Genomic DNA, 106,762 nt, shown 5'->3' on the forward strand with positions numbered 1-106,762 from the left:
AGACAGTGTGGCGATTCCTCAAGGATCTAGAACTAGAAATACCATTTGACCCAGCCATCCCATTACTGGGTATATACCCAAAGGATTATAAATCATGCTACTATAAAGACACATGCACACGTATGTTTATTGTGGCACTATTCACAATAGCAAAGACTTGGAAGCAACCCAGTTGTTCATCAATGATAGACTGGATTAAGAAAATGTGGCACATATACACCATGGAATACTATGCAGCCATAAAAAAGGATGAGTTCATGTCCTTTGCAGGGACATGGATAGGCTGGAAACCATCATTCTCAGCAAACTCTCACAACGACAGAAAACCAAACACCACATGGTCTCACTCATAGGTGGGAATTGAACAATGAGAACACATGGATACAGGGCAGGGAACATTACACACCAGGGCCTGTCAGGGGGTGGGAGGCTGAGGGAGGGGTAGCATTAGGAGAAATATCTAATGTAAATGACAAGTTGATGGGTGCAGCAAACCAACATGGCACATGTATACCTATGTAACAAACCTGCACATTGTATACATGTACCCTAGAACTTAAAGTACTTAAAAAAATATGCTAAAGGGCCAGGCACAGTGGCTCATGCCTGTAATCCCAGCACTTTGGGAGGCCAAGGTGGGCAGATCACCTGAGGTTTGGAGTTTGAGACCAGCCTGGTCAATATGGTGAAACTCTGCCTCTACTAAAAATACAAAAATTAGCCAGGCTGGTGGCACATGTCTGTAATCCCAGCTACTTGGGAGGCTGAGGCATGAGAATCACTGGAACTTGGGAGGCAGAGGTTGCAGTGAGCTGAGATTGTGCCACTGCACTCCAGCCTGGACAACAGAACAAGGAGACTCCATCTCAAAAAAAAAAAAAATGCTAAAGGGAGTCTTTCAGGCTAAAATGAAAGGACACTGGCCAGTAACTTGAATACTTGAATCTGCATGAAGGAATAATGAACATGGGGAGAGGTAGATACCTAAGTAAATATAAAGGGCAGTATTAATTTTTTTCCTAACCTCTCTTTTCCTACATAATTTTAAAAGACAACTGCATAAAGCAATAATTAAAAATTTAGGTTGATGGGCATACAATGTGTAAAGATGTAATTTGTGGAAATATAATATAAAGGGAGTAGAGCTGAATAAGAACAAAGTGTTTGCATATTATTGAAATTAACTTGGTATTAATCTAAACCAGGTTGTTACAAATTAATATATGAACTGTAATCTCTAGGGCAATTATTAAGAAAATAAATAAATAATATATACTTTAAAAAGATACAGATTTAGAATTATCCTAGAAAATATGGATTTAACACAAAAGAAAGCAGTAATGAAGGAATTGAGGAGCAAAAAAGATAAAAGACATAGAAAACAAATAGCAAAATGGCAGGAGTAAGCCCTTTTCAGTAATTATATTAAATGTAACTCTTCAATTAAAAGGCAGAGATTCACCAAATAGATTTTAAAATCATGATGCAACTATTATGATGTCTACAACAGTTTCAATTTAGATTCAAAGACACAAATAGGTTGAAAATTAAAAGGTTGGAAAGATCTTCCATACAAATAACCAAAAGAGAGTTTGAATGGCTGTATTAATATCAGACAAATAGATTTTAACAAGACAAAGAAGGTCATTATATTACGATAAAAGGGTCCAAACTTCACATATTTTTAATGCATTTCAACTCCTGATATGACACACTTTTAGCTCTCTATTTCTCCTTGACACTCCTGCCTCCATCCATACGTTGTCCTGCTTCATCTCTGATTATCCCAATTCTATTCATGTTCAAGGTTTACCCCATGACACCCTCTTTCTTGGAGGCACTATGGCTTTGGCTAAGTGCCCAGATCCAGAGTAGATAAAGTATATGGTCCAAAAGTAGATGTCTTCACTTACTAGCTCTATAACTTTGGGGAAGTCACTTAACTTTCCTGAGACTGTTTCCTCAACTGTAAAATTCCTTACCTATATCAGGTTTCTATAAAGATTAAATTAGATCATGCATGTAAATTATAATGTAATTATTGACTCTACAAATAATTAGTCCTTATCATATTATGCTTGGTTCCATGAGGGAAATTGTAACTACCTTTGGCGGAAAAGACAGGCTTATCCCTAAGGTGCTTAAGTAGTACACTCACTGTACATTTGGTAGTTTTAAAAAAAAAAAACTTAACAAATGCTTTTACTCATTCATCCTTGAATGAGAGACACAGCCCTCAGCAAAACATCCTTCATGAAGCCCACACCTACTTCTTTCTCTTTTTAGACCAAGCAGACTAATAGTATCTGGGCTTCCTGACAGCTTGGGAACAAAGCATGTAAACTCGCCTACTGTCAGCCTCCACACCACCATGAGATGGATATGGGCTCCCTGGGGTGTGCAGTTGGTGAGGGAAATGCTATACTTGACTATGACTGAGTGCCACGTTCAAATATTCATGTAGTACTCATGATTTGTGTTCAAGCCTCCTTCCATGGGAAGAACCAGCGGTGGACCTGAAGAGCTCTGCCTTCAAACAGATGATTCACTCAGAACAGGTTGCTGGTGACTGAACCTCAGTGACAGGGTCATCCTTTGACACCCAGCTCTCCAAGGGCACCTTGCTCAGGGAGGCTAAGCTCAGAGCAAAAGTGCCTTTTGGAGTGCTAGCTTCTTTCTACCAACAATGACAGATTTCCATCTGTGCTGCCAAACATGTAAGTTCTTTCCTTAAGGAACACTTATAAAAGATGACTTCCAGGCCGGGTGCAGTGACTCACACCTGTAATCCCAGCACTTTGGGAGGCTGAGGTGGGTGGATCACCTGAGGTCTGGAGTTCGCCACCAGCTTGGCCAACATAAGGAAACCCCGTCTCTACTAAAAATACAAAAATTAGCCAGGTGTGGTGGCGGGTGCCTGTAATCCCAGCTACTTGGGAGGCTGAGGTAGAAGAATCACTTGAACCTGGGAGGCAGAGATTGTAGTGAGCCAAGACCACACCATCACATTCCAGCCTGGGGAACAAGAGCAAAACTCCATCTCAAAAAAAAAAAAAAAGACTTCCTTTTCCCAGAAAACTAAGGGCCCCCCTACATCAAAATTATTTCCCTTTGGCTGTTCAGGAACAATTGCTCATCTCCTTTCGATTTTTTGACTTTTAACTCCTCCTCAAGGAAGTTAAGGGATGTTTTTTGCTATTGGTAGGTTGTGCTTTTCTAGAGGGAAATAGTTCTAGTATTGAGATCTAAACTGAGAATTGCTGATTATCCATGGAACAAGCATTTTAAAAACAAGACCAGACCCTAGCTCCCACAGAGGACATGGTTGATAGCTTAGTACCAAAGCACAAGCATTATCTTCTGAGTGGGAAAGCAGATATGGAGCTTCCTTGCCCACCTGACACCTAAGCCAACATGTGCAGAATTGGAGCCCTCCAAAACTTGGGCCTCTTCCAAGGTTCTCCAAGTCAATGAAGGGCATCATTGTGTCAGCTTGGGTCCTCCTAGAGCAGACACCAAGATGGAATTAAACCTGGAAGAGTTTATTGGGGAAAATGCCTATGAAGAATAAAGAGGAGCAGAAGCAAGAGTAAGCAGAGAGAGCCCCACACCGTAATGCAGGTCTGACCCCTGTGAAAGAGAAGAGGGAAGGATGGAGGAGTAGATAGGAAGAGCCTCAGACTGCAGAGCCATTCTGAGAAAGTGCTGGCCAGACTGACAGGAAGCCCCAGAGTACAGGTGGCCCATTAGAGGAGTTTTGCCTCTGGCATTCCCTCTTATAGCGTCAAATGCATCTTGTAGTATTTAGGATGGCATTCTATATTTGACCAATTATTTGATTGCTTTATTACCTCACTCAAGTGTGTTTCCCGAGGGCAGAGACCACATTTATTTTTGCTCATCACTGAATCCCCAGCATTAGCAGGGTGGCTGCATTTTGTAGTTGCCACAGAATATTTGTTGAATGAAATATCTAAAAGGGTTATTTTTTTCATTTTTATCTGAATCACACATCAGGTATTTTTTTTTCCTAACCAGTGACTCCTAAGTTAGATGCTGCTTGCACCATGCTTTCATTCCATTTATATCATTCTTCAGCTGGGTTGCGTGATCATCAGCTGTGCCCCGCCCCCCAACCCTCCATTGCCCGATTCTGTAGTAAAGTCTTTTGGGACTGGCCTTGGACTTGGACTTTTGCTTCTTTTGTGTCTTTACTGACTATCAGTGCAGGCCTGGATAAAGTTCTTGTTGCAGAACTTGCTACTGCACAAACTTTTGTTCCAGGGTTAGATCAGGAAGGATAGTAAGGAAAACAGAGCTGTCTCCAAAAGGTGGGATAGAAAGCTGTCCTTTAGAAGTTAAATTATAAATCAAGCCAATCAGAGCAAAGATACAAAATGTCTCCATAAAGAAAAATAAGGGCTGAGAGACCTTACTGAGTAATGTTACTCAGTAACGCCTTGCTCTATCTAAAAATGTCCATCTGAGGAGAGGCGGCCTGGGTACCATAATACAGAGAGCCTCATCGACACAAACAGATGGTGTCCACCAGGCCCCATCTAGGGAGAAGGGCTGGCCAGGCCAGCAGGGATGAGTGAACAGTACTTCCTATAGGTTTTGACCTGTGTTGTGGAAAGAGACATCCCACATTGCCCGAGCCTGATATCATCAAACATTTAAGTCAGACAATTCACTCTTCCGATTCTGATTTTAGGCTCACTAAGCCACCTTCTGACTATGGGGCTCCAAACTGCATGGCTACAAGAAGAGAATGTGTTCATCAGGTGGCCTCGAGTCCAGTGTTCCCGACAGTCTTGCTTCTAACAGGAATGGATAAGCTTCAGGTTTTGGGGTCAGATGGCCTTGATTCAAACCCTGCCACTAACATACATAGTAACTATGTGACCTTGGGATTTCCTTCATCTTTTTTTCTCCCAAATGAAAAATAAATAGATTATAATATACCACATGATAGTAGGGAGAAATAATGAGGTAATAATGCATGTAATGCATTTAGCATAGCACTTCTCTAGCAAATAGTGAATGAAATCAGTCAGTTGTCATTCTGACTTTATGCAACAGTGCTAATCGACTCTGGTACACTGGAAGTCAGATGAGATTTTTGGCCCCACAAAGTCAAGGACCAAACCTGGACCTTGGGAAGTTGCCAAGATGAAAAACATCAGGCCGGCCTTGACCTCCTGATGCTCTCTGTTCACATGTGTGATGTCTATAAAAGGTAACCAGGATTTGGCTTATCTGCTTACATCTCTTCCTGTCTTTTCCTGATCTTCATCTTCCCAAACATAGTTTTTATGCAGAAGCAGATTTAACTCTACTTTGCTATCTTGGAGTCAAGAATTGTCCTATAAGGAGGAAGAGGCTCCAAGGCTTGCCTTTTTTGTTTTTTCTTTTTCCTTCATACTACAGACTAAAAGTAGCATCTTCTGGACAGAGAAACAGGCTGTTGTTTTTCTAAGGTCATCATTTGGCCTGCCCCACTTTCCCACCTGCTCTTGAGGGAACTATTGCAAGGACACATACAAGCCCCTACATCAGTCACAGACCAGGGCCTCCATCTTGCAGGGAATGTGCCCAAATTACAAACAGGTAAACCAAAGTGACTCTGGGCAGATTTAATAGCTCATTTTGGTTTCTTGTTCCAGTTATAACAGACTGCTCTGTGTTTGCTCTATGGCAAAAACTTTTATGTTTGCTTTGCAACAAACGTACAGACAGGGCAAACTGTGTTTGGAGTATGGTGTCTTACCAATGTTTTCTAAAAGCAAGTGAATAGAAATGCTTGCAAAAGTATTTTCAGACCTCAGTGGCCAGCGCTGAACACCGCTGTAGGAATGTCCATCAAACGTTGTGGCCATGCTCCACTCTAACAAAAACCTGGTTCCGTGGCATAATTGTGGGGGCTAATTGTCAGGCTAAGTTTCAGACACCTTCCAAAAAAAATTGCAGGGCTTCCTCAGTCTTTAAACTCCAGATAATATTGTCCAAACTTTGACAACTAACCTGTTATCATGGAGATAGCTCCAAGTTGATGGACTGGCCATTAGAGAATGTCTATCAAGCATCCAGGTAAATGACTTGGTTGCTGCCCTCAAGGAACCCACTTAGAGGCTGTCAGAAAATTTTAAGTATTTTCTTCCTTCTATTGTTCATTCCTAAAATTCTGGCAGTAGGTATGATTATTATTATTCCCATCCCACAGGGGAAGTAATTAAGTCTAACTACTTGAATATTTTGCCCCAAATCACTGACAGTAAGAGACGGCCAGACACTGAAACCTGGAATCTCTAAATGTTTAGATATTGATGGGCACCGCTTAGACCAGGGAGTCCAAACCATAGGCTTGCTGTTCCAGTTTCTCTTATCGGATGAAGGGACCCCCATTTCACCGACGTCATTGACTTTTGGGTTCTCCGCTGACCCCAGATGAGATGCCTGGTACCTCATGGTCAAGTCCCCTCCAACGGGGACTCCTCAGAGGCTTGGTCCCAGTTGCTCAGGCTGCCATCTGCCTCCTCAGGCCAGAGCCCGAGGCGCCGCCAGCGGTCAGGTCCCGGGCCGGCTGCCAGCCACAGGCCCAAGTAAACGCTGAATGAAGGGCAGATGGAGGAACCTGTCCCGGTCGGCCGAAGCGCCGCGGGCGCCTTTCCACTTACGGCGGGCCTGCCCAGCCTCCCGCCCAGCCCGGGCCCGGGTCCCGCCGAGGCAGGTGTGCGTGGCGGACTAGCTCTCGGGCACTCGGCTGGCCCAGCTCCACCCCGAACGCCACCGGGCCAGGCCACGCGCAGACCCGAGCCCGGGGCCCCCGCCTCTGGCTGCCGGCCCGCGCCCGCCGCGCGCCCCGCGTTCACTGCGCGCTCGGCCCCGGTCCCGCCTCCCGGAGGGTTTCGCTTTCGCTTTCCTGCCGATGTCGTTGAGGAAAATGAAAGCGGTCGTGGCCAGGACTGGCGCAGCTGCCGTTTCAGGCGAGGGGCGCAGAATGCAGCGGCCGCCAGCCTGGAGCGCGGGCCCTGGGGCCGCAACCCGCGCCGGGCGAGGTAAGCACAGCCCCTTCGCGGCCGCCTCGCGGGCTCCTCCTTGCGGACCCGGCGGGCCCGACGCCAGGCGTTTGACCCGGGCAGGGTCAGGGGTTCTGCCGTGGGGGCGGGGAGGGCCTGAGAAGCGGCACCCTTGGGTTTCGTGGCTTTGAGCCTCCAGGCCAGGCTGGAAGACCTGGGAGGCCTCAGACAAGCGTGCCAAGGGGCTAGCAGCCCGGGGTCGAGCTGGAACCGTGGCAAGTCGGGCCACCTGAGCACGCCTTTCCCTTTTGTAGAGCACCGACCTCCCTGGGTGTTGGTAAAAATCAAAAGTGGGAGGGTGTACGTAAAATGCTGAACAGAATGCCTAACCTGAGCTCATAATCTACTCCCTCTGACCTGTCAGACTCATTTTTCCCACTGGGCCCCACCCCATACCTCATGTAGTTTGCTTAAGTTTCCTAGATCTGGTGCACCTGGGGGCACTTGGAGTGCCTTCCAAGTGTTCCTTGACCGAGCAAGCTGGCAGCTCATCTCCCTTGATCACGGGCATGGAGAGCAACTAGGCCAGGATGTGGCCCCCTTGCCCTGGCCCTGTCCATGTGAAGTCAGGGCCTTACTCTGCTGGGGCCCCCATCCCGGGGCTAGCATAGATGTCAGGGATAGGTGCACTCACAGACCGAGTCCTTCCCAGACCAGGAAATTTCCAGTCCACTGCATCTGCCAGCAGAAGCATGAAAGATGCGTGCCACCTTGTCTTTGCCCTTCGTCAAGTATAGCCAACTCATTCTTGGTATGCAGGAAGGGGGTTCCACCCCAGGGCTGTGGAAACAGCCCCTGCCCTTAGGGCGTTCCCATCCCCTGAAGAGAGAAAATATGTATTCAAGTTACCCATCAGGCAGGTTGTGTAGAACAAGGACAGGTGAGTGAAAGAGCTAAGAGCTGAGAGTAAAGTGACTAAATCATCAGAAACTTTACATTTAAGTTATGACAGGTTTTGCAGGCCAATACCAAGAATCCCCTTTAACTCAATTTTTGTCTCAATAATAATGAATTCAGCCTAATCACACAGATCTGATCATACGGCCCATTACTGAAACAAAACTTGAATGATCTTTACTTTGAGAAAACCATCTGAATTTGACAAAAGATGGTCTAAGTTCCTAAGTTTCAAAACATGGAGTCCGCCGCTGCCCTACCTCAGCAGGATGGTGTTGAGTACTGATTGCTTTTAGAAAATGCTGCTCTTGCCGGGCACGGTGGCTCACGCCTGTAATCCCAGCACTTCAGGAGGCCGAGGCGGGCTGATTACCTGAGGTCGGGAGTTTGAGACCAGCCTGACAAACATGGAGAAACCCCGTCTCTACTAAAAATACAAAATTAGCCAGGCATTGTGGCACATGCCTGTAATCCCAGCTACTTGGGAGGCTGAGGTAGGAGAATTGCTTGAACCCGGGAGGCGGAGGTTGCAGTGAGCCAAGATCGCGCCACTGCACTCCAGCCTCGGCAACAAGAGCTAAACTCCGTCTAAAAAAAACAAAGAAAGAAAAAAAGAAAATAGAGAAAATGCTGCTGTTTTCATGAGCCAGAAAATTAGATGCACTTCCATTCACATTCCATTGGCATGGACTAGTCTCATGGGTCTCACCTAATTGTAAGGTGGCTGGGAAATGTAGCCTGGTGGTGTTCCCAGGAGGAAAAGAACGAGAGACTGGTGAGCACTAGTAACCTCTTCCACAATCGACTAATGTGGTGAATTACTTTATCATGATGTATTTGTAATACACTTTCGTATTTGATTAGATAATATTTTATTTAGGAGTTTAACATCTATGTTTATAAGTGAAACTATCCTGTATTTTTCTTTATTTGTACAGTCCATATTTAACATTTCAAAATCAAGTAACAAATTGGGCAATGTTTTCTCTTTTTTTCTATTTTCTAAAGCAACTCCATTAAGATAGAGATTTTCTGCTCCTTGGAAGTTAGTAGGAGGCACTTGTAAAATCTTCTGGGTCTGAAACTCTATGGGGAAGAGGTTTCAAAATTATTTGAGTCTCTTAAGTGGTTATTCACATTTTTGTGCCAAATTTGGCAATTTTTATTGTCTAGAAATTATTCATTTCATCTGTATTTTCAAATGTATTATCATGTGTTTATATTATTCCTTTATAAGTTTTAAAATGTCTGTTTTATTTGTCATTTCTTCCTTTTTCTGTAATCTCATTTTTAAAAAATCTTCTGTCAGTTATTCTTGATCAGTCTCACTAGAGGTTTGTCTACTTTCAAATAAATACTTCAAGTTTTGTTAACCACCTTTTTTTTGGTCCTCTATGTCCTCTATTTTGCTGATTCTGCCCTTATGTTTATTATTCCATTTTTTCATGTTTCTTTAGTCATATGCTTTTGTAATAAATTCAAACAGTATAGACATTTGTAAAGTGAGACAGGAAAGTCCACTTCAGCCTCCATAGGCAACCACAGATATCATATTGGTGTGTTTTTCTGGACCCTTTCCTATGCTTATACAAATATTTTTCTACAACTTTCTAAACTGAAACTCATAGGTAAACTGCTCTTTATAGGCAACCACAGATATCATATTGGTGTGTTTTTCTGGACCCTTTCCTATGCTTATACAAATATATTTCTACATCTTTCTAAACTGAAACTCATGGGCCTCTTTCTGTGGTGTATACACACACATACACATACATACACACACATACACATCCATTAAAATGGAATACATACCATAATTTATCCATTTTCCATTTATGGGCATTTAGGGTGAAAGTCTTGGTCTTTTAACAATGGAATTTAATTCATTCATATTTATTTTGATCACTGATAAATGTGGTCTTATTTTTGCCATCTTGTTTTGCCATGTATTTATCATGTGTGTTTTTTTTTTCCTTGTGACTCTATGGATTCATCAAAGTGTATTTGTCCCCTGTTTCTTCTTTCCTTCTTTTTATTCAGTGAGTTGGAAGTTCTATATCTTACAATAGGCCATCATTTAGTTCTTAAGCTTAGATAAACTTGTATTTTTGTCTCTGGCAAAAATTAATCAGAACCTATAACCTCCTTCCAAACATAATAAATCTTTTTTTTTATTTTTTGTTTTTGTTTTTGTTTTTGAGATGGAGTCTCGCTCTGTCACCCAGGCTGGAGTGCAGTGGTACAATCTCAGCTCTCTGCAACCTCCACCTCCCGGGCTCAAGCACTTCACCTGTCTCAGCCTCCCGAGTAGCTGGGACTACAGGTCCCACCATGCCCAGCTAATTTTTGTATTTTTAGCAGAGACGGGGTTTCACCATGTTGGCCAGGATGGTCTCAATCTCTTGACCTAGTGATCCACCCGCCTCAGCCTCCCAAAGTGCTGGAATTACATAAGTATGTTTTCTCACGTCTCTTTTTCCTTACCTTTTCCCCACAGGCACATATACACATAGGTATCTGCCTGGGAATTATTAAAATAACCTGAACAATTCCAATTGTTATTAATTCTTCTTGCTTCAAAATACAATTTCCTTTTTCTATGTTAGAAATATTAACAATTGCATTAATCTACAATCTAACCTATTTGTGCAATTGCATATTATACCAGGATAGGAAAGTTTAAACATGTATTTCTTTTAGACTTTTCATTGAATTGCTGAAAATTCATAGTGAATTGTATCTTGAGTAATGCTTCTCTGAGTCTCTTATTTCCCAAAAGTATACTTTGGAATCCATGCAATTCTGATCGTTGTTTGACCTTTGCTGGCACAAAGGCATTCTGAAATATTTGCAAATGCTAAAGTCACTTCCTCATCTTTTACAGAGTTTACTTCAGCTTGGTGAAACCAAGTGCAGTATCAGTTTGTTGTAAGCTTACCACTAATTAAAGGTTCATAAAATAGCCCTGCCCTAGGGTCAGGGACTAGCTAGAAGAGCATGAAAATAGCCTTTGAAGATTCAGCTGCTGGATATTTTACATCAAAAAGCTGAAACGTTTTAACTATTTTAATATTTTGTTTATAGTACTTAATATTTGTGAACGTGAAGTAAAATGGACACAGTCATAGTAAAACTGTGGTAAAACTAACTTGGATGGTGTTTGGGCTGTGGTTATCAGAAGCTGCTTAAAGTGTCCATGCCTTTTATCCCAGTTCTACTTCCAGGAATATGTCCTAAGGCATGTTTTCATATGAGGTTATTTCAGGTGGCGCAGGGTAATTCTAGTTGGGACACATTTGCCACATTGTCTAACACTGACTCACAGTGAGAAAGTTATTCCCATGCTCAATTCCTTTTCAGTCTTCTGATCAACGGAAGGTGAAAAACTTTAGCTTGGTGCTAGCATACCTTTAACACCTCTCTAAGCCTCTCTAATCTCCCATTTTATATAAAAGAATGGGCAAAGGGGTAGCAGTATTTTGACTATATTTTAACCACAGTGTTTTTTTATTCCAATAAAACCTATTATGATTGCCTTCATTTATGGCATATGATGTTGGTTTTCCACTTAAATAAGGTTTGTTTGTTTGTTTGTTTGTTTTTTGAGACAGAGTCTTGTCCTGTTGTCCAGGCTAGAGTGCAGTGGCATGATCTTGGCTCACTGCAACTTCTGCTTCATAGGTTCAAGCGATTCTTGTGCCTCAGCCTCTTGAGTAGCTGGGACTACAGGCACGCACCACCACACCCGGCTGATTTTTTGTATTTTTAGTACAGACGGGGTTTCGCCATGTTGCCCAGGCTGGTCTTGAACTCTTGAGCTCAGGCAATCCGCCTGCCTTGTTTTCCCAAAGTGCTAGGATTACAGGTGTGAGCCACTACACCGAGTCAGGTTTGCTTTTAAAATACATTTGTTTAAGGACAGAAATGAGTTGATGTAAAGAGAAATGTTAAGTACATTACAGATGGTAATTAATTATAGCAAAATAGTAATGGCAATGCATGGATGTAGGAAATAGGACCCTAAGGAAATAATCAGAGCTATAGACATAGATTTATATCTAGGGATATTCCCGTAGATGAGGAGGTTCCTCCCAATGACTTATGTTACCATAAAGTTAGAAACTACTCAGTTGTTCAGCAATTAGGGATTGGTTAAGTGATTTTCCTACTTTCATATGATGGAATACTAGCATTATGAAAAACTGTATTTAATACATGGAGGATTATATACTGTTATATAAAACTGGTTATAAAAGTATATACAGTATTGTAATTTTGTTAAAAATGAAGTATGAGTGTGTGTGTGTGTGTGTGTGTGTGTGTGCGCGCGCCTGTGCCGAAATCAATGGGGAAAAAAGACTGGAAGAAAATATTTCCAAATGGGTTATCTCTGGATCATTGGACTACAGGAGTTGTTTGTGTTTTCCAGTAATAGACATGTCACTTTTGTCACCAGAAAAATATATCTATTTTTAAATTAACATGCTCCTACACTGACAGGACTACCTGGTATTTTGTCATCTGCAGGCATTCCTGGGTCCTTTCATGTTCTTACAATTCAGTTAGGTCCCTGTGGCCTGCTGCAACATCATGGGGAAATAGTACGGTTAAGACGTCATTGTCATCTCTCAGTACAGTCCAAGGTACTTGGTTTTGGAGTGTGCATATTTATATTTTTGGAGTAGAATGGGAGAATGTTTCTAAAATTCTCTCGAATAATTTTTATTGCTTTTTCTTCTTGACAGCTCCATTAAACAGGACCAAATTAGGATCCCATTTTTTAAGTAGGTCTGGATTATTAAGCAAGAATAGAGTAGACGCTGAGTCTCCTAGTTTCTTGTTTAGTCTTTCTTTAATTTCTGCATTTTCTGCTGACCATGAAGTTTTTAGATGTTAGATTTAATCATGGTTCTGTATCACCTGTGTTGGAGATGTGTATATTTAAATCTGGACACCTCTCTTCCAGAATTACAAAATCTCTGTTCACGGAAAAAAAAAAAAAAAGTTCGCTGCAAGGCTTAATGCTTGGCAGAAATAATTGCTACCTTTTGCCTAGTAAAAATTCCCCACGTGTTCTTTCTTAGGGCTTGTTCCTGGAGACTCTTGAACTTTTTTGTGGGAATGGGGTTGGCAGGTTAAGTGAGTAAATGGTGCATCTGCCTGGGAGTGGTCTACAGCCCTGGTGTGAGCTTCCTCCTTCTGTAAAGCTGCTGGGCTGTAGCCAGGGTGAGCCAGCCAGGGCCTGAGCCTGAAAGAGGCCTGTTGTGGCATTCCAGTAACATCTGCCAGATTGCAGCGAGACCTTTGACTGGTCAGCTCTTCCCCTGCTGGGGTCCTTCAACTGCACCACTCCTCTCCATCCCCACGGCCACCACTGTGGTGCAAGCTCTCACACCTCTTGCCTGGACCACAGCAGTGACCTCTAGCTGGTCCCTGCCTCGCCTCGCCCTTACGTCCAGTCTGGTTTTTTACAGGAGCTAGTATGTCCTATTCTCCTATTGCTGCTGTAACAAATTACCACAAAATCAGTGCCTTAAAACAACACAAATTTACTCTTTTAGAAGTCCTGAAATTAAGGCTTTGGCAGGGCTGCGTTCCTTCTGGAGGCTCTAGAGGAGAATCGTTTTGTTGCTTTTTCCAGCTTCTAGAGGCCACTGCATTCCCTGGCTCAGGGCCCCTTCCTCCTCTTCGAAGCCAAGTCTTTCTCGTGCCACATCATTCTGAGGCTCCTCATCTGAAGTCAGATCTCCCCCTGCCTCCCTCTTATAAGGACACTTGTGATTATGTTGGGCCCACCTGGATAATCTCCGGTTCTCAGGACCCTTAACTCGATCACATTTGCAATGTCCCTTATGCCATATAGGGGAACATACACACAACCTCCAGGGATTCACACATAGACATCTTTGGCAGGGCCATTACTCAGCCTACATAGATAATCTTTTAAAAGTACACATCTAAATGCATTAATCCTCTGCCTAAGACCCTTGTGTGGTGCTCCAGTTCTCCAGGGTTAAGGCTCGAACTCCTCTTGTGGCTGGGAGTGTCATGCAAGGGTCACCTACACTGCTTCTCCAGCTTCACCCTGCCTCCTGTCCCTGCCAACTACCCATGATCCAGCCTGTGCACAGGGTGTGCTTTTGACAGGGACACTGCTTGATATGGTTTGGATGCATGTCTCTTCCAAATCTCATGTTGAAATGTGATCGCCAGCATTGGAGGTGGGGCCTGGTGGGAGGTGTTTGGGTCATGGGGCTGGATCCCTCATGAATGGTTTGGTGCCCTCCCCGAGGTAATGAGTGAGTTCTTACTCTGTTCAGGCGAGAGCTGGTTGTTTAAAGGAGGCTTGGCACCTCCTCCCCTTTCTTGCTCCTTCTTGTGCCATGTGACATGCCAGCTCCCCCTTTACCTTTCACCATGATTGTGAGCATCCTGAGGCCTGACCAGAAGCCAAGCAGATGCTGGTGCCACACTTGTACAGTCTACAGAACTGTGAGCCAAACCTCTTTTCTTTTCTTTTTCTTTTTTTGAGACGGATTCTCGCTCTGTCACCCAGGCTGGAGTGCGGTGGCACGATCTTGGCTCACTGCAACCTCAGCCTCTCCAGTTCAAGCAATTCTTCTGCCTCAGCCTCCCAAGTAGCTGGGATTACAGGCGTGCACCACCACACCCAGCTAATTTTTGTGTTTTTAGTAGCGACAGGGTTTCACCATGTTGGCCAGGTTGGTCCCGAACTCCTGACCTCAGATGATCCACCTGCCTCAGCCTCCCAAAGTACTGGGATTACAGGTGTGAGCCACTGCACCCCGCCTTAAACCTCTTTTCTTTATAAATTACCCAGCCTCAGATATTCCTTTATAGCAATGCAAAATGGACTAACACATTGCTCCTCCCCACACTCCATTTCAGGCCTCCCCTTAGACAAGGTCAGGCCTCCTTGAGATGCTCTCACAAGGACTACATGCAATTCTGCTATCACACCTATCACAGATTAACATCTTTGCATTTATTTAGGTGATTATTTGACTAATAATAGATGTTCCTCTTATGTAAGTACTCCATACAGGCAGAGACCATGTCTATTTCTTACCCACAATTTTATCTGGCATAGTGCCTGGCATGCAGCTGTGGGCAAGAAATGACATGGTTAGTAAGTCCTTGGAAATAAGTGAATAAATGAATGGGTATTAACAGCATTGTCATTGTGCTCTATCTCTTTTTCCCTGCTTTTTCTTCTGCATGGCATTTGTCTCCTTTTCTACTGTTGCCTCCCCGCACTGGAACAGAAGCTTCGTGAGAACAGGGACTTTGTCTTGTGTGTTCGCTCCTCTCTTCCCAGGTCCTAGAACAGTGTCTCGTCCATAACAAACACTCAATGAATATTTAGGGAATGAATGTCTGCAAGATGCTGAGAATCTCTCATAGAGTTTTCATATGTGACCCCTCTTTGAAATTGGGTATTATCAAGTTATTCATTTTAATGATTCAACCTAATTCAGTAATCAGGCAAATTGGCAGAGACCTAAAATATTTACCCGTTGTTGTGAGGATGAAATAAGTAAACAAGTGTAAGTTATTTAGAGCAGTGTCTGGTAACCACAGCCCTGTGTAAGAGTTTGCTGCTGTTGTTAAGAAATGCTTGACTTCTTGATATCTTAGAGTTTTTGCTGACTCTGCTGCCTGTGTTGGGATCCCAAGCAGAAACTGTTTGTGGCCCAGCAGGTGTTGGCACTGGGTGAGTGCTTCTGGCTCTTGTCCCACGACGGGCATCCAGGTCTTCCAGCGGCCTGAGGATATAGGAGGGGCTTCAGGCGGATGATTGGGGCCGTTGCTTATGTTTTTTCCTTGTTTGGCCTGCAGGTGGCAGCACACCCTGGGCCCCCCACTCCCCGCCGCAAGTCCTGAGGATGGCCAGCAGAGAAACAAGAAAATGGACTCCCTGGCTGCTGGAGAGTTGAATGCCAGCCACCAGCCATGGGTGAGTGGAGAGCCTGACCGGAGTTTTTCTCTAATTTGTTCTGCATTATTTGTGTTTTGATATATGAATTGGTGTAAATCACATGTGTTCAATTTTGAGGCCATTTGTTGATTTTTGCGGTTTATTTACAAAAACAACAAACAATAGCAGTGAAACCAGAATTATTCCTGCAATGTTTCAGAGAGTATGAGGGACAAGGGCGCATCCTCTGCATTGTAAGTGTGACTTCCCTTCCCTTCTGCATCTTGGGCCTGTCTCCTTTGCCATCCAGGTAGGAGGTATCCACCCAGAATAGTTCAACAAGTGTGTGGCAAGCTGGGAGTGTGAGGTGTTCTTCACGGGGACCCTGCAGTCCTTCTTCCAGTCACTCCCAGGGTGGACTATTCTGCACTGTCATGCCTGGCCCCTAAGAACCCAGGGTTTCCATCTGCCTGCACAGGCCTTTCAGCCCCTTGGTGGACTTCTCCCGCTGACCCTCCCCTCTTCTCACCCCTATTAATTTCACAGCTCTATCTTATTTATCCCAAGATCCTATTTGTGCTGCATTCTGAGCACTTGAATGAGGATTGTTTATTTTCTGTTTTGATCACATTTGTTAGCTTTGTGCTTAGAATAAAATAATTTCAGTTTCATAAATGGGAATAAGCCCTTATGTCAAGGGCCACTACATCACTTCTTGGCATTCCAGTGAGGGGTCTAGTGAAGAGCTTCCCTGAATTTCAGTACCTTTCAAGGCCTCTCTTGAAAGAATGTGGAATTAATTTGGGTGGAGGCTTGTGCATGGACTTTTTTCTGAGTGTATTTGGCCAGTGGGCCAATGGGGAAGCAGAGGCATGGACAGAGAGAGGAATGCGGCAGAAGGAGAAGCTGGGGCTGCAGGATGCCATTTGCTGTTTGTATGGCTTCCCATGGCCCACTGTAGTGGCTAGAGGGCACTGCCAGGAATCCTTCATGTGGCTGTTGCTTGCTGTTGGGGAACATGATTCAGAGCTGTGTAGCTCCATGTCCAGTTCCACTCTGCATCTCACTCACAAAGCTCTAGCGTTGGGCTGCTGGGTTTTGGTGAAAGCAGGTGCTATGAATATATTGAAGGACAAATCAGTCCCTAAGGGACTTCGATAGACGCAGTCCTAAAAACATTTCCGGGCTGGTTTCTTTTTTTTAAACACCAGTTAACCGTTTTCAGTTTAACTGTGTTTTCCTTCCTGAAACCTTTAAGTGAGACTAATTGGTATGATTTTTTTTTGTATGCTTTGTTTTTAGGGAGTTTCTCAACTTGTCAAGTCTGCGTTGCAGACAGAGATGAAATGATTTTTTTTTCCCACACAGACCAAGCATGCAGAAATGGGAATGATTTAAGTTTGTCTTTAATTTAATTTCTATATCTTTCTTTTCCTTTCCTTGGGAAATAGAGGAAATACTTGGGGGCATTTTCACCAAATTGTAACTTGTAACTTCACAAGAGCCCATCAGCAGGAATTTCTATGCGTGTTTTAATGCCTGGTTGGGGGAGACATGAAATGACAACAGACAGTTGCCCTCAAGGATCCTTTGTTCTGTTTGGGGAATCAAAACTGTGTTCCTCCCTGTAACACCAAATACTAGAGCCCCAGGGGCAGGTCCCATCATGAATGCCCAGTAGTCAGTGCCAAAAAAACCCAAGTCAGGGAAGACTATGAGACCTGCCTCTGGGGCTCTAGTAAATTCAGATGAGAGAAAAGAAGGTGGGTGGTGTTTCCAGGCACACAGGTGTGAGAAGGACTAGGGAGCACTTAGGTCCAACTTGAACATTATTTGGAGGAGTGCAGAGAGATTGTATTGGACAGGTTGGTTAACCAGATTTCAGTGGTGGTGAGAGTTTGACTATCAAGCCAAGGAGTTTGAATTTGATACCATAAGGAATAGGAAGTGGCCGGGCGCGGTGGCTCACGCCTGTAATCCCAGCACTTTGGGAGGCCGAGGCGGGTGGATCACGAGGTCAGGAGATGGAGACCATCGTGGCTAACATGGTGAAACCCCTTCTCTACTAAAAATACAAAAAATTAGCCAGGCATGGTGGCGTGTGCCTGTAGTCCCAGCTACTCAGGAGGCTGAGGCAGGAGAATGGCGTGAACCTGGGAGGTGGAGCTTGCAGTGAGCCAAGATTGTGCCACTGCACTCCAGCCTGGGTGACAGAGTGAGACTCTGTCTCAAAGAAAAAAAAAAAGAATAGGAAGCACGGTTGGCCCTCCATACCAGCAGGTTCTGTGTGTGGACCTGTGGATACGGAGGGCTGACTGTGCTACACATTTTTTGTTTGTTTGTTTTTTGTTTTTGAGATGAAGTCTCACTCTGTCACCCAGGCTGGAGTGCAGTGGTGCGATCTTGGCTTATTGCAACCTCCGCCTCCCGGATCCATGCAATTCTCATGCCTCAGCCTCCCGAGTGGCTGGGACTACAAGTGCATGCCACCAAGCCCGCCTATTTTTTGTATTTTTAGAGGAGACGGGGTTTCACCATGTTGGCGAGGCTGGTCTTGAACTCCTGACCTCAAGTGAGCTGCCCACCTCGGTCTCCCAAAGTGCTGGGATTACAGGCACGAGCCATTGTACCCAGCCCTACGTCACTTTTTATAAGGAATTTGAGCATCGTGGCTTTTGGTATCTGAGGAGCTGTCCTGGAACCAATTCCTCGAAGATGCTAAGGGACAACTGTAATAGGCTTCTGAATGGGGGACAACTGACTGTTTTAAATAGGAACTTTTATTTCCATTTTACATCTGCTTTTCAAATAATGTCTTTTCAAATAATTCTCCAAGGTCACAGGTTGGTGGGTGGGGCTTAGATCTGCCAGACTCCAGAGTCCATGTACACGCTAACCCCTGCACTGGCTTGCATTATCTCCAGACACAGGTTGGCCTGCATGTGACCAAGGCTCCACCCAGCCCTGACCTTGGATGACTCTGAGTCTATACATAGCTGCATTTGCGTGTCAGCCTCACTCCCTGGGCTGAACTGTTTATAGGGTGAAAGGGGACTTTGGGTAAGTCACTTCCCTGTCTTTCTGAGACTCTAGGAAATCAGGGGCAGGAACTCAGCTATGCATCCATGGTCTGCACAGCAGCAGCCCAGATAAGTTCCAAGAGCTGCAGAGGCTGTCAGAGAAGCTTCAGAGCTGTAGGTCCCTGGGCAAGTCTCCTCCAAAGTGGGAGCTGCAGGGCTGATGCGGATCCAGGCAAGGTGACAGCACAGCACAAGTTGACTCCTGTTACTGCCCTAATCGTCCAGCATAGGCAGGAGGAGTTGGGGATTTGAAGTTTGAAGTTCGAGGAGTTGAACTTTGAAGTTCTTTATGCATTCCTTTGTCATTCCTTCATAGAATATTCAGCAAATAACTTAGCACCTAATTGTTCCAGGTCTGGCCCTGGGCCCTGGGCTTACAGCAAGGAACAAAACAACCCAAGTCCCTGCCCTGGTGCCACTTACATTCCAGTTGGGGAGACAGACAATGTATAACACAATGTTAAGGAGCAGTGAAGTAGAAGAGGAAAGCAGGGAGAGGGGATAGAGTACTAGGGCCAGAGACCTAGAGGTCCAGGAAGGCCTCTCTAAGGAGGAGCATTTGTGCAGAAACCTGGCATTTGAGCTAGCCAGGGAGCTAGCAATGTGAATGTCTAGGTTGCAGGCAGAGGGAATGGCAAGTTCATAGACCTGAGGTGGGATTGCCTGGGAAGCAGCGAGTAGGGCAACGCATTAGGGAGAGAGGAGAGTGGGAAGAGCCCAGGCTGCATGGGGCCAGACCTTGCCACCTTGCCAGCTATTGAAGAAAGGTAGGGTTTTGTTCTTTCTCCAGCTCTAAGGTATGTTTCAGGCATCGTTCCTGGCTGACTGGCTCTAAATCTGCAGCCCTCCCAGAGAGCCTTTGATCAACCCAGTATCCTCCTATATCATCCCTTTTCTGGCTGAACTAACCACTGTTCATTCTGTTGTCTACAACTATGAACCCTGCCTAATACAGAGCTTTGGAGGAGGAGGAGAGTGCCAACCAGCTTTATAAGGAAATTAAATATGTTTTTAAGGTTGGAAAAGATGCACTTGGATATTATACTAAAACGTTTAAACTTTGGTAGAAAGGGCTCCACCTTGGCCATGCAAAGGGGCCTTTGTCATCACTGTTTCCTCCCCTAGGAGCCAGGAGGCTGGGGTCAGTCTCCTCCTTACCTGCCAGCCAGGGGCCTAAGCTGGTCACCCTTGCTTGACCTTCGTGGTCTCACCTGTATAATTCAGTTAGTTATATTATTCCTGCCTGAAGGGAAAGAGGAATGACTTATTGAGGGTCATTTCTATGTTGGAGGTCTCTGATGTTGCGAATAAGTTCCACAGAAGGTTCTTGGGGGTTAGGACTCTTCCCTGAATTATGTCTGGGCGGGGCAGGGGGTGATTTATGTTTATTTTATGCATCCTCCCCACTTTTTTTTTTTTGCTTTCAAAACACTTTTACCTCTGTCCTTGATCTCTGTAAAAGGGCTCTGTATGTTACAGTGGTTAAGAGCATGGAAAAACAGATGTGGTACTGAGTGCCAGGTCCACCTTTGCTAAGTTTGTCACTTTGGGCATGTCCCCTAACCAGCCTGTTCCACAGTTTCCTCATCTGAGAATGGGTATGAAAATAGTAGCTACTGCAAAGGGTGCTGTGAGAATAAATATGATAATGCACCCAACACAATTCCTGACCCAGAGTACAGCCTCCCTGAAGGTCAGCTGTAATGATTGTGATATGTAATGATTCCCACCCAACAGGCAGGAGAGCCTAGACCATGGAGGCTAGGTGACTTGCCTATGGTCACCTGATAAAGCCAGAGATAGAAGCCAGGGCTCATGGAGTCCCAGGCCAGTGGTCTTTCCCCAGGATTCCTGTTGTTTTTTAGGAGGAAATGTTAATATAGACAGTTCTGTCTGTGTCTAACCCCTTAGTAGCTGGTTCTGGCTTTTGTAGGGGATTGGGGGACAGGACTTCCTCAGCACACAAGACCCTCAATCCTAGGCATTAGCCCCTCTGGGTGGGGCATTTGTGGGAGCAGGGGACATGGCATGACTCCCTCTTTGTTCTGTGAGAGGCAGAGGGGGTTAGGAGTGCTGTGCTCCCAGGACTCTCCTCCTCCCACCGCCACCTGCTGCCTGCCAGATCCTGTAGTCCTTCCTGGGGAATCATCACAGAGGCCTCCAGGAACCTGGAGTGGGGAGGGAGCAGGACAGGCAGGTCCTCCCTCCTGTGGCAGGACTCTGTGGCTCAGGCCTGGGAACTGAGTGTGGGAGGAGGTATGGTCTCCCTAAATAGTTGCTCCCAGCGGGCCATTTGGAAAGAGAAACAGACTTTTGCGCTAGGGGGCAGGGGCATAGATACCCTCTGCAGCTGCCCTGGTCACCTTGTTGCCTGAAGACTGTTCCCAGTGGTCTTAGATACAGAGTGGTGGCCCTTGCTCCTGTCAGAGTAGGTTTAAAGACCACACAGGTAGATTTCTCCCAGAAACAACACCACTTAGAATTTTCCTTCAGGGAGCATAGCACAGGGGAGATGTCCACACACAGTCATACCTGTGTTTGAATCCCAGCTCTGCCTTTTTGCTTGTGGGTGGTCGAGTTGGGAGTGTGCTTGAGAAATTATTCAGCCTCTTCAACTCTCAGTTTCTACCTCTATAAAACGGGAACAAGAATACTTACCTCAAAGATTTGTGGTATGAATTAAACAAAATAACCTGTTTGAACTGCTTAACATGTGTGTGCACGTGGTAGCCCGTGGTAGCTATTTTTATCATCATCATCATCGTTAAGCATGTCAGTGGCCTCTACCAGTCTGTGGGTGGAAGCAGCTTTCATGTGTGGCTCAGCCTCATGGAGGCTGTGCATTTGCTGTGACTCAGGATTCTAGAATGACTGAGCCAAAGATCTCAAACTTCTCTTTGCTATATTGTTATTTGCAGTCACACTCACACACTCAGTTATCCAGGGTGAATAATTAAGTTTCTGTTGATGTAGGTTGCCATGCTGTTTATTTCCCTGTTTCTCTTCTGTTTAGTTCAGCGTCCTTCAAAGAAGACAATAGTTAAGTAGCTAAACTATATTGAGGGCTTAGTATACTAAAAGTGTTACATAAATTAGCCCCTTTCATTCACATAACCAGATTTAGAAACAGAGTTTCAATAATGCCTAAGACTACACTGCTACCGTGCAGCAGACCCAGCAGACCCGGGCTTCACATGTCTCATTCCAGAGCCCACACTGGCCTCTGTACTACCCGCTTTTAAACAGGACAGTGGTTGAATTTGGTGACCTTGAGAGATCAGGTAGTCTGGTCTTTCTTACCTCCTTTCCAGGCTGAGCTGAACATCACAGAGGGGAATATCTGTGATTTTCTTGAGAAACTTTACAGCGAAAGCTGCTGGCTCTGCCCTTGGTAGCCATTTTTATGGTCTGGAGGGACAGTGGCTTCTTCCTAGAGCCACTTTGCAGTGTTCCCTTGAGGCCAGCTGTCCATCCTCGAGAGCAGTTAGGAGGTCCATGTTGAGAGTGTGCTCAGTCCTTAGTTGGAAACCTGGAAACGCAGACCATGAGGGTGGTGTCCCACTGGCACATGGCAGGTGGGGCCTTCTGCCACCCTGGCTGTGTGTGTGGCGTCCAGTGCGAGTGGTAGCCAGACATCATGCCCACCTGCCCTCGAGCTGCTTGCCTGCAGCTGGCTCCTTACTCACAGATCTGCATCCATCCGGCGCTGGGGAGCAGAGGAAGTGGTCTGTGGGCCAGCTGAATTGCCCAAGGAGCTGAGTCACTGGCTGATTTCGGCCTGCCCTGCAGTCCCTGGGGTGACTATGGTGATAGGGGAGAGAAATCTGCTTATCTAGGGGCCTTGAAGCCTGAGAACTCAGACACTCCAGGAGGGTCCTTCATGCCACAGCATTTACTGAGCACCTACTGTGTGCCTAGAGAGGTCATGCGAGAGACCTCAGCATGGGAGTGTGTGTTGGGCTGCCTGGAGCCCGGGTGGCTGGTGGCCACCAGGGAGCTCCACTGCCTTAGAAGGATCTGAGGCTGGCAGAGGGGCCAGGTTGGTGTGCTGCTGTTTATCTGAGCAGATTCCATGACAACCAGGAGATAAATGCCTGAGGTCAAGCAAACCCTGAAACAAGATTAGGTGTCTGGGTAGGGTGGGACCTATACTGTGATTTGGAGACCCTTAAGTGACCAGTATCTTCTGGGTGACTATTTAGCATGCTTAATTAATTTGTTAATTAACTAATGCCCCATCCTACTCCAGAAAGGATTGAAAGTGACTCAATTCAGCAGGTCTTTTAGAGGGAGGAAGGCATCCTGAGTTTGCTGTGAGTGAAAAGCTAGGGTTTATTCAGGCCCCGAGAGGGTCATTTACCAGCTGCCAGCCCAGCTCCACACTCCTAGGGCTGGCTCCCATGAAAGCACAGCCTTTGCTGCCAAAGCTGGTTTGCAGCGTTGCTGGGATCGCCTCCTGGTCTCTTTGCAACAAGTGGCCCCGACACCTTCCTGCTTTGATGCAAATCATGTGACTTAAGAGAAGCAACCTGACCTCAATTACCAGGTGCAAACATCAGTCACTGAGAGTAAGCAGGAGGCCTCCAGTGTCCCTGGTTGTTTTAGCCTCCAGCATTAAATATTAAGAGTGAACTGTTCAGGGTGTGATAAAGGCTGTGTCTCACAGTTTATGATTTCCAGTAAACCAGAGGGCTTAAAGGAAGGGCCAGGGACAGGTGAGAGATTCCAGACCTGGCCCTCTGCTGAGCTGGTAGAGCAATTTCTGCAGGAATGGGAGGGGCAGGGAGTGAGTCCACAGCTAGTAAAGATTTGCCCTGTTCTGTGGCACAGCTAGAGAGCTGCATTGTCTGCCCAGCAGGCCCCAGAAAGTGAGGCCAGTTTCTGCTCCCAGCCAGGCAGCTGCATGCACTCTCAGCATAGGGATATGGGAAAAAGAAGAAGTGTGATGTGTCCTCACCGTGCTGGCCACTGTGCCTGCCTCCTGCTGGGTGCCAGGCCAGCCAGGAGCCCTGGGCACATTCCTCTATCAGTGTAGGCAATGGGCAGCTCCAACTGCTCTCACAGAAAGCTAGAGGAACATTTCGGTATTCAGAGCCTTCAGACACATGGGCTGGGGTTGCTCAGCATCTGGCCTCCATGGGGAAGTCCAGGCCACAAGGAAGCTGCAAGCAGGCAGCATATCCCACTTAGGCCTAGGAAGGGAACTGAGGTCCCCCTCCCACCCTGCAATGTCATAAGGAGACTCAGCCCTTTCTGAGTTTCTCTAGAGCACCTAATCTGATAGCAGTGATAGAAGCCATACATCAAATTAACTCAGCATGCAGTAACAGTGGCATGCATTCATTTAACAAGTATTTAATGAACACTTGACTCTCTGCCACACACTGTACTAGATGCTGGGCATACAGTAGTGAACAGACAAGGTCCCTACTCAAATGGAGCTACAGCATAATGGTGGAGATAGAAAGAAAACACAGAAATAAAACATTGGTGCTAGCAGTAAGTGCTCTCTAACAAATTAAAATAGACTGAAGTGTAATCAAGTGACTGAGTGACTGCTTTGGATTGGGTAGTCAAGGATAGCCTCTGAGGAAGTGGCATTTCAGGGGATACCTGAAAGAAAAGACTAGAAAAGAGCAGGTGAAAGAGCAGACTCTGTCCTGTCTGCTGTAGGCGCAGGAGAGCCAGAGTGACAGGAGGAGAGGAAGAATGTTCTAGAACATATAGCTTGGTTAACTTGCTTTGGTGTTTGTGACACTTTCTTGCTTATTTTCTGAATTACGCGCTAAACCTTCATTCAGTAAAGTTTTATTGCATGCCCTCTGAGTGCCAGGAATTTTGCCGGATGGCATTAAAATCAAGATGAATATGTCAAGTCTCTTCTCAAGGGGTGTCCAGTGTGTTGGGAGAGATGAGCCAGGAAACCAAGACAGTGTGGAAGTGCTGTGAGTGAGAGAATCAAAGAGGGCTAACAGGAGCATACAGAAGGGCTTCCCAACTCCCCGTGGGCAGTCCAGCAGGGCTCCCAGAGGAGAGGACACCTGAGAGGTCCTGGAGGCTGCGGAAGGTTAGCCAGAAGGAGAATGTATGTCCCAGGCACAGAGAGTGGCCTGTGCAAAGGCCTGGAGGGTAGGGTAAGCAAATGAGAGAAGGATGCTGGAGGGTCTTGGAGATGGAACAGGTGGCCAGGAATCACAGAAAGCCTGGAATGCTCTGCTCTAGAGCCTGAACCAGACACTGGAGAATAGCTTGCGGAATGAAGACAGATTCCTAAGGGGCCAAGTCAGCAGCTGGTAAAGGCTGGAGGAAAGGACACTGAGTTTATGAGTCACTGTTCAGACCACTCTCTGGGGCTCCCTTCCTACCTGGGAGCTATCCCAGGCGACGACCAACACACTCTAGCCATTTCCCAAATCAGAATAGAACATTCACCTGACCCAGGCACCCAGGCAGGAACATGCAGGTATTTAAACATCCAGGTTAACACATTTGACTACTTGGTTTTGGGGGAGCAGGCATGATGGGTTAAGACTTATTAATCTGGAAGTAAGCACTAGGTTTTCCTTTAGGGCAGGAAGACCTTCCTTGCAAAATCCCTTTCTGGCAAGTCTCACTGGGCTGTAAAATTGCAAACGCACTGTTATCACATCCCAATAAGTGCATGATTTGATTTTAAAGTAAGATAATCTTGCGTTCATTCCAGCCTCATAGGGAACATACAGTTTTCTCCATCCTTTTCTCTTACTTACTCCCCTTCCTCTGTTTCCCTCTGTCATCTCTAATCCCCAGAGTATCTGGTTATCTTTTTTATACACTCATTACTCCTTCAAAACACTCCAATATAGATAACAATACTTGATTATTTGGAAGTTATCTCAACTATACATGAGCTGATGAAAACCAGGAAGTAAGCAATAAGCAAAACAGGCAGACAGAGAGTCCAAAGTCCAAAATAAATTAACATTTGTTGAGGACTTGTGGACTTACTATGTTCCAGGCATTATGCTAACCTCATCACAGTCTCTATTTTGATTAATCTTCTGTTTGCCCCTGCAGATCCACTCTCCGTCCTCTCTACCTGCTCTGGGTTGGGAGGCTGACCTGAATGGGCCACATCACTCATCTATCTTGCCTCTGGATTCTAGTTAGATTTGGTCCATGGGGAGCATTAGCAAGAGATGGAAGGACTCAGGAAGATGAGGTCAGGAGTTCCCCGAGGAGGGCAAGTGGTTAAGTTATTCCCCCGGGTCCCTATCAGGTCGCTTTAGGCCAACTGCATCCTCCACTGGAGCCCACAGCTCCTGCCAGACACCCTTCCAATAGCTGCCTCCTTTGGGTCCCCTTACCCATTTATTCCCTTCCTTCATACCTTCAGGTTACAAGTGGTAACAGCTCCCCATTGTTGCTAGCCCCCATATGCTTCACTGTCTCATCTTGATTTCCCTGAGCCCTCCCCACACCTTTGTAAACAGTCCCAGTCCAAGTTCACCATCTGTTTCCTACCCAACTTGATGATACAACGAGGTAAGCACTGTATTAGCCCATCTTAAGACAAGTAACCTGAGCCCCAGAGAAGTTTAATAACTTGTCCCAGAACACACAGCTGGTAAACCACAGAGCTAGGTCTCAAATCCAGGTGTTTCTGATTCCAAAGCATGGGCACGTTTCGTCATTATATCATATTGCTTCCCATGCCCTAAAGATCGTCTCCCCCAGACTTCATGAAACATCAGTTTACTCTGGTATTTTTCCCAATCAGCAACCATTTAAAAAGAGCAAACACTAGAAGTAAATGCTTTCAAATAAATCGTGAGAGGTAACTGATGCTGGTCTGGATTGAGAAAGGCACAATAACTATTCAAAATAGGCCTATGAACTTCAGAAGCCTGTGGAATCCACACTTGCCGTGTCCTCTGCACTTTCCTTCTCTGTGCCTTCTGAAGGGTGGTGGCATTGACATCACCATCTGTGGGAGCTCACATAAAGTCCTGAATCTGCCAAAAGACATAACTTGAGGTTGCCTAACATCACCCCCATGTAGTATCCAAACACTGGTCCTTATTTTAGTGGCTGGTTTTCATGTTTAATTTGTGATACCCCAAGAATACGACAGAGGTTCTTTTTTTTTTTTTAAGTTCTGAAACTGCTGATTCAGTTTGCATGAGGATATTACTTTTTTAAAGGAACTTTCAAAAACACCTAAAATTTAATTTTAGCCATAGTTTAGTTAGAGAATCCCTGGGTACAGAATTTTTCTCTACTTCCCAGCATTTACAGAATCTGATGTCACTTGGGAGTTGGAGGGAGACTTTGGGGGAACAGCCAGGAAGTGGCCCTTGGGTCCTTGAGCCATCTAGTTGGGGAGAAAGGGCCATTTTTACCCTGAAACTCTGTTCTGTTCATGTGCATTGTCCCAAGGTTCTTATGAAGACAGTCGGTCCTTATGAAGACAGTCAGTTCTTGACTGTCTTCATGACTTGTCTGGCCAGCTCTTCAATACCTTAGCCAGACAAGACCATAAAAGGCCACCTGCTTTACTTATATTTGACTGTTGGTAAGGTTGACCCTGAAATCTTTTACATTTGTATTTCTTTTGATAATTTTGTTCACATGTATGTTAGAAACTGCTCATTGCTCTACAGTATCCATTCCCTCTTTCTTAGTAACAAAACCAATTTTTTGCTGATCCCTTTTCCACCCAGCTGAAAACTACGTTCCCCTGGCAATTTTGCAGCAAAGTGTGATCATGTGGCTGGGTTCCGGACAATGGATGCAAGTGGGTGTCATATGGGACTTCGAAGCCAGCTCCTTAACAGGAGGGGGTGTGCCCTTTATTCACCCTCCTTTCTCCATCCTACTTTCTTAAATGAGGATGTGGTGACTATCACTCTAGCAACTACCACAAGACATGAGAATGAGAGCTGCACTTTAGGAATAGGGGCAGGATGAGCCAGAAGAAGCGTAGGTCCCTGGTGACACCTGAAGTCACCAAACCAGCCCTGAACTGATCATTTCTAGACCTTTTTTTTCAGTGAGAGAAAGAAAGAAAATCCCATCTTGCTTAAGCCACTATTGTTTTCTGTTTTATGTAACTGAACAAAATTCTAACCAATACAAAATAATGTTTATAATACACAATACCATAATCAATGCTGTTTTTCTTTTTCTTTCTTTTTTTAAGAGACAGGGCCTTGCTTTGTCAACCAGACTGGAGCGCAGTGGCACAATCATAGCTCACTGCAGCCTCGAACTCCTGGGCTCAAGCAATCCTTTTACCTCAGCCTCCAGAGTAGCTAGAACTACAAGTGTGCACCACCATACCTGGCTAACTTATTTTTTATAGAGATGGGATCTTGCTGTGTTACCCAAGCTGGCCTTGAACTCCTGGGCTCAAGCAATCCTCCCACCTTGGCCCCCTGAGTAGATGGGATTACAGGCACATACCACCATGCCCAGCTCCAGTGCTGTTTTTCTTTGGAGAGTGTATTTTTATTACTGATTACAAACTCATCTGTGTTTTTTGGGTTTTGTTGTTGTTGTTGTTTTGTTTTTTGCTTTTTTTTTTTATATGAAGTCTCACTCTGTCTCCTTGGCTGGAGTGCAGTGGTGCAATCTCAGCTCATTGCAAACTCTGCCTCCTCAATTCCAGCGATTCTCCTTCCTTAACCTCCTGAGTAGCTGGCATTACAGGCGCAAGCCTCCATGCCCAGCTAAATTTTTGTATTTTAGTAGAGACACGGTTTCACCATGTTGCCCAAGCTGGTCTCAAACTCCTGACCTCAAGTGATCCACCCATGCTGGCCTCTCAAAGTGCTGGGATTACAGGCATGAGCCACACCCAACCATATGTTTTTTATATATGAAGGACATGTCCTTTCTGTCAGTGTTGCTGTAAATATAATTCCTTGTTTTTGCTTGTCTTTTGATTTTGTTTATGAGTTCTGTTTTTAAAGTCTTGGTGTTTGTTTTTAATATGGCTAAAATTTCTTTAAAATGCTGTTTGCTCTTTTATCCAAAATTCTTCCCCCCTTAGATAAGTATTCACCAATATTTTTCTGGTTTTTCAATGACTTCACTGTTTACAATTAGCGTTTTAGTCCATTGGTGAGTACTGTTGGTAAGTTTTTAATCTTTTGTAGGTCATAAGTGTTTAGGCCTAAATACTCTCCTGAGTTCTAAAGCAGGAGCCAGCGTCACCTCTTGTTTATACACCCTGTCCTGGCCTGAGCCTCCTGAAGGCTGGCACATTCAGCACAGACCCCTCTCACTCCTACTTCCCACCCACCGCCCTTCTGTGGGTCACCTGCCCACTACTCAAGATAGCACTCTTGGCTTCTTCTGGAACTTCTGTCTTCACCACCCTGTGTTCGGCTCTATTCCAACTCATCTCTAATTTCTCTTTACCGAGACCAGGCCGCTGACAGCCCTCTCAACGATTCTAGGAGATTTTTGTTATTTCTTCTCTGGAAATACAATATAAAGAATTTTTATATGGTTTTCCAAGTAGATATGAAGCTTTTTAAATTAAAATTTTGTGTTCTGATAAGAGAAATGAACCATCTTCATCATTTTAAGAAGTAGAAAATATATTATAGAAAAGCACCAAAGAAAATAAAAACAACATAGAAAGTAAAAAGTGAAAGCCCTACCACCTTCAAGAGGTGACCTCTGTCAACAGTTGATATATCTCTTTCCAGACTTATTTATACAAACAAATGTGGATCTTTATAAATATACGTATGCACAGCTTTGTTCATGAAAATGGGAGCATGCTATATACTTTGTACAGCAACTGGCTTTTTTTTTTTTTTTTTTTTTGAGACAGAGTCTCACTCTGTTGCCCAGGCTGGAGTGCAGTGACACAATCTTGGCTCACTGCAACCTCCACCTCCCAGGTTCAAGCGATTCTCCAGCCTCAGCCTCCCAAGTAGCTGGGATTACAGGCACCCGCCACTACGCCCAACTAATTTTTGTATTTTTAGTAGAGACAAGGTTGCACCATGTTGGCCAGGCTGGTCTCAAACTCCTGACCTCAGGTGATCCACCCGCCTCAGTCTCCCAAAGTGCTGGGATTACAGGCGTGAGCCACCACTCCCGGCTAGCAACCGGCTTTTTACAAATAGCAGTCTATTGTGTATATTTCTCTATGACAGTACATAGAGACCTGCTGTCTTCTTTTTAAAGGCTGCTTGGTATGTATTCCACCACGTAGATGTACTGCTAGTTCATCTCCTCCCCTACAGATGACCACAAAGTTTTTCAATGTCCTGATAATATTTATAGGCCACTACATCCTCATTTTTATACTTTTATGCATTTGTGCTAGTGTTTCTATAAAATAGATTTCTACAATTGAGACTGTTGAGTTAAAGGGTATATACATAGTAAGTTGTATATACTTCCAGTTGCCCCTTGTTGAAACCTTGTACCAATCAGTGCAGTGTCCTTTTAAATGGTCTTTTCATTGCCTGTTGCTTCCCTGTCTCCCCACCCCCCGGCTCTTCACCCTAGTGCTAGAATTGCTTTTATGAAACTCAGATCTGACCATGGCTTGCCCTGTTTAAAATACCTCAGTGGCTCCTCACTGTCAGCAAAACCCAAACATTCATCTAAGCTCCTTCTCAGTTGGAGTCCTCTGGGAAGCAGACACCAAAACAGAATGAAAAGTGCAGAAGATTTATTGGGGGTAAGAAGAGCTAATGCCTATGAAAGATAAAGGAGAAAGGAGCAGAAGTACGGAGAGAAAAGACAGCTTTCAGACTGCAGTCCAGATCTAACTCTGGGACGCAAGAGAGGGAAGGATAATTCTGTTGAAAGAGCATCAGACTGTGATGCGGCTGTAAGAGTGTCTCAACGAGCCCAGTGGGGAGTTCCAGCCAAAGATTGCCCAGGAGAAGAGTCGCACTTTGGGCAGAAATGGACAGGCCCGAGCAACCCTGCCATGTTCTGTCATTGGCTGGGGGCCACCCAGGAGGCAACATGGTCTGACTTGAATGGTGTGGATCCGAGGCTGCAGCCTGTCAGCTGTCTGCACTCCATGCAACAGGTCCTTTGAATGGCATGTGTTCGTGGCTGCCATAAACTGCAGCCTGCCTTTTAGCCTTACCTCCTTTGCTCTTGCTCTCTGACCCCGTGTTCTGGCAACACTGGCCTGACTACACGCCGTATCACATACAACCAACTGCCCATACCAACCCCAACCCTGACCTTTGCTCACTCAGTTCTTTCTGCCTGGAATGCCACTCCTTCCCAGTTATACCCAGCAAAATCCTAATGTGCTTTCAAGGCCCAACTTAAAAATCATCTTCTCTGGTTGACCTCACCATGTAGAATTAATTGTTCCTTGCTCCTATGGTGCTATGTGTATATTAGTACTTCCCAGATTGGAGTATTCTTAGCTGTTTTTTTCTCAGATTTTTGCCTCCTCTAAACCTAGCAAAACGTCAGCACACAGTAAATGTTGACTGAGCTGTTTCCCTGCTCCTCGCAAAGCACCTTGAGGTTGCAGAATTCCAACTCCCGGAATGGTTGGAAGCACACAGTACATGGTCAATAAGTGTTTGTTGACTTGTCTGGGACCTAGTATTGGTGGGGTGAGGTGGGCAGAAGGCTGCTGAGGGTGGGTATTTACTGTTGTTGGGGCTCACCAGTCTGGGGCCACATTGGAGTTTTAAGACTAGAGCATGTCTTCCCCTGTTTTTATTTTTCTCCATGATTTGGAAAGACCCCAGAGGTGGGTTTTTTTTTTTTTAAGTAATCACTTTATTGTCTCTGGTCAACAAATGAGAACTTTTATGGGTCTTCCCTTTTTCAACCACATTTTCATGAGTTGGGATTTTGCATTTCTTCATTACCCATTCTCCTTATGGGTAAAAGAAGAGCCATTATGATACCTAGGATGAGAGCTCCAGGTCAGATGGGTAATCATTTTCAGACTGGAGGCTCATGGGATACAGGGAATTGGGAAGGTAGAAATGATATTTTTCCTCTTCCTCTTTCCCACATCCACCAATTAAAGAACTTCCCTGGGAGTGGACCTGTGGGAAGTGGCTAAGGGTTTCCGGGGTGGGTACAGCAGGGAGTGACATCAGGGCGTGGTGGGGATGAGGTGGGTGGAGAGGACAAAGAGGGACTCTCCACCTTCCTTTGGATCTATGAGGATGTTCCTTGGCCACTGTCCCTCAGCAGAAGGAGGCTAGAGCTGAGGTGGCCACACCCTCCACTCATTTTCAATCCCTTCAAACTGTCAGGCCCTCAGAGGAAACCCTAGGGTTTCCCCACCAAGATGTAAGGGCTGTGTGCCTCTGCCTTCTCTCTTAGGGTGGTCAGCACAGGTGGAAGCAGGGAGGTACTGGGCTGAGGCTTCGGTTGTCAGTGCTAGCTTGACAGCAGTTAAGAATTTTTTTTGTTTTGTTTTTTAAAATTTATTTTTCTGTAATTTTTAATGTAGTTAAAATTTATACATAATTCACACCACTTCAATTTATACATATTGAAACATCACTATGTATCCCATAAACGTATAATTATTATGTATTATCATTGTCTGGGACCTCATATTGTGTGTTATAATGATTATACATATTTACAAGGTACATAATGATGTTTCAATACATATTATGTATAGTGATCACATCAGGGTAATTAGCATATCCACCATCTCAAATGTTTGTCATCTCTTTGTGTTGGGAACAGTCACTATCCTCCTCCTAGCTATTAGCAGTGGTTAGGGATTTTGGAAGTTGTGTAGTGTGAAGAAGCCTGTGGGCCAGAGGTTCTTATCACAGACTCTTTCTTCTTCAGGAGCTATGAACCATCCTTCCCCAAAGTGTTATCAAACTGTGCCTTTGGTGGAGGCATAGCTCTCGTCGGATTCTTTTTTGCCAGAAAGATCTGTGAACGAAACTGCTACTATGTTAACTCAGAGAACAGCCTCCCTAATAAAGAAGAGGATGTGTTCCTACAAGAGCCAGGTTTTAGTTGGATTGTTAGTGTGAGTGATGAAGACCTCAGAATGGCTCTAGAAAGAAGCCCAGATCTCAGCTTTGCACTGTGATTGTCCCCCAGCAACTTTGCATTCCCCCTGTATGGGAATAGGGACCTGTGGATTCTGTTGCCATAGATCCAGAGATTGGACCTAGGAAAGTGAGACCAGGTGGTCTGACACCTACCTCCAGAGCGGACAACCCAGAGACAGAGCAGGCCCCTGCAGGTGTAGGGGCTGGCGGCGAGAAGACAGCTATGTTTACCCTTGTAGACTAGGAATATCAGTATGAATAGACTAGTCCTAGGCTTTGAAATGAATTTTAGTGTTCATTATTATTTGGTCATTCTAAAAACCCCTATTTTGAACCTCCACTTCAGAGAAATAGTTCTGATGTTCTCAGAAAATGTCAGGAGTGTATGGTGCACAGCAGTGGACAACAAAGGAAGAGAAAACCAGAAAAGGAGAAAAGTGAATAAAAAGAAACTTCTCAAATTAGAGCAAAATACTGAATTCAGTTATGCAAGCATACAACTGTAACGTGACAACCTCTCTGATTTTGACAGTCCCCCTCCACTTGTATTTTTAAAGTCCTGGCCACAGTTATAAATAGGGAACCATATCTGTTGAGACTTCCCAAGGGTTACATAAACAGTTTGGATGGTTACATCTTTTTAAACAACAGTTTCTACAAACACTGAAAAAATCCCACTTATTTAACAGTCTGATGCCTTGAGCCAGTCCTGGGAGTCCCTGGGAGGCCTTGCAGAATCACTTCCTTCTGACTGTGAGTGGGGGCAGGGGCCTGGCTTCTTGAGAGAGAGCAGGGGAGGAAGAACCCAGTGTGTATGGGGGCGGGCAGGGAGGAGTGGGGTGGGGCAGAGGGAGGGAGGAGGAGGCCCCAGACTGCTACTCATACAGGCAGCTGTATCTTGTCTCCAGGAGAGAGCAGGGACCCAGGATGGAGCAGACATAGGTCTTCTGGGGACTCAGCCCTTTCAGGAGGGAGTGTGTGCTCTAGGCACACCCTTCCCATTTGACAATCTGATATGAGGTGGAAACAGGGTCCTTGGGCCCCTAAGTCATGTTGGGAATGTTTCCTTCTCTCAAGCCGGAAGAGCTGAGGTTTATCTGAGAAATGCCTATGTCTCTTTTGACACATCGTAGTCACTAACCCCTTGTTCCTGCTCCAGGAGCCTCTAAAAAGCCATCTAGACCAGAAAAATTGGTCTTTTTTAGTGATGGGAGTGGCTTTAATGTCATTCTCCCCTATTTAGTTATGAGCTGTACCTCAGTTTTGTCATTAGAAATATAATTTTAGGTCAGGTGCAGTGGCTCATGCCTATAATCCCAACACTTTGGGAGGCTGAGGTGGGCAGATTACTTGAGGTCAGGAGTTAAAGACCAGCCTGGGCAACATGGTGAAACCCTGTCTCCACTAAAAATACAAAAATTAGCTGGGCATGGTGGTGGGCACCTCTAATTCCAGCTACTCAGGAGGCTGAGGCACAAGAATTGCATGAACCTGGGAGGCAGAGGTTGCAGTGAGCTGAGATCGTGCCATTGCACTCCAGCCTGGGGGCGACAAGAGCAATACTCCATCTCAAAAAATAATAATTATAATAATAATTTTAGTTAAGCGTTCTCCCTTCCCAGATGTCTTTTTAGAAGTGCAGTTAGCTAAAGATACATAGCTCATTACTATAAATTAATTTTATCAAACTGATCCATGCACTTCCATTTAAAGAGGACTCGGTCCAGTGGGTCTTAACCTTTTTTTGAGGTCACACACCCCTTCCAGAATCTAATGGCACACATAGACCCTTTCCCCAGGAAAATTCACAAACATCCAGAATTTCATATGCCACTAGGGGATTTAAAAGACCCCTTTGACTCCACCCTGGGCTTCTGAGTTCTTATGAGAGGGTGGCACATGGAAAAAGTGGTGGTGAGGGGCAAGGAACAGGGACAAAAAAGGAACCTGGGTCCTTAAGAGATCACTTAGTTGTTTTACCCAAGACTTGGCATACAAAAATATCAGAAATGAGTGTCTGCTGCCAAGTGGGGTCACTGCACGTCCTAGAAAAAAAGTATGCCTTCATCTGCAGTGACACACAGCCATGGTGTTGGGACTGGCACACTGCATCTCTAAGCCGCCAAGAGCTTGACCCTGGATGGGAAGAAAACTGCCCCAGAGATGCTGGAGCTGGCTTTATGAACTGGCTTTATGCTGGGGAGGTGGATGGCAGATCGCATCCATCTGGTAGGTTGAGGTCCTCTTGGCAAGCCTACTACCATCACCTCCCAGCAGAAGAGGACTGCAAACTATCCTTAAAGGGGACTCGGTCCAGTGAGTCTTACCTTTTTTTGAGGTCATACACCCCTTCCGGAATCTGATGGCACACATAGACCCTTTCCCCAGGAAAATTCACAAACATCCAGAGTTTCATATGCCACTAGGGGATTTAAAAGACCCTGCAAAGGACACTGCAAACTCATAACCTTGAGTCCAAGATCTCTTTTTTTTTTTTTTTTTTAGGGAAGTCAATTGTATGATGTAGCTTGTGACTCCCAGGGTATTGTTCTACTCAAACTGGGGAAAACATGGGGAAAGTTTCTGGATCTAGACTTCATACACAAGCATCACAGGGGATTTTGAAAGTGATGCAGCATCGTGAAATGAGCATAGGGATCGTTTGGAGTCGAGCGCTTGTTATTTGAAGCTCCTCCTGTCTATGTGGTGACTCAAGGAGGGGAGAATTTCCCCTTTGTGAGCCAGCTGGACAAGTGTCAGCACTGCTGTCTTTGCAGGCTCTGGCACAGAGGCGCAGGGCCTGGACTAAAGGGAGTCTCCAGGGTTTGGGGGTCAGACCCAGCTTAACACACATGAAAAGGAGTGATCTTTCTCTTAAGCCATTGAGCCAGGGTCCCCCTACAGCCCACAGAGCCCTTTCCACCACCTGGTGCAGCATCTGAACCAAACAGAGGGCATGTTTGTTGCACTGCCTGGGGGTTCAGCTCCCATCCATACCACAACACAGGACAAGGCCCGGGCTTTGCACAGCACAGTCAAGTGAGCACACTCTCACGATCTGATGCAGTCCTTCTCCCACACCCACCATCCAATTTTTTCCTTCACTTCTTTGTCTTTTTTAATATTAGTAATTTTTGTTATTTCTGTTAACTGGACTTCTTGGAACTAAGATTACTTAAGCAGGATACACTAGCCATAGATGAAAAGATGGGTAAATTGAACATTTATGAACTTTTGTTCATCAAAAATACCATTAAAGAGTGGAAAGGCGTCTGGGTGCGGTGGCTCACACCTGTAATCCCGGCACTTTGGGAGGCTGAGATGGGCGGATCACAAGTCAGGAGTTCGAGACCAGCCTGGCCAATATGGTGAAATCCCGTCTCTACTGAAAATACAAAGATTAGCCGGGCATGGTGGTGGGCACCTGTAGTCTCAGCTACCCGGGACGCTGAGGCAGGAGAATCACTTGAACTCGGGAGGTGGAGGTTGTAGTGAGCCGAGATCATGCCATGCACTCCAGCCTGGGTGAGAGAGCGAGACTCTGTCTCAGAAAAAAAAAAACAAAAAACCTAGTGGAAAGGCGAGCCAGAGACTGGAAGAGGAGAGGATATTCTCTGTAACATATCCGACAGACGACTGGGGCTTATATCCAGAAGGTCCAAAGAATTCCTGTAAGTAAATAAGAAAAAAGCAAATAGGCAAAAGTCTTAAACAGGAACATCTTAAAAGTGGATATATAAATAGCCAATAAGCAAATTAAAACGTAAAAGATACAACTCTATACCCACAGGAAGGACTAAAATTGAAGACTGATAATACCAAATGTTGGCAAACACTTTTATATGCTGGTAGGAGTGTACATTGGTACAATCACTTTGGAAAACTATTTGATAGTATCTACTAAAGCTAAGACTATACCCATTCCATAAACCATCAGTTCCACCTCTAGGTACATACTCAAGAGGAATGAGTGCGAATGTCCAGAATGTCCACCAGCGGACATAAACCAAAATGTTTTTGTCTTATGTCTAATAGTATCTTTCTCCATAAGAGCCCCAAACTAGAAACAACACAAATGGCCATCAACAGTAGAATGGTTAAATTGTGTCATATCTACACAATGGGATACAACACAGCAATCTTAAAAAAGAACAAACTGTGTCTATACATAACAGCATACATGGATCGCACAGATAATGTGTAGTGGGAAGAAGCCAGACACCCGAAAGGTACATTGTATGATTCTATTTATATGAAGTTTAAAAACAAATAAAATTGGCCGGGTGCGGTGGCTTATACCTGTAATCCCAGCACTCTGGGAGGTCAAGACAGGAGGAATGCTTGAGACCAGGAGTTTGAGACCAGCCTGGGCAACATAGCAAGACTCTGTCTCTTTAAAAAAAAAAAAATAGCTGGGCATGGTGGCACATGCCTGTAGTCCTAGCTACACAAGAGGCTGAGGTGGGAGGATTGCTTGAGTCTAGGCGTTTGAGGCTGCACTGGGCTATGATCGCACCACTGCACTCCATCCTGGACGACAGAGCAAGACCCTGTCTCAAACAAAAGGCAAAAACAGATAAAATTAATCTCTGGTGATGGAAGTTAGAACAGAGGTTACTTTTTGGGTGGGTCCCAACAGGGAGGGGCATGAGGGGCCCCCTGTGGTTGGAAGCATTCTGTCTCAGTGCTACTCAAAGTATTGCAATTGCCAGCCACCTTGCCATTCACCCCACTGGCTCCTGGATGATAAGTATAAGGGTGCACCTTTGTCTGAACCCCAGTGCCTAGCACAGCCCCCGCCATGTAGAGCAGATCCTCAGTGGACATTTATTCAAAGAATGAGCAAATTGCACCAGGCGCAGTGGCTCACTCCTGTAATCCCAGTACTTTGGGAGGTTAAGGTGGGCGGATCACTTGAGTCTAGACCGAGACCAGCCTGGCCAACATGGGGAAACCCTGTCTCTACTAAAAATACAAAAATTAGCCGGGCGCAGTAGCACAGGCCTGTAATCCCAGCTACTTGGGAGGCTGAGGTGGGAGGATGACATGAGCCCAGGAGTCAGAGGTTGCAGTGAGCCAACATCATGCCACTGCACTCCAGCCTGGACAACAGAGCCAGACCTTGTTTCAAAAATAAAAAATAAAAAAGAATGAGTGAAGTAAGACATGGCCTTTACAGAGTAACATTTGTGTGTTAGAGGGGAATCAGTGTGGGAAGGCAGTTAACAACTGCTCAAAGTTTACTATAAAACAAAGCAGAAAATACATGCTGCAAAGAGAAGCAGAAATGAAGGTCTTTCACTAGAATGGGGGATGGGGTGACAAAGAAGCTGTCGGTTCAAGGAAGAGGCCTTCACAAGTACTTGGGGGACTACGGGGGCTTCCCAAAAGAGATGGTATTGAGCTGAACTTTGAAAGGTGGTTGAGATTATAATAGGCAGAAAATGGCTGAGAAAGGCAACCTGGGCTCAGGGAATGGCTCACCCAGTGGTTCTCAAACTTTAGTGCAACCAAAATCACCTAGAAGACTCATTAAAACAGTTTGCTGAGTCTCATCCCACAGGTTCCAATTCAGGAGGTCTAACAAGTCCCAGGTGATGCTGATGCTGCTGGTCTGGGGACTATTCTTTAAGAACCCCTAGCTTAAGCCAAAGCCAGCCTGTCCAGGCAACTGCATCTCCCTTTGGGCACTGTGTTAAGTGAGTGAAGGGCAAGATGAGAGGGAGGTGTGGATGGACAGGTGGAGTGGGCCAGAGCCTGAGACCTTTGGCTACTGTCTGCGGAGTTTAGGCCTAATTCTGTAGACTTAATTTAGGGCCTCAATAGATGGACATAGTGTAATGACCTGTTCTCTAGGGAAGTCCTACTCCAGGGTTTATAACACCCTCTACCTGAAGCTTAAAGCTGTACACACAGGCAGGTGATAAGTTCATACTGAGTTTGGTCCTACAGAGACAAGCCCTGCACTGTCCCCCACAGCATACCTGCCAGGGGAGACACAGTTTACACTGATAGACTGAAGCAATTGAAGCAAGGCACTATTTTAAATGTGCAACATCAGGATTATTTGTAGCCATGCATGCAGTGGGGATGGCAAGTGGAAGAGGAATCAGTCAATCTGACCATTCAGGCAAAAGCAGCAGTTTTGGTCTCAATAAAGAGATAATTGGTCTGTTTGTTTGTTTGTTTGTTTTTTCTCATATCATAGGTCCCTTCCAGATTCCCAGGGGCAAGGATTTATACCACATCCCCAGTCCATTTTTGTCACTAGGGAAGCACCTAGATCCAGGTAGTTTCCTCCAAGTGGTGTCTCTTTGGCTAAGAAAGGGAGAGTGTGCTGGGAGCGGTGGCTCATGCCTGTAATCCCAGCACTTTGGGAGGCCCAGGCAGGCAGATCAACTGAGGTCACGAGTTTGAGACCAGCCTGGCCAACGTGGCAAAAGCCTATCTCTACTAAAAATACAAAAATTAGCCAGGTATGGTGGTACATGCCTGTAATCCCAGTTACTCGGGAGGCTGAGGCCAGAGAATCAATTGAACCCAGGAGGCGAAGGTTGCAATGAGCCGAGATTGTGCCACTGCACTCCAGCCTGGGCAATAAGTGAGACTCCATCTCAAAAAAAAGGGAAGGAAGAAAGAAAGGAGGGAGGGAGAGTTTGTTGCCTGGGGAGGGAGCACCCTCTGTGGATGCTATGGATGTCCTTGTCAGAACCATCCTGGTCAGGACACACTGGACATTGGCCCTTTCCCTGATGACCCAGACATGCAAGGCGGATGCCATCTGTCATCCTGCCTACTGGCTTTTGGTTACACCTTCAATAAGCTGTACTTACTGAGTATCAACTCTCTGTAAAGTAATCTGCTGGTTGTAGTAGAGACACAAGGATGGATCAGCCATGGACCCATCCTCCAGAAACATACAACATAATAAGAGGTAGGTGACATTAAAACACCTACTACCTGATGCCTGTTCCCTCCCTCTGCATCCCTGGCTTGAGTCTAGCTGCTTCTTCTCCCTAATGCCCTGATGCTGGAGGCTGGGAGCTCTCACTCATTCAGCCTTCACCTCAGCAGGTATCACAGGGGTCCTGGGCTCACAGGGTGAGTACATCAAGATGTGTGTGGTCTGGTAGGGAGCCTTCCCGCCCCATAGCTGGAGATAGGCTAACTCCTGAGCAGGTGCTCTACAGCCATCATCCTGCTGCTGGGGCCACAACAATCAACTCTGGGCCGCCGATCCCCAGTCCCCTTGCCGGCTGGGCTTCACACCAGTAGAGGGAACCTGGGGGCCCCCTTTGCCTCAGCTTATGCTGAACTAGAGGCCTCTGGGGGTCACAGCTGCTGCATGCACGATGATCCACGGGGAGTCAGGATGGGGCTGAGGCAAGTGCAGTGTCCTGCTGCCTCCCCAAGCACCTCCTTCCTCTCGAAGCTCTGCCTGCCTTTTTCTCAGGGACATGAGAATTGGCTCACTTCCTTCTCACCTCCAACTCCCTTTTGCAAGAGAATCATCTAGAATAGAGTTGTCGGTCAAACTGTAAAATATTTGAAGACATCTATTCTGAGCCAAATATAAGTAACCAATGGCCTGTGAGACAGCCCTCAGGAGATCCTGAGAACATGTACCCAAAGTGGTCAGGCCACAATTTGGTTTTATACATTTTAGGGAGACATAGCCATCAATCAATGCATATAAGATGTACATTGGTTCTGTCCAAAAAGGCAGGACAACTAGGTTGGGGAGTGGGGGTGGTTTCAAGTCATAGATGGATTCAAAAATTTTTCTGATTGACAATTGGTTGAAAGAGTTATTATCAATAGAAAGCAACAGAAAGGAATGTCTGGGTTACGATAAGGGGCTATGGGGACCAAGGTTTTATTATGCAGATGAGGCCTCCAGGTAGCAGGCTTCAGAGAGAATGGACTGTAAATATCTCTTATCAGTCTTAAAGAGTCAGTAATTCCAAAAGGGAAGAGGGTATAACGAGGCATGTCTGGCTCCCCCTTCCCATCATGGCCTAAACTAGTTTTTCAGGTTAACTTTGGAATGCCCTTGGCCGAGAGGAGGGGTCTATTCAGACAGCTGGGGAGTACCTTGGAATTTTCTTTTTGGTTTACAGAACACAGGCCCAGAAATGAGAACCAGGTTTAGGTCTTGCTCTCCTACTCTCCACTGTGTGACTTGGGCAAGGCATCTAATCTTTCTAAGCCTCAGTTTTCTCATTTGTAGAATGGAAATAATGCCCTTGCTTACTTCATAGTGTCATTCAGAGGCACAGACGATAGAGAGGCAAAATTCTTGTCTTTAACTGCCCTGAAGCTTCATGGAGGAGTTGGACAAGTACACACACAATGTGCTGCATACTACACCAGAGGTATGTCTAGGGTGTGGTAGTAGCAGTGTGGAGGTAAACTAGTTCTGCCAAAAAGAGGAGACTACAAAGCATGGGGCGTGGTGGAAGTAGCCCTCCAGGGCTTTGGACTCTAATGTTTCTCAAACAGTAGAGTGTTAACTGTATTAAGTTGTATTTAGTCCCTACAACAAACCTGTGAGATAGGTGTCATCCATTTCACATATGAGCAGCTGAGGCTCAGAAAGGATCATGCATTGGCCTGGCCTGGTATTTATAGAGCCCCTGTTGAATGCTAAGGGGCGCAAATCTAAGTTCCTTCCTCGTAGCTCACATTCCACAGGTGAAGTCACTTGCCCAAGACGAGGCTGGAATGTCAGAGCCTGGATTCAAACCCTCATCTGGTGGCCTCCCACCTTACCCTAGAACTCACTAGCCCTCAGGACATCCTCTTACGGGGAGCATAGACTGTCCCTGCCAGCCCCTGTGGGGAATTTGAGGATTTAGGGAAAAGGCTGGGTCAGGGATAGGACAGGCCCTGCTACTCCTATGGAACCTTCTGTTTCCTGAGCATTCCCTGGCAGCCCCTCCCCAAAGAGAGATTGAAGGCCTGACCGTGCCAATGTTTTCCCCAGGGACGGAGGGCAGGAGAAGCTTCCCCAGGGGATTTCAAGGGAGGATGGAGGTGGTCTCTATTCTGGGGTCAGAGAGTGACACCCTCTTCCTGCTGAGGTGGGGAATCCCCTTGGATTTCTCTGGGTTTATGGGAGAGGCCTATTGTTTTCGTACTGATCAGGCCCTCAGGGGAGGAAAACTCAAGACCTGGCATGTCATAGGACTAAATCAGCCTCTGGCATCTGAGTGGCTCCTTAGGCTTGGGGCTCATTCCTGCCCTCCCATGCCCTCAGCCTCAGGCTGCCATGAGACCCATGGCACTGCCACTGGGCAGTGACATTTTGTTTTAACCCAAGGAAATAAGAGATTGGCAAACCCCCTTCTCCAAGGAAAAATATACAGGATTGTTTATTAGAGCATTTGCTGGTAGTAACAATCATAGGAAACAATGTAAATGGCCAATGTTTAGGAATTAAATAAAATATGGTAAAAATCTACATATAATGAAATACTTTTAATGCAGCCATTTAAACTCATTATGTAGAAGAAAATTAATTTCATGAGAAGAGTGCTTTATAACAGATTTAGTCAAAATTCAGATCATAAAACACAATGTACATGATCTCATTTTTAACCCAAGGAAATAAGAAAAAAAATACCTATATATATGCATAGAAGAATGTCTAGAAGGATGCATCCAAAGTTAATTGTAGTTATTTCTGGGTAGTAGAATGACACGTTTTCTCCTGTTTTCAATATTTCCAAGTTTCCTTCAGTGAAAATGCATGTATTTTGTAATCATGGAGAAAAAGTTCCCATGGTGTGTATTGGCGAGAGAAGAGGATTGTTTCCTTTTGGCTTTGCACTTAGATGGCCCAAGGCCTTGGCCTTGTTCCCAGAGTGCAGATATTGTAGAAGCCACGGGGAAGGCTGGGAGCAGCAGAGGAGAGGCCAGCTTGAGGAGAATAAGCTGGGCATCGCTGTCTAGGTGTCATCCTAAATGTCACCTCCCAGAGAGGCACCTGACCACACAGCCTGGCGAAAGGAGGTCGCTCCCACACTTACTCTGTGTGTTTCACCCCAGCTTACTGTCTTCATAGCACCCATCTGCATCTGAAGTTACCTGCCTGCATATCCATTTCCTTGGTGATTATTTATCTCCTGCACAGAAGGCAAGCTCTCCAAGAGCAGAGTCCCTTGCTCACTCTGACTTCCCATTAGGAGAAAGGACCCAAGCCAGATCTTGGTCAACAAGCAACTGAGGACTTGCTCAGCAGCCCCAAGCTATGGGCATTTATCCTAAGGCTACACACAGCAGTGAGAAAAAGGAAATAACTTCATAGGAATCTAGAAACAGGTGGAGAGCTAGCTTATAGGACCAGACCTGGGTGGTGCTCAGCAAGCTGGAGGACCTGGCCCAGTGTTAGTAACAACAGCGGCCACGTACAGGTGTTGAGGAAGTACCAGCTTTGTGTTTTCTCTTAAGGTGGAACCAATGTAGGTTAGATCCCTCTCCCTCTGCTTCCAGCCCTCCTGCTGTCACCAGCCAACTCCACCCCTCAGCTCCCAAATTCAGCTCCTCTCTTTAGAACCTGCTGTAGTCAGATTCTCACTCCAACTGTTCCACTGAATCATCCCTGACCAGGATCACCTGTGACTCCAAGATGCTAAATCTCTGTCTTCATATTATTAAATAGTTGATCTATCACAGTGGACTATGCCATCCTCCTCAGAAGTCTTTCTCCAGGTTTCCCTCCTACTGTACTTGCTAGTCCTTTTCAGTCTCTTTTGCTGAGCTACTGAATGGGGCTCAGCCCCTTGCACAGCTTCCCTGGTTTTTTTTTTTTCTTTTCTTTTCTTTTCTTTTCTTTTTTTTTTTTTTTTTTGAGACAGAGTCTTGCTCTGTCACCCAGGCTGGAGTACAATGGCACAATCTCCGCTCACTGCAACCTCTGCTTCCTGGGTTCAAGTGATTCTCCTGCTTCATCCTCCTGAGTATCTGGGGTTACAGGCACCTGCCACCACACCCAGCTAATTTTTGTATTTTTAGTAGAGACGGGGTTTCACCAGGTTGGCCAGGCTGGTCTCGAACTCCTGACCTCAGGTGATCCACCCGCCTTGGCCTCCCAAAGTGCTGGGATTACAGGCGTGAGCCACCGCACCCGGCCGACAGCTTCCCTATTGACATCCACCCTCTTGATGATCTCATCCTGTGTCACAGCTTTAAAGAACTATGTGCTGAGAACTCACAAATACTCATTTCCAGCCTGGACCTCTCCCCAGATTCACAGTTCCACCTGCCTACAGTCTTCTCCACTTAAGTGCTTAAAAGGCATCTCACACTTACATCCAAAACCGTATTCCTTATCTCCCCACAAAACATGCTCCATCTGTACGCTTCCATTCAGAAAATGGCAATTCCATCCTCCCAGTTGCTCAGGCCAAAACTGGGAATCTTCCTGCTGCTCCCAGCCAACTCTGTCTCCTAGTTCACAGCTTCAGCTCCTTTCTTTTTAACCTGCCCCAGTCAGGTTCTAAACCCATTCTTTTTAATCTCTCACTTCCAATCCATCAGCAAATCCTCCATGCTACTGCTCTGGTCCAAGCCACCATTGTCTCTTGCCAAGATTTCTGCCATAGCCTCCTAACTGGTTCTACTCTTTCTCTCAGTTTATTCTCAACACAGCATCCAGAGTGATCCTGTTAAAATGTGAGTTACATCATGTCACTTCTCTGTAAAAAACCCTCTAGTGGCTCCTGTCTCAGAATCAGAGCCCAAGTTCACACAAGGACCTCCCTTGAATGCCGTGAACACTGTGGAGCCTCTCACTACCTCTCTGATCCCTCTCCTGCTTCTCCCTTATTCTCTCTACTCTGGCTACACCACCCTCCTCACTTATCTGTTAACATGTCAGACAGGCCCTCACTGCCAGGCTGTTGCACTTGCCATTCCCTCCACCTGGGAAGCTTCTTCCCCGTTAATTCTCAGGGCTCATGTCCTCACTTTTTTCAGGTAACTTTGTTCATAATTTACCTTCTCAGGTGTCTAGCCTTCTCTGGACACACATTTTAGAATTTTTACACGCCTTCTCACCTTCTGCCCCAATATTCCTTACCTCTCTCTCCTGCCTTATTTTTTCCTCCCTAGGATTTACCACTTCTGATTCCTATATTTTTAATTTATGTATCTTGTTAGTTTTTGGACTCTTCACTACCACCACCGCCCCACCCCCCTACCCAGTAGACTTCAAGCTCCATGAGGGCAGGGTGTTAGCCTTTTTAGTCCAATGCTCTATTCCCAGAGCCCTAGGACAGTGCCTGGCATATAGTAGGTGCTCAGTAAATAGCTGATGAATGGATATATCCATGGAAATGAATGAAGGGACAACTTATTTTTTATACAAGGCCTTGAGACAAAGTGGGAAGGGCACTGAGGTTTCTGCCAGTATAGGAGCATTAACAGGCCAAATGAGAAAGAAACCCTCTGAGTGGAGAATGCCGCTGGGTGGAAGCTTGTGCCCGTGTCTGCCCTGGGCCAGCATCCTACCAACTCACACCTCAGCAGCTTTCAAAGAACTCACCACAGATGGGCTCTCATCTTTCAACTTCCATCCAGGCTTGCGTTGTTCAAAGGCCCACCTTCAGTGCCCTGCTTCAATCATTTACTTTCCTTGTTTTTTGCAGGTGCCAGAGTTTGTAGCCTATTGGAGGAAAACACACCAAGGTAAGACAACAATAAGACCACATCTTGTTTGGGACTGCCCAACGTAGCCTTGGAAACTGTCCAAGGAAGACCAGGGTGCTAAGTGTTGGCAGCTGGATAAAGGGAAGGCCCAAGAGACTTTGCGTTGACTTCCTGGATAGAGTGAGAGTCCTGGGGACAGTGAGGCAGCTCAGTATAGTCAGTGATGGCTGTGAGGTCTTTAGACTCAGGAAGACAGTGTTGCACTTGGGAAAATGTAGCAGCCTCCCCCAAGCCAGTTGGTTGTGGGCCCACAGCATGGCCCTCTTGCCCTCACTTCCCTACCTCCCTCCGGGTCTCCCTTTCCTCACTTGCCCAGAAGTGCTGCCTGGCCCACTGAAGGCACAGCAGGCTGCTGCAGAGGGTCTAGTGCTTTTTTTTTTTTCTGAGATGGAGTCTCGCTCTGTCGCCAGACTGAAGCGCAGTGGCACAATCTCGGCTCAGTGCAACCTCTGCCTCCCGGGTTCAAGCGATTCTTCTGCCTCAGCCTCCCAAGTAGCTGGGACTACAGGCACACGCCACCACGCCCAGCCAATTTTTGTATTTGTAATAGAGATGGGGTTTCACCATGTTGGCCAGGATGGTCTCAATCTCTTGACCTCATGATCCGCCCACCTCGGCCTCCCAAAGTGCTGGGATTACAGGCATGAGCCACCGCGCCTGGCCTTTTTTTTTTTTTTTCTAAAGTAAGACTGGTTTAGTTCAAGAGGTATATACTAAGATCTTTCCAGCATAGGGCTTCTCTGATTCTGTGTTTAATCTCAGTCCAAATTTTGTGAAGATCCTCAGCAAATAAATGGATGTGGGAAATGTGTGATTGGGAAAGAGGCAGCTTTTAAAAATGTGTCTGGCCTTTGACCACGCAATTTCACTTTCCAGTATTTATTCTAGGAAAATACTCATACTATTGCAAAGTTTATATATAAAGATAGTTATAACTGCATTGTTTATCATTTACAAAAAGAAAACATCTGAAAGCCCAACAAGACGGAACTGGTTATTCCACATTGGCACATTCCTACAAGGGAATGTCATTAGGAAGAATGATGAAGATAAATATTTATTGATGAGAAAGATATTTGAACATACCATTTTTTTAAAAAAGAAATGGAAAAATCTTACAAACCATTCAAGGAAAGTAGCTTTGGATTCAGCCTGAAGGGTTGAGATCTAGCTTAGTCTCTTAACCAACTTGGGAACTCAGGCAAGTAATGTGATCTCCCTGAACTTGTTTCCTGCCTGTAAACGGGGCACAATAACACCTATCTTGTGAAGTTGGAAGGATTAAGAGAGATTAACACATCTAAAGGCCTCAGCACAGCCCAGTAGGTGATGATTGCTCAGTAGCTGGGTGCTTAGATGAGACATGGACTGTGATAGTATTTTTACCCGTTTATAAGCCTGGAAACATTCTGGAAATTCATACACCAGCAGTGGAGTTTTCTGACTGATAGAATCATGGGTGATTATTAATATTTTCTTATTTTTCTACAAGGAATATCTCCTGCTTATCTAAGGATGGTATAGTTTAAAAAAAAGTGACAATTTAAAAGGTTAAAAAAAAAACAGTGCATTTCAGCAGGTAAGTTTGCTAAGTAGTCCCTGCACAGAGCTCTGGAGAACTGAGAGAGAGGTGGGAAAGAAAGGGAATAGAGAGAACAATGGGTGAAGGAAAAGAGAAGGGGAGGTCAGACCCCAGGGCTAGTGGCCAAGGAGATGCACCTCGGCGGTAACGCTAGAGCCCCACCAAGCATGTGTTTGTCCTCCCATCCCCTATGATTGGCACCTCCCGGGAGAGCTCCAGGTAGGAGATCTTGTAACCCAAGGCTCATCTGTCCCAGCTTCTGATGACAATAAATGTGTGTAGCCTCTTTTAGCGGCCGAGACAGCCTGACTATGGCACGTCCAGGGAGAGGCCCCGTGGCTCTAGTCCTGGGCCTGACTCATCCACCTTTGGTAAACCCAGCATTTTTTTCCATGTCCAGAGTAGGAGAGGCAGGGCATCCTGGTGAATTCCCAGAAGTCATCCTAAAAGGATTAGCACCTCTCTTCTTTAGCAGCCCAATAGGATCTATACCCAAGAGATAGGTCTCCCAAGCAAATACAGGCTGCCAGGAGAGGGAAATGGTGACCACCTAAGGGCTGCCATGCCTGGCTCTCATCCCCACCCTCACCCCACCAACTGCCTTAGTGGCCAGTGACATCAGGAGGAACCCTTCCATGCTGATGGTGCTTGTGCCCACCTATGCCAGTTCATTGAGCATTCTTAGAGAGGCATGACTCTTCTACATAAGCGAATTTTCCAAATTATTAAATTTGATCCCATCACATTGCAGTTTTAAAATTGTACCCTTTTAAATTAATTTCTATTCTATCAAATTTATCAAAATAATGCACAAATTCAAAATAGCTGGAAGAGATGATTTTGAATGTTGTCACCACAAAGAAATGACAAGTGTTTAAGGTGATAGATATGCTAATTACCCTGATTTGATCATGTCATGCTATATGTATGTCTGGAAACATCACACTGCACTGCATAAATATCTACAATTATTATGTATCCATTAAAAACAAAATAAAAAATAATGCATGCATATGGTTTAAATATCAGTTGTACTGAGAAGCCCATAATAAAAATCCCTTCCCCGCCTTTCTCACTCCCCCTCTCTATAGGCTGCCTCTTTCAACCATTTACTAGTTTCCATTTCTGTTTATACTATTTTTTGATCTACCGATTTTAGGCATTTGTTGACTTCTTGTGATAGATGAGGATTGAACTTTCCTACAGAACCATCCCCACTTTTCCTCTCTCCATCCTTCCAATAGGAACATAACACAATCTGTGGTTAACTCAATAGTGAATGTGGACATATTCGTCACTGCTGAGTTATGTAGCATCTTTGAGTCCTGGAAGATTTTCTTGTATTATTTATTTAATAATTTTCTTCCCTGTATTTTATCTGTTGGATCATCTGGATTAATGTTTTAGTTTCCTTATATTTTCTCTCCTACTTTTCATCTCTTTGCCTTTTTGGTCTACTTTCTTGGGAAACCTTCATTGACTTCATACTCCAACCCTTCTGTTGATTTTTTTTTTAATTTTGGCTTTCTTTTTCTAATATCCTAGTACTCATTCTTGTTCTTCCTGTTCTTTTTCAAAAATACCACATTCTTTTTTATGCATATACTATCTCCATCCTATTCTTCTTGAGGCACTATTTATTTTTCATTTGTCCATTTGTCTTAATAGTCTTCTAGTCTCTATTTTGTTTTTGTTTCTACCTGGAGGTGGCAGCGGCGGTGGTGGCTGCTTCTTGTTGTTGTTGTTGTTGTCGTTGTCGTCATCCTCCTTCTTCTTCTTCTTCTTCCTCCTCCTCTTCCTCTTGTTCTTCTTCTTCTTCCCTCTTCTTTCTTCCTTCTTCCTTTTTCCTTCTGCTTTCTTTTTCTTCTCCCTCTCTCTGTCTCTCCATCTCTCCTTGTTGGAGGCTTTCCTTAAATGCCAAATATCTCAGCTATCTGTTGGTATTTATTAATGGAGCAATAAAAGGCTGAACTAAACTCTGCTTGGGGAGAATTTATCAACTGGGGTTTCACTACAGGAAGCAAGACAGTCTTTTAGTTAACAAGCCTCCAATGAGCACCTTTTCTCTAGAGCTAGGTTTCTTAACCTTGGTACTAGTGACATGTTGGGCCAAAGAATTCCTTGTTGTCAGAGGCTGTCTCATGCATTGTAGAATGTTTAGCAGCACCAGTGACTTCTGCCTACTAAATGCCAGTAGTAACCCCCCTCCCAGAGTTGTGATAACCAAAATGTCTGTAAACATTGCCAAATGTCCCCTGGGGGACAAAATCACCCTGTTGAGAACCACCACCCTGAAGCCATTCAGCTCCTCAAGAGAAGCATTCTAACTCCTAGTTCTAGTTATTGAACGCTACATAACAAACCACCTCAAAACTTAGTAGCATAAAACAACAACCATTTTTTGGGCCACTGTCAAGGAGTCAGAAGGGCAATTCTCTGCTCTACGACGGCTAGGATGACTGGAATGACTCGAGGTGACTGGAATAACTGGGAGTTGGAACAGCTGGGGCTGAAGGGTCCACTTGTAAGATCGTTGTTCACTTGGCAAAGAGAGCTGGAAGGCTGGGCTCAGCTGGGACTGTTGACCAGAGAGACTACACATGATGTCTCCAGCACCATGGCCTGGTCATTGGACCTCTTACGAGGCACCTCAAGTCTCTGGTGTGAGTGTTCTGGCCAGCAAGACAGAAGCTGCATGGCTGTGTATGTCCCAGCCTTGGAAGTCACATAGCTCATTTCCACTGTAGTCAGAAATCCACACAGGTTCAAGGAAGGAGACACAGACCCACCTCTCCATTGGAGAAATGTCAAAGAATTTGCAACCATCTTTTAAATTCACCATACCCTCATCCAGAGTGATATATACCTGGGGTGGGGCAGGGCAAGGTAAGTGGGTGGGACATTGAGTCCCACGCTTCATTCTTCAGACTTTTCCCTCACCTCCCTGTTTTCATCCCTGTATTCATCTGCCCTCCCTCCTGCCTGTCTCTCTCCTGTTCAGTGTCTTTGTCTCCAGCTGTGTGGGGCAGGGTGTGGAGGTGAGACCTGGGGAGGATTTCAACCAGTTTCCTCCATTCATTACCCCCACAGGCTGCTGTACCTCAGCCCCACCAGCCACAACACCTGGACTCCCCAAGTCTGAGCTCCTCCTGCAGGGTTCCAGGGGTAAAGTGGCTTGCCTCCTGTCAGTGTGCCCCTCTGCAAGCCCTTCAGAGCCTAGCTTCCTCCATGTCAGTCATTATTCCTCCACCTGCCTCCCAGCTTCCTGTAGTTTGGGGAACTCTTTCAGCCACTCATGTCTCCTTTACCATTCTCTTTGCCTTTGAGAGTTAATACCATTTGGTTGGTTGGTTGTTTGAGACAGAGTCTCGCCTTGTCACCCAAGCTGGAGTGCAGTGGCACAATCTTGGCTCATTGCAACCTCTGCCTCCTGGGTTCAAGCAATTCTCATATCTCAGCCTCCCGAGTACCTGGGACTACAGGCATGTGCCACCATGCCTGACTACTTTTCGTATTTTTAGTAGAGTCGGGGTTTCACCATGTTGGCCAAGCTGGTCTCGAACTTCTGATCTCAAGTAATCCACCCTCCTCATCCTCCTAAAGTGCTGGGATTACAGGCATGAGCCACCGCGCCTGGCCCCATTTGATTTTTTTAAGAGACAGGGTATCACTTCATCGCCCAGACTGGAGTACAGTGGTGTGACCATAGCTCACTGCAGCCTCAAACTCCTGGGCTCAAGTGATCCTCCCACCTCAGCCTCCTGAGTAGCTGAGACTCCAGGTACACACCACCACACCCAGCCAATTTTTTTTTTAAGACAGGGTCTTGCTATGTTGCCCAGGCTGGTCTTGAACTTCTGGACTCTAATGATCCTCCTGCCTTGGCCTACCAAAGTGCTGGAATTATAGGCGTGAGCCACTGCACCTGGCCCCATTTGATTTCTAGACTAGCATTTTAGTGGTGCTTCAGGAGAGAAAGGAAACTAGGAGTGTAAATAACTGATGTGTTGAACTGGAAACCCTGTTGTACCTCTCTTGTATGGATCTATCTCTACATTGTGTTATAGTCTTCCCTGCCCTGTAACAGCTCTGTGAAGCAGTACAGTGACATTTAACCTTCTGTTGATCATTCAGAGTCCTCCTTATGAAAATACTTGTTTACCTTGGAATTATTAAGCTATTAAGCTATTACCTTGGAATTATTAAGTAAAGCTATTTGTTCTTCCATAATGAGGACCCCAGTCATTTTGCTGGGATTCTTTAAACCTTTCTTCGTGGCCGCCTCTGTCCCTGGCTGCCTTTCATCCTATGTATTTGTGGTGAGAGTGCCACATTACAGCACGTTAGCTTCTGATGTACTCTTTTCAAATGGCCAGCCCCGGTGACTCTGCCGGGCATTGTTTGTTTGCCACCCCCCCACACATCCCTGCTCCAGTTGATTTTCTGCTCTTTCCCACTCCTCCCAGGATTTGACCTTTGTGGATTCCATCAGCCAGGCTCCAGGTCCCCAAGCTTCCAGTTGGGTTTGGCCAATTGAAGACCCCTCCCCTGACCAGAGGTTGGAGGCTGGGAGGGGAAATGGGAGGTGCTTTATCCCCCCAGCTCCCTCCCTTGCCAGGTCTCAGGTCAATAGTGCCTGTGTTTTTCACCCTAAAACCACAGCTCCTGCCGGCAGTCCCCTCCTACTGGTCTCTCTGGGTTCCAGGAGCCCTCCCACCTCCTCCCTGGGGATTGGTGGTCACAGCTCCCACTGTTGCTGGCTGCAGGATGCTTCACCTTTCCTTGAGGGTTTCTCTTCATCTTGCTCACCCTTGGAAACGGTCCTTTCCTCAGTCTCTCCTGTTACCAGTGGAGTGTGCATCTGTTTCCTGCTGGGACTGTGATCAATACAGCAACCTTTTCTGATTTGCATCTAAAACAAGGATACTCAAGCAGAGAGGGTATCAACATTTAAAAAAATAAAACAAGAATAAATAGTCCCTGAGTGAGCCCTGAGAGACTCTCTTAGGCGAGAGTCTGGGTGTGAGCTTTGTGACTTCTCTAGGCTACGCAAGGGCTTTTGTTTGTTCATGTCGATGTTTTTAACTATAATGCAGATAATAGAGGGCAATAGATTAGTGACTTCTGTACTTACTGGAGTGATTTGAGAAGGAAAATAAGCATGTAAATCAAGGGAAGCCAGGATCACTCACTCTCCTGGTCCCAGTCAGCCCTCGTTTTTGTTTAATTTGTGTATTTCGAAGCACACATATCTCTAGGGAAGAAAATGAAATCAAGAACTCCTCCTGGCCACCGGTTTCCTGAAGCATGAAAAGGAAGCATTTCATAAATGCTTTGTAAAGAAGACAACAGGAAGGGGTAGTGTCACTGGCTGGCAAGAGCTGCTGTTGTGGTATTTCACAGACAAGGGAGGTGACGTGGCACATGGGGGCTGAGGTCCCAGCCAGAGGCCACACAGGCACAGGCCTCAGAGCCCAGGCCTCCCTCTGGCCTGTAGACCCTCAGCCCTACTGGACAGGAGGAAAAGGCCTAGGGGACATTGCCCCCATTTCACAGAGAGGAGGCTGAAGCCAGTGAAGCAGAGAGTTGCAGCTTCAGTGGGGAGACACTGTTATGCCCCGCCTGTCTTATTCATGCTTCTTTTACCTGTAGGGATTTTTTTTTACATGGCTACCCTTGAGTGATAGAGCCTTCATCAGCTTAGCTTGTCCTCTTGCAGCCTACGCCACTCTGTGCCCTTTAGCCAAGGAAGCCCAGCTGAGGCCCCGCAGCGTCCCTGCCCAGCAGAGCTACAGGAGGCCCGAGGCCCCTTCCTGTTCACTCTTGCTCTATAGACGCCACGCTGCAAAGCAGATGTGCAGGGACACCACCTGAAGACCCAGCCTGCAGCTCAGCCCTACACACTGTGGATGGTGGAGATCCCAGAGGGCCAAGAGAAGCTTATTGAGACTTCTCTGCACTGCCCCTCCCACAGCAGGAGGTTCATGGCCCATGCATTTCTGGGAGGGTTGACAGGGCCCAGGTTGTGGAATACCTGTCTGTGAGCCCCATGTCCTGTCTTGTCCCAGCTGCCTGTAGTTTGACAGAGTATGCTAGAGGTCAGCCATTGCTAGGGAGGCTGCCACTAACCACACAGAGAGGAAGGAAAATTCTCAGCCACAGCACTTAGAGCTGAGCCTGACATGGTCCTCAGCAAGATGTTGCAAGTTCCTAATCTGAACACAGAGGCCAGGGAGTAAGCATCATCTGGAGCCCAGAGCTGACTGTCATTACCCACAAACATAAACACCCTGAGTCTGGCCTTCTCCCCACCCTGCCGAGGTTGTCAGAGCCTCAGCACTGGCTCTGCCCTGGGTGGCAGCCCCTGGGAAGCCCAGCTGCCACCTCTCTACAAATGGCCCTGTAGAAGCTGTGCTCAGTGATCCACTTCCTGGGGGGGGCTGGGCCCACCTTGTTGCCATTACACCCCATTACAAACTGATGCAACCAGCTTTCAACAGACACTGCCAAGGAAGATACACATTACAACAGCATGCTGCAATACCTCTGCCTGTGCAAGAGACTGACCCACATCCAAAAAATGGACATCTTCCCACCCCAGTGTCTCACTCCACTGAGCTGGAAGTGGCCTTTGTCAGGACCCTGTGAGGTCTTGAGTGGATCTGCTTTTCCCAAGATATTAAACCAGTGACTTTAAATCCTGGCTGCATATTACCATCATCTGGGATATTAAAAAATACTGATGCCTGGATCTTGCTCCCACCCAAAGAGTCTGACTGAATTGATGGGGTTTTCAAACATTTTTTAAGTGTTTGTTGAAGGATGACATACATGCAAAAAAAAAAAAAAAAGCACAAACCATAAGTGTAAAGCTCAGTGAATTTTCACAAAATGAATTTACCCCGAGTAACCAGCATCCAAATCATGAAACAGAACATCACCAGCAACCCCTGGTACCCCTTCCACTTACTACCTGGCTCCAAAGGCTAATGTCCATTCTGGCTTCTAATGGTGTACAGTCATTTCTCCTGTTTTCAAACTTTATATGATGTAAATGGAATCAGGCAGTATATATCCTCTTGTTGTGTTTGTGAGATGATTCATCCAAGTTGTTACTTAGAGCTGCAGTTTATTCACTCTTCTTGCTATAGAGTATTCCACTCTATGGATATTCCTCGATTTATCCATTCTACTGTGATGCATTTTTGGATATTCGAGTTGTTATTTATAATTCGGAACTATTCTGACTATTGCAATGACATGCTAGTGTGTATTTTTGGAGTACATGTATATCCATTGCTGGGGAAGCATGGGTATGAGTATGTTCAGCTTTAGTACCTTATGCCAAATAATGTTCCCAGGTGGCTGTACCCATTTACACTCCCTCCAGCAATGTATGAGAGTTCTGGTTGCTTCACATTTTTGCCAACCATAGATATTTTCTATCTTTTTCATGTTAGCCATTCTGGCAGGTATGTAGTGGTATCACAGTGTGGTTTGAATTTGCATTTCCCTGATGACTAATACAGCTGAGCAACCTTTCATATGTTTGTTAGCCATTTAGATCTTCTCTTTGCAAAGTGCCTGTTGGAATATTTGGACATGAGTATTTTTAAAAAGCTCCTTAGGTAACTCTACTGTGTAGCCAAGGTGGAAAACCACTGAACTAAAACCACAAATTAGTATCTGCGTCTCCCTTTCTTCATGATTTGCCTTTGAACTTAGAGCATTTTGGATCTGAGAGGACCTCGTGGAACTGGGAAAAGATTATATTCACTCCCTACTAAGATGAGCCTGTCAGGAAGAAGCAATTGGAGCTGGCAGTTAAGAATCTTTAGGAATGTGACCTCTACTTCAGAAGGGTCCAGGGAGGGCCTGTGGTGTCCACAGCTGCCACAGACATTTCCTAACCACAAAAATGGCCCCTTGGTGGTCTCCCCAGAGCTCCAGGCAGTCATGGGGAGGAAGCGGAGGGCCCCATGCCAGGTACTTCCCAGTTTCTAGGCCAACATGAATGGGACACAGCTCATATGGGGTTGTGGTTAGACTGGGGACAGTGGAGCATATGTTCTGGGGACCTGGGTGTGGCCAAGGGAGGCCTCCTGTCTGTGGCCTTTGTCCCAGATTGGAAATCAGCCAGTGGGGCTCTCCTACATGGGTCCAGGCCTGGCTAGCTCTTGAATTCTGTGCGTTTGCATGTGGGTCCTTATGCATGCGTCCTAGAGCAGGGTCCCAGGGGGCCACTCCCCCCCCCGACCCCTTACTCCTCTAAGCTGGGAAACACGTGGCATGAGAGAACACACTGTGGCTTCTAATGACATCGTGTCTTGATTGCATCCCCATTGCATCATCTGGGCTCATCTCATCCCCACCTCTGGACTGTAACATCATCCCAGGGACTGCCGGACACTCATCTGTGCTCCCCCACAGAGAGTATAATGCCATTTGGTAATTCAGTACAGCCTCTTCCAACTTGAGAAAGAAGATGCATTTCCTTCCCTCAGTCTTGAGCTGTGCAGGTGTCACGCTGAGCTGCCCTGTGTGGGCTCCATGTTGGCACACATCGGTTGCAAGGGGCTCTGTGTAGTGAGTCTGGAGTTGGACCACTGGCCAGGCGCTGGGATGCTAGTGCCTGGACTGAGTGTGCACAGAGGCCCCTCAGGCAGAGCCACAGTGGGCGCTGAACCTCCTGGTGAAGTTCACCGCAGTAACTAGAGCTCAGTGGGAGGGGCTGGCCTATCAGCACCTGTCCTGTGTGCTTTTTGAAAAGAGCAGGGTCTACCTTCTGTCAACTGAAGTCCTGCCAGCTGCATGGCATGAGATGAGGGACAAAGTGGCACGTGAACAAAGTTGACATTTTGGAGGCTGTTAGGCTCAGAGCCAACCCTGGGCTCCATGTAGTGCCATGACTCATGGATTCAGGCCCATCTTGGAAATTGCTCTGGGCGTAGAGCTCTCATTTCTGATAGTCCAAGTGCAGATATTGGGGTTCCTCTAATTGGCCCAAATGGTGGCCTGCACCAACCAGCGACCAGAGTGCTGTCTGAATCTAGAATAACAGGAAGAACACGCCTCCAGCAGTGTAGGAGAGTTCCCCATGCAGTGTGCTTCCCATTCTTACCAGCAGTTGGTATCTTCTGTCTTTTTCACACTGGCCATCTGAGTCTCATAAGGAGACTCCTCTCCTTCCACTGAGCCTGCATCCCAGCCTCTCCCCTTTCTTCAGGGACCTCTCCCCAGCAATTACGCCCTTCCATTCTCTCAACCAGGGAATCTTCAAACTCTTCTTCTCCACTGGCTCCTGCTGTGCTCCTGTCTCCATCACCTGTATAATGCTTCCTGCCATCCTGCCTTCCCCGTGGAGTACAGCCATGCTGTCTGCTGCTTACAGCCAAGATTCTGGAAAGAAATGTCTCCTTTTTCCTCGTCATCAACCACTCATTTATTCAGCAAGTGTTTCTTTTACACTTGCCTGTGCTGGGCATGGCAGCAATGCAGCAGTGAACAAAACCATCAGCCCTGCTCTCATGCAGCTTATAATCAAGTAGAGAGACAGACATAAATGATTAATAGATGCTCCTGTAATGGTGGTTGTGAGGTGTGCTGCCACAGCCCAGCCACACACGCCAGTTCCCTTCTCTGCACATGTACATGTCTGCTCATCCTTCCCACCTGAACTCATGTGCCACCTCACTTATGCCCCTTCCCAATGCCGCACCCACACAACAGGGTGTCCCTCTGTGCCCACAGCAGCCCTTGGGTATAACTGTTCCCCACAGAGGCTGAACCCCAAGGGCAGAGTCCAGGCCACACTCACCACGGAGACCCCTGCCTGGCACAGAGCCCAGCCCAGCAGAGATGCTCAGAAGATGAATGAAAGTCCCTGCTGAGATTGATCCAATCTGTTTGTGAACATCTCTGGGGTCCAAGAATTCACGGCTTTCTTTTTCTTTAGAGAGCCTTTTGTTTCTTTTTGCCATTATATACTATATTTGGGTTAGGGCACAACAATGTGAATATACTTAATACTGAACTCTACACTTGAAAATGGTTAAGATGGTAAAGTTTTAAGTTATATGTATTTTGCCACAATTTTTTAAAATGCAGAGCATAGGTACAAAGAAGGAAAAAAAGGGGGCAAGGTCCATTTTATTGAGAAATAAAGAACAAAGGGTTCAATTCAGAGAGGATTGGATTTTAAAACGTAATTTAGATTAGGGAAATGCAAATGAAAACCATAATAAGTAAGATACCACTTCACATCTGTTAGGATGGCTATTTTAAAACAACAAAAACAACCTGAAAATAAGTGTTGGCAAGGATGTGAAGAAATAGATACCCTTGTGCATTGCTATTGGGAACGTAAAATCATGCAGCCTTTGTTGAAAACAATGTGGTGGTTCCTCAAAAACTTAGTTATCATATGATCCCGCAGTTCCACTTCTAGGAATATACCCAAAAGAATTGAAAGCAGGGACTCAAAGTGATATTTGTACACCAGTGTTTGTAGCAGTATTATTCACAATAGCCAAAAGGTGGAAACAACCCAGATGTCCATGACAAGAGGAGTGGATAAACAAAATATGGTGAATATGTACAATGGAACATAATTCAGCTTTAAAAAGGAATGAAATTCTGGTACATGTTATAACATAGATGAACCTTAAAAACATTATGCTAAGTGAAATAAGCCAGACACAGAAGGAAAAATACCAGATGATCCCACTTATATGAGGTACCTAGAATAGTGAAATTCATAGAGACAGAAAGTAGAAGGATGGTTGCCAGGGGCTGGAAGGAGGAAGAACAGGGAGATACTGCTTAGTGGATGCAGAGTTTATGTTGAGGGTGATGAAAAAGTTCTGGAGATGGATGGTGGTGATGGCTGCACAACAGTGAGAATGTACTTCATACTATGGAACTCTGCACTTAAAAATGGTTAAAATGGATGTAGACATTTTATGTCTATTTTGCCATAACAAGAAAGTAATTTGGGTGTATTTTAGAGATTTTAGAAAATACTGTAAGCACAAGAGGAAAAAAATTAAAATCATTCGCAATCACCAGGTAGAGACAACGACTGTTGAAAGATCAGTGTGTATCTTTTCATTCTCGTTCTCTCTCTCAAAAAAGTGTGTGTGTGTGTGTGTGTGTGTCTTCAGATGTCACACTGGACTTTCAGGAAAGGTTCCCCTCTCTGCTGCTTCCCTGCTGGAGCCATGGAGAGCAAGTCTATCCCTGTTCCATAGGTCAATCCTTTGAATGATTTCTCATGGCTGAGTTCACTCCCCTGCACCTCCAGGGTTGCACTTCTCTGAAAATACTCATTTATTTTATGTGTCTACTAAAAACATGGCACCCACGACCCAATAATATGTTGGAAGGGGTTGGAGAGAGAAACGCGAGTACCTCTCACACCTTCTCACACACTACACATCTTAGCGATGGCCGAGTGAGCATGTTGGCTCTCTGGACTCCTCAGTCTGTTGGTCTGGGCTGCGCCAGGCTCAGGCTCCCTGCCTCCCCCCCAACCTTGATCCCCTTGCTTCTTGAACCTGATGCTGGGCCTCACATTCTCCGTTGATTCTAGCTCTTAAATCCTGCTTCTCCAGCTTGTCAGGAGGCTGTGCCCTCACACCCCAAAGAGCAGATCTGCCCTCTCCACTGAGAGGGAAGGAGTGAAGGTCCCACAGCCTCTGACCCCTGCTGGGCCCAAGAGAGGAACAGCTGCTTGCTTTATTTCTCGTGGGAGAAGTGTGTCTCCTCTTTGTCTCAGGCACCCCTCTGCCCTGTACAGCAGCAAGTCAGCAGGAATGAGCTGAGCCGCCCAAGTAGTGGCTCCCTCCACTATGGGGGCTCTGTGGTCCTGGGGGCTGTCCTGCCTCCACTGCCATAGGCCTGGCCCCAGAGCATGCTGCAGTGGTCACAACCTGTGGAGGTGCCCCCAGACCCCCATATTTGGGCCCAACTACAGCCTCCTTCCCCAGCTTTGCCACCTGGCTTGGGAGCCAGGGCACCACCAGCTTCACTGGCAGGGAGAGATGAAGAAAGAGGCCATAGCCACGCAAGTGACTGAAGTTCATGTTCGTGCACACCAATTAGAGAGGGACAGCACGTTCATTTACCTCCAAATCCAGCCACAGACACATCGCCCTTTTCTCTTGGCTCTGAGGCCTCCACAGAAGGGTTTTTTAAGGTTGCAGCCAGGACCTTTATAGCCTAGTCCTGAGAAGATTATCTTTTTATTGCAACTTTGATTAATGATTGATCAAAAACTGATACTAGAAACACTGAAGAACAAATTTGCTGTAGACATTAGGAAAGGTCTACATCTGGCAGGCCTGGAGACCTGCCCACCCTCTCCCCCCACGGTCAAACCAGGGCAAAGGTACATTGGAAGACCCAACCCCTACACACTCTTACACGTGCACTCGCACACACACACTGAGGGGAAAGAAATATTTAATTGTCCTTAAATCCTCTTGGATTAGGCTATAAATTGCAAATAAATGGAGCAACAGACAGAGCAAAAGCACATAAGGTCCTTTAATAGAATTTCTCTATCTTATTCTGTTTCTATGAATGCCTGTTACAAATTAGCAGCTTAAAGGGAAACCTGGAGTGTGGGAAAGAGCGACCCTTGTGTGAAGTCCACAGCCGGGGTTTCCTACAGACCTCAGGTCCCAGAGAACATCTAAGATGCCTCCAACACCAGATGGAGGAGGGCAGGAGATGCTGCACAGAGAAGCAGCACTTCCCGAGCATCTGTGGCAGGAAGTGACTTGGAGAGGATGAGGCCGTGCCTCAGGTGTGCTCTAGCTGTTCTGATGGTCTCTGAGGCCACGACTGCCATGGTGAGGTCCACAGCCTGCATCAGAATCACCAAAGGGCCCAAACGTACGGCCTCAGAGCCTGGAGAGCCAGGAATCGGCATTGCAACAACTCCCTGCTCAGTGGGTTCTACCAGTCCAGTACCTGCCCTCTGAGGGTGCCCAGGGAGCAGGGTGCTTGCTGGCTGGAACACTTTTTCCTGCCCCTCAGCTCCTCTGTGATGCCCTGAGGCACGGGCACTGGAAAGCTGGCAGAGCTGCTTCTAAATTGAAACTGGAAAATGAAACTGGAAATCACAGTTTCATTTTCCAGTTTCACTCGCTCCCCCTACTGTTGGGGTTTCTTTTCCACAAGGAGAGTCCCCCAGGGAGAAAGAAGCAGGAGTGGGAGTGGGGGAGCATGTTGGGGGAAGGCAGTGAGGGTGTCCTGTCTGCAGCAGGGCATGGAGGGGCCCCAGCGCTGCACTTGCTTCCTTTAAGCCTGGCCTGCTTGCTGTCAGCCCCGGGGGTGGTTTCCTCTCTAGGAAAAGCTAATGTCATGCTTATGCTGAAAAACTCTTTTCAGAGGTACTTTAGGAGGGGCCTGGCTCTCGATTAATCTGGGCCATTTCATACCGGCTGTGCTCACCCAGGCACAAACACTGAAAGCAACAGCTGGCAAAGCCATCGCTTGGTAGCAGCTTGGAAGACACCACCAAAGAAGCTCTCATGGAAGCGGCAGATTTCCTGAAGCGACTGGAATGCGGGGAAGGAGGGCAGTCGGGGAGAGCCGAGAACCAGCCCCCCTGCCAACTCCACCCCATTCCTCTCCTCACCTGAAATGTCTCATCCTTAGAACAGCTGCCCTAACCCCCTAATCCCACACACTCCTTTGTAGGTTAAGACCCCTGAAGTTGCACCCTCTCGTAGGAGCTATGTTTTTCAGAGATCCATGTGATTATTTGCCTAATGTCTGCCTCCCTCAGGGAAGTAAAGTCTGTGACGCGTGGACCTGGTCTGTGTTGTTCACTGTGCATCCACAGTGCCTGGGTAGTGCCTGGCATGCAGGAAGTACACACAAAAAATATGTGTTCATGAGTGAGGGCAGGCTTGAAGAGCCCAAGAGAAGGACAGTGCTCCAGGGAGGCGTCTGCATCAGGCTCCCCAGTGTCTGGACTGCATCCCAGCCCCTCCGAGCAACTTCAGGGGAGGATTCTGTGAACAGATGCCCCAGCTCTTCCGCCCACAGCTCCTACCCCCAGCCTGAGGAATGCTTTGACTGTCCCCAGTGTGTGCAGGCAGTGGGGAGGTGATAGGGGGAGGTGTCCCACATGGCACACTCTCCCTAGCCCTTGCTTTGCCTCCGTTACCTACATAGATGGGCTTCACAGCCTCTTCCAGATAGGCAGGGCACTGAGCTCTGTGGGCCACACCTAAAAAGAAAGGGAGACAAGCTGGCGGTGGGGGCATGACAGTGTTTTTGTTTGTTTGTTTGTTTTTTGAGATGGAGTTTCACTCTTGTTGCCCAGGCTGGAGTGCAATGGCGTGATCTCGGCTCATCGCAACCTCTGCCTCCTGGGTTCAAGTAATTCTCCTGCCTCAGCCTCCCGAGTAGCTGGGATTGCAGGCATGCACCATCACACCCAGCCAATTTTTGTGTTTTTAGTAGAGACGGGGTTTCTCCATGTTGCTCAGGCTAGTCTCGAACTCCCAACCTCAGGTGATCCACCCACCTCAGCCTCCCAAAGTGCTGGGATTACAGGCATGAGCCACCGTGCCGGGCTGACAGTGGTTTTTAAAGGGGGAGGGCAGATGAAGGACGTTGGTGGACCATCCTCTGGGAGGAGATGTGGACTGAGGAAGCAACGCTGACCTCAGGCCCCACACCACCCTTTCACCTCAGCCTCACTTTCTCATCAGTAAATGGAACTCGTTCTTGTGTATGTGCCATGGAGGCAATGTAGCAGAAGAGAATAGGGCAGACTTTGGAACTCAGCCATCTGGGAGAAAATCCTAGTTATGTGATGACCTTGAGCCAATGACTGAATTTCTCTGTCTCATTTTCTCTTCTGTAAAATGGGGACAATTACAGTGAATTCTGTGAATTCATTCATGTCCCTGACACATGGTGTGAGCTCAGTCATTACCTTTGCGAGGGTTGCAAGGATGTAATGAGATGGCAGATGTGAGCACAGCTCCCAGACCCGAAGGTGCTGTATGAATGGGAGGGAGCAGTGAGTGTTATTTGGGAAATATTGAAGACACAACTTCCCTCCCACATTTGTCTGGGGTGGAGCAACAGTTTTACTTATTTAATGATAAGCTGGAAGATGCACCAAAGGGAGGTGAAAAACTGAAACCGCCAACCGTTTGAGCTCCAGGCTGCACCGAAGCGGTGTGGCTGGTGCAGATGGTGAGAGCCCCAGTGCCGGCCCACTTCCTCCATGAGTGCCACACGCCTTTCTCAAGCTAGCCGGCTTCCCAAGGCTGCAGGAAGTGGGGCCAGGAACAGGCCCTCCGGCTGTGTTGGGGGAGGCCTGGGCAGGGGTTGGCAGCTGCTGGGTGTGAACGGAAGTCTTGGAGGTCCTTGAAGGTCCTGGGGCCGCCTGCACAGCAGCCCCTGCCCTCTCCCTGTCCAGGCCTGCCCAGGACTAGCTTGTAGCAGACTCTTCTTGTAGCCTAGGCTCTTGCCTCTTGCAGTAGTGAGCCATTGTACAAAAGACATCCAGCGGAGGGAGGCAGGCTGGAGAGGAGGACAGCCGAATCTTTTCTCAAAGGAAATGCAGTTGTGGTTTTGAGACGTTCATATTTCACATCTGTGGTTGGCGTTTCCCAGGGTTCTCAGAGGTGAATGCAGGGTCAGCCCTGTGTCACCAAATAAGGCTCACAGTGACCTTAGCAACAAGCTTTGCTGCCCATTGGCTGTCACTGCTGCCGCCTGCCAATGCGGCCTCCTGAAGGCCAGCACTGATGCTGAGCTGAAACTTCTGCATGTGCCAAGGTCCAGCTGCCTCTGTCAGAAATCACCGTCCTTGGAAGCAGCCACAGATAGGTAGAGAGCTCCGGACAAAGGTGGACAAGGTCAGTGGGAGGACTGTCCAGGTGTCCATGTTTCAGAGTCCACCTGGCCAGCATTCCATTCTCACATAGCACCAAACCAGCACCTTGGTGGCCTGGTCCCAGCTTGCCAGGACAACCCCCCATTCCACCCTGTCAACCTTGAACTCTATAATGGTCATCATTTCATAGCTCTGCTCATTTTAGTTCCACTGGGTTCTCCCTTGTGCTTGGCACTTGACTAAGCTCCTTCTACACATTACATCTTTTACCTCTCTCAACAACCCTGTGAGCCAATTAGCCCCATTTTACAGGTGCAGAAACTGACACCAAAGGAAGTCAGTAATGGCCCAGGTGACTGCACCACTAGTAAGTGGGGAAGTCAGAATTTAAACCCAATTTAAACAGACCTAGATCCCATGCTATTAACCATTGCACTGTATTGACAGACACTCAATGTCCGTGCAGCTCAGTGTCTTCATTCTGTGACATGGGGATGACAGTACCGTACCTCACAGGGTTGGGGTGAGCATTGTGTGGAGTGACTTATGTCCAGAAGCACACCTTTGCACCAGTGGCCTTGGCACCCCCAAGGCATGCTCCACAAACAGCTTGCACATTCCTTTCTCACAGCGTGTGCTGCTGAAACATTGAGGTTTGTGGACCGGACTTCTCTGTAGCCCTTGTATTTAGTTTTCACTTCCTCTTTCTTGACCTCCTCCCACCCCCCACCCAACTGCAAGGTAGGGAGGCTACTGAGGGGCCAGCCTGTGGATTCCAGAGGGCACAGGGCTATCTGGGATGGAGGGGACAGGGTTCTGAAGACAGAAGGTGGGAAGGTCACACTGTAAGGGCAGACATACCCCATTTCTTCTACCTAAACAACTGGGTGTAATACCACTGTTTCCCTGAGAAACACTTTCAGGATTAAAAAGTATATAAGTAAAGAAAATAAAGCATATAAGTGATCTGGTAAAGATGAAAACATGGCTGATCTGAAGGTAGTGAATTATCTCAATTGACTTCACAGTCAGTTACAGATCGAACTCCTTGTTCTACTCTTTTCCCCCTTCTCACTACTGCCCTTGACTAGTCTTTTTTTGTTGTTGTTTTTTGTTTTTTTTTTGAGATGGAGTCTCGCTTTGTCACCCAGGCTGGAGTGCAGTGGCGCGATCTCAGCTCACTGCAAGCTCTGCCTCCCGGGTTCACGCCATTCTCTTGCCTCAGCCTCCTGAGTAGCTGGGACTACAGGCGCCTGCCACCACGCCTGGCTAATTTTTTGTATTTTTAATAGAGATGGGATTTCACCGTGTTAGCCAGGATGGTTTCAATCTCCCAACCTCATGATCCACCGGCCTCGGCCTCCCAAAGTGCTGGGATTACAGGTGTGAGCCACCGCGCCCAGCGACTAGTCTTTAAAAAAATGAATAATATAAATTTTTTTAAAAGATGAAAACATATATATACCCTGTAACCCAAGAGTCCCACTCCTCAGACTCTTCTCAAACCACACTCTTACCCATGTGCACCAGAATACCCACACAGCACCAGAAAATGTCCAAATGACCATCAAAAGTGGAGAGTACAAATAAATTGTGCAGTGTTCCTGGAGTGAAATGAACTACAGCGACTTGCAATAACTGTAATATTGTCATATTGGATAATAATACTGTAATAACAAATGACTCATCAATGAATAAAACCTACAAAAGAATGCATACAGTATAATTCCTTTTAGCAAAAATTTAACAGCTGGCAAAACTGTATTGTTAAGGATACATGCAGAGGAGGTCAAACTACAAAAAGCACAGAATTATTACAAATGTCTACTTATGCAGAAGGGAGGGTTGGGGTTGTGATTAGTAGGGGAACACGTAGGTGCTTTGGGGGTGCTAGTATTGTTTTCTCTCTTTAAGTTTGGGAGATTACCCTGGATTATTGGGTAGAAACTGGGGTGGGTGAGCCCAATGTAATCACAAGCATTCTTAAATGGAGAAGAGAGAGGCAGAAGGGTCAGAAGCAGAAGCAGAAGCAGAGAGATTGCAATATATGAAAGACCTGGCCAGCCAGTGCTGGCTTTGAAGGTGGAGGAAGGGGCCGCAGGCCAAGGAATGCAGGCAGCCTCTAAAAGCTGGAAAGGGGAAGAAAGGAAAGAGATTCTCTACTAGAGCCCCCAGGAAGGAATGCAGCCCTGCTGACACCTTCAGTTTAGCCCAGTGAGACCTGTTTTGGACTTCTGACCTACGGAACTATAAGAAAAGAAATTTGTGTTGTTTTAAGCCCCTAAGTTTATGTTAGTTTATTAGAGCAGCAACAGGAAGCTGATCCACTGGGAAACCATCTGGGATATGCAGCTGCCCAAAATCCCTGCTCGTGGTTAGATTCAGCCTTACGAGGCTCCACAGCCCCTCTGCGAAAGACTCCATTCCCTCTTGGAGAAGCTCAGACTCTAGAGCCCTGGGCAAGGAATGGGCCTTCATGGCATGGGGGCGATCAAGAAGGATGCCCCCCAGGACAGTGACTCTGCTGGACTTCTCTACAGAAAACAGTATATCCCTCAGTGGCATGAGAAGATCCAATAGGGTCACCACACTCCACAACTGCAGGGGACACTGTTCACATTTTAGTCTATGCAGCCTCTGGTGGCCAAAGATTAAATGAGAACACCTTTGCTGTGTGACCTGAAGTTCATGGTCAGTAAATTGTAGCTATTGTTATGCACGACTTAGGGGGAAGCAGGGGTCACTGCAGAGCAGCAGTGGTTTTATAGAGATTTGCTTTATGATTATTTGTTAAACTGAACATATATTCTATGTATTTTTCTGCATAATTATTGTTTCACAATTTTTAAAAAGCATATACACACATGAATCTTCTCTAGCCCCGAACAGCACAGTGAATGGATAGGGCAGCAGATGAGCTCTGCCCCACGCCGGCCCTGTTTCAGAACAGCACTCCAGAGTGCCGCACTGCTTGCTGAACCACAGCTGTTACTGCAGATTGAGGAGCCTCAGAGGGAACAGAAGATAAAGATCATTATGGAATTTAGGATTGCAGGACATTCTTTGACATTTCATAACAGCCAGGGGAGATCAACTGTGGTCAGGGGACAGGGGCAGGAAGAAACCATGGCCAAGGCCTGTCTGGCAGGACTTGAAGGGGCAGAGGGACCCTTGCAAATGACCCTGCCTGGAACCCACCCCCAGTTGGCCCCTGTATAGCACTGATCCAGCTGGGGCTTTTATCCCAGGATACCCTCTTCAGGGATGCCTGTATTTGTTGATTATCTGCCATATGCCTGGTCACTGCAGAATACAAGGAAGAAAATAGCCTTCAGCAGAAGCTGAGACAGGAGCCTAGAGGATGGACAGTAAGGAGTCGAAGGCTCAGGATGAGGCTTTCCTGACTTTCTCCCCTAGAGGACTGATGTTCTCTACTGGTACAGACCTTGTTTTATTCATCCTTATGTCCCTAACCTGGAATGGGCCCAGGGTGACAGTTATAATAAGTGTTTGTCAAGTGAGCAAGTGTGTGGAGTGTGCATTGTAGAGAGTAAGGTCTCTACAGGATCCTGCTGGAGAGGCAGCCCACTGGGCTCACCACTTCTCCAGAGGAGGGACTGGTCCCTTGCCAGACAGCCCTGCCAGCTGGAGCAGGCTTCCTCAGGGGTGCCTGGAGCTGTTGACCATGGCTGTTGCCCTCTGGCCCCTCTTGGGAAGAGCAACCTGTCAGGTGTTAAAGACGGTCTTCATTTCTCTTCTCCAAGTAAACATGACTAGTTTCCATCTCACCATCTTCTGGCCCTCAGCAGACTGGTTATCCAGTCTGGAGAGGCAACAGTAGTATCCAGATGTGATCCGAACAGACAGAACGATGGATGCAGACGGAAAATTCAGGTTTGTGTGCTTCGGCAGTCAGTATATGCAAGTCGTAATGGGGACAGTGGCTGGCATGGCCTTTAGCACTGTGGGAAGGATCAGGGTGTCTGCCCATCATTTTTCTCTCTTTGATAGACACTGTTTACGTAGACACTGTTTTGGTGTAAAACCCTACGTTGTAGCTCTTGTCAACAGTGTTATGTTTCTCCTCAACTGTCCTGGAAACTCCCTGAGGTGGCTGGCTTGTAGGCACTCCATACCTGTTAGCTAGTATTATTTATTTATTGTTTTATTATTTGAATGGACAATCAATTCATGTCATTTAATGAACATGGGCTATGTGCCAGAAACCACCAGGTGCCAGAATACAACACTGAACTACAGTAGGCCTGTCCCTGGGCCCCAGAGCTCCCAGACACACTAGGAAGACTTGTTGATTTAATGATAAACCTTGATTGAGCTCATGATTAACATCTTCACCACCAGACATCATTGAGTGCTCTCTGTGTGTTCAACTCAGAACATACCCTTCCTGCCCTCAGAGGCTGGAATGTGAGAGTCATTAAGGGAGACACCATTGTGGGAGTGAGAAAATCCTGGACTTGGAGGGAACTGACTAGGGATCACCTCCCAGCTCTGCCATGGACCCACTGTGTGACCATGGGCAAGTTACTTGACCTCTCTGAGCCTCAGTTATCTTATCAGTGAAACTGGGTTAATAATATATCTCTCAGTGGCACAGGAGGATCACATAGGGTCACCACACTCCACAACTCCAGGAGATGCTGTTAACATTTTAGTCTATGGATCCTCTGGTGGCCTAAGATTTAAATGAGAGCACTTTTGCTATGTGACCTGAAGTTAATGTCAATAAGTTATAGCTATTGTTATGTACGATGTAAGCAGGGGTCACTGCAGGCCAGAAGGCTGACACAATTTGGCCAGGCTTTGTTCTTCAAGGAAGGGCAGGGCTCTGAGAAGTGCAGACCGTGATGCAGGTGAAGGCCAGGAGGCAGGGACTCCCAGGGCAGGTCTGGAAGGAGCGAGGCTGGTGACGGAAGTGGTCAGCAACCTCAAGGCATGAGTAAGGCGCTTGCCCTTCTCTCCAGGCACAGAGGAGTCACTGGAAGCTGGGCAAAGAGCTGGGATGGATGAGACCAAGGCGAATACTTTACTTATTAAGCTGCAAAGGACCCTAGGGAGCATCTTGTCTTACCAGGCAAACAAAGGCCAGGGAGGGAAAGTAGTGAGTCTCCAGGGTCACACAGCAAGGACCAGGGCCCGCGCCAAGACTCCCACCCCTGCAGAACCCAGCTCAAATGATTCCTTGAGCCCAGTGTGTGGCTCCACAAAAGAAAGTTCCTGGCACTTTTCATATTTATTTATAATTTTTTTTCTGATTATAAAAGTAATTATAGGCCAGTCAAGGTGGCTCACACCTATAATCCCAGTACTTTGGGAGGCCGAGGCAGGAGGATTATGTGAGCTCAGGAGTTCGAGACCAGCATGGACAACATGGCGAAATCCTGTCTCTACAAAAAATTAGCTGGGCATGGTGGTATGTACCTGTAGTCCCAGCTTCTCCGGAGGCTGAGGTGGGAGGATCACTTGAGCCTGTGAGGTCGAGACTACACCGAGATTGCACTAAGCCGAGATTGCACCACTGCGCTCCAGCCTTGGTCAACAGGGTGAGATTTTGTCTCAAAAAATAAGTAAAAGTAATTATAGGTCATCATGGAATATTTTTAAACTATAGAAATATAAAAAATATATAATCACCTGTAATCCCACCATCCAAAGATAATCACCTTTAGTATTGTGATGTATTCCCTCCATCTGTATTCCACAAAAAAATTATATATTAATTAGATTTGAATTGTGTATAGTTTCACATCTCCCTTTTCCTCTGTAAAATTGTGCTTTATGAGAAGGAGGGATTATTTTTAATGTAGAAGAAACTAGAAAACCTTTTTCTTAAAAAAAAAAAAAAAAAAAAAAAAGCAAAGCCCCACAGTCTGTAGTGGTTGGAGGACATCCTGTGGGGCTGCATGGTGGCTCTGTCGCACATCCGGTGTGAGCTGCGGGGCGGTGGCAGTGGCTGGGTCCTTTTCTCCCCTGGCCAGGCTACACCCTTCTGCCTGTGGGTAAGACAGAGTTTTGAAGCGTCTGTGCTCACCCTTTCCTCCCTAACACAGGATGCTGTGATCATTCACCCTATCAAAAGGCATGTGGGGTTGTGATCGTTACTGTTTGCATCTCAAGTTGTGCGGCACAATGTTTTCTCGTGTGTTATCTCACCTGAGACTCACACACCCTGTGAGACAGATAAGACAAATGATGTTATACCCATTTTACAGATGAAGAAACTGAGGCTACAAAAGATCTAGTGGCTTATTTGAGGCCACATAGCTAGTAAGTGGCAGAGTGGGGACTTTTTGCAGATCTGGCTGGCATCCAGTAACTATTTTTTTTCCTCTATACTTTTTTTTCCAGTAGTCCTAGCTTTTCCAGAGCTAAACTGAGTCCCCTTAGTATTCCCTTAGTAAGGCCAAGGACTGAGAGTGTTATGAGTATTGTGGATGTGTGGAGGGGCCATGCAACTCCTTCCTGGGAATCTTAAGCCAAGCCCTGTGGCCTCTGACTAGCTGTCCTAGGTGGCCTGACCTCAGGCAAGCCCCTCCATGACCACTCAGAGCCAGCACCTCAGCTCACTGAGGTTTGGGGAGGGGGCTCAAAGAGGCAGCTGCTTCCTATAGAGAGGTCCAGCAGAGGCACTATCCTGGGGGGCATCCTTCTTGACCCCCTCCATGCCATGGAGGCCCATTCCCTGCCCAGGGCTTTAGAGTCTGAGCTTCTCCCAGAGGGAATGGAGTCTTTCACAGAGAGGCTGTAGAGCCTTGTGAGGCTGAGTCCAACCCACGTGCAGGGATTTTGGGCAGCTGCATCCCCCAAATGGTTTCCCAGTGGATCAGTTTCCTATTGCTGCTCTAACAAATTATCATAAACAGGGGCTTAAAACAACACAATTTTTTATTTATTTATTTATTTTTTTGGATACAGGGTCTTGCTCTGTCACTCAGGCTGGAGTGCAGTGGCTCAATCTTGACTCACTGCAACCTCTCCCTCCTGGGCTCAGGCCATCCTCCTACCTCAGCCTCCCAAGTAGCCAGGACTAAAGGCACGTGCTACCACACCTGGCTAATTTTTTGTATACTTTATAGAGACAGGGTCTCACTATGTTGCCCTGGCTGGTCTCAAACTCCTGGGCACAAGCAATCTGCCTGCCTCAGCCTCCCAAAGTGCTAGGATTACAGGTGTAAGCCACTGCACCTGGCCCGTTTCTTTTCTTATAGTTCTGTAGTCAGAAGTCCAAAACAGGTCTCACTGGGCTAAACTCAAGGTGTCAACAGAGCTGCATTTCTTCCTGGGGGCTCTAGTGGAGAATCCCTTTCCTTCCTTTCCCTTTCCAGCTTTTAGAGGCTGCCTGCATTCCTTGGCCTGCAACCCCTTCCTCCACTTTCAAAGCCAGCACTGGCTGGTCAGGTTTTTCACAATGCGATCTCTCTGGTTCTGACCCTTCTGCCTCCTCCTTCTTCATTTAAGAACCCTTGTGATTACACTGGGCCCACACCAATAATCCAGGGTAATCTCTCTATTTGCAAGTGAGCTGGTTAGCAACCTTAATTCCATCTGCAGTTTTAATTCCTCTTTGCCATGTAGCAACATATTCATAGGCTCATGCATTAGGACGTGGACCTCTTTATTCCACTGTGGACCAATACTCTGCCTTCCACACCTAGCCTCTCTTCTGAGTTTTCCAAGGGCCCCCCATCCTCAGGCATCCTCAGGCATAGACAGCCGGCTGGGCCAGACCACAGTCAGGATGTTCCCGCCACTATCAGAGAGGTCCTTTCTACCTAAGTCCCCTCCCACCTGCCTGCTCCTCTTTCAGCTCGGTCTGTCCTGGATTCCTCTTCCTTCATCCTCTGCTCCCAGTCTTAGGTAGAGAAGAGCTGAGCAGGAAGTGCCAGGGGGTGTGGAGATGGAGGAGGGGGAAGGTAAGGCCTGAGGCACCAGGGCTCTGGGAGCCCAGGGAGCTGAGGCCTTTCAATCCAGACACCCTGCACTTCTCTGGCTCTGGGGCCTCTGGGGACCACACACTCAGCTCCAGGGCTGGAGGGGTGGCCAGCCAAGTATTGGAACCCTTCTGCTTGTACATCCCTAGCTGCCCTTAACAGCCACAGTTCACCTGGCCCTTTTCTTGGGTGATGACAGACTGTCTGCCTTAATTTATTCCCTTTCCCCTGTCCCTCCCTAGGCCTCAGGCTGGAACTTTCAGGAGCTTCCACGGGAGGCAAGGCCCCAGCCAGGCCTCTGTCCCTGGGCTGCTTGGTGTGGGGATGGGGGATCCAGAACCCCAGCAGGAGGGCAGATGGGGAGCACAGGGCAGGAGGGGCAGGACAAAGCCTTTGGCCCTCAGGGAGGGTGACCAACTGGCCCTGGTTTGCCTGGGACTTTCCCAGTTTTAGCACTGAAAGTCCCAAATCCTGGGAAACTCCTCAGTCCTAAGCAAACTGGAACAGTTGGTCAGCCTATCTCCAAGCCTTTTGCACCTCCTAATCTACTCTAGATCACCTCTGCAGCCTGCACAGCCGGGCCTTTGGACTCCTGGATGCTAGAGTGACCTGGGCGCTGAGGAGGGCCCCCGAGCCAGTACCAGGAAAGGATAGACTCCTGCTTGCAGCATTCCCAGCAGAGGCATCGCCTGTGGACACCGCGTCTGTGTCTGTATATGGCAGAGCTCCCAGATATATGCACAAGGGAGTGAAAAAATGTGTTTGCACCCCAGTCTCTAAAAATTCAACAGCCTGGTTACTTCTGGGTGGTATATCGTAGGTGGCTTTAATACGTGTTATTTGCTCATCTGTATTTCTTACTCTTTGCACAATTAAACCATGTTCCTTTTACTTATGTACATTTTTAATAAAAGAAAGTTGTTAATGACTCAGCCTTCTATCTCCAGTACTGCCGAAAAGAGACAAGCGGTCATGCTGCATGTCATGCACACACTGGCCCTTGTTCTGGGGACTTTGACCTTGGCTGCTGGTTGGTCATGGCCTGTTTTGCCCAGGGCTCTACTGCAGGGGCAGGGTTGGTTATTCCTCTGTGCCCTTTTTGCCTCTCAGCCTGCCTGCTCCTCTGGACCCCAGAGTCTAGCCTGGTTCCCCCAGGGGAGGGACTCAGAAAGTGCTACTATAGAGAGATGCTAACTACATCTCTGCTGAGCAGCAGGAGATGCTCTGAAGTGCCAATCCTGGCTGAACACTGTGAGAATATGGAAGAGATAAGCTGCTTGCCCCTGGGGAGCTTCCAGTCTGGTTGGCGAGATTGGGTACCCCGCAGACCCTGTGGGGACTGGCAGACAGGAAGGGACAGGCCCTAGAGGGTGAGGCTTTGCCTGTGAGGGCTGTCACTGGTCAGAGAAGGGAGGGCCCCAGGGCTCCATTGTACAAGTCTTAGGATGGCCAAAGACCAAAAATGGGGTCCTCTTCAGTGACCTGAGGCAGGCCGCACAAGCTTGGGGGTAGATGGTCTCCTGTGCCCAGAACTCTGGCTGCTCGCCACCTATGACAGAAGAATGGTGATGAACACTCACCAGGCTGTTCCAAGTCTCGGAAAGTTGGACACCCCTTCAGGTCCTCCTCCCTGTCCCACCCCACCCCACCCCTACCCCATATGGGAATGCCAGGCTGTAGCCTTCGCTGTGACCCATCCCAACTCCAGCTCCTCTCCCCATCCCAACTCCAGCTCCTCTCCCCATCCCAACAAGCCAAGCAGGAGCACTTGGAGGGGAGCCCTGGGTCCCCAGCAGAAACAGCCCTCCACTGCCTCCACAATCAGGTCATCAGCCCCTGCCCCAGTCCACTGTTGCCCTAGTGTGGCCGACATGACAGGACTTCTTGTAATTCTGGCCTAATGGTTCCCACATCCCCAAACACCAACTCCATGTCCATATGCCTCCCTTGTTACACAAAGTCAGCTTTCTCCAAGAAACCAGAGAAGCACATGATCCCCGCCACACCTCTCCAGGGGCCTCCCTCCTGATCTGAGATCCTCGGTATATCCCATGGCCTCTCTGAGCCAAGGTGTAGCTGAGTTGTGTGGGGTTTTTGTTTGTTTGTTTGTTTAACCACTGTGTAAGAACTCACTACTTGGGCCCCAATTCTGGACAAATTCCAGATTGACAGTGTGAGGGAGAGGTGGTAGCAGAACTGGACACCCCCACAACCTTGTTGCTTTGAAGGAAAGAAGGAGGGCAGAAACAGGAGGGGATCCAGCCAATCCAAGGCATTTGGCCCGAAATGGATGTGAAGACCTCACCCAGGCTGCCCCTCTGGGCTGGCACAGGAGGGCAGGGGAGGGCCTTCCCTAAAGGAAGCCTGCAGGTGAATCCCAGCGCCCGCCTGATGTAAGGTGGCAACTGGCCAGCAGCCAGAGGTGCCAGGTGTTCTCAGGGATCAAGAAACCAGGAATTAGGCCCACCAGAGCCATAGGGTCTGACCCGAGCCTGGTGGCTGGGAATGAGAATGCATCTGTGCATGGTCCTGAGTCTCACAGCCATCCAGGGTCCAGACCTCTGAGGAACTCCAGGACCCAACAGAGGGTCTGGTTTAAAGCAGAACAGGAGACTAGGTTGTCTTGCTGAGACAGAAACATGGCTAAAAAGTCCTCTTTGATCCTGGGAGCTGAGATAAGGCCTAGCAGGCCAGAGTCCCCCGTTTGCTCCAAACAGGCCTGGTGTGGCCAAGCTGCCCCCTGCACTGAGGCCAAGTTACAAGCCTGTCTGTGTCTCGGCCCCCTGGGGCCCCACCCTTCGAAACTGCAGGTGGCCTCCAGGGCATAGGTGGGGCAAACCCTACCCTGTTGGGGCCCTGGGGCCTGTAGCGGCAGAGCCATGTTGCCAGGGGTGTTGGAAGGTGTGTGTGCTGGGGGAAGGGAGGAGAGCTGAAGGCAGGGCAGCACAGCAGCTGCAGCTTTTGCCGCCTTCCCTCAGCATCCACAAGTGCTTGCTTGGCATAAGGTGCTCGGGCCCTGCCCCTTGCTAGCTCTCCCCAGCTTCTTGTGCAGGCCTCCGTGTTCTTCTCTCAGGCAGCCTGATATGGAACCAACCTGGATTCTGGGCACAGATAGATGATGTGGGTTGGAACCAAGGCTCCATACTGATTAGGTGGTGAGAGTTGGTTTCCTGGTCTGTGAACAAGGGCCGTGGTGGGGTGCCAGTGCCGTGGTACACACGTGGTGCTTGGCATAGCACCCAGCACAAAGTGAGCACTCGAGGCCTGTGTTGCCATTATCCAGCCACACTTTGAGGTCTTTTCCAGTTCTGCTCATTTGTGAGCTTGTGGGATCATCTCCTTGGGTGAGGAATGGTGGGCTGGACGTCTGCCTCCCCTCTTTCATTCAGTCCCCATGTCCTTGCTCCATAGCCTCCAGTATCTCCCCAGCTGAAGTTTCACTCAGCAGACTCTGCAGGCTTGTGTCTTACCACTGAGCCAGCAGAGGTGGACTTCTGTAACTCCTTACCCTGAGAAAACCAGCATAAATGGGTCTCTTGAGAGCTGCCTGGAGCTAGGAAAACTATGCGGCCAGCCAGCTATACCCTTCTGAGGCCTTAGACTTGGCCCCACAAGGGAGCTCCGGATGATAAAGCCAAGCTCCACCCTGCCAAGTACTTTCACCCCTGGAAAAGGAGGGCACCAGCTTCCCCTTCTCCCACCCCAGGCCTCCTTCCTCTGTGACAGCCAGCAGAACTGGGGAAAGGTTAGTGCTGAGTTCTGATGAATTGGAAGATCAGTTGTGCCCAAGTTAAGGAACAGCATTACATCTGACAGAGACAAAAGCTTTCTATAGGGTCACTATATTAGCCCTGGGTGCTCCAACAGGACTGCCTGGAGGACATCTGTACCCCCTTTCCCCTCCAAGTATAAGGGCAGAGTTTTGGATCTGTACACAGTGTGAAAGATCAAGTGGTCCCAGAGAATGACAACCTGGCTGTTTCCCAGCCCCACCAACCAGGAGACATCACTCCTAGAGAAAAAAACTCCACTTCCCAGGGCTACCCCAGGATTTCAGTTCCCACTTTGGCAGGCCCCACTGGAGACTTCCAGAAAAATCAGAGAAAGCTCTTTCCTTTGGAGTTGTAATGGTCACAACACCCTGCACACAGTGCACTGAGAGATGTTGAAAGCTGACACACCAAGAAGGGATGGTTTGCCTATTAGCTTCTAGCTTTCTTCCTATTGCCAAGTGAGCTGAATGAATAAACCAGCCCAATGAAAGTGACCAGCCAGCTATACCCTTTTGGAGTTAAGGCAAGGAAACCCATGACTAACCACAAATGCCCGCAAATGTCTGTAAACTTGGCCCAACATGAGAAATCTAGCTGGTGTGGCTGAGCACCACTTTTGTCAGTTTACCCCAGTGGAAAGTGGTCCTTGATGACAGTTATCTCATCACAACCCCAGCAAAACAGATCTTTCAACAACCTCCTAGCTCCCTCAACCTAGAACTTCCACCATTAGTGCTTATACTGAAACTCTTGAGAATGACCCACAGAAGCACTGTCAGGTCCTTAGAATGATCTAATTATTAAGCACAAACTTGGTTCAGATCTTACTAATACTGCTCCGTTTCAGGCACTGTTTGGCTAATGACTCGGTAGTGTCAGCTGCCATCACCTTTAGGTGAGCTGTCAGACCTTATTTAGTTTCTTTTCCTAGGAAAAGGCTGAAGTCTTGGTAGGATGTGATGGGACAGCTCTCCATCCTGAAAGGTCTGGCTCTATCCCACACTACTCCAGGCTTGGTCCCTAGGACCCAGCTCCATTGTGATGGGGGCCAGGGGAGAGTTTTGAGGTCCCTCCCTGGAGATTCCAAGCAATTGCTACCAATCATTTAGGACTCCTGGGATCAGAGGGGATGGGGAAATTGAGGACTACATCTTGGTTGTGGAGATTGGAAGCTGATGGACATAATTCCTCTCTCTTTTTGGTAATTTACAAGCAATTAACTTTGCTTTTAGAACTTGAGAGATTTCCACAGCTGCCTAAGACTTCACATACTCACTGCCTACCCTCCATCAGGGATTAGATTGAAGGGCAGGAGAAAAAGAAGTCAGAGCTGCTGCTTGTTCTGGGTGGTATCACTTTCCTCCCGTCAGTCCACTCTACCTTGCTCTGCACCACCTGCCATCACCCACTAGGAGAACCCAGATGGAAGCCACAGGTGGCTAGCCACCTCAATCCAAATCTTAAAAAGGGCTGGTCCCTGAAGGAGCTGGAAAAGTCCATCCTGTCTATTCCTCTGTTCCCAGGTGAAGCTATTCTTGAGAAATCCAAGTGGAGCTTCCAAGTAGAACTTCTTTTTTTTTTTTTTTTTTGAGACAGAGTCTCGCTCTGTTGCCCAGGCTAGAGTGCAGTGGCGTGATCTCAGCTCACTGCAACCTCCACCTCCTGGGTTCAAGTGATTGGCCTGCCTCAGCCTCCCTAGTAGCTGGAATTACAGGCATGCACCACCACGCCTGGTTAGTTTTTTTTTAGTAGAGACAGGGTTTCACCATGTTGCCCAGCCTGGTTTTGAACTCCTGAACTCAGGCAATCCACCTGCCTCGGCCTCCCAAAGTGCCAAGATTACAAGTGTGAGCCACCGCGCTCGGCCCAAGGGGAGCTTCTGACAAGCAGGGCCTGGGATAGGGGCCTGTCCAGGCATCCACATATAGAATATTTACCCAGCAGGAGTCCCCCTGCCACTCACACAGCATCTCCAAGATCAGGGACCAGTACTTCCTGAGCTTGACAGAGAATGAATGTGTCAGACTGACCTCTGCCCATTTTGTAGTTTTCTCATCATTTTCTCACTCAGTCTTCCCTTTTCAAGGGCCCACACTCTTCCCGAGGGCTGGGCCTAGTGAGCGGGGTCACAGTACATATGGTTTCTGGGACTGAGAAGGTGGAAGATGTGTCCATAGAGCTTTTGTTTCCTAAGCAACGTATTACTGCCATGATTCCATTCCCTAGATGATGCTGGTGATGCAAGCTGGCTTCTCTTGGCCAGCCTACCTACTGCTGGGTAGTGTTTATGCCCCATGGCCAGACACTGAAGAGGGAGACAGGAAAAGCACATATCCACACCTTCCACCCTCAGACATTCCTGTAACTTGAGCTTATCTAAGGGGGCATTGTCATATGTCAGGGGTTCCCAAACTACGGTCTTCAGAAACACTGTTTACCCTCCATAGAGGTTGTGTGCATCAGCCCAGGCAGAATCCTGCTTCATGAAGGTGTTTTCCTAATGCATGTGTGCATGGACCTGTCTCATGCTACACTGCAGGGCTGGTATTCAGCACCAATAGTTATTGTTGGCTGCTAAAATAGCAAACTACTCAAAATGGCAGGTAAATAGCCCCAAGCCCCTATCCCCAGTGTCCTCCCACTACTCAAACCCCTCTCCCTCAGATCTGCCCCCAGTCCAGTATCTACCTGCACTGTTCAATATGGTAACCACTGACCACATGTGACTATTTACATACAGTTTATTAAATGCAATTAAAAGTTCAATTCCTTATTGCACTGGCCACATTTCAAGTGCTTAGCTGGCACATGTGGCTAGTGCCAGTGCCTACTGTATTGAACGGTACAGACAGAGCATTTCATCACTCTAGAAACTGGATGGCAAGTGCTACCCAGCACAGCAGCCGTGAGGACCTTTCTTGGGCTGCTGACTGTTCTGTCTGTGACTGTGTCATATCAACTGACTTTTTGGAGCAGCATCTGTGTGTTAGCAGGACACATCACCTATGGCACATGCCTCAAAACTTAACACTCCTTGGGCCCCAGGAGCCCAGAATCAACTGACAGCCCTGGTGATAGTCAAGGACAGGTGACTATGTTTATATAAGCATGTTCCTATGACAGGAATGTCCCCTCCTTCTGCCATTGTCTATGTGAACATAAACAAAAGGATTTTTTTTTTTTTGAGACAAAGTCTCACTCTTGTCACCCAGGCTGGAGTGCAGTGGCACAGTCTCAGCTCACTGCAACCTCCATCTCCCGGGTTCAAGTGATTCTTGTGCTTCAGCCTCCACAGTAGCTGGGATTACAGGCGCCCGCCACCAGGCCCGGCTAATTTTTTTTTTTTTTTTTGAGACGGAGTCTCGCTCTGTCGCCCAGGCTGTAGTGCAGTGGTGCAATCTCGGCTCACTGCAAGCTCTGCCTCCGGGGTTCATGCCATTCTCCTGCCTCAGCCTCCCGAGTAGCTGGGACTACAGGCACCCGCCACTAGGCCCGGCTAATTTTTTATATTTTTAGTAGAGACGGGGTTTCACCGTGTTAGCCAGGATGGTCTTGATCTCCTGACCTCGTGATCCGCCCGCCTCTGCCTCCCAAAGTGCTGGGATTACAGGCGTGAGCCACCGTGCCCGGCCTAATTTTTGTATTTTTAGTAGAGATGAGGTTTCACCATGTTGGCCAGGCTGGTCTCAAACTCCTGACCTCAGGTGATCTGCCCACCTTGGCCTCCCAAAGTGCCAGGATTACAGGCATAAGCCACCATGCCCGGCCAAATGAAAGGTTTTTTTTTTTTTTTTTTTTTTTGGTGCCCGGGCTGGAGTGCAATGGCATGTTCTCGGCTCACTGCAACCTCCACCTCCCAGGTTCAAGCGATTCTCTTGCCTCAGCCTCCTGAGTAGCTGGGATTACAAGCACCCGCAACCACGCCCAGCTAATTTTTGCATTTTTAGTAGAAATGGAGTTTCACCAGGCTGGTCTCGAACTCCTGACCTCAGGTGATCCACCCATCTCGGCCTCCCAAAGTGCTGGGATTACAGGTGTGAGCCACCGCGCCTGGCCGAAAGGATTTTATAATAGATGCATGTCCCTGTTCACCCCAAAGTCAAGTTCAGGCGGGATGCCAATAATAAGTCCATCAGTGTTTCCATAAAAAGTAAAATCATCTACAAGTTAAATTTCTCTCTAAAAAGGCCACACCCCTTATAAACAATTTACTTTTTATAAAAAGACAAATGTACATATTTACACACGTCCTTATGTGTTCACACATGACTTAATGGTTAGATGACATTTCCAATTTTAAGTCATACCAAGGCGCTCACACTTCCCTCCCTGGGCCTGTTGAGGGCTGCTGGGGCTTGAGGGGGTGGTGGGCGCCGAGCAAGGCACTGTATAAATAAATGCAAAGGCCAAGAGCTCGGGGGAAATGTTAGTGTACACCTCTGATCAGAAATGTGGCAAGATCCACACGAAAAAGTGCCAAGTTTTTTTCCCAAGCCCCTCAGCCAAAGCAGGGAGCAGGGTAGAGCTCCTCTGAGGCTGAGGGAGCATCGCCCCGAAGGACCCCACTTTCCTTCACATTTCACTGGCTTTGGAACAGTCCCCAGGGCTCAGCTGAAAAGGGGGTAGTTCTTTGGGAACGAGATTCATTTAGTGCAATTTTCTCTTAGTGCAGAGCCAGCCCTGGGATTGGTGTTATGCTTTTCTGGGGTCACTGGTCTGTTCCCCTAGGAGCCAGCCAGTGACAGCGAGACCCTCTCCAGGCAGCTGGGCTCAGAGGAAAAAGCCAGACACTGACTCCTGTCCAAGTCCCTGACCTGATACACTGGTCTCAGAACCTCATCTTCCCAGGAGGCAGGGCCAGCTTTACACCACAAGAAAAACCCAGACACTGGCCTGCCAGGCCCTGAGAGGTCAATGACCCAAGGAGGGAGGCCCCATCCCCACTTGGCAGTGGGGTCACACTTGGCTGTTGAGGGGCCCACAGAAGTCCAGCTTCTCTGCACCATATCCACCATGATGCCAGGTCCTGCTTGCCTAGAGGAATAAGAGGGGCCCAGGGGCCCTGCTACGGTGCACAGGGAATGGCCTGGATGGAGGGCAACCGGACTGGGGTCAGCAGGCTGTCCAGCCAGGTGGCATCCATGTTCTTCAGATCTGTGAAGACACGCTGTAGACTCAGCCCAATATCCCCTAGAAGATGTGAAGAAGGTTGTATGAGGGTAGGGGACGGTGGCATCAGGTGTGCTTCCCCCTACCCCTGAAGGCCATAGACATGGCCTCTGCTCTTCCCAGCACAGCAGTAAACATCCACTCAGCTTCAGGCAAACCTTAAGGCATGGCAGCCGTAGCTAATTCACAATGTGTCAGTACCCCAGATGCTTTACCGCCCTGCTCCCTGGCCCTGCCCCCAAGCTTTCTCCATCCCTACGTGGTTCTCCCTCATCTAAGAAGCCATAAGGATCCAGGGCCTTCTTACCCCCTGGGCTGTCAATTTCTGGCTCCTCCTTACAGCTAAAGTCTCCATAGACAGAGGTGGGCTGGACTCCAGGTTCATTGAGTAGGTACCCCTTCCCATCCACGTTTGTTGGCTGCCACTCCGACTGCTCCAAGAGCTGGGGACAGAAGAGCAAGAGGCTATCAACTCCCTTCCAGTGCAGACTCACCCTGTGGCCCTGCCCTCAATGAGCCAGCTCCTCTCAGCCAGTATCACACCCTTGGCCATTTTCACAATCTCAGATAGGATGCAGAAGTGCACTGCAGTCAGGACAAGGGCCCGGGAGGGAGGAGGCAGAAATGCATGTTGGCACTGGTCCTCAATTCATTTTCCCACCCCTCTCACACCCACTCTCTGGTATAGCATCTCCACGACTTCCCTCTCAACTGTGTAAGGACATAGTAAGAGGGAATGTGGCTTAAAACAAAGGTTAGCATAATAAATCAAGAAAAGATGACTAGAAAAGCTAGAGATAAGGAACGACATCCATGTCTCAATTTTTTGGGCTAATGGAACAGCTGGCGTACAACTACTGCAAAAACTTTTTTTTGAAATGGAGTTTTGCTCTTGTTGCCCAGGCTGGAGTGCAATGACACAATCTCAGCTCACTGCAACCTCCGCCTCTCAGGTTCAAGCGATTCTCCTGCCTCAGCCTTCAGAGTAGCTGGGATTACAGGCATGCGCCACCAGGCCCAGCTAATTTTTATATTTTTGGTAGAGATGGGTTTCACCATGTTAGTCAGGCTGGTCTCAAACTCCTGACCTCAGGTGATCCACCCACCTTCGCCTTCCAAAGTGCTGGGATTACAGGCATGAGCCACTGCCCCCGGCTGCAAAAACTATATTCACTTTCAAAACTGAAGCAGAAAAAAAAACCTGGAGGATAATTTGCTAACTTTTTCTATAAAGCCATCATCATATTAACGGATCCTAAAGGCTGATTATTGAAGCCTGATGTGCATTTCCCGAACTAGCAGGGCTGGGGCATGTTGGGGCAGAGGATGCAGGCCAGGGACCCATCGCTGATAGTGCCTGACTCACAGAGCTGTCTGATGCCCCAAGGCTTGCTTCAGGACGGCCTGTCAGAGGCCAGGCCTCCCACCTGCCTTCCCTTCCCATGGTGGCTTTCCCACCAGTCAAGCCACGTGAATGTGGCACTTGTGGGACAATGCAAGCAGCCAGGTGACAACAGCAGCTACCCATCCTCTGATTTGGAAGCTTCACTGGTTCTCTCTCCTCACTGAGAAACGGTCACTTCAAGAGTGCCCAGGTAGGAAGGGGCTTTACCTTCATGATGTCCTCAGGTAATTTCCCTTCCTCATCCTCATCTGTTGTAGCTGTGGATGGGGAAAGCAGAGAGGTTGGCTGGCAGTCAGCCACACTCACCCTGCAGTTCCAGTTCCAGCCCACCAGATCCCCCTGCCCTTTCTCTGTCTCTCTGTCTCTCTGACACACACACACACACACACACCCTCCCGGTGGACCTATCTGCCATAGAGATTCCAGAACAGGACCCTGGCCTGGTGACTCAGCCTCTCAAACCCTGAAGCCACGCCGCTTCCCACCCCTACCCTACTTCCTTCCTCACCCTCAGATGCTGGGCTACAGAGGAGGAAGGAGAACCAGCACCCCAAAATGCAGCCCCTGGCCCCCTTCCCTCCTCTCACCAGCCCCCACTGTACTGCAGCCCACTCTGAACTGCCTTCCTAGTGTCCCCGTCGCTTGCCTCCCCCTATGGTGGCTAAGACTGGGCAATGCCCAACTCAATCAATTCAGTGCCAGGTGGAGTTCTGATCATCTTTTCTCTCTCAGGAAGCCCTTCACAGGACCCAGACAGTCAAGCAGGCAGGCCAGGCCCCAGGAGCACCAACCTTCAGAGGTGGAGGGCATGGGTGACACCTGGAAGTTGTACAGATCACTGGTGCTGTCCGGCACAACTTCCACTGGGATGTGCCAGTCGGGGAGAGTGCTGCTGACAGCACATGGCGACAGTGCTGGGGAACAGCAGAAGCCACAGGTCAAGGTTGTGTGCTTTCTTAGTTTGCAAGACATCGAGCGCCCTCCGACCAACCCTGCAGCCTGCACTAATGGGCCACCATGTGCCAGCACCATGCCTCCAAGAGAAAGAGTCATCCCACTGACCTGTGGGGTCTCCTGCCAGACCTGGACCAGCTCACCTGGAGTCAGGGCCTGCTCCACCTCCAAGTCCTGCATGTAGCCTGGAACTGTGTAGCTGCTGTGGTCATCAGGCAGAGTGGAGCTGCTGAGTCCATCAGAGAAGGTATCAGGGCTGGAATCCCCACATGACTGTCGAGGGAGAAAGCAGCTTAGGCCCAGGCCCACCTTAGCATTTCTTCCACTGCTCACCCTGGCCCACAGGTGACCAAAGGCCTGGCTGCTTAGGACCACACTCACCTTCCTCTTGGCCTTGCTCTTAGCATCTCGGCTGGACTTCGACTTTCTTTCTGTGGGGCAGACGGGCTGTCAGCCTTGGTGCAGGCTCTCCAGCCCCAGCTGACCTCCTTCTACCCTCCCTCCCTGAGGGCTTCCCAAGGACCCAGAGTCCTTGGATACCTTTTCTCTGGTTCTTGGTGAGAGGTGGAAGCATCCGGTACACTCGCACAGCTGAGCTGCCCTTGTTCCTGCTCTGGTCTTTCACCTCCTCGATATCTGGCAGGGAGTTCATGGCACAGCGAAAGTTGGCCTTCCACGTCTTGGGATCTGGCTCCTTTTCCCCTGCTTTGTATCGGCCTAGAGGGCAGGAGAAAAAAGAGGATCGTCAGGGCCATGGGTAGGGATCCTCAGCTGCCCCTGGCCTGAAGGAGGAAGGCAAGGTACCCCTGACCTCTTATGCTACCAGAGAGCCACAGTGGTCAAACCAGCAGGTACTCCCGGTGACACTCTGCAGGTCCTAGGCCCTGGGCCTTCTCAAATGCCCAGGCTTGGCTTAAACACATCTAGCGGGCCTCAGTGAAGGGCCCAGCCAGAAGCACTAGAGTCCCCATATCCCCAAAGTGTACTATCTGTGTCTCAGACTATGCCCAGTCTTCCTCCTTGGGCTATCAGCAGCCAGAGGGTAGAGTGGGCACAGACTGGGCAGCAGAGAACAGTTACTAAATGGGTGGGCTGACTGTTCTGAGATGGGCCTAGAGCTCCATCTCTCAAGGATAAAGGAGGCCACCAACCACATGAGGCTTGGACCAAGGGCCTTGGTCAACACGAAGAAAAAGGCAGACCTGGGTCTCTTTCAGTGCCCTGGCTTACAGCTGCTTTTCACAGATGCTTTTGCCAGGGAGAACTTTCATCTAGCCACAAACCCCCTGAAGCCACACACTTTCTAAGATCTTGGCTTTTCCCTTTGAGAATTTGCTGAGATGATCGACTCTCTTCTCCAGAAACACAAGTCTGCCACCAGCCCCTCTTCCCAGTAATTCTGCATGTTGTCTCAGGGAGCTCAGGGACCCCAGTGAAGAGCCTCTGTGTTAACGTGAGTGCCTCCTCTTGTCTCTACCCTGGGCTTCCTAGGCCTGAGTCCCAGGCACACACCTGTGTGAATGGCCCAGCTCCGGAACAAACAGGCATCCTTGTTGATGTCCCAGCCATGCTTGGCAGCATGCTTCCATGGGATCTGGAAGATCATCTCCTCCTGAACAATACACACATACACATAAGGCTGTGTCAGGTCAGAGACCACAGACTTTGGGGCTGAGTCTGAGACCCAGGCCTGCCCAGCCAGACAGGTCTGAGAAAAGGCTGACTTCCCCTTTTTTCCCCTGACATCTGGCTTGGACACCCATCTTGAGGCTGGCTTAAACAGACCACTCTGGATCTCTCAGGAGGGACACCTAGTTTGGATGAGCTGCAGCATTATTAGCTCACAAAGACCTCCCTCTGCCTGTTACACATGTGCTAGGACCCACACAGGGCACCCTCCCCCAAAGCCCTGGTTTTGAAGCTCTGGGATGTTTCTCTCTGGCTTGTAAGCACCCACATGGAAGTAAGAACTTCTTCCATTAGAAAGGACTCCTCAGGACACCTGGGAGCATGGGCTCTTACACAGGGGGTCCTGGTCATACCACTGAGGGAGCTCTGGGCTAGACTTGGATGGTGAACACTGTGTAACCCTGGCATTGTCACTGTATCTCTTTGCCCCTCAGTTTTCTCTTCTCGGAAATGAGAAAACATATCCAACAAAATTTTGAGGATTAAAAACCAGAGGATGTGTAGGGACACAGTGACAAATATGAAGTCTAAGGTCTTACTGTTATTATATCACTTATGGTTAACAGTAAAGATTTCTGAGTCAGACCGTTCAAGTTCAAATCTTGGCTTCATCACTTTTTGTGTGATCTTATGATCTACCTCTCAGTGCCTCTGTTTACTTATCTGAAAATGATGACATTAGTAAGATCTAACCCACAGGACTACTGCGAGGATTAAATGACACAATGTAAATAACATACTTAGCAGGTGCCAGGCACACAGGGAGTGTTCAGTAAGCATTAGCTATTATTATGAATACTATCATTGCTACTAAGTCTATAGGGTCTATGTTGCCCCAAGTGCACCAGCTATAGGCTTCTTGGGCCAGAGTGACTGGTGCAAGATTAACTCGTTTGTCCTCTGCTAAGCCAGGCACGTTTCTGCCCAGCAGCATCCACTTCTCAGTCTTCTATTTGTTCGATTGGAGCCCTGCAGAGTGCTGTGTATGTTTGTAAGGGTCTCGCTTAGAGGAGAGCAGAACTCCAGCTCTGCAGATGCTGGAAAGTCTTGCTGCTGGAAACTGGAAGTGCCTTCAGGTGGGTGCCCTACCTCAAGAAGGGAAGAAGGCAGGAGTCATGCAAGTGAGGCCCAGGCTGGGCCGTGCACACTCCCTGCATGCAGGACCCACTGGGAGAAACACCTGCTTGTCCCGTTATCACTTCCCTTTTTGAGCTGCATCTGAAGCTTTGGTCCCTCCAGAAGTACATGGGTTAAAACAGTGGCAGGAAAACCCAAAGAGTTACACTCACTTTATTAATCCAGATGAGCCCCGGGATTTGGTTGGAATTAATCTGCATCTCTAGCCAGGGTCTCATGCGCATCCGAGTGATGGGCATGTTGGCTGTAAAGAGAACACAGAGGCTCCAGTCTGGAATCTGTTGAACAGTACCTGGGCAGTGACCTGCCCCACCCGAGGTCACTTAGTTACCCTCCCCTCACCTCAGCCAGCTGCTAGGTACTACACTCAGTGCGGAGGGGAGCTGCGCTGGAATAAAACTGCTCTCCAAATTTTTTCAGCATCTTAGGCAAAAATGCTTTTGCCCCTTCCTTCAGCCCCTCCCAGCCAGTCTCTGGAGGAGACAGGCATGCAAGTGATGGCTTCAGGATTCATATGCAGGAAAAGAGACAAAATGCACAGATACCCTAATTTCAGAACTTTTCGCTCAAAATTCAAATCCTTTGGGAAGGGAGGGACTTCTTTTGCTTGATGCCAAGAAGAAATTCCCTTGACTTGAGTTGTAACCACTAGCTAGCAAAGGGCTAGCCGTCACCCTGAACAGCCCCCTCCCGCCCCCCTGAATCCATTCTACGCCTTCCTGACAGCCACAGCGCCCACAACGCTAAGACCAGGACGCTAACCCTTCCGGCCCGGTTTCCCCTCCTCTGGAGAAGTGGCCCAAGGAACACCTGTGGCGCCTCTTCCCGCAGTCTCCGTAGGTCACGATTCCCTCCAGCCACCTGGGCAGTAAGCCAGCCCTTGCCACCAGCACAGGGAGCCCAAAACCTGTCGCCTGGGCGCGGAGCTGGGACCGCCGAAAGCCGGGAGCACTGGGCGCCCACGCGTGGGCTGACACTCGGTCCCCGGCACGGCGTGTGGATGCGCGGGACGAACATAGCGGGCCACCTACAGGCCCCTGGCGGCTGCGCGCACGCAGATCTGCGAAAGCTGCCGGGCGCCGGCAGCCTCGTCCGGGTGGGCGGTCCACGCCGCGTCCCGCCCTCCCCGCGCCGCGGCCCGCGGCTCGCAGCTCCTCCGGCGCCCCCCGGAGCCCGCGCGGAGGCCCGGGCAACGCCGCGCGCCGGCGAGTCTCCAGCCTGGAGCTTTCGACCCCCCACTTCCTGGTGCCCCGCGCGCCTTTTATTCGACGCCGCCGGTGCCCCGCGCCTCAAAGGCGTACTCACCTCTGCTGCAGGAGCGATTCGGCGGTCGCGCGCGAGGGTCCCGGCGACGCAGGGGCTGCAGTGAGGGCGCGCGGAGCGCGACTCCGAGTGGAAGAGGGAAGAAGGCAGAGGTTGCCGGGTTCTTAAGGCCGCCGGGCACGGCCGGCGTGGACTGGGCACGGCTCCGGGTGGCCTCGGTTCGGCGGGGCTCGGGCGCACGTCTTGCCTCGACTAAGGAGTGGCGAGCTCTGCCAGGGCAGCGGCGCCACCGAGCAATCCAAACACTTAGCGGGATTCCCCAGCCCTGGCCGGCCCCGCCCCCGGACAGCCGCGCGGGCGCCCATTGGCCGGCTGCGTGCCGTCATTTCGGGGAAATCAGGCTGTTGTAGAGCTAGCGGCGAAGGGGAAGTACAGGGCGGCTGCTCCGCCCCACCCTCTCCGGCCGGGCGCCACCGCCCCGGGGCCACCGCGGGCCCGCCCCGAGCGCTCCCAATCCACCCCTGCTCCGGCTTGCCCGGAGGAGGGCTGCCCGGGACAGCCCAGCGCCCCTGGCCCCAGCCTGTCCTCTCACTCCGCCTTGTCCCAGCCGGCTGGCTCCTGGGGCCATCTTTTCACCCTCCTGGCGGGGCGGGGGCGGGGGTATATCTCCCGAACGCAGGTGAGGGGATCGCCCGGGCACTTGCCGCCCTCTCCAGTGGGAACACTGGGCCGAATCTCCCGACTGGCAGCCTGGCTCCTCAAGCTTGCCAGTGGGATATCAAGAAGGGAGGGTTTCAGTCCTAGCACTACCCCTGTTTTTAGGGGTGACCCCCTCCCTCCAGGTCACTCACCTGCCCTGGGGAAGTGAAGAAGGCAGAAAGCCTACCCTGCCCCGTGTGCTGTCTGGGGCTGCTGGACCAGGGGAAATCCCAACTTGGCCGCTGCTGGCACAGCCCCCAAGGGACGCAGGACCTCTGTTTTTCAACCATAAAATAATAGTAGCCCTACCTTGATGGTTTGCTGTGATGGGAAGAGATTGTAAAGCACTATGCTCCACTCGGGCAACAGACGCTGAGTAGTTTTCAAGGTCGCCGTTGCAGGGTCTAATAGTGACCAGGATGACACCCCACCCCTTTTCGGTCTGCCTCCCTGGGACTCCCCCTGGCTGGCTTTAGGGAACAGAGGAGGAGAAGGGGTTCAGAGAAGCCCAGACGGCTGAGTGAGGGTAGGGGTGGGCTAGCTCTGATCCCTCCTAGCACTCTTGCCTCAGGCCGCCTCCAGAGCCTCCCTGTGGCCCGCGTATGGGAGTTCCGCAATGGAAGCATTGCTGTCATCTCTGAGTCCCCAGGGCTTGGCCCAGAGAGGTTCTGGGCAGCATGGAGGAATTAGCTCAGGGCTGATCAACGCCATGGGGCTAGCCAAAGGGTTGGGGAGCCCAGGTCCCATGCTCCTTGGTAAGGCCCCTACTTAACTCTCGCGCACAACTAGTCCCCGCCCCACGTATAGTCCTAGAGACTTGACTGGGTGTTCATTTTCCATCCAAAACTCTGGCCCAGGAGGCTTCTTCCTTCATCTCCCTAAAGCTCCTGCAGAAGTAAGTTACTCTCCCAGGCGTGTCATTTCCTTCACCCCAGCTCTCCCTCCAGGGCAGCACCCCATTTTGCAGGCTATAAATAGACACACCCATGCAACATTCGACTTGCCAGTCACTCTACCTCCCTCCCGTAGAGGAAATGCATGGGTTAATCCCATTCTGGCGCATTGCAATCTGAGTGCTGTGACCAATGCCAAACCTGGTTCCCAGGATACCAGCAGGAATGGGCAAAACTGTCTACCAGATAGAGGTGGGTCAGGAGCTAGGAGAGGAAAGGAGGTAGGAGAAACTGAGGAAGGAACCTAACTGAGTGTTAAGCAAAGTGGAGGGCAATGACACTCTGGAATGGAAAGGTGGGTTTTGGGGTACTTTAAGTGACAAATGGAAGTGGGGACTTGCTACAGGGACCAAGACCTTCTGAGCAAGAATAAGAGAAAACAAGTGACCCCTGAGTCGTGGGATCCTTTCTTGGTACAGCAAATAGATGCTTGTCCTTCCCCTGAGAACCTGACACATCCACTGGAAAATTCAGGATGAGATTAGGGAAAGGAAGTTTGCATCTTTGTGGTCTGATAAGTTGACCACAGTGACCCTGTGAAGGCAACAGGACACTATAAAAAATGCTTTAAAACAAAAACTTAATTTTAATTCACAGATACAGGTATAAATATACCCGTATATGCATATGTATATTTAGCCATAATGAGCATCTTTCCATGTCATGAAATGTACTTATGCAATGTCATTTGTAATAGGTATACATTATTCTTTCACAAGGATAAATAAAAATTTACCCAATTAATCCCCTATTGTAGGACAGTTAGGTTATTTCCATTTTTTCGTAATACAAACAACACTATTAGCTAAATCTTTGTGCATATCAATAATTTTTTGCTTAGGAGAAATTCCCCAGTTAGGATTTACCAATGAAACTGTCATTTACATTTACATCTTTGACCTTTTTTTTTTTTTTAACCTTAGGGATTCTTACTTTATTTTGAAGCCTGTAAGAATATGCTTATTATGACTAGGGGTGCTATACTCCAAATCAGTGAAATAAAGCTAAGCCATGTTTAAGTACCCAACATTTTTATTGTAATGGCTTTTGATGAATCACATTCTAAGATGTAGAACATTCTGTGATCCCCAGCAGAACACATAGGCTCCTGTAGGCTCTTATTAATTCGGAGCCAGCCCTTTTCTTTCCCACCTGGTCTTCTGGGTCTTCCTTCCCTGTATCGGGTTGTGATTTCATAGTCCAGGACCAGACTATTGTTGCCCCAACCTCCCCTTGGGCCTCCTTGCCTTGCCCAGGTAGATGGGGAAGATGGTGCCTCTGCACTGGAATGATCTCCCTAACTCGGATGATCTCCCTAACACTCGGGGCCACCCAGGAGCCTTCTGAGCTCCCCTACATTCAGCCCCACATTCAAATCTCTGCTCAGTCTTGTCCTGGGGTCCCATTCCAACCTTCTGTCCCTGACAGCTTCCCTACCCTTGGCAGTAGGGAAGATGAAACTAAAGGGGGATGAAAAGAGAACACAGGATTTGAGTCTGAAAGCCTGGGTTCTTATTGTGCTTTTTCCACTTGCTATGTGATCTTAGCAAGTTACTGTCCCTCTCTGGGGCTCAGTTTTCTCATCTGTAAAATAGAGATAATCTCTCTCCATCTCTCCTAATTGTAAAATTAGACTATCAAAATTATTTCCAAACTGTAAGACATAAGTCAAATGAAATGTATGAACAGGAACGCATGAACCTTTCACTGTATTTCCATTATCTGAACACACTGTGTTTGTCCCCTCATCCCTGTCTCCTCAGGATACTTGGCAACACTCACCCTCTCTCCATCTCTCTCTCCCTTGCCCACCCCACCACTTCAATCTCTGTGTCTTTTTTTAAGGCCCAGAGCATATGCCTGATCTCTTCAAAATGCCCGCAAAGCAACCAACCAGAAGTCCTTTCTTTTCCCTCCTTGGACCCTTTGGTCCTTAACTTTCCTATGTTTCCTTTTCACCACTGGTCACTTTCTACATGGTGGGAACAAACTCTGGGGAACAAACTCTACATTTTTTCTGTGAGAAAAAGAACTCTCCATGTTTTCTGTGAGAAATCTAAGCAGGTTCCTCATGCCCAGCAGCTGAAGCGAGCTAGGGGTTAGCTGAGGGTAGCCAGCACCCTGCACTGTGCAAGGTCTTCCTTACAGATGCCTCTCATCCATAGCCTCACTCAATGAGGGTGAATTCATTGTGTGGCCTCTCTGTATTGGGACCTGGATTTTTCTGTGCTGGCAAGAGGAGGCTAACTGGCTGGCAGGGGCTCCTTTGAAGTGACTTCTGCAATCAGGATGCTGAAGGCAAGATCATCTCACACACACATTCACACACCCTGTGGGAGCCTCTACCCTGACAGACAATTCTTGTCCCCAGTCCCCTCCCTCAGGCTCTCAAAACACTGTTCACCCCCTAAGTGGGCTGCAGTTAGTCCTGAAGCCCAGAAGCATGGCTCCCAACATGTCACCATGCACACACACATCAATGCACAGGGCCACACGGACCACACTAAGGTGATGCCGCCATCCTTGCACTCCCCCGAAGAGTGGCTACCATGGTAGGCACTCAGTAAATCCTAGTTAAGTTGATGTGTGACCCCTCTTCCTCTGGAGTTTAGTGTTCCTTCTATCTCAGATTATGAATTCTCTCAGATACAGACATTTCTTGGCAACCTGTGGTTAAATCCTCTGCTGATAGAGATGAGTGTGTGCTCAGAAATGAGAGTTTGTGAGAGCTGAGGTGCAGGTGCCAGTGAGGTTTAAACTAGGTGTTTTTTTGTTTTGTTTTTTTGAGACGGAGTCTCGCTCTGTCACCCAGGCTGGAGTGCAGTGACGTGATCTTGGCTCACTGCAACCTCTACCTCCAGGGGTTCAGCAATTCTCCTGCCTCAGCCTCCCAAGTAGCTGGGATTACAGGCACCCGCCACCATGCCCAGCTAATTTTTGTATTTTTGGTGGAGATGGAGTTTCACCACATTGGCCAGGCTGTTCTCCAACTCCTGACCTCAGGTGATCCACCGCCTCGGCCTCCCAAAGTGCTGAGATTATAGGCATGAGCCACGGCGCCCGACCTGAACTAGGTTTTCGACTGGGAGACCTGCTACCTGTGGAGCCTGCTACCCAGAGAGGGGGCCACGGTCCCCAAAGCAGACAAACTCCCCAGCATGCCTTCCAGGTTCCAGGTCCAGAAGTAGTAGGGCTCTCTGAAATGCTCAAAGCCTTCATCTCGATTTTCACAGAAACCTGGGAGGCAGGCAGTCCTAAACTGTGAATTGCAGAACACAAGCCAGAAATAAAAGCATCCAAAAGCTTGAAGGCAGAATCCAAGGGTCATCACCCTGCCTGCAAGGAGCCTAACTGGAGAGAAAGAAAGTCCCTTAATTCATTCAACACATATGAATCACGCAGGCCTGCTTTTTGGTGAACCCCAGGTTTGGTTCTGGAGATACACTGGGGCACCAGACCAGCCCCTCCCCTCTCAAAGGTTTGGCAAAATATGCTGTATGACACAGCAGAATAAACGTTGCACTGTTATAAAATTCCTAAATGCAGAATGTGGGGCTGAAGCTGGCTGGAAAATCACTAGGGGGTCATGATAGAATACTGAGCCAAGGAATTGCTCCAGTGCTCAGGGCTGTTCCGGAACCCCCTGAGAGCGGGGCGGGGTGACAGTGTGGGCTGCCGCTGATGGCCGCTGCGGAGCTTCATTTCTTATAAACACCGCCGTTGGGAGGAAAGAGAACTCAGCCCCCTGTCAGTCCCATGGGGCCCCGAGGCCGGGGGAGGCTCCTGGGCCAGGCCCAGCGGCCGCGACCTGGAGCGGGGCTTGATGGGATCAGCACTCTCCTCCCCCGCGCCAATGGGTGCTGCAGAACGGCCCACGCCCACTGCCGTTCGCCCGGGGCGCCCCTGGCAGGCTTCTCGGTCTTTGTGGGGGCTGCAGCACCTCCACTTCACCGTGATGTGGAGTCCTTCGCCCCCAGGTGACCCACGCTCCACAGCCCCGGCCAGAACTTGGTGGGGGACGCGGGGGGGGGGTGTTTGACGGGGAGGGGGCACAGTCCTTTCGGGCCAACTTCCACATTCCTGCTCCGCCCAGGCGGGGGGTGAGTCGGGGTGAGCAGCCGGCTCCAAGCTGGCCGGCTTCCTGGAAAGGGAGGGCCAGCAGGAGAACTGCAGATCCTCCCAGCCCTGGTGGCTGCCCGCCTCCTCCCTACCTATTCCTCCCCACCCCACTTCCACCCCTACCCCCAGCAAGCTGGCAGCCCCGCCCCTGCCAGGCGGCTCACCTGCCCGCGACCAAGGCACTTCCTCCTCCTTCCCCGCCCAGCCTCTTGCTATAGGCCATGGGTTTGCAGCCGGGTCAGCAGCTACAGGCTGTGTGACCTCAGGCAAGTTACTAAACTTCTCTGTGCCCATTATCTCACCCTGCGAGATGGAGCTAGCAACAATCGGGGTGCAGAGCTTTCCGCGAACACCTCTGCACTTCCCTGCTCCCCCCCCACCTTCCCCTTCCGCTCGGTTTCGCAGGGACATAGGGGATGCACAGAAAAGGCGCCCGCTTGTAAATTGCCGCAGGGGAAGGCCGCGTTGCGTCCCTTGCCGGGGCACTGCCATCCGTTGCAGCCTGAGACTTGGGATAGACCTGCGGCTCTCCCGTTGGAGGCGCGGGTGGTGCTGAGCGGCTGGACGGATGCTGCCCGCCGGGGTTCGGCGCGCAGGCACTCAGATGGCTCCCACCTCCGCCTGGGCCTTGCAGCTGGCGGTGGGGCGGGGCGCAGGGGCCGGGTAGGGGAGGGCTTGGGTCCGGCCATCCAGTGGGGGTCAGCCCCATCGCCGGGTTCCGCGGGGCCGCGCCGAAGGGGCGGAGCCTGGGTTTCGGTTTCTTGCAAACGCGGCGGCAACAGGGAAATCGAGGAGTTTCCGGGAACCGAACCACGCTGGGAGCGCTGAGGTCTGCGCAGCGGCGGGGGCCGGGGGACGGGCGGGCGTCCAGTGTTACCGGCCAGTGGCCAGCTGGAAGTTCCAGCGGGAGCCGGGGAAAACCGGCCCCGGAAAAGCCCCACCTGAATGCACCTGCCCAGGCCTCTCCGGATGGTGTTCATGCTGAGGGTGGGGGTGTGAAGGATGGACCTGCCTGCAGGGTGGCCTTTAGGGAATGAGGGAGGAGTTCTACAAGCTAAGGGGTTTGAGGGTGTGCACGCGGGGAAAGAGGGGACTGTGCGCAGGCAGGTGGGATCTGAGGAATTGGGATATCCCCTCAAATGACTGAGGTCCCCAGCTGTCCCCTCACTGTCACATCCCATCTTATTGTCCTTATACGATGAGGTCTCCTTACTGAGATCATATCCGTAGTGTCCTCTTTTGCTTATTTGTTGGAGGATTTCCCCGAACATGACTTGGAGCCCTTGAGAGTGAGCCCTGACTGTCTGGTCTAGTCTCCTGGATCTAGAACCCACCAACCTCCACGGGGGGCTTGTGACTGTTTACTAAGTGAGAAAAGGAGTAGGGTGAGTTCGAGGCATCTGTGAGGTCCATATGCCTTCTGACCTGCTCCCCCACAGGACCCCTAGCCCACTCAGGTCCTGCCATGTCCCCAGTTGAAGGAAGCCCCACTCTGCAGAAGATGCCTTGGCTTTTGTGGGAGGGGCTTCCCTTGTAGTTCCCTGAGAACTGCCTTCCAGCTGGGATGGCTGGGCAGAAGGCGGACTGTAGTCATCACAGAGGAATGCTGGCCGTGGGGTCAGCCACTTCCTTCCCTCCCCAGGGCTTGGAGCTCAGGCCAGGGATTATGGTGGGTTGGCCCTGGATCTGAGACAAGAAGGCTGGGAGTTTGGGTGGCAGAGGGAGAGTCCAGTACCCTCCCTGATCTCTGCAGCCCACAGCAGTACCTGGGGTCAAGGTGGACAGTGTCACTGGCAAGCCCATGTTTCCTAAATGCATGCCTTTGAGACCACAAGTCTATGGTAAGGATCTCTTTCCTTATGGCCCTGAGACCATGGCTCTTGGAAAGACATAAATCAGACTAAATGGAGCTCCCTCAGCCCAGAAGAGCTGGGGCTGGGGCAGGTATCAGTGGTGGCTATTCTGGAAGCAGCCAGCTAGCCAGTGGAAGGAGAGGCAGCAAGACCTCCCTAGCATCCCTGTATGGGCCAACACTGACTTTCACCAGCCCAGGCTTAGGATCAGGGTGGCTGGCCTGGGAGAGGGCCAGGGAAAGTCCAAATACTGCAAGAGTGGAGCTTGTGCCATGAGCGCCTGGCAACCCTGGTGACTCAACCTGGGAATCCCAACTCCAGGGGCAGCCCTGGAAATGAGGCTCAGGACAGTGAAGGAGTGCCACGGAGGGGCCCACCAACCGTGGCAGCTTTTAGTGAGGCCACAGATCAAATAGGTTGTTGTCCCTTCTTTCTCCTGTGGCCCAGGGTTAGAAACAGTGATGCTGGTCCTCTGCCCGGTCCAAATAGTATTTTTGATCCAGGGAATCCAACTCTAATCCTAGCCCATAAATTTGACCTGGCAGAGGACCTGGTCCTCAGAATGTCTGTGTTGGGCTCCATTTGATGTTACATCTTAGAAATGGTAGATGTAGCTCAAGCTAATAAATACCCACAGGAATGTGTCTTTGTGGTCTGGACTCAGCAAATGCTGAGTTATTGGTATATTTATGGAAGGAAAGCAGGGCAGAGACAGGAGAACAGGTGTCCCTGTGGGTGCTCGGCCCTGTTCACTGTTGTAGCCTCAGGAGCCAGCCTCAGCTGAGCAGAGAGCAGGTGCCCCATGAACCAGTGTGACATGGTTGGATGGATGGATGGATGGATGGATGGATGGATGGACGAACAGACAGATGGATAGATAGGAATATGGATGGTGGATTCAGATGGCCTCAGCAGCATGCACATTTTCCCCACGATGGTCTTTGCAATAAGACAATTTCCACAGAAACTGGTGGGTGCCCCAGAAGGAGGGGAGGAAGAATGTGGCTTCTCCAAGCAGCGCTGTGGTTGTTTCTGCCAGGTTCTATCTCTCCAAGGGGACCTCTGCTCCCTTTCCCATAGCCCTGTTGACATGTGTGGCCCCTCAAAGTCCTGCAGAGACTGGGAGCCTAGTGGCAAGGGCCACCCAGACACAGAACAGGGGAAAGGAGCTGTTAACATTAGCTGGCTGTTCCATTCCTCTCCTGGAAAGTAGGTCCACAAAGAAATTTAGGTAGGACCTCAGCCAGGTGTGAAAGATTCCAGTTTTTTTCTCTGCATGAGTAAGTCCTTGGGAAAGCATCTGTTGACCAATTGACTGATTGACTGGCAAGAGGAGCAAAGGGTCAGCAGAGACCCACCTGCCTGGATGGTGTGGGAGAAAGCATGACCGCCCTCCACCTTGACAGGTGACAAACCACAGTGAATGTGTCACCACATCAGATAGCCAGCATGAATTGCTGCACTGGGAGTGTTTAAAGGTCTGGGTGCATAATTGGGAGCAAAATGGACAAGGGTATGCTGGGAGCTCTAAGCCAGGAGGCCTCTGGTGGCTAGTCACCTCCAGGAAGCAAAAGCCGTTATTTCTTCCTTGAGAATCCCCGTGAATATTGGAGAGGGCTTCTCACAGCCCCATGGGCTGGGGCATGAGTGTGTTATGCTTTGCTTTTAGTGGAGGAGGTGACTCCAGAAGGCTAAAGATTTAGGGACAGCTGATGGTCCTGGAATGCTTCTCAGCCTTGGGCCTACGCTGGGCCCTGTGAGGGGACTTAGAAGTAAGCACCGTGGTCTCCACTACTAACCTGCATGTGAGCTCTCCAAGGACAGAGGATGCTCAGAACCACCCCCACACCCCCACTCTGGCACCCAGCACATTGCTCTCAGGCAGTAGGCACTTAGTAAGTGTGCTCTGATTGCAGTGCCAGACGTATGTCATACCTCGAGTAAGAGGCAAAGAGGCAGAGATGCTGGGAGTATGGAGACGGAGCAGGTTATCTCAGTCATTGTTCACAGATGGCTACTCTGAGGAGGGGACAGTTCAGCAAAGCCTCAAAGGATGAGTCAAAGGTTAATAGGCTAATAGTAGGGGAGGGCATTCCAGAACGTGAAAACAGCCCAAGGAAAGGCTTGGCAGCTCAGAAGTGCAGAACGGATCTCGCTTTTGGTGTGGCCTGGAGTAGCTGCCCCAGAAGCTGAGGCTGGACCAACCAGTAGGGGCCACACTCTGAAGAGCCTGGATGCTGTGCTCAAGAGTGGACTCTATCCTGGTAGACAGAGGCCGCTCAGGGCTGGACTGATGTTGCCTTCCTTTCTGGAGCCAAGGCCCAGACCAGGGTCTATCATCAGGTGTCTGTTGAATTAAATGCTAGGGCAGGTCTTGTGAGGGCCACTGGTGGCCTGACCTATGCTTTAGAAAACTTTCTGTGGCTGCTACAGAGGATTACGCCTGTGGCACACCAGGGCAAGACTAGGGTGAGATAGTTTCCTAAAGGCACAACATTTAAGGAGGTACTCGCTCTCAGGGGCCAACCCTATACTTGGGTGAGTCTGACGGTGAGTAGCTCCTTAAAGGTTTCACCCTAAGCACCTGCCCTGCCTGCTTGCTCCACCCTATCTGGTCCCTTCTGCACACTGGAGGCTGGGAGGTAGACTAGAGGCAGCTCAAGTGATCCAGGCATATTAGGGCTGTGGCCACAGGGGATAGAGATAGGCCTAGTTGAGAGCAGAATCAGATGACAGGATTTGCCAGGACATGAGACTGGCTGGAGCAGGACCCATCCCCCCTCCCTGGGTGCCCCATTCTGGGAGAAGTGTAGGAGACCCCCCACTCTGCCTAGGAGTCTATATGTCCACAGCCAGGGCCAAAACAAGATCTTAGGCCTTGGCTTCTGTCCTAGGTTATGAGTCTAGGGAACCAAGGACACTAAGCTAAAGAGAGTAGGGCAGCAGGTGAAAAAGCCACAGGCTGCCCCAGGAAGGCCCAGGCCACTGGAGACCACAGCTAGAACCTACAACCATGTCCCGAGACTGCTCGGCCTTGCCCTTTGGATGCTTGGGCACAGCAGGAAGGAAGTGATAAGGGTGCCTCCACTGCTGGATGGGGCGTGTCTGTCAGTCCATCTTCCCCCCGCTGTCTGCCCAGCAAGACCAGGGGCCACCCCCAGGTGCTCCCCAGGGGATTAGCAGCTTGGTTCCCCAGCCCACACCCCTAGAAGCTCTGACCCTATGGCAACAGCACCCCCTGCTGGCTAATATGGAAAACCAACCCCTTTCCCTCCTCTAGCAGGCGGAAGTTTAGGGGTCTTGGAGAAAGAGAAGGGTGCAGGCACAATGCTGCGGGAAAGGGTGGGGGCAGGAATTCAGGATGGACTTTGGCTATGGCAGATAAGCAGGTGCCACCTGGTAAACAGAGCACCTATTTCCTGATCAGTAGCCTTTGAACAGATGCCAGAGAGGCCAGGACACAAGCAAAGGCAGAAATGGGGGTTTCTAAGGTAACTGCTGAGCGAGGCTGGCTCTCGTGGGAGTCCCTGCCTTCTCCTACAGCATCATGGCCCAGGAAGGCCTGCATCCTCTGTTGAGCACTGTTCTCCTCAGGTGGGCTCAGGAACTCCCTCAGATTCCCCCTGAGCAAGCCACCTGGCCCCACAGAGGATTTGGCCTAGGACTGAAGGCTGAGAGCTAGGCCTGAGACAGGGTAGTGCCCCAGGCACCCCAAAAAGAGGATTTGTCCCTAAAATTCCTCCCGCAACTATCCAAGGCTAGGAATAGAGGCAGGGACACATCAGCAGAACAAAATCTCAGAGCGTCCCTGAGCAGCTGCCTGGCTCTTCAGATGCAAACCTGGTTAGACACACACTTCTCCTGAGCTCTAGGCCCATGGCTCAGGCACAAGGACCACCTCGGAGTGCTGGATGAGGTGCCCAGTGGACAGAGGAGTGAGAGGACCCAGTGTATGCCACTTTGACCCTTCAGCTGTGAGCCAGGAAGTCCAGGCAGACACAGCCACAAGCAGGGCCATGCCCTGGGCAGCCACTTCCCAGAAAAGTTTCTGCCGCAAAACAGAGAGAGTGGCCTTCCCTGCCCTGCATGACCCTGGCACCTGGAGTCCTCACCTCAGATAAGAAGCCAGTAGTTCTAGGAGTTTACTTACATCATGGCTCTTGATTACAGTGAAGACCGGGGCCTTGCCCTACCCCAGGGAAACTTCTCTCCCGGGCCAATGGTGTGGATGGCTGCTGTTCTCTTATGACTCAGTGTGGGCCTGGTGCTCAGGAGAGCTGCTCCTTCCCATGCCCTGGATGTGAGCTCAGCAGCCATCTTGATTCACCAGGACAATGTGAGCTCCACACACCACCCTCAGACCCTCACCTACCGGGCTCTCAGGGAGAGATGAGGCCTCCCGGAGAGTCCACAAAGAGAAAAAAGCGGCTTGGCTGCCAAAACTGCCCACGCACCCCAGATGCCATGCTCAGCTAGCAGCCCTGGTGCCACACAGCCTGAGAGCAGGTGGGAGCCATAGATGCAACAAGCTGTCATCAGGCATGGGAGGGCTGGGCTGCCATGCTGAGGCTGGTGGGGTGGGAAAATCAACTTGCAGCCACCAGGAAGTACAGGAGCAGAGTAAACAACAGTTGAGGTCAAAAGGGTCCAATTTCCTTGGACAAGCAGGCCTCAAGAAGGCCTCTGAGCTGCACTGCCAACTGTATTGTATTCTTGTGTGTGTTCTGTGTGAACCTAACACCCCCGGCGGCCAAGGGAAGCCCCTTGGCCCTCCCTTGGGTGGCAGCCAACACTAGGACCAGAGAAGTGGCAGTTGTGTCATAAAGTTCCCAAGACACTTCTGGAGGAATCAATCTTCTTTTTTAGTCTTCTCTGCTCATTTTTTCTTGTCATTTTCCTGTATGTGTATCTTTTCCCTCTCTCTTCTAGCCCAGAAATGCTTATTGACCACTGGTGGCCTATTGGGAGTGGATTACTTGACACATTCACATTTACTCTGTGCCCAGATGCTAGGCACAGAAGTAGGTGCTATGGGCACAGGCATTCGACAAGAATTTATTGAGCCCATACTATGTGCCAGACATGGCTCTAGACCCTAAGGATATAGAAATGAATAAGGCAACACCCCTGCTCTTATGAAACTCATATACCGGTGGAGGCAGACAACACACAAATAAACAAGGAAAGTGTCACATCGTGATAATTATTCTGAGAAATAAAATAGCATGATATCATACAGAGTACAGAGGTGGTCACATTAGATTTGGCACTCTAGGACTGTCTATCTGAGGAGGTGACATTTTAGTTCTCTAAGTGACAGAAGGGGTGACAATGTGCAGAACAAGGGGAAGCGCATTCCAGGCAGAGGGAATAGCTAGTGCCAAGGCCTTGGGAAAAGAACAAGCTCAGTCTGTTTGCAGGAAAAGATTGGTGTGGCTGCAGCATGGTGGGCAAGGAGGTGAATGATAGACGATGAATGATAGAACATGCAGCTCATAAGGTAGGAAGGGGTCAGATAAGGTGGGCATTTGGGGCCTCTGATCAGGGGCTTGGGCCTTATGCACAGGGTGAAATGGGCCAGTGTGCATTTTACTTATTTTTAAACTTTTAAGTTTTCTGTTTTTCATTTTTTTAGATGGAAAAATGTTGTCCAGGCTGGTCTCGAACTCTTGAGCTCAAGCATTTATCCTGCCTCAGCCTCCTGAGTAGTTGGGATTACAGGTGCTCATCACTGTGCCTGGCTCAGTGTGCATTTTAGAAAGCTCACTGGCTGCTGTTTGCAGACTGGGCTGCAGTGGGGCAAGTGTGGAAATAAGGAGACCACTGGGGAGACTGGAGTAGGAGGGATGAACTAGAGTGGTGGTGGTGGCAATGATGAGAATGGGGAATGAACCCAGGCAGAGTATAGAGGGGAGGACACACAGAGATGAATAAAATGTGGTGGCTCCGAATGGGAGAAAATATTTGCAAAACATATATCTAGTAAAGGGTATGTATCTAGCATATGTAAAGAATGCTTACAACTCAATAAGGCAATGCATTTTTGTTTGTTTGTTTGTTTGTTTGTTTTTTGAGACAGAGTCTCACTCTGTAGCCCAAACTGGAGTGCAGTGGCACGATCTCAGCTCACTGCAACCTTCGCCTCAGGGGCTCAAGCGATTCTTGCGCCTCAGCCTCCTGAGTAGCTGAGACTACATGCGTGTCACCACGCTCAGCTAATTTTTTGTCTTTTAAGCAGAGATGGGTTTTCACCATGTTGCCCAGGATGGTCTCAAACTCCTGAACTCAGGTGATCTACCCACCTCAGCCTCCCAAAGTGCTGGGATTACAGGCATGAGCCACTGCACCCATCTTGACAACCAAATTTTTTAATGGACAGAAGATTTGAACGAATTTTTCGCCAAAAAAGGATACGCAAATAGTAAATACACATATGTAAAGATGCTCAACATCATTAGTCATTAGGGACATGCAAGTTAAAACCACGATGAAATGCCACTACACATCTACCTGGATGGCTAAAATGAAAAAGACTAACTGTGCCAAGTGTTGGCAATGACGTGGAACAACTGGGATGCTCCTAAACTGCTGGTGGGAATGTAAAATATTCATTTTTTCTTGACTTTTTAATAGAGATAGGGTCTCAGTATGTTCCCCAGGCTGGTCTTGAACTCCTGAGCTCAAGTAATCCTCCCACTTTGGCCTCCAAAGATGCTGGGATAACAGGCGTGAGCCACCATGCCCAGCTGGGAAGGTAAAATAATACAACTACAGTCACGTGCTGCATAATGATTTTTGGTCAAGGACAGACTGCATATACGACAATGATCTCATGAGATTACAATACTGTATCTTTACTGTGCCTTTTCTGTGTTTAGATATGCTTAGATACACAAATATTTACCCTTGTGTGGCAGTCGCCTACAGTGCTCAGCAGAGTTACTTGCTGTACAGGCTTGTACCCTAGGAGCAATAGGCTATACCACATAGCCTAGGTGTTTGGTAGGTTATACCATCTAGGTTTGTGTAAGTACACTCTATGATATTCACACAAGGACAAAATTACCTAATGAAGCACTTCTCAGACTGTATCCTTGTTACTAAGCAATACATGATTACATTGGAAAGCAATTTGGCAGTTTTTTAAATAGCTAAATATATGCCTATCATACAGCCTAGCCATTCAATTCCAGGTATTTATCCACAATAAAGGAAAGTGTGTGCTCACACAAAGATTTGGATATGAATGCTTACAGCAGCTTAATTTGTAATAGCCAAAACCTGGAAACAACAAAAATGACCATCCACAAGACAGTGGATAAATAGCTTATGGTATCTACGCAGTGGATTACCACCAGGTTCCAGGTTTAGGTAAGATAAAGTAAACATACTCCACCCTGTCTCTTCCACTAAGTGAAGCAATAGAACCTGTACAGAATGTATGAAGGACTCTGAAGAGTAAATAGCAGCAGATGAATTAGGAAAGAAAAATCAGAATTTGGAGTACCACGGAATTGGAGGAGTTTCCCATTTTTCCCTCTAGTACTCCCTGGGCTAGACTCGAAACAGCCTGAAACCTGGAAGTGAGCAGCAGGCACAGACAGTGGGAATCCCAGAGCCCTCTAGTTCTGCTTTGAGGAGTGGGGAGGGAACTCCTAATGCTCAGAAAGAGTGAGAAAATAACCACCCCCACGCCACCTTTTTTTCTTTTCTCCATTCTCTCATGCCTCAGACCTCTGGCATTCTTGTTGCAATGGCATGAGAGGACTAAAGGCACCTAAAATTCTAAGGGAGAGAAAACTGTCTGTTGGACAAGCCCCAAGAGGGTCTCCCTCCTTCCCCCCTTCTCTCTCTCTCTCTCTCTCTCTCTCTCTCTCTCAATATCTCTCTCCTTTTGCCAGTTGACCCTAGCTGAGGGCACAGTCGCAGGAAGTACACAGCAGAGCAAGGTAGCTAAAACTCCAGATTTCTGGCCAGAGGACCAAAAGGAGGAGACCCAGGGAATCAGAAAGTACCAGGGAGATCATGGAAAGGGAGGAATGCTGGAAACTGAACCCACAAAGTTGTTTATGAATTCCTGGGCTCAACTCCAAACTGAGCTTGCATGGATCTAGCATACCAAAGACTTGAGAACTGAACCTAAGGATAAACACCACCCTTTTCTCAAGCTGACCACTGGAGGGTGCACACACAGGACAGATCTAAACAGCACTATAAAGGCTTTGAAAATGGAACAAACATTGAAACTACAATCCACAGAAGGCTGGTCGGAACTTGTGGCCCAAATGCAGCTGCATTGATTGCCTGCTAAAATATAAACATTAACACTCTCCACAATGTTCAAATAATACCCAGAGTCTCATAAAATTTAAAATGTCCAGGATACAAAACCAAAGTATGATCTTCCTGGCCTATGATAGGAAAAATCTCATTTTGCATGGGAAAAGACAATCAAAAGAGACCAATGATGAGATGTTGGAATTAAGTAACAAAGACTTTAAAGTACTACTATGAAAATGCTCCAAGTAAACCCTCTTGGAATGAATGGAAGATGGACAGTCTCAGCAAAGAAATAGGAGATATAAAGAATAGGGAAGTAAAAGTTTTGGAACTTAAAAATATAAGGGCCAGGCATAGTAGTTCATGCTATAATCCCAACACTTTGAGAGGCCAAGGCAGGAGGATAACTTGAGCCCAAGAGTTCGAAGCTAGCCTGGGCCACAAAGTGAGACCCCGTCTCTAAAAAAAATAATAAGTTAGGTGTGTTGGCATGAACCTGTGGTCCTAGCTACTTGGAAGGCTGAGATGGGAGGATAGCTCAAACCTGGGAGTTCGAGGCTGCAGTGAGTCGTGATCACACCACTGCACTACAGCCTGAGTGACAAAGCAAGACCCCGTCTCAATAAATAAATAAATAAATAAATAAATAAATAAAATATAAGAACCAAAATTTCAGTGCTCACTAGGTAACTCAAGAGCAGAATATAAATGAGAGGAAAGAGGAAGCCAGTAACTGGAAGACAGACCAACAGAAATTATCCAAACAGAAAAACAGTGAGAAAAAGATTTTTAAAAAGTGAATAGAACCTCAGAGACTAGTGAGACAATACCAAAGGTCTAATATTTATGTCATTAGAGTTCCAGAAGGAAAGAAGAAAGAGTGCAGTGAAGATAAAAATGTTTGAGGAAATATTGACTAAAAACATCTTCAATTTGGAAAAGGACATAAAACTGAAGAATATATGTACATATATATATATATATATACACACATACATACATATAAGCATACATGTACCATTGCTAGAGAAAAATGACACATCACACATAGGAGAACAATTCAAATGACTTCAGCTTCCTCATGAGGAGAGAGGAAATCTCATCGTAGAGACCAGTAGGAAGTGGAATCACATCTTTAAAATGAAGAAAAAGAACCATCAACCCACCATTCTCTTCACAATTTCAAGAATACTCAATGAAAATATGCTTCAGGAGTGAGAGTGAAATAAAGACGTTTTCAGATGAAGGAAAACTAAGAGAGTTCTTTGACAACAGACCCGTCCTAAAATAATTGCTACAAGAAGTTTTTCAGACAGATGAGAAATGATACCAGAAGTTAACTTGGAATATCAGGAATGAAAAAAAGACCAACAGAAATGGTAAAGATCTGAGGTAATGCAACATTCTGTGCTGCTCTTGAGTTCTTTAAAATACGTTTTATGGTTAAAACAAAAATTATAACATTTTTTGATGGTGTTTTCAATGTTATATGTAGATAGCACATAAGACAACTACAACATAAAGAGGGTAGAATAAAAGAAACTAAAGTTTTACATTACACTTAAAATGGTAAAATATTGATTCTAAGTAGACCATGAAAAGGTAAAGACGTATATTGTAATCCCTGGAGCAACCACTAAAAACAAAAACAAAAACAAACAGAACTATACAAGCAGATAAAGTTAAAAACACAATAAATGTCCTTAAAATGGTAGACACAAATCCAACCATATCAGTAATTCCATTAAATGTAAATGATCTAAGAATGGTATCAGCAAAAATGGAATAGAGAACTCCAAAACTCCTTTTTCCATAAAAAACAGTGAAAAAAACTGGCAAAATCAACTTTATTAGAACTCTGGAGACTAATAAAAAGTTTAATAAATAAAATAAATTCTTTTTTTTAATAAAATAAATTCTTTTTTTTTTTTTTGAGGGAGAGTCTCATTCTGTTGCTCCGGCTGGAGTGCAGTGGTGTGATCTTGGCTCACTGCAACCCCCACCTCCTGGGTTCAAGCGATTCTCCTGCCTCAGCCTCCTGAGTAGCTGGGATTACAGGTGCCCTCCACCATGCCCAGCTAATTTTTGTATTTTCAGTGGAGGCAGGGTTTCACCATGTTGGCCAGGCTGGTCTTGAACTCTTGACTTCAAATGATCCACCCACCTCAGCCTCCCAAAGTGTTGGGTTTACAGGCATGAGCCACAATGCCCAGCCAATAAATTTTAATCAAGAAGAAAAACGGCTAAATCTCAGTGGGAAAACACTGTGGTGTTTTAACATACCTGGGCTCCATTCTCCTCTTTCCCAGCTTGGTGGCAGCCTTGAAGACAACAGCCTGCATTCTTGATATAGGTTCTTAGTGTTCGAGGGAGCAGAATGGAACTTACTCTCAAAGGATTGTGGTTGCCTGTTTTGACCTGTCTGTTGGTTCCCTGAAGGATGAGCACAAAAGATTTACTTTAATTTCACCTAACTTAGAACTCTCCCAGGGCTGAAGCAGCTACCTGGGGCATTTGGAAAAACAAACAAACCACACACACATGCACAGAGTTAAAAACAAATGCATTCACTAATGGTAACAGTTAGGGAAATAATAGACAAACCAAAAGCTTAAGAAAAAAGGCTGGAGAAGGAAACACTTTAAGAAATAAGGGCTTTAAAAAGCTTTCTGGATATCTAAGAAGGTCACACATATGCTCAGAAAATATCCTAGAAGACTCTACACTCTCACCTCTGACTGACCTCCAGACTCTGCAAGCAGAAAAGGAAGGTTAAGGCAGAGTTGTAAACAGCCTGGCTAAGTGTTAAAAGCCACACCTCAAAACACATACAGAGCTCATCTGAAGATATTGGGAATTTTTTTTTTATGTTGTTCTAGGTATAAAGGAAATTTCAGTCATCACTAGCCAACCACTAGTGGAAAAGTTTAATGGAAAAGTCTTTTCAGTGGCCACACGTGACAAAGAATACAGACTTTAAAAAATTAGTTCAGAAAGGTCACTAAGTAAACAACAACAACAACAACAACAACAAACAAAAACAACTAGCAAACAATGACAACAAACCTGAAAGGGGAGCAGAATGTGATTTCCAGAGTTGTCACATTATAACAGTAAAAATGTCCAGTTTTCAACAAAAAAAATTACATGCCATGAAAAGACAGAAAAAAGTATGGTTCATACGCAGCAAAAATAATTAATAGAAACTGTCCTTGAGGAAGCTCAGGAATTGAACTTAATAGATTAAGATTTTAAATCAAGTATTTTTAAATGTACTGAAAGAGCTAAAAGAAACCATATGCAAAGAACTAAAGGAAAGCATGAAAACAGTGTCTCGCCTAATAGCAGATTTCAGTAAAAGAATAGAAATTATAAAAAAGGACTTAGAAATTTTGAGTTAAGAAGTAAAATAAGTGAAATGAACAATGCACTAGAAGGGGTCAACAGCTATGTGAGTAGGCAAAGAATGAATCAGTGAATTTGAAGACAGGTCAATTGAGATTACCCAGTCTGAGGGACAGAAAAAAGAATGAAGAAAAACAAATAGAGCGTAAGTGGCCTGTGGAATACCACTGATGGTACCAACATATGCATACCAGAAGACCCAGGGGGAGAGGAAAGAAAGAAAGGGGATGAAAGAATATTTGAAGAAATAATGGCTCAAAACTTCTCAAATTTGGTAAAAGTAAAGGATATGAATTTACACATGCAAGAAGCTCAACAAACCCCAAGTAGGATAAACTCAGATATTCATATTGTGATACATTATAATCCAATGGTCAAGATAAATACAAAGAGAGAATCCTGAAAGCAGTCAGAGAGAAGTGATGAGTCATATACAAGGATACTTAATGTGATTAATGGCTAATTTCCCATCAGAAACCACAGAGGCCAAAAGGCAATATGATGACATATTCAAAGAGCTGAAAGAAAAACTGTCAACCAAGAATTCCATATGTGGCAAAACTATTCTTCAAACATGAAGGAGAAGTTAAGACATTCCCAGATAAACAAAAACTAACAGAGTTCTTTGCTAGTATGCCTGTTGTACAAAAGTTGCTAAAGGGAGTCCTTCAGGCTGAAATGAAAGAACACTTGTGATGATTAATTTTATGTGTCAACTTGACTGAGCCACAGGGTGCCTGGATGTTTGGTCAAACATTATTCTGGATGTTTCCGTGAGGATGTTTACAGGTGAAAATAACATTTAAATTGGTACACTGAGTAAAGGAGATTACCCTCCCTAATATGGGTGGGCCTCATTCAATCAGTTAAAGGCCTAAATAGAACAAAATGACTGACCCTTCCCCAAGTAAAAGAGAGTTTCTCCTGCCTGCCT

The 106,762-nt window shown here is 47.9% G+C and overlaps 1 protein-coding gene and 2 long non-coding RNA genes across 15 annotated transcripts, besides 44 other annotated features; 1 reads left to right on the plus strand and 2 right to left on the minus strand.

Annotated features, from left to right (window-relative positions):
• Window positions 6,295-6,344: an enhancer, noted in NCBI's record as "active region_23071". NCBI's record gives its function as "activates an Ori minimal core promoter by ATAC-STARR-seq in GM12878 lymphoblastoid cells {active_cell/tissue: GM12878}" and the evidence as "EXISTENCE:reporter gene assay evidence [ECO:0000049][PMID:35858748]".
• Window positions 6,585-6,884: a silencer, noted in NCBI's record as "silent region_16318". NCBI's record gives its function as "represses an Ori minimal core promoter by ATAC-STARR-seq in GM12878 lymphoblastoid cells {active_cell/tissue: GM12878}" and the evidence as "EXISTENCE:reporter gene assay evidence [ECO:0000049][PMID:35858748]".
• CARINH (colitis associated IRF1 antisense regulator of intestinal homeostasis) lies at window positions 6,946-72,061 on the plus strand. Its single transcript, NR_161242.1, has 4 exons — window positions 6,946-7,058; window positions 15,840-15,957; window positions 45,667-45,706; window positions 71,684-72,061. It is a non-coding gene; the product is annotated as a colitis associated IRF1 antisense regulator of intestinal homeostasis (long non-coding RNA).
• Window positions 6,955-7,244: a silencer, noted in NCBI's record as "silent region_16319". NCBI's record gives its function as "represses an Ori minimal core promoter by ATAC-STARR-seq in GM12878 lymphoblastoid cells {active_cell/tissue: GM12878}" and the evidence as "EXISTENCE:reporter gene assay evidence [ECO:0000049][PMID:35858748]".
• Window positions 11,647-11,835: a silencer, noted in NCBI's record as "fragment chr5:131751322-131751510 (GRCh37/hg19 assembly coordinates)". NCBI's record gives its function as "represses an EF-1alpha promoter that drives an FKBP-Casp9 reporter gene in an ReSE screen in HepG2 liver carcinoma cells {active_cell/tissue: HepG2}" and the evidence as "EXISTENCE:reporter gene assay evidence [ECO:0000049][PMID:32094911]".
• On the minus strand, window positions 15,433-23,434 carry LINC02863 (long intergenic non-protein coding RNA 2863). 6 transcript variants are annotated; one of them, NR_186385.1, is made up of 4 exons: window positions 23,359-23,434; window positions 22,685-22,799; window positions 22,299-22,527; window positions 18,681-21,629 (listed from the first exon to the last, which is right to left on the minus strand). It is a non-coding gene; the product is annotated as a long intergenic non-protein coding RNA 2863 (long non-coding RNA). The 6 variants fall into 6 exon arrangements; NR_186384.1 differs by lacking the exon at window positions 23,359-23,434 and having other exon boundaries at window positions 22,685-22,727; NR_186383.1 differs by lacking the exon at window positions 23,359-23,434 and having other exon boundaries at window positions 22,644-22,727.
• Window positions 16,828-16,967: an enhancer, noted in NCBI's record as "active region_23072". NCBI's record gives its function as "activates an Ori minimal core promoter by ATAC-STARR-seq in GM12878 lymphoblastoid cells {active_cell/tissue: GM12878}" and the evidence as "EXISTENCE:reporter gene assay evidence [ECO:0000049][PMID:35858748]".
• Window positions 21,153-21,272: an enhancer, noted in NCBI's record as "active region_23073". NCBI's record gives its function as "activates an Ori minimal core promoter by ATAC-STARR-seq in GM12878 lymphoblastoid cells {active_cell/tissue: GM12878}" and the evidence as "EXISTENCE:reporter gene assay evidence [ECO:0000049][PMID:35858748]".
• Window positions 21,883-22,102: an enhancer, noted in NCBI's record as "active region_23074". NCBI's record gives its function as "activates an Ori minimal core promoter by ATAC-STARR-seq in GM12878 lymphoblastoid cells {active_cell/tissue: GM12878}" and the evidence as "EXISTENCE:reporter gene assay evidence [ECO:0000049][PMID:35858748]".
• Window positions 22,453-22,652: an enhancer, noted in NCBI's record as "active region_23075". NCBI's record gives its function as "activates an Ori minimal core promoter by ATAC-STARR-seq in GM12878 lymphoblastoid cells {active_cell/tissue: GM12878}" and the evidence as "EXISTENCE:reporter gene assay evidence [ECO:0000049][PMID:35858748]".
• Window positions 23,355-23,941: an enhancer, noted in NCBI's record as "H3K27ac-H3K4me1 hESC enhancer chr5:131763030-131763616 (GRCh37/hg19 assembly coordinates)". NCBI's record gives its function as "activates a minimal SCP1, AML or CMV promoter by ChIP-STARR-seq in naive H9 embryonic stem cells {active_cell/tissue: H9 hESC(naive)}" and the evidence as "EXISTENCE:reporter gene assay evidence [ECO:0000049][PMID:30033119]".
• Window positions 23,573-23,642: a silencer, noted in NCBI's record as "silent region_16320". NCBI's record gives its function as "represses an Ori minimal core promoter by ATAC-STARR-seq in GM12878 lymphoblastoid cells {active_cell/tissue: GM12878}" and the evidence as "EXISTENCE:reporter gene assay evidence [ECO:0000049][PMID:35858748]".
• Window positions 23,673-23,752: a silencer, noted in NCBI's record as "silent region_16321". NCBI's record gives its function as "represses an Ori minimal core promoter by ATAC-STARR-seq in GM12878 lymphoblastoid cells {active_cell/tissue: GM12878}" and the evidence as "EXISTENCE:reporter gene assay evidence [ECO:0000049][PMID:35858748]".
• Window positions 23,942-24,526: an enhancer, noted in NCBI's record as "H3K27ac-H3K4me1 hESC enhancer chr5:131763617-131764201 (GRCh37/hg19 assembly coordinates)". NCBI's record gives its function as "activates a minimal SCP1, AML or CMV promoter by ChIP-STARR-seq in naive H9 embryonic stem cells {active_cell/tissue: H9 hESC(naive)}" and the evidence as "EXISTENCE:reporter gene assay evidence [ECO:0000049][PMID:30033119]".
• Window positions 24,063-24,162: a silencer, noted in NCBI's record as "silent region_16322". NCBI's record gives its function as "represses an Ori minimal core promoter by ATAC-STARR-seq in GM12878 lymphoblastoid cells {active_cell/tissue: GM12878}" and the evidence as "EXISTENCE:reporter gene assay evidence [ECO:0000049][PMID:35858748]".
• Window positions 41,131-41,810: an enhancer, noted in NCBI's record as "H3K27ac hESC enhancer chr5:131780806-131781485 (GRCh37/hg19 assembly coordinates)". NCBI's record gives its function as "activates a minimal SCP1, AML or CMV promoter by ChIP-STARR-seq in naive H9 embryonic stem cells {active_cell/tissue: H9 hESC(naive)}" and the evidence as "EXISTENCE:reporter gene assay evidence [ECO:0000049][PMID:30033119]".
• Window positions 46,718-47,356: an enhancer, noted in NCBI's record as "OCT4-NANOG-H3K4me1 hESC enhancer chr5:131786393-131787031 (GRCh37/hg19 assembly coordinates)". NCBI's record gives its function as "activates a minimal SCP1, AML or CMV promoter by ChIP-STARR-seq in naive H9 embryonic stem cells {active_cell/tissue: H9 hESC(naive)}" and the evidence as "EXISTENCE:reporter gene assay evidence [ECO:0000049][PMID:30033119]".
• Window positions 51,959-52,151: a silencer, noted in NCBI's record as "fragment chr5:131791634-131791826 (GRCh37/hg19 assembly coordinates)". NCBI's record gives its function as "represses an EF-1alpha promoter that drives an FKBP-Casp9 reporter gene in an ReSE screen in K562 erythroleukemia cells {active_cell/tissue: K562}" and the evidence as "EXISTENCE:reporter gene assay evidence [ECO:0000049][PMID:32094911]".
• Window positions 52,430-53,100: an enhancer, noted in NCBI's record as "H3K27ac-H3K4me1 hESC enhancer chr5:131792105-131792775 (GRCh37/hg19 assembly coordinates)". NCBI's record gives its function as "activates a minimal SCP1, AML or CMV promoter by ChIP-STARR-seq in naive H9 embryonic stem cells {active_cell/tissue: H9 hESC(naive)}" and the evidence as "EXISTENCE:reporter gene assay evidence [ECO:0000049][PMID:30033119]".
• Window positions 53,101-53,770: an enhancer, noted in NCBI's record as "H3K27ac-H3K4me1 hESC enhancer chr5:131792776-131793445 (GRCh37/hg19 assembly coordinates)". NCBI's record gives its function as "activates a minimal SCP1, AML or CMV promoter by ChIP-STARR-seq in naive H9 embryonic stem cells {active_cell/tissue: H9 hESC(naive)}" and the evidence as "EXISTENCE:reporter gene assay evidence [ECO:0000049][PMID:30033119]".
• Window positions 53,101-53,927: a biological region, named in NCBI's record as "H3K27ac-H3K4me1 hESC enhancer GRCh37_chr5:131792776-131793445".
• Window positions 53,698-53,927: an enhancer, noted in NCBI's record as "active region_23076". NCBI's record gives its function as "activates an Ori minimal core promoter by ATAC-STARR-seq in GM12878 lymphoblastoid cells {active_cell/tissue: GM12878}" and the evidence as "EXISTENCE:reporter gene assay evidence [ECO:0000049][PMID:35858748]".
• Window positions 59,993-60,957: an enhancer, noted in NCBI's record as "H3K27ac-H3K4me1 hESC enhancer chr5:131799668-131800632 (GRCh37/hg19 assembly coordinates)". NCBI's record gives its function as "activates a minimal SCP1, AML or CMV promoter by ChIP-STARR-seq in naive H9 embryonic stem cells {active_cell/tissue: H9 hESC(naive)}" and the evidence as "EXISTENCE:reporter gene assay evidence [ECO:0000049][PMID:30033119]".
• Window positions 60,847-60,916: an enhancer, noted in NCBI's record as "active region_23077". NCBI's record gives its function as "activates an Ori minimal core promoter by ATAC-STARR-seq in GM12878 lymphoblastoid cells {active_cell/tissue: GM12878}" and the evidence as "EXISTENCE:reporter gene assay evidence [ECO:0000049][PMID:35858748]".
• Window positions 60,958-61,922: an enhancer, noted in NCBI's record as "H3K27ac-H3K4me1 hESC enhancer chr5:131800633-131801597 (GRCh37/hg19 assembly coordinates)". NCBI's record gives its function as "activates a minimal SCP1, AML or CMV promoter by ChIP-STARR-seq in naive H9 embryonic stem cells {active_cell/tissue: H9 hESC(naive)}" and the evidence as "EXISTENCE:reporter gene assay evidence [ECO:0000049][PMID:30033119]".
• Window positions 62,108-62,609: an enhancer, noted in NCBI's record as "H3K4me1 hESC enhancer chr5:131801783-131802284 (GRCh37/hg19 assembly coordinates)". NCBI's record gives its function as "activates a minimal SCP1, AML or CMV promoter by ChIP-STARR-seq in primed H9 embryonic stem cells {active_cell/tissue: H9 hESC(primed)}" and the evidence as "EXISTENCE:reporter gene assay evidence [ECO:0000049][PMID:30033119]".
• Window positions 62,108-62,898: a biological region, named in NCBI's record as "H3K4me1 hESC enhancer GRCh37_chr5:131801783-131802284".
• Window positions 62,519-62,898: an enhancer, noted in NCBI's record as "active region_23078". NCBI's record gives its function as "activates an Ori minimal core promoter by ATAC-STARR-seq in GM12878 lymphoblastoid cells {active_cell/tissue: GM12878}" and the evidence as "EXISTENCE:reporter gene assay evidence [ECO:0000049][PMID:35858748]".
• Window positions 69,249-69,328: a silencer, noted in NCBI's record as "silent region_16323". NCBI's record gives its function as "represses an Ori minimal core promoter by ATAC-STARR-seq in GM12878 lymphoblastoid cells {active_cell/tissue: GM12878}" and the evidence as "EXISTENCE:reporter gene assay evidence [ECO:0000049][PMID:35858748]".
• Window positions 75,289-75,338: an enhancer, noted in NCBI's record as "active region_23079". NCBI's record gives its function as "activates an Ori minimal core promoter by ATAC-STARR-seq in GM12878 lymphoblastoid cells {active_cell/tissue: GM12878}" and the evidence as "EXISTENCE:reporter gene assay evidence [ECO:0000049][PMID:35858748]".
• Window positions 75,349-75,598: an enhancer, noted in NCBI's record as "active region_23080". NCBI's record gives its function as "activates an Ori minimal core promoter by ATAC-STARR-seq in GM12878 lymphoblastoid cells {active_cell/tissue: GM12878}" and the evidence as "EXISTENCE:reporter gene assay evidence [ECO:0000049][PMID:35858748]".
• IRF1 (interferon regulatory factor 1) lies at window positions 77,626-86,790 on the minus strand. 8 transcript variants are annotated; one of them, NM_002198.3, is made up of 10 exons: window positions 86,562-86,790; window positions 85,409-85,500; window positions 83,943-84,042; window positions 82,971-83,147; window positions 82,812-82,861; window positions 82,574-82,703; window positions 82,268-82,390; window positions 81,684-81,733; window positions 80,379-80,514; window positions 77,626-80,092 (listed from the first exon to the last, which is right to left on the minus strand). In NM_002198.3, exons 2-10 carry the CDS (start codon window positions 85,493-85,495, stop codon window positions 79,968-79,970), a joined length of 978 nt encoding a protein of 325 aa, NP_002189.1. In that variant the 5' UTR covers window positions 85,496-85,500; window positions 86,562-86,790; the 3' UTR covers window positions 77,626-79,967. The 8 variants fall into 8 exon arrangements, 6 of the variants coding, with proteins under 6 accessions (NP_002189.1, XP_047273109.1, NP_001341853.1 ...); XM_047417153.1 differs by lacking the exon at window positions 85,409-85,500; NM_001354924.1 differs by lacking the exon at window positions 82,268-82,390.
• Window positions 82,014-83,213: an enhancer, noted in NCBI's record as "CDK7 strongly-dependent group 2 enhancer chr5:131821689-131822888 (GRCh37/hg19 assembly coordinates)". NCBI's record gives its function as "activates an origin of replication core promoter dependent on BRD2, BRD4, P300/CBP, MED14 and CDK7 cofactors, with strong dependence on CDK7, by STARR-seq in HCT116 cells {active_cell/tissue: HCT116}" and the evidence as "EXISTENCE:reporter gene assay evidence [ECO:0000049][PMID:35650434]".
• Window positions 85,622-85,671: a silencer, noted in NCBI's record as "silent region_16324". NCBI's record gives its function as "represses an Ori minimal core promoter by ATAC-STARR-seq in GM12878 lymphoblastoid cells {active_cell/tissue: GM12878}" and the evidence as "EXISTENCE:reporter gene assay evidence [ECO:0000049][PMID:35858748]".
• Window positions 85,663-86,310: an enhancer, noted in NCBI's record as "H3K27ac-H3K4me1 hESC enhancer chr5:131825338-131825985 (GRCh37/hg19 assembly coordinates)". NCBI's record gives its function as "activates a minimal SCP1, AML or CMV promoter by ChIP-STARR-seq in primed H9 embryonic stem cells {active_cell/tissue: H9 hESC(primed)}" and the evidence as "EXISTENCE:reporter gene assay evidence [ECO:0000049][PMID:30033119]".
• Window positions 85,663-86,481: a biological region, named in NCBI's record as "H3K27ac-H3K4me1 hESC enhancer GRCh37_chr5:131825338-131825985".
• Window positions 86,202-86,481: a silencer, noted in NCBI's record as "silent region_16325". NCBI's record gives its function as "represses an Ori minimal core promoter by ATAC-STARR-seq in GM12878 lymphoblastoid cells {active_cell/tissue: GM12878}" and the evidence as "EXISTENCE:reporter gene assay evidence [ECO:0000049][PMID:35858748]".
• Window positions 86,742-87,191: a silencer, noted in NCBI's record as "silent region_16326". NCBI's record gives its function as "represses an Ori minimal core promoter by ATAC-STARR-seq in GM12878 lymphoblastoid cells {active_cell/tissue: GM12878}" and the evidence as "EXISTENCE:reporter gene assay evidence [ECO:0000049][PMID:35858748]".
• Window positions 87,332-87,471: an enhancer, noted in NCBI's record as "active region_23081". NCBI's record gives its function as "activates an Ori minimal core promoter by ATAC-STARR-seq in GM12878 lymphoblastoid cells {active_cell/tissue: GM12878}" and the evidence as "EXISTENCE:reporter gene assay evidence [ECO:0000049][PMID:35858748]".
• Window positions 87,605-88,250: an enhancer, noted in NCBI's record as "H3K27ac-H3K4me1 hESC enhancer chr5:131827280-131827925 (GRCh37/hg19 assembly coordinates)". NCBI's record gives its function as "activates a minimal SCP1, AML or CMV promoter by ChIP-STARR-seq in primed H9 embryonic stem cells {active_cell/tissue: H9 hESC(primed)}" and the evidence as "EXISTENCE:reporter gene assay evidence [ECO:0000049][PMID:30033119]".
• Window positions 87,742-87,951: an enhancer, noted in NCBI's record as "active region_23082". NCBI's record gives its function as "activates an Ori minimal core promoter by ATAC-STARR-seq in GM12878 lymphoblastoid cells {active_cell/tissue: GM12878}" and the evidence as "EXISTENCE:reporter gene assay evidence [ECO:0000049][PMID:35858748]".
• Window positions 87,992-88,041: an enhancer, noted in NCBI's record as "active region_23083". NCBI's record gives its function as "activates an Ori minimal core promoter by ATAC-STARR-seq in GM12878 lymphoblastoid cells {active_cell/tissue: GM12878}" and the evidence as "EXISTENCE:reporter gene assay evidence [ECO:0000049][PMID:35858748]".
• Window positions 90,765-90,844: an enhancer, noted in NCBI's record as "active region_23084". NCBI's record gives its function as "activates an Ori minimal core promoter by ATAC-STARR-seq in GM12878 lymphoblastoid cells {active_cell/tissue: GM12878}" and the evidence as "EXISTENCE:reporter gene assay evidence [ECO:0000049][PMID:35858748]".
• Window positions 91,863-92,112: a silencer, noted in NCBI's record as "silent region_16327". NCBI's record gives its function as "represses an Ori minimal core promoter by ATAC-STARR-seq in GM12878 lymphoblastoid cells {active_cell/tissue: GM12878}" and the evidence as "EXISTENCE:reporter gene assay evidence [ECO:0000049][PMID:35858748]".
• Window positions 92,442-93,416: an enhancer, noted in NCBI's record as "H3K27ac-H3K4me1 hESC enhancer chr5:131832117-131833091 (GRCh37/hg19 assembly coordinates)". NCBI's record gives its function as "activates a minimal SCP1, AML or CMV promoter by ChIP-STARR-seq in naive H9 embryonic stem cells {active_cell/tissue: H9 hESC(naive)}" and the evidence as "EXISTENCE:reporter gene assay evidence [ECO:0000049][PMID:30033119]".
• Window positions 92,783-93,042: a silencer, noted in NCBI's record as "silent region_16328". NCBI's record gives its function as "represses an Ori minimal core promoter by ATAC-STARR-seq in GM12878 lymphoblastoid cells {active_cell/tissue: GM12878}" and the evidence as "EXISTENCE:reporter gene assay evidence [ECO:0000049][PMID:35858748]".
• Window positions 97,031-97,150: an enhancer, noted in NCBI's record as "active region_23085". NCBI's record gives its function as "activates an Ori minimal core promoter by ATAC-STARR-seq in GM12878 lymphoblastoid cells {active_cell/tissue: GM12878}" and the evidence as "EXISTENCE:reporter gene assay evidence [ECO:0000049][PMID:35858748]".

This window comes from Homo sapiens, chromosome 5 (assembly GCF_000001405.40).
Source record: "Homo sapiens chromosome 5, GRCh38.p14 Primary Assembly".
Taxonomy (NCBI): domain Eukaryota; kingdom Metazoa; phylum Chordata; class Mammalia; order Primates; family Hominidae; genus Homo; species Homo sapiens.

Bases quoted from the DNA above. Each gene is read 5' to 3' on its own strand.
- IRF1 (NM_002198.3), bottom strand. From the start codon at position 85,495: ATGCCCATCACTCGGATGCGCATGAGACCCTGGCTAGAGATGCAGATT. The intron at 82,391-82,573 runs GTGAGCTGGTCC...GCTGTTCCCCAG, and splicing joins GGAGCAGGCCCTGACTCCAG to CACTGTCGCCATGTGCTGTC. The intron at 80,093-80,378 runs GTAAGAAGGCCC...CACATCTTCTAG, and splicing joins AGAAATTGACAGCCCAGGGG to GGGATATTGGGCTGAGTCTA.